General features: G+C 44.8%; 1 protein-coding gene across 1 annotated transcript; it reads left to right on the top strand.

The window, feature by feature from the left end:
* The first annotated feature begins 28868 nt into the window (after nucleotides 1-28868).
* On the top strand, nucleotides 28869-132518 carry SCN10A (sodium voltage-gated channel alpha subunit 10). Its single transcript, XM_023554824.2, is given in 27 exon segments — nucleotides 28869-31558; nucleotides 33058-33194; nucleotides 36152-36232; nucleotides 53617-53745; nucleotides 54328-54419; nucleotides 57161-57361; nucleotides 57765-57828; nucleotides 60011-60152; nucleotides 60288-60485; nucleotides 61551-61721; nucleotides 64892-65185; nucleotides 68926-69034; nucleotides 78604-78842; nucleotides 81467-81640; nucleotides 99820-100179; nucleotides 101871-102317; nucleotides 103636-103776; nucleotides 106066-106189; nucleotides 107198-107352; nucleotides 112304-112477; nucleotides 116935-117057; nucleotides 118119-118403; nucleotides 119647-119700; nucleotides 120576-120713; nucleotides 122952-123056; nucleotides 129467-129737; nucleotides 131034-132518. Coding segments are annotated over 27 exon segments (5886 nt in total). The 5' UTR covers nucleotides 28869-31288; the 3' UTR covers nucleotides 132242-132518.
* The last annotated feature ends 11661 nt before the right edge of the window (nucleotides 132519-144179 follow it).

Below are 144179 nucleotides of genomic sequence, written 5' to 3'. Positions count from 1 at the left end.
TGAAATCTCATTTTGGTTTTGATCTGCATTTCTCTAATGGCTAATGATCGTGAACATTTCCTCATATATCTGTTAGCTACCTGAATGTCTTCTTTAGTGAAGTGTCTATTCAAATCTTCTGCCCACTTTTTAATTGGGTTGTTTGTCTTTTTGCGTTGAGTTTTTGCAGTATCATGTAGATTTTAGAGATCAGGCGCTGATCAGAAATGTCATAGCTAAAAACTTTTTCCTAGTCTGTAGGTAGTCTTTTTACTGTTTTGGTGAAGTCTTTGGATGAGCACAGGTGTTTGATTTTTAGGAACTCCCAGTTATCTAGTTTTTCTTCTGCATTCTTAATAATGTTTTGAATACTGTTTATGCCATGTATTAGGGCTCCTAACATTGTCCCTATTTTTTCTTCCATGATCTTTATCGTTTTAGATTTTATATTTAGGTCTTTGATCCATTTTGAGCTCGTTTTTGTGCATGGAGTGAGGTATGGGTCTTGTTTCATTTTTTTGCAGATGGATATCCAGTTATGCCAGTACCATTTGTTAAAAAGACAGTCTTTTCCCCCATTTCACTGTTTCAGGGCCTTTGCCAAATATCAACTGCTCATATGTGGATGGGTTTATGTGTGGATTCTCAGTTCTGTTCCATTGGTCCATGTATCTGTTGTTGTACCAGTACCAGGCTGTTTTGAATACTGCGGCAGTATAATAGGTTCTAAAATCTGATAAAGTAAGGGTGCCCACTTTGTTCTTCTTTTTCAGTAATGCATTATTTATCCGGGGCCTCTTTCCCTTCCATATGAAATTGGTGATTTGTGTCGCCATCTCATTAAAGAATGCCCTTGGGATTTGGATCAGAATTGCATTAAATGTATCGATCGCTTTTGGTAGCATAGACATTTTTATAATGTTGAATCTTCCTATCCATGAACAAGGTATGTTCTTCCACTTATGTAAGTCTCTTTAGGTTTCTTGCAGAAGTGTCTTGTAGTTTCCTTTGTATAAGTCTTTTACATCTCTGGTAAGATTTGTTCCTAAGTATTTTATCTTCTTGCGGGCTACTGTAAATGGCATTGATTTGGTGATTTCCTCTTCGATGTTCTCTTTGTTGGTGTAGAGGAATCCAACTGATTTTTGTATGTTTATCTTGTATCCCGATACTCTGCTGAACTGTTCTATTAGTTTCAGTAGCTTCCTTGAGGATTCCTTAGGGTTTTCTGTGTATAAGATCATGTCGTCTGCAAATAGAGATACTTTGACTTCTTCCTTGCCAATCTGGATGCCCTTTATTTCTTTATCTAGCCTAATTGCTCTGGCTAGGACTTCCAGCACAATGTTGAATAAGAGTGGTGATAAAGGGCATCCTTGTCTGGTTCCCGATTTCAGTGGGAATGTTTTCAGGCTCTCTCATTTAGGGTGATGTTGGCTGTTGGCTTTGTATAAATACCCTTTATTATGTTGAGGAATTTTCCTTGTATTCCTATTTTGCTGAGAGTTTTTATCATGAAGGAGTGTTGAACTTTGTCAAATGCCTTTTCTGCATCAATTGATAAAATCATGTGATTCTTGTCTTTTGTTTTATTTATGTGATGCATTACATTAATTGTTTTTCTAATGTTGAACCATCCCTGCACACCAGGTAAGAATCCCACTTGGTCATGCTGAATTACTTTTTTGATATGTTGTTGAATTCTATTGGCTAGAATTTTGTTGAGGATTTTTGCATCTACATTCATGAGGGATATAGGTCTATAATTTTCTTTTCTTGTGGTGTCTTTACCTGGTTTTGGTATCGGGGATATGGTAGCTTCATAGAATGAGTTTGGTAGTATTCCATCCTTTTCTATGCTGTGAAATACCTTGAGTAGTAGTGGTGTTAACTCTTCTCTGAAAGTTTAGTAGAACTCTGCAGTAAAGCCATCTGGACCAGGGCTTTTTTTGTTGTTGGGAGTTTTTTGATTACCTTTTCAATCTCTTCTTTTGTTATGGGTCTATTTAGTTGTTCTACTTCCGTCATTGTGTGCATAAATATTTAATATGGTTATATCTTCTTGGTGTATTGTCCCTTTAATCATTATATAGTGTCCTTCCTTATCCTTTCTGATGGGTTTAACCTTGAAATCTATTTTGTCAGAAATTAATATTGCCACTCCTGCTCTTTTTTGATTGTTGTTTGCTTGATATATTTTTTCCATCCTTTGAGTTTCAGTTTGTTTGTGTCTCTAAGTCTAAGGTGTGTCTCTTGTAGACAGCATATAAACGGATCTTGTTTTTTAATCCATTCTGATACTCTCTGTCTCTTAATGGTGCATTTAGTCCATTTACATTCAGGGTAATTATGGATAGGTATGAATTTAGTGCTATCATTTCGATGTCTTTTTTTGTGTGTTGACAGTTTCCTTTTCCCACTTGATTTTATATGCTGAGTAGATTTTCTTTATATATTGTCCTTTCCTCATATTTGTTGTTGTTGATTTTGTTTCTGCTGAGTCTGTATTTTTCCCTTGTAGTTTATTTTGATGAGTAGGATAGTTTGTCTCCTTTGTGGTTACCTTATTATTTACCCCTATTTTTCTAAATTTAAAGCTAACTTTTATTTCTTTGTATCGCCGTATCTTCCTTTCCATACGGAAGGTGTATGATTACATTTCTTAGTCCCTCTTTATTATTTTAATGTCGTCTTCTTTTATATAATAACATCACTGTTACCCTGTGTTGGGCTTTTTTTTTTTTTTTTTTAATCTTGCTATTTTTTGGATTTCCCTGTCTGGGTTGACTTCTGGTTGCTCTGCCCAGTGTTCTAGTCTTGGGTTGATACCTGATATTATTGATTTTCTAACCAAAGAACTCCCTTTAGTATTTCTTGTAGTTTTGGTTTGGTTTTTACAAATTCCCTCAACTTGTGTTTATCTGGAAATGTCTTAATTTCACCTTCATATTTAAGAGACAGTTTTGATGGATATGTGATTCTTGAAAGGCAATTTTTTCCCTTCAATTTTTTAAATATGTCATCCCATTGCCTTCTTGCCTGCATGGTTTCTGCTGAGTAGTCCGAGGTTATTCTTATTGGCTCTCCTTTGTAGGTGGCTTTTCTTTTATCCCTTGCTGCTCTTATAATTGTCTCTTTATCTTTGGTTTTGGTAAGCTTGATTATAATATGTCTTGGTGACTTTCTCGTAAGATCTACCTCACGTGGAGTTCGATAAGCATCCTGGATAGATATCTTCTCATCTTTCACAATATCAGGCAAGTTTTCTGCCAACAAATCCTCAACAATTTTCTTTGTATTTTCTGTTATCCCTCCCTGTTCTGGTACTCTAATCACCCGTAGGTTATTTCTCTTGATAGAGTCCCACATGATTCTTAAGGTTTCTTCATTTTTTTTAATTATTTTATCAGATTTTTCTTCTAATATATTAGTGCCAAGTAATTTATCTTCAAGTTCAGAAATTCTAGCTTCTACTTGCTGAATTCTGCTCCTCTGACTTTCTATTGAGTTATCTAATTCTGTAATTTTATTGTTAATCTTCTGAATTTCTGATTGCTGTCTGTTTATGGATTTTTCCAGCTTATTAAACTTTTCATTATGTTCCTGAATAATCTTTCTAATTTCTTCAGTTGCTTTATCTGTGTGTTACTTGGCTTGTTCTGCATATTGCCTCATTTCCTTCCTGATGTCTTGTAGGGTTCTATATATTAAACTTTTGTATTCTGCATCTGGTAATTCCAGGAATGCACTTTCATTTAAAAGATCCCTGGATTCTTTGTTTTGAGAGCCTGTTGAGATCATGGCCTCTTTCTTTATGTGACTTGATATTGACTGTTGTCTCCAAGCCATCTATAAGTTATTGCATTAGTTTATGCTTGCTCACTGGGTCATAGCTGCTTGCTTTGTTTTGGTATACCCTATGGGTTGCTTGAGTGGGCTAGCTTAATTATTTTCACCTTTGGAGCTCTGGCATCCTGCCCCCAGCTGGCTAGAGCTGTTATCAGGTATATCAGTCTAGGAGTCCATTCAGTTTTCTTGTATGAACTCAGCTCAGGTTTCCAGGTAGATGGTATCAAGTGCGTGGTACAGGCCCTGTCTTACAGCCTTAGAGGGGTAGGGGTGATTGGTGTATATACCAGTATCTGATTGCAGCAGGGGGTCATACTCTGGACAAGGCAGGGGCTGAGAACCAACCCCCAAGTGTCTTTGAGGAAAACACATTTCTGTTCCCTAGAGCATGCTGGTGGGTGGATTCTGCAGAGGGACCATGGGCACCCAAAGTTTTTGTTGTAAGGACTGGGAGGTACCAGTTATCTTTGGGCCCCTGTCATGGGTGGCTGGATGACCTGAGTGTAGCTACCAGTCCTTAGGTCCCTGATGTGGGTAGGTGAGGACCTTGTTTAATAGGCAAAGCAATGTCAAACGTCAAACACCCACCTCTCCACCACACAGCTGAAATAGTTGGAGTTTGCCAACAAGAGCCTATTCTCCCGAAATAGGCCCACACAGGTCCATGCAGAAGGGAAAGATGCTCAAGGTTCACGGATGGTTTATGCCTGGACAGAGGCCACTTCTGTCCTGAGCTCCCCCAGTTAATGGAGCTAGCAAACTATCTTTTCCCCCAAGTTGCAAATTTTTTCCATCCCCAAGGCCGGGAGGATGGCTCTAGGTGCTCACCAGGGCCTATCTCAGGCCCAGGGATTCAGCCACTGAAGCTAGGTGGGGGGTGGGGGAGGGCGTGGTAAAATGTAGGCAAGTACTTAGCTTTTGCTGAGAGCGCCCTCTGCTCAGGTTCCGGAGGTGTGAGTGGGCTGTGTGGCTGGCTGCTTCTCCCTGAGGAAACTGCAGCCAAGTGCTAGGACCAGCCCGCCGCCGCCGCTGCCGCCTCTGCTCTGGGAATGGTGCCTGAGGGCTCCCTGCGATTCAGGTCGGGTAACTGCTCTCCGCTTCTGAACAGTCTCTTCCTCCCTCTGCCCCTCAGTTCATTGTCTAAGCTTGCCTTTGATGCTCAGGGCTCCCAGCTTGTCACAAATTTACTCATTTCACTTGTTTTTTCGGGTCTTTGTTGTAAAGAGGGCTCGACGGAAGTGTCTGTCTATTCCGCCATCTTGGCTCTGCCTCTCCAAAGCCTTTCCTCCAATATTCTTATTGCAGTTGGTAGTACAGTAAAATCCTGCTAGAACGCTGTAAGTGGGGCCCAAAAAGTTCAGTTGTATAAAATGTGGCTCATGAAATGACCAGGATGAGCCGGTTGCTGAGGATAAGAGCCAGTCACCAATTACTGTCTGTCTCCATGTCTTATGATATAAGATACATTACCATGGTCATTTTCAGGGTTATTTATTTAATGTCTGTCTCCCCACTGACTGTGGGCTCCTAAAACATAGTTTGTATTCAATAAATACTTGCTGAATTAATAAATTAATTCGTATGAAGGTATAATATGAGTATTTACCCTGATTTGGAGGCTTGGGAATGTATTCTCAAGTGAGTGCGGTTTAGTCTAAGGAATGGAGGACAGATAGAAATCAGTAAATGAAGGGGAGGAGGGGAAGTGACATGCAAGAGAACCAAAAAGACTCAATATCTGCAAAGGCTCTGAAATGAAAGAGAACGTGGTATGCTCAAGCACCTGAGAGTAGCCCAGTATCAAGAGGGCATGGAATAGTGGTGGGATGCGGCATTCTCAAGGTAAAGCTAGAGGTCATAGAAATCTCGTGAGCTACTTCTGGGATTTGGGACTTTATTATAATGAGCCACGAGCAGACATTTAACGGTTTTTTGCAGGGGTATTTCCTGATCACACTTTTGTTATCATAAAGATTATTCTAGTTTCTAAGCGGAGAATGTATTGGAAGGTGGTGGGATGGCATGGGGAGACCTGCTAGGAGGCTACTGAAGTCATCTAGAAGAGAGAAGATGTTGACCATGTCATGACGGTGCAGTGAAGATGGAAAGAGGCTGATGGAATCGGGGACTTTTAGGAGTTCAAATTAAAAGACCTGGTGGATGATGGATGTGAAAGTGAGGGAGAGGAAGAACTCTAGGGTAATTCCTAGATTTCTGGCTTAGATGTCCAGGTAGACGGCAACACTACTGGACAGGGAATGCTGGAGTGTTATTTTGGGATGGGGCATGGAGAAAGGAATGATTAGGTCAGTTTTAAGTATACTCAGCCTGAGAGGCCTGTGAGGTATCTGTAAGTGGAGCTGTTCGGTAGAGTTGGATATGTGAATCCGGACTGCAATGGAGAGATCTGTGTTGGAGATAAAGATTTAGGTGCCATATTCAGCAGAAGGTTAATTGAAGCTGTAGAAAAGAATAAAATCACTGGAAAGAGGGCCTAGGACAGAAGGAGAAAGCAAAGGAGTGGAGGAGAACCTCGTGATGGAAGCCAAGAGAAAGGGATGTTTCTGCAGGGACAGCGTGGTCAGTTATGTTGAACACTGGTGATAAGAGGTCAATTAGAGGAGATTTATGTGTCCGTGGGGGTGGGGGGGAATGGGAATCCCTCAGGATCCTGGGTGTTCAAGGCTGGGACCACATCCAAGCTCCTTCCGGACTTGGATAAACCCACTCTCTCTTTTCTAGTTTTCTGTCACTGGACAGGAATTCAAGATTCAGACCATTTCTCTTTTTAACTGGAGTTTGGAGGATGGTGAGAGGGGTGAATAGCCAGTGAGCGATACATCAGAGATCCCTTGGATAATCCTTCATCATCATGTACAAAAGGTGCCCTGGTGGTGTAGTAGTTAAGTGGTTGGCAGTTCAAACCCACCAGCTCGTTAATGGCAGAAAAATGTGGAAGTCTGCGTCCATAAAGATTCACAGCCTTGGAAACCTTGTGGGGCCATTCTCCTCTGTCCCATATGGTCACCGTGAGTTGGGATTGACTCAGCGGCAATGGGCTTCATCGTAAACATAGCCACTGTCATCATTCTGCTAGACCACCATCTCAACAGTAGGACCTCTTTCCACCTCCAACGGGCTCACTAGCATGGGCCAAACACTCCTCAACCCACATATCATCAAAATGTTGAATGAAAATTTTCCTTGCTCTTTTCTCCCTTAAACTGACCACTTCTGAATAGCTTAAATGGGTTTATCATTTAAGATTTGACCTTTCAACCAAAAGTGGATCATTGGGGAAGAAGATCTGATTAGGGCTGTATATACGTTCTATAAACAAAGGAGTCTTGGAACCTAGGACAGAACCCTAAGCATCCCCTTGAATTACTGGTTCTAAAAGCAATTAGGCCATTTGTGATGGCATTTGATGAGCCCAAGTCTCACCTCCTCTTCCTCCACGCCTGCTGTCAGGTCTGCCCTACCATTTAAAAAAACATATATATGTATATGTATATATACATTCTCATTTTGAAATAGTTTATGACTCAAAGAGGTCACGAAAATAGTCCAGCTGCCATGTACCCTTCACCCTGTTTCCCCCAATGATAATATTGTCCCACAACCATAGTACATTGTCAAAACCAGGAAACTTACACTGGTAGCTCAGGTATATGGCTTACGTGGATTTCACGAGTTTTTACATGCACTTTTTTGGTGGGGGAAGTGGGGGCAGTGTAGAGTTCTATAAAATATTAACACACAACGTTTTTTAATTGGGACATAAAATCCACCCTTTCAAAGTGTACAATTCAGTTGTGCCGCCGTCACCACTATCTAGTTCAAGAACGTTTTATCACTCCAAAAAGAAACCTTATAACCATTAGCAGTAACCCTACTTGCTCTTTCCCCTAAACTAAACCAAACCAAACCCACTGCCACTGAGTCAATTCCAACTCATAGCAACCCTGTAGGACGGCGTAGAACTGCCCCATAGAGTTTCCATGGAGCACCTGGTGCATTCAAACTGCCGACCTTTTGGTTAGCAGCCGTAGCACTTAACCACTACACCACCAGGGTTTCCTCCCTTCCCCCAGTCCCTGGCAAACACTATTCTACTTTCTTTCTCTATGGCTTTGCCTATTCTGAACATTTTCTATAAATGGAATTATACAATATGTGGCTTTTGTCTATACCTTCTTTGACTTAGCAAAATGTTTTTAAGGCTTATCCTGGATTGAATTGTGTCCTCCCCAAATTGTGTGTCAACTTGGTTAGGCCATGAGCCCCATTATTGTGTGGTTTTCCTCCATTTTGTGATTTTCCTATGTATTATAAATCATAATCTCTGCCTGTGTTTAAAGAGGATTAGGGAGGGATGTAACACCCTTGCTCAGGTCGCATCCCTAATCCAATATATAGGGAGTTTCCCTGGGGTGCGGCTTGAACCACCTTTTATCTCACAAGAGATAAAGGGCAAGGGAAGCAAGCAGAGAGTCCAGAACCTCATACCACGAAGAAAGAAGCACTGGAAGCAGAGCGTGTCCTCTGGACTCAGGGTTCCTGTGTGGAGAAGCTCCTAGACCAGGAGAAGATTGATGAAAAAGATCTTCCTCTAGAGCTGACAGAGAAAGCCTTCTCCTGGAGCTGATGCCCTGAATTTGGACTTCTAGCTACTAAAAATGTGAAAAAATAAATATCTCTTTGTTAAAGCCATCCACTTGTGGTAACTCTGTTATAGCAGCAGTAAGTGACTAAGACACCGTCTACTTGTGGCATTTCTGTTATAGCAGCACGAGATGACAAAGACAAGGCTCATCCATGTAGTGGCAGGTATCAGTACTTCATTCCTTTTCATGTCTGGATAATATCTTAGAAACACACTTCTTCACCACCGTCTGTCACTTTGTCACAGTGTGGTGGCTTGTGATACTGGAAGACATGCCACCAGTGTTTCGAATACCAGAAGGATTATCCACGATGGACAGGTTTCAGCAGAGCTTCCAGATTAAGACAGACTAGGAAGAAAAGCCTGGTGCTCTACTTCCAAAAATTAGCCAATGAAAGCCCTACAGATCACAACAGAGTATTTCCAATATAGTGCTGAAAAATGAGTTCCTTTGGCTGGAAAGCAAAAGGCACAGCAATGGACTTGAACATACCAGAGATAGTGAAGATGGTGCAGGACTGGGCAGGGTTTCATTCTGTTGTACATGGGGTCGCCATGAGTCGGGGCTGACTTAACAGCAACTAACAACAACATGCTTTCTAATGAGGATCTAGTGCAGAGCTGGGAGAATCTCCTCCCATGAGACATATAAAGCCCCCTGGAATGACCCTCCATTCCGTCAAGGAGACCCCATGCCTCTAACCACACTAGCGGGTGTCATAGGAATGAGGAGGGGGAGTCGTTGGTGTTGAATGGAGCTCCCCACATACCCATGCCCTCTCTACCCTCAAAAGGTAGACTGTTTGGCACAGGACTTGCATGCTGAGGAGTAAAGGTGTTTTCAACTCAACGGATCACAGTAGAAACAGCCATATTACAAAATCGTCACAATTAGTTACAGAAGGGGAAATGTACACCAAACAGTGTGGTGAAACTTCAGGACATCTGCATAGAAGGCAGGGCTAATGAGCCTTATGGTATTTCTAAGTCCAAACAAACAGTAGAGCCGGAGGCAGTTAAGAGATCCCTCTGCCCGACATGTTCTTTTTACTGGTGAGAAAATGAGGCCCAGAGAAATTAGGTGACTTGCTCGAGGGCACAAAGCTCACCTGTGGCACAGCCAACAGCCCCAGGCCGTTTCCCCTAAAAAAAAAGTCCTCTCTGAGAGCTCTCACGTCCTGGTTCCAGGCTGGGGAAGGGCAGTGGGCAAGCGAAAAAGGGGTTGTCTAAAATCAGAGAGCTTCCCTCCTCTAGCTGTGTGACTCAGTTGAGTGGCAATGACAGAGCTTAATGGGCATCCCAGGGGTGTTCAGGGAACAGCCAAGAGTGAAGAAGCCCCTTCTCCCAGTTGGGGGGCCCAAAGTTCCCTCCTTGCTCACTAGTCTACAGACTAGGAGAGTAGAGAGCCTGGTAGATGGAGCGCAGTCATGCTTAAATGACTTAAATTACCACGTTTTGTGTAAAAATAGAAAGAAGTTTAAAAAAAAATAAAGGAGGAGGAAGAGGAAAGGAGGAAGGAGAAGGAAAAAAAAAAAAGCTAAAATTACTCCTAACTCTGCTCTACGATATAAACACTCAGCCTTTTGGGGTCTTTCCTCTCAGACAATGTTTTCTGCAAACAGCTAAAATTGTTTTCGTAAAGTTAGGATCAATGCAGGGTTATAATCCACTTTTCATATAGCAGCCTCGTGTTCCTATCTTTGTATCAGCACCATGTTTTTAAAACTTCTCATTACAGGAAATTTCAAGCACCTACAGAAGGGAGGAGAATCGTGTGATAGGTCTCTACCAGCCCCAGTTCCATAATTGCCAACCCACGGCCAGCCTTGCTGCCTCTTCATCCCACGCCCCTGGATTATTCTGCAGCAGGTCTCAGACGTCGTACCATTCCACCCACAAACATGGCGGAAGCGGGATCATTCAGGCGGTTCAGGGGCCACTGCAGGAAGGGACCACCAGAGGAAGCACCCCGAGGGGGCTGCTGGGAGCAGAGTGGGGAGCACTGCCCCTCCTCCCAGAGCGAGCTGTCCTGACACCCACACACTCCAGCCTCCACCCTGTCTGGGCTGCGCCTTAGAGCAGGGGCGTACTCTCTCCTTGGCCTGTTTCTTGGCAGTTGTGGTTCCCTGCAGGGAGAGGCCAAGGCTTCATAAGAATGGAACCTGACCTGAAGAAGCTGCTTTTTTTTGTTTGGGGAAGTTTTGAATAAAATGAGTTGTGATATGATAAACATCTAGCCATCATCCTGCAGTACAAACTGGCACTGAGGGACAATGCCAGCACAAAGTCACTCAGGCTGCACCGTGCCCCCACTGCCCATGGGGCTGCCATGCACTGTGACCCTGGTATCACCTTCCCTTCCTCTTGGCCCTATAGCCATGGAGACAGTTTATTTTCTCCTGCTTTCTTTTGTTGAACCTGAGGTCTAAGACCTTTGTTTTTTTTTTTTAATTTGATTTCAAACTGTTGCTTTACAAGACCTGGCCTACTTACTTAGTATGCATGAAGAATAGGAAAACTACTCAAAAAAATTATTAATTCCAATTTTCCAAAATGCAAAAAAATAAAATGTGTAGATTTTAGCTCGGGAAGGGGGAACAAATGCTTTTTGATGAATGCAGGGTTTTATCCTGGAGCGATGACCTCAAGACAAGGAAGGCCCTGTACAAATGGAGGCACTCGGCCTTCCTGGGTCAAAGGAGGGGAAGCAACCGGTCCATAGTCCAAGCTAGCCTTCCTCCAGGCGGGTGTCTACTGTGGACACTGGAGGCATGGCTGTGTAAGTGCAATCTCTTTGCTTCCTCAAGTTTCAGCATTTCCCAGGAGATCATTTAAAATCACATTTGTTACTTTACCATCTAATCACATATAAGCCTCTCCCCACGCTCCCTCCGCCCTGCCTCCATCCAAGGAACGCACTTTCTGGAGAGCTCGTAGCCAGCGTGGGGCTCGTGACGGGAAACAGGAATGGCCCCCAAGAAAACATGACCCCAGCACTCCTGTGAGCAGCAGCAGCATTCCACTTAGACGGGCCAGACCCCTTCACTGAGGACAGACCAGTGTAAGTCTTAGCAAAGCTGGGGTCTCAGACCTGCTTCCCTACCTGATCACTCTGGGCAGGAGCACAGACATCAAGCGGAGATACTGCTTCTTGCCATCCTTGAATGTTAAGCTAAACGTGTGTTCTAGGAGCTCATGGTTTCCGGTGGAGGTGGCCTGGGACAAAAGAGAGGACCCCTTCCCTAGAAGACCAGCAAGACTGAGCGGCAAAGGTTTGGCTGTGGGGCTCCGGGGGCACTATGGCTGATGGTGTAAAGATAGCCTGGGGTATTATGGGGAGAAGATTTTACTCAGGAACCCAAAATGAAGTGAGTTTTGGAGGCTGCTTGCATATATGGCTCTCCTAAAACACCCATAGTTATTTTTTTTAATACATAGTTATTTTTTTTTTCAGTTATTATTAATCCATTTGTATAGAAGACTCCCGCTGCTTTCCTTCCTCTGAAGGATAAGGGGAAAAATGACAGCTAAATCCATAAACTATCGATGGCTACACGCCACATCAATGGCAAGTTTATGTTCTTCAACAAATCACATGGATATAAAGAGATGTTTTATTAACAGGTGTGATTTAGAAATTTTACCAAAACTGTGGTAAAAAACCAAACAAACAAACCAAACCCATTGCTGTCAGTCGATCTGACTCATAGCAACGCTATAGGACAGGACAAAACTGCCCCATAGGGTTTCCAAGGAACGGTTGGTAGATTCAAACTGCTGACCTTTTTGGTTAGAAGCTGAGCTCTTAAAAACCGTGGTAGAGGGGGCCAAATATCCTGGGAGTGTTGATGAAAGTATTGAAACTAAATGGAATTGGTCAAAGAAAGCAGCGAATCCGTAGTCTTTGGGTAGATGGTGACACACTCCTGTCAGAGATCAGGTTTCTCCCTAACTCGAGGCAACAAGTACTCTTGCTAGAGAAAGATGGATAAGATTCAAAGTAATGGTTTGGCCACAAGTCAGAATAGACTGGAGAAATCTCTAGGAACACAGAAATACAGCTGGACCCCGTTCTAGGTCTACTGAACCTGATCATCTAGTGGTGACAGCCAGGAATTAGCATTTTCTCAAAGTTCTCCAGAAAATTCTGAAGTGCAACAAGGTTAAAGAACCCTTGTTTTCAGAAATCATGATGAAAAAAGACAAACCTAGGTGGCCAAGGGTGTGTTCCAACCTGTAAAAAAAAACCTGTAGTGATATGTTTATATTTGTTCAGGAACGTGACACCAGGTAGGACCAGAGACACCTATATTTTGTTTTCAACCCCAAATCTGCAACCCAGGAAAACAACTCATTCACAAATGTCTGTGACTCTGACTTTGTTTGGCTTTTCTTCCTTTCTTTTCCTGCCTGTAGCCCAAGAGCTAATTTTGATTTAGTGTAAACTTGATTCTTGATGGTGATTTTGCTCGTTGAGATTACCTGATTGGATTTGTGCCAGGAAAAAAGATAACGGTCTGCTATGATTTTAAAATGCAGTTTCAGCTTGCCTTAGTAGTTTACTGGATTTGCAAAATGAGACAAGTGGAAGCAACCACACGTATGTATTTTGGGTAACAGAAGCCAAAAGGTTGGGCTTTCTATCCACACGGTGTGGGAGGAAGCTGGAAATGACACAGGAAAATGAATAGCTTTTAGTGTGATGGAAGAATTTGTTTTGAAATGCTGTAAAGTTGGTTGAAATGTTAGGAAGGTTTTAAAATGGTCTTAAAGAGTAATTTTCTACTCTGTCCACTCGCTCACTGGTCAGATAATGGTGGAGATAATAGTAGTAAACAGGCAAATAAACTGAATCATCAGCATTCGCGCCCCAGGCATACGAAAGAGCATGTATCTGCAAGGATGGTTATGAGAAAGTCATCATCAGAAGGAAATGGAAAGGGAACCTAAGAATGGCCGGAAATGGGGAATGGTGGGGAAAGAGTCTTTCACAAGTAAATATTGCCAAGGGCGTGCTGTTCCAGGTTGAGAAAAATGGCATAACCAGTGACTCTGGGCACGGGCACCGGCGTGTATTCTGTATGTCAGAGCCCAATCAGGTCAAGAAGGCTCCTAAGGCCTCGCTTCTTTTGTGAGCAGTGACCCAAAGCTTGCCCTCAGCTTCCTCTGCCCTAGAGCACGGGTGGGCCCTGGGGTCTCCAAATACGATGTAATGCATGAGCTTAGAGGCCGTAACCCCTGAGCCCATGAAGAAACAATACCCTCTTCTGCCATTTCTCATACATCCTTTTAGGCTCGCCCTTCGCAGATACTCACTTCCTGCTCAGATCTCACCTGTCCTTCAAAGTTCTGGGTAGACCTCATTCCTCTCCAAGGCATAGTGCGTTGTCTGCCGTCCTCTGCTGTCCTCTGCCGTACCTCTTTATTTACGCTCAACCGTAATGGCGCATGTCTCATAGCAGAGCCCTGCTTTTACCTGTCTCTCTCCCCACCAGAGTAAGAGTTTATGAGAGGAAAGTTCTCAGGCTCCTACATTTTACACTCCCAGCAGCCTCCGGCACAAAACTTCACACACATTGTAGTTGTTAGCTGCCATTGAGTCAGTCCCCAACTCATGGCAGCCCCATGCACAACAGGTTCGAACCATTGTGATCTATAGGTTGCACACATTAGAGGCTCAGTAAGGTGCCCATTGAATAAAAATCATAGTTTGGTGTCTTTGACAGTATGGGACTAAGTTTCAATTATAGCAGCACCTTCTCTTACCCTCTCCTGTTGAGCAAATGTGCCCTCGCCGACCAGCATTGTTTATGAGAGGCTCAGACCCATTTGTCCTTGGGAGGCCATCACTCTGGTCCACCTACTCACTAGGTCCCGTGGTCACTCTTCTTATCTTGTCATTCAGTATTGTGCTTTTCTCACAGCTAGGGCCATGTTTTATCAACTGGCTCATAAAGCCAGGAAGGAAGGGCTCAGAGTGACTGTGGCCAGGGCTGCCTAGTGCAGCAGCCAAGAGCACAGGCTTTGTTGGAGTTGGCCAGCCCTTGGTTAGAGTAGCAGCTTTGCTACTTAGGAGCACTTTAGGCAAATTACCCACCTCCAGTATGTTTCCTCCCCTGTGAGACGGCAATAATAATCAATAATAATACCTACTTCACAAGACCATTGCAAGGATTAAACAGAAGGACATACAGAGAGGGTCCAGCCCAGCCTATTAGCTGTTATTCTGATTCTTATCTTTTCTGACACTCTCATAGATAAACTGAGACCTGGAGTTTTCTGTTTCCATGACTTTTTAAAGGTCACACAGCTGGTTACTGCAACAAGGAACAGAGCTTAGGTCCCCTGCCCCCGATGTGGAACATCTCCCCATCACTGGGCAACCCCAGCTGGCTCCAAGGTGACACGAGAGAAGCCTGTTGGAGATGCTTGTTCACACTCTGTAGGGGGGCTGGTCCCTTTAAAGCCCAGCCAGAAAGCATCAGCAGGTGTAAGCTGGACCTTGTGTTAGACATTGCGGTAGAAGAGAGGAGGTGGGGTGAGTCCTGGAATTATTGTTATTCTATTGAGGTGCTCACAGAGCTCACCAGGATGAGAAATCAGAGGATGCTTCCAGGAGAGGGGAATGGAGGGGCCTTGAATAACAGGTGCATTTTAGAGAGAGGGAGAGGAGAGGGGAGGTTACCCTGCACATGACACAAAGGCTCAGAGACACCAGGCAGCGCTGACTGTGATCACAGCAGCAGAGCTACGGTTTCCTCCAGGGGCCAAGGGCGCTGGGGGAGCCTTCTCGGGTGCAGGAAATGTTCCATGTCTTGGTCTGGGTGGTAGTCACACCGGTGTTTGCATGTGTTTAAAAAGCATAAAATTGTCAGCTCAACACAAGCGCACTTTCTGCACTTTCTGAATGCTTATCCCTCAATGTAAAAAATCGCCAGTAATCCTACTCCCTAAGAATAATCAGTGCTAATATTTTTATCCGGTGCTTCCAGGCAGTGTGAGATAGAGATAAGAAGGATGGCTGACACCTCGGGGAGGCGATGATCTTGGTAAAGCCATCCCCAAGTCATTAGTGCCTTATCTGTGGAGATGAATTTATAACAATGTCCATTTCATCTGATCATGTGAGGATCAAATCACGTAATGAAAGTCAAATACTTAGCACTATGCCCAGCATATAGGGAGGAAACTAGAAGATGTATTTACTAGTCAGACAATCATCTTTTGGGGTTTGATTTTTAAACAAATAAAACTGGCTGGCTGGCTTAGTGGATGCTCATGCCGAAGCATGGCTCAGAACGTACTAGCTGGGTTCTTGGCTCGATGCTGTTGTAAACCCAGCAAGGGGCAGAGAGGGGCTCAGAGCGCCCTGGTGAGCCCGCTGGTTCAGTAGCTGACTGAGTGCACAGCTAGGCAGGCGCTGGCTTTCCCACTCCAATCCATTCCAGTCGTAGCTTTGTAGGAAATCAGCACGAGGGGAGGAGAGAGGGAGTCCTGGGGGAGCTGACAGCGTCAGTGCTGGAATGTAAAGAGAAGTGGAATATCTGGTTTGTTGTCCCAGCTCTGACACCCCAGCTAGAGTCCTTGTGTTAACTGACTAACCAGTTGCCATAGAGTTGATCAAACCAAACCAAGCCCATTGCCATAGATTCAGTTCTGACTCGTAGCAACCCTATAGGACAGAGTAGAACTGCCCCACAGGGTTTCCACGGAGCAGCTGGTGGATTCAAACTGCCAACCTCTTGGTCAGCGCCGAGCTCTTAACCACTGCGCCACCACAGCTCCAGAGTCTATCAAGATCCCCTAATCACCTGGGGCTCAGATTCCTTACCTGTTGAGCAGACATAGATGTACTTCAGGGAGTCTATATGGTTTGAGGGGAAATTGAACAGATTTATAGCACTCCTGGGCCCACTGCATAGTCATCATGTTAGGATGGGGAATAATAATGTTGTCAGCAAAATTAATACAATGCTTCCTATGTTTTAGTCATTGTTCTAAGTACTGTGTGTGTGTAGCTCAGTTAATTCTCATGACTACCTTACAGTATTATTATCGTTACGCCTGTTTTACAGATGAGAAAACTGAGGTAGAGACGTTAAGTAACCTTCCCATAGTCCCACAACTAGTAATTTGTATAGAGGGCTCCAGAATCCGAGAACTTAACCATTACACACGCTGCCTCTCCAAACTTTTTCTTAACTGATAGAAAACATTTTGTTGGATTGGGGGACAGATGTGATGAGCATAAAAAGGAAGAAAACTATGTTAGATGAAATCACTCTTTGAGTTTTGAAAAATCTCAGACACTAAGCATATGCCATTTAGTTGTTGAAATGTGACTATTTCACTGAGGCCCCATTTTTACCCATAGCAATATTTCATGCAAACATTCAACAAGCCCTTGTGGATCTTCTGCTCTGTGCTGTACGCAGTGCCAGGCACTGGCTCTGGGTGGCCCTGTGGGTGACACGAGGGGACCCTGTGGGAGATGCTCATTCATGCTCTGTCGGGAGGGACTGCTCCTTTCAAAGCCCAGCACAAATGCATCAGCAGGTGACTCTAACCTTGTGTTAGACATTGTCGCAGGAGAGAGAAGATGGAGTGAGTCCTGCTGTTATCACTATTATTTACAATATATTCTGTTGTTTACAGAGTTCACCAAAAACAAAAACAAAAAAAACCTATTGCTGTCGAGTCGATTCTGACTCATAGCAACCCTATAGGACAGAGTAGAACTGCCCCCATAGGGTTTTCAAGGAGCAGCTGGTGGATTTGAACTGCCGGGCTTTTGGTTAACAGCCAGAGCTCTTAACCACTGGGCCACCAGGACTCCCCAGAGCTCACCAGTAGGACAATATTCAGTGGACAGAATAAATTTCATTTCTGCCCTTGCAGAATTTACAGTCTAGTGGGCAGACAAATAGTACACATACATACAGAGAAATATAATTATAAATGGTAATAAGGGCCAGGAAGGAAGACAGCAGGATGTTCTGACAGGTCATCTCTGGGGCACCAAATTTAGACTCGGGGTGGGGGGTGGTGGTCAGGGAAGGCCTTTGTGAAGAAGGGACATTTAAGCCGAGCCCTAAAAGGTGAAAACCGTTTTTGTCAGATGTCGCCTTTTGGAAGCAGAATTTTGGGACCAAATCAGAATGGGATTTGTGGACAAAAGACGGATGCCTTCAGTGTAGAGAGCCGCCTGGCAGCACTGGATTTTCTGAGGCCCCTTTGCTTCCCTGGCATAAACCAATGGGCTGCGTTATATTGGTTGACATTTACGTAACGCTCACAGTGCTCTTGCCTTAGAACTTTGTCCAAAACCCTTTTCTACCTGCCAATTTCTATCAGAATTTGCATATTTTTTTCTTTAGTAACTCAGCAAAGAAAAGCTGGGGACTATTGTTCATGAGAAATATATTTGGTTCTAAACTAATTAATGTTAAGAAGAAGATTAACAGAATTACCACTTGGCATAAGCTCCCCATAGAGGTGCCCTGCTCTGTAGGTGTATGACCCAGGCCCAGACACAGAGAAATTTCCCCCAGTGGGGCCTTCAGCCTGCGAGTGCACTTGCATATTCTTGGGGGCTCTACAGCCCAGAGTGCACCTGTGCCCTGCCCCAAACTAAAGTATGTGGTATTCATATTGTGCTACATAGGGTCAAAAAGCAGTACCTCCTTCATCCAGGAAGCCTTCTCCGGTTTCTCCCATCTGTGTCGATCCCTCCCTCCCTTCTTCAATACCTCAAGGCACTTATCCTTACCACTTAGAGATTCATGGTCAGAGCCATATAACTTAGCCCTTATTTATTTTTCTGATTATCCCCTCCTTATTAGGATTTCTTCACTTCCTAAGTAGACTCCAAGGCCTCCAAAGATAAGGAGAATCACTCCTTGTCAAGATGGAAGGGCGTCAGTGTACACCTGGCTCAACGTCCTCACTATACAGACGGGAAAACCAAAATCCAAGTAGGAAGTTGCCCAAAGACTAAAGATGGCTTATTACAGACCTGTGTCTGGGACTCAGTCTTCTAACTTCTAGTCCAGTGCTGCCTCAGCTACATCACACCTACTAGTGATAAACACAAAGTAGACTTTCAGCAACTACTTGTTAACTGATAATGAAAGAAGTTTTAAAGAAATTTTGAAAAAGAGGGGTAGGAGAGAAATCCTGTGGTAAGTGCCAGGAGAGAAGAGAGCAGGGTCCTCTCATCATTTGATTGATGCGATACGTCCTTCGATCTCTAGAGTGCTGCTTCCGTGGGTGTTGATTGTGGATCCAAGTAAAATGAAATCCTTGACAACTTCAATATTTTCTCTATCATGATATTGCTTGGGAGGACTTTTGTTTTCTTTATTTCGAGGTATTAGTCATACTGAAGGCTGTGGTCTTTGATCGTCATCAGTAAGTGCTTCAAGTCTTCTTTCCTTTCAGCAAGGAAGGTTGTGTCATCTGTATTTCACAGGTCGTTAATAAGTCTTCTTTCAATTCCGATGCCCCTGAGTTCTTCTGCAGATAGCCTAGCTTCTCGTATTACTTGCTCAGCACACAGATTGAATAAGTATAGTGAAAGGATACAACCCTGACACACACCTTTCCTGATTTGAAACCGTGCAGTATCCACTTGTTCTGTTTGAGCAAATGTCTCTTCCTCTAAGTACAAGTTCCACATGAGCACAATTAAGTGTTCTGGTATTCCCATTCTTCGCAATGTTATCCATAATTTGTTACGATCCACACAATTTAATGCCTTTGCATAGTCAATAAAACACAGATAAACATCTTTCTGGTATGCTCTGCTCTCAGCCAAGATCCACCAAGATTAGCAGTGGTATCCCTTGTTCTGTGTCCTCTTCTGAATCCAGCTTGAATATCTAGCATTTCTCTGCTTTTGAATGATCTTCAGCAAAATTTTACTTGTGTGTGATATTAATGGTATTGTTTGATTATTTGCACATTCTGCTGGATCACCTTTCTTTAGAATGGGCGCAAATATGAATCTTTTCCAGTAGGTTGGCCAAGTAGCTGTCTTCCAAATTTCATGGCATAGATGAGTGAGCATCTCCAGCCCTGCATTCGCCTGTTGAAATGTCTCAATTGATATTCCATTGATTCCTGGAGCATGTTTTTTCCCCTGGAGCCCTGGTGGTGCAGGGGTTAAGAGCTTAGCTTATAACCAGAAGGTAGGCAGTTTGCATCCACCAGCTGCTCCCTGAAAACCCTATGGGAGAGTTCTACTTTGTCTTACAGGGTCACTATGTGTTCGATTCAATGCAACGGCAATGGGTCTGGGCATGTTTTTCACCAGTGCCTTCAGTAGCTTGGACTTCTTCCTTCCATACCATCAATTCTTGATCATATGCTACCTCCTGAAATTGTTGAATGTCGACCAGTTCTTTTTGGTACAGTGACTCTGTATATTCCTTCTATCTTCTTTTGATGTTTCATGCATCATTCAATATTTTGTCTATAGAATTCTTCAATATTGCAACTAAAGGCTTGAATTTTTTCTTCAGTTCTTTCAGCTTGAGAAATGTTGAGCATTTCTTCCCTTTTGGTTTTCTATCTCCAGGTCTTTGCCTATTTCATTATAGTACCTTACTTTGTCTTCTCAAGCCATTCTTTGAAGGTCATTTACAACTTAGTAAAAAAGAGTTTTGGTGAAATGGGCTGGGAGAGACATATTAGAGTAGATTGAGGAATAATGACATATACTAAAGGATACATTTGTCATGTGTGTCCTTTGTGATAGTATTCGCCTCATGTCTTAGTTATCTAGTGCTGCTATAACAGAAATACCACAAGTGGATGGCTTTAACAAACACAAATTTATTTTCTCACAGTTTAGAAGGCTAGAAGTTCAAATTCAGATCACCGGCTCTAGAGGAAGGCTTTTTCTTTGTCGGCTCTGGAGAAAAGCCCTTGTCTCTTCAGCTTCTGCTTCCTGGTTTCCTTGGAGGTCGACATGTGTCTTAACATCTGTTTTACTCCATCTGTCCTTTGCTTGCTTATCATTTATATCTCAAAAGAGATTGACTTAAGACATAACCTAACACTAATCCTGCCTCATTAACGTAACAAAGACAACCCATTCCCAAATGGGGTTATAATCACAGGCATAGGGGTTAGGATTTAGAACACGTATTTTGGGGGGAACACAGTTTAATCCGTAATGGTTGGTTAAGCTTGTGATCCCAGCATTTCTAGAGAACCTTAATCAGTTATGAAATTGACTGCACAAATTCTACTATCCACCAGAAATTTGGAAACCCTGGTGGTGTAGTGGTTAAGTGCTACAGTTGCTAACCAAAATCGCAGCTGTTCAAATCCACCAGGCGCTCCTTGGAAACTCTATGGGGCAGTTCTACTCTGTCCTATAGGGTCGCTATGAGTCGGAATTGACTTGATGGCAACAGGTTTGGTTTTTTGTTTTACCAGGAATTTACAAATGGCAAAAAATTGTCTAGACTGGTGATTTTAAAATTCTTGTCAAATCAAGCCTGTATTTTATCCTTACAAAATCTTTGGCTTACTTAAATATACCCGCACACATTAGGCCACAGTTTAAAAAATTACAAGAACTTACTGCTCCCAGGTCCCCTCCTCCAAGAATTTTGAGGCTTCTGTTAGTGGTATATTCTGATAGGCTCCTGTGGAATAGGACAGGAGTTCTGTGGGAGGGAGGTTAGGAATAGGTGAAAAGAAGCCGATGCTGTATAATGATTTAAATAAGAACTCTTAGCCACAGCATGATTTCCTTTTGACTTCTTGGGTCTATTGTAATTTAAATTACCTCATAAAACAAACACCTTTATTCTGAGTAGCTGAACCATATTCAAAAGTATCCACATACTGAAGATGGGGGATGGAAATATAAAGAGAAGCATTGTGAACTCTTTAGATTTGGTTTAATTGGAAATGATCTCACATGTTTATTCTGTTTATGTGCTGAGAGCTAGTGGTGTGGAATTGAAATAGGCTAAGTGGCTGTTGGTTTTCCAATCACATGTGTAATGGGAACATTAAGGTCTGTATTGTGCATTTGTATAGCACTCAGCTTACAAAGTGCTTTTGCATATGTTCGAATCCTCCAATAACAGTGACAGATCAGAGGGCAGGGATTACCATCTCCAATTTACAATCATAGAAATGAGGCTCAGAAAATTACAAAGACCTAGTCAGTGTCAAAACTCAAGATTCATGCCCCCAAATCCAGCGCTATTTCGATAAACTACACTACCTCCCTGAGTTTTGAAACTTATTATAATTCAAAGTCTCTAGAGCTGACTTAAGCCACTACCCTGGGTTTCTTGGTCCACAACACTCCTAGATCATGTGATAATGAATTGGTTTTCTCTGTTGGTGACAAAAGTCTCTTCCCTCTTCTGATCCATTTGCAATAAGGCTGAGGAGATGGGAGGGCAACAAAGACCCTTGAGGAAAGAAGCTTGTCCCCTTCTTCAACTTAATGTGGATATCCATTCTGGTGGACAGAGCTGTATTGATCAAACTCTTTCTCCCCCAAACTCCTAGCTTTCTTCCTTCAATTACCCTCTCCTTCCCTTTGAGCCCTCACAGAAAGTTATTCTCCACACTTCAGCTTGGCACACTCACTCAGTACCTTGGACAGTTCAGTCTCTCAACAAACCCCACAGAAAACCAGTGCCACCCAGTACTCACCATCCCATATCGTTTGTTCAATACCACGGACAGCTCAAGCCCAGCAACGAAACAGCCCAGCCCAGCTTCACTCTTTCAGCACCATGGGCAGCGCATGAACTTTTATCTACACCGCAAATATTTTAGTCATATTCTATTCCTGGACAACAGATTAACCAGCTACTATCTCTGCAACATTAATCAGCTAAGATTCCCTCAGTCTCAGTCCTTTAACACCAGGGGCAACTCAAGACCACTCAAGTCCAAAGATGGCTCAGTCAGATTCTTCTGGTACTCCAGACCAAGGATGGTGGGGTCTCATTTTCATCATTACAGTTTATTACACTTCCCAGTGGCATAGATACTTCAATCAAACTTTATCTCTACCCTGGACAGTTTACTCAAATGTCCAGCGTCCTGTTGCTCCAATCAGATGTCTAACAATTAAAATTTTCAGGGAAGTAGACAACTCAGGGACACTTGTCAGTATCACTGAATATCCAACAATGCTGACATCTCAGGGACAACCTCCCTTAAGTCTTGATAGTCTGGCCACATCGCCCAAACCAGGGACATTTAATCCCACACTCTCCTTACCATGGAGAGCCCAGCAACATCCCCAGTGCTAAAGCTGGCTCAGTTACTTGTTCCATGAACTAGAGAGCCTAAACACACTCAGCACCATGAACAACACAGTTTCACTCAGATGCACCAACAGCTCAGTTACTTTTTCTTAGCACCAGCTCAATCAGCCACATCCACTCAGCCCTGGTGACATCTCCCCAATATACCTGGTGCCATGGAAGGTCCAACCACATTCTCGATTCCAGTGATGTCCTTATAACTTGTTCGCTGTTCCACCAGGCAGCCCAGTCATACCAACAGAACTTAAAACAGCTCATTATTATGGTTCTGCTCTTTTGGTATCTCTGATAATAAGCCTAGTCATGTTTGCAATTTCACCAATATCCTATCACCCTCTTTCAGCAACTCAAACAAGCTAGTCACATCCGTTCCACTTCATGGTGCTTATTCACACTCCCCCTGAATCCCCACAACTAAAACCACTCCCACGACTAGAACAAGGCTGAGTAGCTCTTCTTATAACTTTCCTACCTGCTGTTTCTATGACAGTGATATATCCTTGTTCTCTTTCCTCTTTGGCTACAGCATCTCTGCAATGTTCATTGCCTCTCCGCCCCCACAGCCCTCCAGATTCCAGCCATCATCATTCTCCACCCACCTTGGAGAACAATTTTTATCCAAATCAGGGTAGATTTTGGGAACCATACGCCTTATGCTGATATTGAACAGAGGACACTTGTTTTCTCATTAATGCAAGATATGGTCAATTTTTACCTAAAAGTACCCACAGTTTAGGTACTTGTGCCTTCTTTTCTCTGTCTTCCCCAAATCTAATCCTGGTGATGGATAAAAAGCTGTAGCAGTGTTCCTTGAATCTCTGATGCATACTCATACAAGATCTATTGAATTTATTCATTCATTTATCCATCAAATATTGTGGATCACCTGCTATGTGCCAAGCACTGTTCTCCACATGAAAAATTCAATAGCCAACCAAGCAGACAAAATCTATACTTTCAGGGAACAAACATAATCACATAGAGGAGACATGTTTTAGCTTATGCTTTTGAAGGATCACTCTGCTGACTAAAGTATACGTTGTGAGGAGTTGGAAGGATGCTAGCAGTAGGACAATTTAAGAGGATACAGTACCAGTCCGGGCAAGAGATCAGAGTGGTTGGACTATAACGGTAGCAGTGGCTGTACAGCTGGTGATAAGTGGTAATAAGTAGACAGTTATACTTCAGAAGTAGGATCATTTGAATTTTTGAGGAACTGCATGTGAGATTTGAGAAAGAATTAATGAATAACTCCAAAGTTTAAAGGCTCATGACTTGAGCCACTGGAAGGATGAAGTTTAAATATATTGGAATGAAGAAGTCTAAGGGAGGAGCAAGTTTGGAATGAAGAAACTGATAGTTTAGTTTTATACTTCTATCAGTCATTCAGGCAGGAGTGATGAGTGGCCAGCTGAATACGCGAATCTAGGACGTAGGTGGAAGGCCAGGTCTGGAGATATAAATTTGAATTCGTTTCCAATATGGCTCCAAACCACCCATGTTGTCACCAAAGCCTCAGCTTTTCCTTCTTCTGGGGCCGTAAACTGGCCAGGTGACTTGGCTGAGAATCAGAGCTACATTGAAGCCCCTAAAGATTTTAAAGCTGTGGCTTGTTTCCTACTGTACTCCAGAGTCTAAAACTGTCTTGCATAAGGGGCGGAGATTTAAGAGACGAGGAGGTATAAAGGAGGACCCCTGAATTTCTGTTTTAGAAAAATGGTCATCCAATCTACTGAGATAGGAAACACAGTAGGAGGAGAAGCTGGGTTTGTGGGGAGCAAAGATGATGGGATCATGGGAAACAATGATTTTGAGGTTTTTGTAGAGCAGTCACGGAAACTCTGGTGTTGTAGTGCTTAAGTGCTACAGCTGCTAACCAAAGGGTTGGCAGTTTGAATCCACCAGGTGCTTCTTGGAAACTCTAGGGGGCAATTCTGCTCTGTCCGGTAGGGTCACTATGAGTCGGAATCAGCTTGACAGCAATGGTTTTTTTGGTTTATGGAGCAATCAAGGGGTTATGTCCAAAGGCACTGGGCTAGCGGGTCTGGAGCTCAGAAGAAAGGCCCAGATTTGGAAGTCAGCTGCATGAAAATGGTAATTGAAGTTGCAGATACAGCAAATGAGAGCAACCCTGAGAAGCATGAGAAGATAAAATTCTACATGGAATGGGAGCTGATGTTTCTACCTACTAATCACACTCTGGAAAAACACATTGTATCTGACTTACAGAGCCAGATGCTACATTAGTAAGGAAAGTCTTCCTTTGAGTTCTGAAGAGTCTGAATGGGCTATAAGACAAAGAGGCTGTTCCCTGGGGCCCCTTGAACTTCACCAAATATCAATGCATTCCAATCAATCCCTGCCTCATTCAAGTCCCAGAACCCTCCAATAATGCTCTTTCAGTAGCCTACAATTCCAGAACTGCTCCAGCCAGCAAGACCCACCTTGGAGATAGGAGAGCACTGGGGTTGGAATGGGCAGGCTCAGAGACAAGCTTATTTAGTTCATTTAATAACTCTATAACCCAGAGCAAGCACAGTCCACACAAACCATAGTTTTCGTGTATGTAAACTGGGGAAGAAAACACCTTCTATCTAATCTGCAGAATTTCTGTGTGGACTAAAAGAGATAATTATGTAGAGGCACTTTGTAAACTCACTGTACCTGAGATACTATTGTGTAGATTTAAGACCTGGGTAATTCTCATGAGGGCCTGTCATCCCTATGATCCATTCCACTCCAGCATACACTCAGGAGTTAGTAGGGCTCATGATTGTCCCATGATCATGGAAAATTTTTTTTTCCTACTAAGAATCACAGAAGCTGGTAAGAAGAACCCTCTATCCTGCCCTGCCCATTTGTAATTCCAGGGAGACCCTCATTCACACCCTTATTCACACCCACCTCTGATTCGCACCCACCTCTGTCTAATTTGCACCCATCTCTGTCTTGCAACTCTGAGTCTGCTGTACCTCCCAGACCACAGGTCTTGATCAAAAACCAACTAAAGCTACTTCCATCACCCATAAAATCACAAATTTTAAACATTTGTCACCTGTTCAATCAACTTTTATTGATTTCTTCTCTTCTTAGAAACTGCTCACTCATTAGACCTCAGAAATCCAAGTTAAGATGCTTCTCTGATCCATCAAGAGGAGACCTAGTGAGACCTCTTATAGTTCAGAAACCCTGGGCATAGGATGAATATCTACAGAAGCTTGGTTCTCAAAAACAACCAAATTCCACTCTTCGTTCCCATCCTCTGAGTGTAAGATCCCGAGGTTCTGGCCAGTGGTTACCCTGCTCCTGACAACAGAAGGAAGGAGACCTCAAGGACAGCCCACCCAAACCCCTGAAGATTCAGAGTTTCTTGGGATGGTAGCTCAATAAGAACACCCCACCACGTGGTTCAGGATCTGTTCTTCCCTAACACACCCAATACTTGCTTCTGACCTAAGTCCAAAATCCAGGAATATTTTCATCCTGGCTCTAGTGCTGTGGGAGTAGGTCATGGCTGTACCCAATCCTGTAGCCCTGACCTGTGCTCCACCTCATGTTCACAGTTGCACAGACTTCCTGTGCTTCTCAAAGGGTGGAAGACCTTCAGTAATTTCAGCTAATTTCAGCTAAAAATTTCAGCTAGGAGCTTGTAAAAAGCTGCACAGCTTCCTTGGCCTCACCTCAGACGGACTGAACGAGAATCTTTGCAGGTGGAGTTCAGGAATCTGCCTCTTAACTTATTTCTCCTGCGGCTGTAACGCAGCCAGTCCATCACCAGACTATGGACTGGCTTTGAAGATCACTGAATTAGAGAAGTGGGAGGTGGGTCTTTAGAAGTGGCTGTAATGCAGCCAGTCCATCACCAGACTATGGACTGGCTTTGAAGATCACTGAATTAGAGAAGTGGGAGGTGGGTCTTTAGAAGTGGCTGTAATGCAGCCAGTCCATCACCAGACTAAGGACTGGCTTTAAAAAGATCACTGAATTAGAGAAGTGGGAGGTGGGTCTTTAGAAGAGAGCAGTAGAGAAATACCCTTTCACTCCCAACATGTAGAGGGCAAAGGGAATCCAAATGGCCCTTTGGCTCATCTTGGGAGAGATGAATGTTTTAAAGCCAGAGCTGAGCTTGGGACTGAAGCAGGACAGAAGTGCTTTTTATTAGCTCCTCCCCAGCCATCAATCCAGAAAGTAAATAACAGGCCCAGAGTTTGTCAGATATACTCAGTTGAACCCAAGAGTAATCCTGTAACACCTAGGTCCCAGATGGCTACTTCATGAGGGACATGCCGTTCCTGCTGCATCCAAATAGACCCGGAAATAAGGACTCTCATTCAGGGCTGCAAGCAGCCACTGTCGGGGTCTTGTCCCTATCCCAAGGGCCTGGCCATGAGGTTACCTGAAGGCAGCTCTCTTGCATGTTGGCTTCCTGCATCTTTACCCTAGACAAGGGAGAAAAAGTTAACTTGTTCCATGTCACTCAAAAGGGAGAAATTAAAGACACTGATTGGATTCAATCAAGCGAATAGGCATTTGAATAACCAGTGCATAAAAATACCATGTTGATCAATACATGGACACACAGCACAGAGTATTTCTAGTACGGAAATAGAAGACAGACATTCAATGCCATAATATAGGTAGACCTTGAAAAGTCCCCAAAAGACAGACCAAGTACAAATGGACAGGAGAAGAGAAGGAGGCAGGTAAAATGTATGGGAGCAAGTCACGGCAGGCATTAAAGAAGAGGTGTGAAGTCAGAGAGGTGAGGACCACACAGTACATGGGAGGACTGTTGAAAGCAAGAGGAGTCTCCCCACAATATGAGTATTGAGCTCAAGAGCTGCCTCTAAGACTGATGATGGCAATCAGAGTCCCCATCTTAGGGATATTGGGTTAAAGATCTACCTCTAGCACTGATGAGAATAAACCAGTCTCCATCAAAGGGGTATTGGGTTCAAGAGCTACCTCTAAAATGGATAACAGCAAGCAGTGTCTCCATCATTAGGGTTCAGGTGACACCTCTAGGATGGGTAACTGCAATCAGGGTCCCTATCTTGGGGTATTGGGTTCAAGAGCTGCCTCTACCATGGTCTGCTTGACTTTGGGGTGTTCTTTATCGTTGTGTAATACTCCATTGTGAGTATGTACCACAGTTTGTTTATCCTTTCATCTGTTGATGGGCATCTAGGTTGTTTCCATCTTTTTGCTATTGTGAACAATGCTGCAGTGAACATGGGTGTGCATATGTCTATTCGTGTGAGGACTCTTATTTCTCTAGGATATATTCCTAGGAGTGGGATTGCTGGATCATATGGTATTTCTATTTCTAGCTTTCTAAGGAAGCACCATATCATTTTCCAAAATGATTGCATCATTTTGCATTCCCACCAGCAGTGCATAAGAGTTCCGATCTTCCTGAAGCCTCTCCAACATCTGCTATTTCCTATTTTATCGATTCGTGCCAGTAATGCCAGGGTGAGATGGTATCTCATTGTGGTTTTGATTTGCACTTCTCCAATTACTAGAGATCATGAGCGTTTCCTCATGTGTCTGTTGGTCACTCGAATGTCTTCTTCGGTGAAGTGTCGGTTCATTTCCTTTGTCCGTTTTTAAATTGGATTATTTGTTTTTTTATTGTAGAGATGTTGGATTTTCTTGTAGACTTTAGAGATTAGACTTTTGTCTGATTTGTAATAACCAAAATTTTTTCCCAGTCTGTAGGTTCTCTTTTTACTCTTTTGGTGAAGTCTTTTGATGAACATAAGTGTTCAATTTTTAGAAGATTCCAGTTATTTAGCTTATCCTCTGGAGCTTGTGTGTTGTTGGTTGTGCTTTGTATAGTTTTTCTGTTTCTGAGCTGAGTAGTCACCACTATTGATTCAACGAATATATATTTACTACCTACCAAATGCCAGGCACTGTGCTGGGTTCTGGGAATCAGTGATGAACAGGAAAAATGTGTTCCCAGCCCTCAATGAGCTTACGATTTAGCGAGAGATATAGAAAGGCAAACAGGAATTACAAATCAGAGGTAAGTGCTTATATGCAGAAAGGGTAGAGAGTTATGGGAGCATAAAATGGGAATCCTAATGCAGACTTCATACACAACCATAAATGCAGGAAGTTCTCTCAAAGTCAAGCCCTTGAGAATGAGTGGGGATTAACCAGACAATAAGAGCATAATTTTCGGCAAAGTAAATGGAACATGGAGAGGTCTTAAAATGGAAAAAATGGGTTGTATTCAAGGATAAAACTGAAAACCCACATAATACTGCAGAGGTAAGCACATCGTTTCAATTATCTTGAGCACTGGGGTGGGGGAGGGCTTTAGAGGGATTTTAAATAAAGGTATAATACGATCAGATTTGCATTTTAGAAAGACCATTTGGTTACAGTGTAAGAATGGGTTAGAAAAGGCTAAAGGAGAGGAAAATGGACATACAGGCTATAGGGATGACAGTGGCTGGACCAGTGACATGATGGAGAGGTTGGAGAGACATGGGCAGAAGATGGTAAGGAGGGAGAATCAACAGTACTGGATGTCTGATGGAAATGGGAATGAAAGAGAAAGGACACAGCTGTGATACCCGGTTGTAGGCAGAGATAGAAATAGATTCTTTGGGGCCATTCACAGGAGAGAGTCATAGAGGAAAGGCAGGTATTATAAAGGAGTGGGAGCGATAATGAGTTCAGCTTTGGGTATGTTGAGTTCATGGTGCTCATGAGACACTCAAATGGAGATGCCCAAGGACATGAGAGCTGGAGATAAAGATTCAGGGGTCATCTGTATCTTGATAAGAATGAAAGCCATAGGAGTAGAAAAGATGCTCTCAAAAGATTGTGCTGGACAGAACTGGGTTTGAGTACCTGTTCTGCTGCTTAGTAGCTATGTAATGTTAGAAAAGTTATCTTCGCCTCTCAGGTTTCTCATTTATATATTGGAGACAATACCTCAAAGGGCAAGGTTATGGTTAATGTGATCATGCAAGTCCAGAACGTCGCCAGAACGTCGCGAACTCTCAGTAAATGCTAACTCTTATCAAGGAAGTTGTTGTTGTTACCTTTAAAAATAAAAAGAGCAAAACACAGAAGTCCAAGATTCACAATCACATATGGGGAAAACCGAGGAAGAGTAGATTGAAAAGGAGCAGGCGGAAAGTCAGAGGAGCCTAGAGGGTGTGTCACAGCAGCCAGGAAGGAAGTGTTGGAAGAAGTAGGAAGTGGTCAAAACAGCCAAATAGGACCAACAAGAAAGGGCTGAGAGGGGTCCCCCCTTGTTTTAGCCACAAGGAGATCTCTGGTGTCCCCGCAAAGAGGCATTTTAGTGAAATAGTGAGGACAGAAACCAAGCAGCAAGGACTGAAGAGTGACTAGAGGCAATGAGTGGAAACAATCCTTTGTGAAACCTGGCAGAGAACAGAAGAGAGGTGGGAAGATCTGAAGGGACTGCATATCAAGGAAGTTTTTAAAGATGAAGGAAACTTAAGTGTGTCTAAATGCAGATAGGAAGGAGCCAGTATAAAAGGAGGGAGAGCTAAATGAGGTAGAGAGGGGATGAGAACCAAAGCAGACGAATGGACTGGCTTTCGCCACAATGAGGAATGATACCTCTTCTGCCATGACAGGAGGGATGGAGAAAAGAAGAGTGAAATGCAGGTAAGTTAGAGGTTTAGATGCAGGAAGGGACTTCTGTTTTCTCCATGACGTGGGAAGCGTGGTCATTGACTTACTGTAAGGGAAGACAGAATAATCAGAAAAGATGGAGTGTCTTTGAAATATCGAACAAGAGAGAACCGCTTACTAGGGAACACTTTAATTCCCAGGCAGGATTGATGTTTCCCAGACCCCTCAGTAGTTCAGGTCTAGACTGATCTGATTTGGGACAAGAACAAAGGAGTGCTTGCAATGATGAACCATGGGATCTGATCTGGCTATGGAGAAGAGTTCAGGGGGAGAGCCAATGGATAAAGAGAATGTAGCCTCAAGGTCCAAAAGAAGCTCAAAGAGAGGGAGTAACATAGTTGGAAAACGTCCAGAAATAAAAGGTTGTTATCAGAAAGTAGGATGAGACTTGGGGTAAAGTGGATCATGAGACAAAGTCTTTGGTGAATGAGGGAGAATGCTTGAAGCTCAGTGGTTATGGAAATGAAGACAGGACAGTATGGCTAAGTGAGCCATCTGGCTTGGGGGACGGCGTAGGGCAGGTCTACAAAACAATGAAGGAGCAATGACTTAGAAGTGCATGGGAGCAAAGACACTATCTTGAGGTGCATGGAAAGTGATAGAATAACAGCCACCCCTGAAAGCCCTGCAAGCTAAGGTGGTCCTGGGGAGCCCGGGTGACTTAAGAGAAGAGCTGGAGGCTAGGGCTGGGAGAGCTGGTAAGAGGGATGGGAGGGAAAGGACTCACACGCAGACTGTTACCTCTCTGTGGTTTTATCCACTCTCATAAGAGTATAAATTCTTCCTGAAGAAGAATGAGAAGATGGAATTCCCCTTTGGGTCTCTGGAAACTACCAACTTTCGTCGGTTCACCCCGGAGTCGCTGGTGGAGATCGAGAAGCAAATCGCAGCAGAGCAGGCAGCAAAGAAAGCCAGAGATAAGCACAGGGAGCAGAAGGACAAAGAAGAGAAGCCTCGGCCCCAGCTAAACTTGAAAGCCTGCAACCAGCTGCCCAGGTTCTATGGCGAGCTCCCAAAAGAACTGGTTGGGGAGCCCCTGGAGGATCTGGACCCGTTCTACAGCACGCACCGGGTAAGGGCTACTCTCAGCTCTGGGAGAGGAAGCTTCCGTGCCACCCAGCCCAGGGAGTCCCTGCACACTGGATGACGTGGCAGTCTGCTGCAGACTCAGTTAATGAAAAAAAAGTCCAACTCACCTTTTTGACAGCCTCTTTGAATCTCCCATGGCATTTAAGATAGAAGCTAGTTAAAACCAAATCCAAGGGAAGCGGCTGTTCCCTTAGAAAAGCGCTGGCCTGGGTCTCCCTTTGCATACCATCCTCTCTCCTCAAGAGCACAGATTTTGAGGTTGCAGAAGGGTGGGGAATGTGGACAGAAATCGGGGTGATTTAAACCAGTGGTCCTCTAAGTGTGGTCTTGGGACCCCAAGAGTTCCCAAAAATCTTTTAATGGATTGGTGGGTTCATAAGGTCAATACCATTTCATAATAATACTTAGATATCCTTTGTTTTCTTCAGGGCTTAGAACTGGTTTGGTCCAGTTTGAACCCCTGCTGAGAATTTGCATTTCCACCCCAGATATACTAAATCAGAATCTACATTTCAACAAGATTCTCTGGTGATTCTTATGTATAGTAAATTTTGAGAACCACTGCTCTACCAGTGGTTCTAAGAATTGGTCCCTAACCAGCAGCATTAGCGTAACCTGGGAACTTGTTTGGTCTGGTTGGAAGCCCTGGTGTCTCTCACTCACGTTCTTATCTGTGCATACAGCAGGGAATGTGCGGCAGAGGCTAATGACGGGATCACGTCATCACTGTTACAGCTACTGACACTACGGGAACTTGTGCTCAGATGTGCCTGTGTTTTAAATTTTCCTCCATTTGAGTTTCTAAAACAGCAAATGTCTGTTGTCTATATCTCCCACACTAACCCAAACTCTTTGGGGTTCTCAGTAATCCAAAGTTTGAGAACCACTACTTTAAACCAGAGCCGCTCCATGGCAACTGCCCTGCCTGCATTGCATCTTGAATGTTCCACACAGCAGGGAAAAAATGGTGTCTGTGTGTTCAGGAGTTGGGAGGGACTGGAATTGGCCATCTCAAATACGGATTGTAGAAAAAATAAAACGGCACTGGAATATCTGTCTCCCTCCTCTACCTGCCAAGAGCCTCGCCCTCCAGGAAGCAGGAGAGGGCTTTAGAGGAGAGGGTCTATCCAGGAGGTGGAGAACAGAAGCGTCACAAGGCCAGGGAGGGTCCTCTAGTCACAAGAGGAAAGCCACTCCCACTGCTTTCAGAATCCTCACCCTGGGCCTGGTGCTTCTTACCAACCCCAGGGCCAGCTGCCTGGCCATAGAACCGTCCTGGAGGGCTCAGCTTGGCAGGCCTGGGGCCTTTCCAGGATGGGAGAGATACAACTTTCAGACCCTGATCTCCCTAGTTCTCTGCACCTCCAGGTGGCTCTCGTTGCCTCGTGGTGCCCAGAGCCCTTCTTGCTCATGAGCCTGAGATGATGAGACTCATGCTGAAAAGCACAGTGGTGTAAGGATGCTTGTTTTGTTTTGTTTTAGACATTTATGGTGCTGAACAAAGGGAGGACCATTTCCCGGTTCAGTGCCACTCGGGCACTGTGGCTCTTCAGCCCTTTCCACCTGCTCAGAAGAACGGCCATCAAAGTGTCTGTCCACTCATATCCTTTGCATGGTTGGTTCTTCCACACGTTAGCATCAGGACTTGCCCAGGGTGTCCAATACCTTCTTTAAAGGTTATCAATACAGCCTTCCTCCAATTGAATCCTGAGACAATGACCCCAATGAATGGAAAAAAAGTGTGTGCCTTTAATGTGCCCTGTCCCAAAGCAGCCCCAAGACATAGAAGAGGTATTCCTGCAGCCCAAATGCCTGAGGTTTGGGTTCACCTCAGGCTAACCTGGATGTAACTTAGAAAATGTCCTTTTCATGAAGGGAGCCTTGGCTGAGGCACCCAGGAACATTCTCACTGTAGGATGTAGCCGGCTGTCCCCATACCCCTGCCCACAACATAGAACAAGCAAGGGGCCCCAAAACTTCTTTGGGCAGATGGGATAGGCATGGGTTGTTACTGTGTGCCTGAGCCATGCTGGGGGGTAGCTGCTTCTTGGGTAAAAGAGCAGCACCTCCCAGAGGGCAAGGAGAAAGGAACGTGACAGGCAGAGCAGACTGTCTCAGTGGGAACCATTGGCCATAGGACACTGCCAGAATCACAAGATAGAAATACCAGCATGTTAAAAACGTCAGCAGCTCGAGGTCCATGCCATTGGAGAATGTCATCATAAGACATGCATCAGTCAAATGTCTGTATTATATTAATTCCTTTAGCTAGCTTCAGAAAGCTGCCTTCAGCTTTTGGGGGTTTTCTTTTCTCTTTTTTTCCAAGGCAAGCCAAGCTAGTAGAACAAAGAGACTTTGGCTTGGTTTCCAAGGATCTTCCCTGGTGACTGTCCAAACTGGAAGCTCCCAATGACCAATTCAGCCTTGGCTCCCCAGTGGTTGATTTGCAAAAAACATCCTTGCCTCAGCTGCCTAACAGACGGTAGCCAGCCTCTTCTTACAAGTCTCCACTAAAGAAAGAAGCTCAGTCCTTGACTCTGGGGAAGCTTGTTGGGTTACTGGAAAGTCCTCAGTGAGTGGGAAGCCCTGGCCGAGGGGCCTCGGTTCGCTCAACATGAAACCGCATTGCTGATGAAGTCGCATCACGTTTTTTGCTTTCCATATTTTGTCTTTATGGTTGACCAGCTGGAATTATATTTTCTTAATGAAAGCTTGGCTTTTCAGGCTCCGTAGAAGACTATTTAATGACAATAGTAGACTCCCATTTGCTAAATACTTGCTAAGTGTTCAACGCTGTTGTAGATAACAGAAACCTTCAGAGTAGGTATTAACATCCCCATTTCGCAGACAATGAAGCTGGTACTTAGGTAAGTTATCCCAGGTCACACAGCTAGTTAAGAGGGCAAGGCTGCTTCCTGCCTAGAGCAGGGTCTGTAGTGAAGAAATCTGCAATTTAGGGAAATGTATTAGGTAAATTTATTAGGTAATTCTTCTCTCAGTGTGTCATCACTACTCGAGATTAAAAAAAAAAAATACATGCAATTACATAAAAATGACAAATAAGAGAAATAGCAGACATTCAAAATTCTCTCCATGGACCTTGCTTGAATTACATGTAGGTGAGTTAGAAACAGCTTATTAAAAATAAAATCCCTTTGAAGAACTAAGTGACCAGTGAATGATCTTTTCATCTTGAGATTTGATGGGTAAATAATTGCTCTCTGGAGCCACAGCAGGACAGAAAAGCTGCATTTTGAGATTTAAATCTGATGAACTTGGTCGCTCCAACCCAAAAACATACCCTTCAGGTATGCAGTCCTCAGTGTCCTGTTGTTCATATTTCATCAAAATTATGATTCTGATCCCATTTGCTATGATTGTTTTCATAAGTAATGTCACCCGTAATGTACTATACTACCTGTAACATTTTGTGGCATTTGGAGATGTGATTTTAATTTAATCCTGAGGTTTACATTGTCCCCTCTGAACACAGCTCTTAATCTCATTGTAAATCAACAGGAAAATGTGACTTAATTTGTAGAATTTCCATTTCCAAAAGAGACATGTTCCTAAGTGACTGTAAAACAGGGCACACAAAAGGCATCTACAGAAAACTAAAATAGATTTAAAGACTCCTGCTCACACTGGAATTCTCAAAGAGGAGTGCTGTGCTCTTTCTGTGGGTCAAGTTTATCTCCAGACCTTTGTTTTTCCTTAGGAGGCAATTAAGAACCCAGCTAATCCTGAGGAAAATGTCCAAGTGGGAGAAGTTTATCTGTGGATTTTCTCCACCAACATTTCCTCCCATCTACTGCCCTCCTCTCATCACTTCCCTTTTCAGTGTCTCCTTCCTAGTCTGGTAATTCTCTGCCTGTCCTCTGCTCCTGAGAGCCTCCTCTCTGGATATTCAGAGCTCCCTAGGACAAGTTTATCTGGAATGTTCTCCATGAGCCAGCATCTCACTTCCCTGTGCCTGCCTCCTAGACAAAACCCATCCTCAGTGTGACCAATCTCAGCTAAGTTAGGAAAACCATCTGATCAATTCTCATGAAATCTTGTACTCCTCCCCTTATCTGTAACTTCCTAGGAAGACTTTCTGTCTTTCAGGATAAAAGGGACATTTTCTAGATAAAACTTCAGACCGTGTTGTCTAGTAAAATGAAGGCATCGGTGCAGAAGAGTATTTTGGAAAAGGGATTCTATTTCCTTCCATCTCTCTCAGGGGTCTGTTAGCAAACGGCTCTGAGTTTGTATCTCGGCCCCATAGTTGACTACTTGTGTGACCTAGGAAAAGCTATTTAAGCTTTGTCAACCTGTTTTCTCAGCTCCAACATGTAGATAATACTATCCACCTGAGCAGTCAAACTCACCAATAATCGAATAGCTGTATTAGAAACAACGTGGGTCCCACGCACAGTCCAGGGTAGGCTTCCAGGAAATGGTTATTATGTCACCAGACCATGAAGCTGATACTAGGTAAGAGTTGTGAATTTAATCCCTCATTTTCAAGGTAATCGTAGATGAATACCAGGGAAATGTGGTGACTCTCAGCTTTTCCTTAACATGGGCCCCTCAGATGGTTCAGTTTATTTATTACAGCCACTATTTTTGTCAACTGTGTGTGCATGACACAAACGGATTTTCCAGATAAAATTGAGTGAGTAGATTTGCTATCATTATTGTTGTACCTTTTTCTCTTTTTTGTCTTCTTCTTCTCTTCCTTCCCTTGGTGGTCTTGCTCTTTCATTTACCCTGCCAGGTCTCTTTTGGGTAATGCTCAACCCTATTGCCCATTTGACCTTGTGATGATTGGGTATCCTCTTCTCTGTGGACTTTGTTTCATAAACACACATACAATTTGCAGCTTCAAATAGGTATAGATTGGTGGTTCTCAGCCTCGACTACACACTGATATCCCCTGGGGAGATTCTGAAAATACAGATGCTTGGGTCCCCCTTCCCCTCCTCTCTGAGAGACTGATCTAACTGGCCTGGAGGGGGGCCTGGCCAGAGGAGCTCCGCCATCCCCCCACCACACTTACCTGCCAGGCGCACACATGAACAAAGTCTAGGGAGGCCCTACTCTGAAAGGGGCAGGAGCGAAGCTGACACAGAACTAAGAACCAGGGGTTCTGGAACAGACTCAGAAAATAGCTCAGAATGAAGCTATGTAGGAATCATGGCTCCTAGGCTTCACAGCAACCTTAAATATTCCTGAGGCTATTTTATTTCCCTGGGTTAGTCGATGGAACCTCTGTAGTTTCAGAATGTGGGTCTGTCTTAGTTATCTACTGCTGCTATAACAGAAATACCACAAGTGGATAGCTTTAACAGAGATTTATTATCTCACAGTCTAGGAGGCTAGAAGTCTGAATTCACGGTGCCAGCTCCAGAAGTCTTTCTCTCTCTGTTGGTTCTGAGGGAAGGTCCTTGTCATCAATTTCCCCTGGTCTAGGAGCTTCTCAGTGGAGGGATCCCAGGCCCAAAGGGCATGCTATTCTTTCAGCTCTTATTTCTTGGTGGTATGAGGTCCCCCTTCTCTCTGAGTGCTTCTCTCGTTTACATTTCAAAATAGACTAATTTAAGACACAACCTAATCTTGCAGATTGAGTCCTGCCATATTAACATAACTGCCTGTAATCCTGCCTCATTAACATCATAGAGGTAGAATCTACAACACATGGGATAATCACATCAGATCACAGAATGGAAGGCAACTACCCAATACTGGGACTTATGGCCTAGTCAAGTTAACACACATTTTTGGGGGACACAATTCAATTCATAACATTGTCCTTTCCCAAAAATGCCCTACACCACCCCATGTGGAAGAGATGTCCCTGCCCCTGCTTGGACCAGGCGTACCCTCTAGTATCATCACAGGAACTCTACAGGGTTTTCTCTTTTTCCACGTGTGTGTCCTGAGCATAGCAGCAATACTTGCCACAGTAGAAAATGTGTTCTATTTCTATTAGCTGATTAAAAAGAAAAATCATGCAGGCATATTACCTGATCCAGAAAAACCATTTGCTAAAGTTCAGTGTCTGTTTATGATTTAAAACTCTTGGAAAAGTGGGAATAGAAGGGAACTGCTTTAAGCTGATAAAGGGCATCCATTAAATATAAAAGTAGCAAACACCACACTTAATTGTGAAAGAAGAAAAACTTTCCCTCTGAGATCAGAAATAAAAATACAAAGATGTTCTCATCAGTTCTATTTAACTTTGCAAAGGAGTTAAATAGTGTAGTTAGCAAGAACAAGAAATAAAATGTGGGAGAACAAGACAAGAAGTACCAAAAATGATTGTGTGTTTAAAATATTCAACATAATATAAACTATGAGAATTAATTAAAGAGTATAGCAAGGTCGCTGGGTACAAACTAATATACATAAGTCAGTTGTATGTGTATATACTGTCAGCAAAGAATAAATAAATAGTTTTTAAAAATACAATTTGCATGACTTTTTAAAAAACATCAGGTAAGTGTGAATAAAAGTATCAAAGCATGAGTGACATCTCTACAAGGAAAATTATAAAAAATGTTGACTGAAATTTAAAAGAAAACAATTACTGGAGAGATATTATGTTCTTGGATTCAAAGTCTCAATATTGTAGTGACTCCCCAAAATGACTAATAAATTTAACATACACCCAATCAAAATCTCAACAGACTTTTTAAAAAATAGAACTGAAAAGCTGACTCTAAAATTCATATGGAAATGCAGAGATGAAATTATAGCTAAGACACTTTGAGGAAGGAAAACCAGATGGGAAAACTTGCTCTCCTGGATGTCAAGATTTACTATGAAGCCCTAATAGCTGAAGCACTGTGCTGCTGTTTTAAGATTAGACAAGCCAGCGGAGAAGAGTGACAGCCCATAAAGAGACCAATACCAACACAGACATTTAATTTGTGATAAAGGTGGCAGAGCTGTGGGGAATGGCAGTCTTCAATAAATGATGCCAAAGAATTAGGAATCCAAATGGAAAAACGACATTGAACGTCCAGCTTTACAGTGCACACAAGGATCAATTCTAGGTGGATTCTGACCGAAATTTCCTTGTGAAAGATAGAGAAGTAAAACTTGTGGGAGGAAAAAGGGGGTATGATTTCCACAGCCCCAGGTTAGGGAAAGATGTATTACGTATGACACCAGAGGCTATAACAGGACTAATACATTTTTACTACACTAAAATTAAGAATTTTAGTTTATCAGGAGATATTCAGAGTGAAAAAGCAAGTCTAGTGACTAGACGGAAACCTGGTGGCGTAGTGGTTAAGAGCTACGCCTGCTAACCATGAGTAGAAGGAGATATTTGCAACACATATACCTAAAAACTGCTTATACCCAGAGTACAGATCAATTAGAAAAAGCCAGAGCAACCAATTTAAAAATGAGCAAAAATCTTGAATAGGCACTCCGCATAAGTAGAGATTCAGATAGCCAATCAACATATGAAAATATTCCTAGCCTTTTTCACAATCAAGGAAATGTGAATTAAAATCACACTGAAAGATTATTATCCACTCATTACACGAGGATGATTTTAAAGTATGGGGATACCAAGTGTGGGCAGGACATGGAGCAACAAACTCACACACTGCGGTGAGGGTGTAAATTTGAACACTGTCTCTGGGAAGCAGCTGGCAATAGTAAAACTGAAGACATGCATGCCATACAACTCTTTAATTACACTCTTAGGTACACACGCTCAACAGAAGTGTGTGCTTGTGGGCACCAGGATACAGGGACAAGAAAATCTTATGAGCATTGCTCATAAAAGCCCCAAGCTGGAAATAACCCAAATGTCCACAAACCCCTGAACAGACTAAATATTTCTGCTATATTCTTAGAATGGGATAATGTACAGCAACAAAAGTGAATAAGGAGGCCCTGGGTGGTAAAAACAATCAGTGCACTTGGCTGCTAACTAAAAGGTTAGAGGTTCAAGTCCACCCAGAGATGCCTCAGAAGAAAAGCCTAGCAATCTACTTCAAAAAAATCAGCCATTGAAAACCCTGTGGAGCACAGTTCTCCTGGGACACACATGGGGCCGCCATGAGCCAGAGCTGACTCGACGGCACCCAGTTCTTATGCACAAGGAAGACGAGTCTTCAGAACATGGTATTGAACAAAAGAAGCCAGACACAAAAGATTACATGTATGATTCCATTCTTACAAAATTCAAAAGCAAGCAAAACTAAGCTATATTGTTTAGGGATGCATACTTCAGTGGTTAAAAACGTAAATAAGGCTAGGGGAGAAAGAGAGCACCATAAAAACCAGGATAGTATTAACATTTAGCATAGAGGAAAGGGGACATAATTGGGAGGGGACTTGCGGAGTGACGTTCGTTCACTTTGCACTAATCTGTCTCGGCACTTTTTTATTATTCATGTTACATATCAAATAAAAAGCTTAAAAAGCAAAGTAACTTTTCAAAAACAATCATTGCATCAAATGCCAAATAGTGAAAAACATAAATCAGAAGACGGTAACCAGGTAGAGAAATCACTGCTATTGTTTTAGCTGATGGTCAGCTAAAAATACATATTTTAGATAGCTGAGATCGTATAGCAAGTACAATTTCTATCTTTCTTTTAACGCAAAGCATTTTCTCTCAAAAGTAAGAATTATTTGGGGAGTCTGGTTAAATGTGGAAATTGGATGCGTATGTTTTACCCCAACCCCCTTAAAATGCCAGTCAAATGACAGCATGGGATTAAGATGATATAAATATGCACGAACATAGAGAAGAAGCAAGGAAAGTGCAGAGGACAAAAGGTGTCAAAACAGTCTCAGAAGACAGAAAGCGAGCGGAGGAGTGGTTCATGACTTAGCAGATCAGAGGACGCTGAACAACAGAGCCTGCGGGGTGGGGGGGTGAAAATGAGGGTACAGGCATTTTATCCCCTATAAGCCCCAGAGAGCCTGGGCCCTGGGTGCTGCAGGTACGGGAAAGGAGGAGGTGGGTCTCTGAGACGAAATCAGAGTGTCTGGCTGAAAGTCTACAAATGGGGAGATTAGACCTCCAGATCCTTCTCTCCACTTTCTGCAGCCCAAGGACAGCCTTATCCCACCTTCACTAAGAACTAGACCTAATTCTCCACAGGAATCACAGCAGCCAGACTCTAAACCTGAGAATAAGAACAAACAAACAAAAACGTTGCCATCGAGTCAATTCCTACCCATGGTGACCTCATGTGCTTCGGACGACAGCTGTGCTCCACAGAGTTTCCTTGGTTGTAGTCCAGCAGAGGCAGATTGCCAGGCCTTTCTTCCAAGAAGCCCTAGGTGGGTTCAAACCACCAACCTTCTGGTTAGTAGCTGAGAAAAAACCATTTGCTCCACTCAGGGATCTAGACCACAGGATAACAGAGCAAACTATTAGTGAAATAAGGACTGAAACCAAAGAGTTAAGTGCAAGTCTATAACTCACACGGCCTTATAGCTTCCGTACCCCATCCTGCTCTCAGGACCCACACACACCTGGGACAGCTCACCAGGCAGGAGACTGGGGAACTTTTCCGTGGCAACTATGAACTGTGCCGGAGGAAAGACCTACCAATGCTGACATTTGAGGCTCCCGAAGGAAAAGGCCACTCATGGTCCAGACTGTAGCGAAGCAAATGTACAATTTCCTATCAATCTGCTTTGCCTCACTCCTAAGTCCAAATGGAGAGTGAAGTATTACCAGGCATTTGAGGTACTAAGAGAGAGACCAAAACCATGGAGACAAACAATATGGGGAACAAAAGGAAAGTTAAAAAATTATTATTAATATCTTTAGAAAGATGTGAAAACATCACATCAATAACATAGAGGATGCTGTATAAAAGGAACAATAAAAAATGAGAAAGGGCACTTAGAAATTAGAAATATGATTAGCAGAAATACAGAATTTTGTAGACTTCCAGTGGAAAATATTTGCTTATAATTAGCATTTTCACCTTCTCTTCATGGAAATCAAGCAAACATAACAAAGAAATGGGAAAAAATAAAAACACACTTACTTTCAGTGAAACTGGAAGAGAGATATGATCTGCTGATTCCAAAGTATGCATAAAAGCCACCAGAGGCAGATGACGTGGGATAGAAGTTCCACACAAGTATATGGGGAGTTGTGCGTGGGGAGTGGTTACATCCCGGGACCGCACATCCCGGAAAGGGCAGCATGCGTACATTCACTGAGGGTGACAGTCTCAGGGGGAAGTGCAAAATCTGTATACCTTGTTTGCAGCACTGGAGCTGGAACTGGAGACCTCCAGGACCCCATTTGGCTCGAAGAATAATCATACAGATGAGCCATATTTCCAGGAAGACGTTTATTTTTGTAGTAGCCAAGAAAGACCGAGGTTTTGAGTGGTGAAATCTAGATTTCTGCTTTGAAGCCTCTCTTTGTCCAAAAGGAAATTCTCGTAAATGGCTTCTCTAAGATGATCCAACCAATTCAATGATAAAGAATAAAAAAGGAAATCGACAGATAATCAATACATAAATACTATTAAACATATGGAAAGGAGCGGTAAAAACTCACCCGTAGACAAAGAACCTCCCCCCCGCAAAAAAAAACCCATTGCTGTTGAGTCGATTCTGACTCATAGTGACTCTATAGGACAGAGTAGAACTGCCCCATAAGGTTTCCAAGGAGTGGCTGGTGGATTCAAACTGCCGACCTTTTGGTTAGCAGCTGAGCTGTTAACCATTGCACCAGCAGAAATCCCTTAGAAAAAAAAAAACTCACCAAATAATGTAGAGAACAGTTAGAAAAGGATCCTACTATTTCATAAGATTTTTTAAATCTTAATGAAACCAACATTTCTATTAAAGATGACTGAAAAAGAAGAAATGCAAGAATTCAGGGAAGAGATGGCAAATCAACAGGAGATGAAACATGAGCTGGCAGAGCTCACAACAAAAGCAGAAAAAACAAAACCATTAGAACATAAAGACAAAATTAAAAGCAAAAGGAATAACGGAAACTAAGGAACATAGCGTAAAGACTATAGGGAAGAACGAGAAGAGCAAATAAAATGAGATGGAAATACAGAGTTATAAACGACTAGAGTATGGAATTCTTTGGAAGTATGGAAGACAAGGAAAAAGAGATACAATAATATATGTGTATTACTGAAGTTCCCTAAGGAGAAAATCAAAGCAATGGGACAAATAAAAAAATAGATAAACAAAATTCAAGAAAATATTACCGAAATGAAAGTAAACTTGAACTTACATAGTTAAAAAGAGTACCATGGATCAGGAAACACTGAATAAGAACAGTCAACACCAAAGCATATCTTACTAAAATTTTTAGACTTTAAAGATGAGAGACAAATTCTATGGAAGCCAGTAAAAAAAATCAATTCACTTATATGAGGAAAGAAAATCAGGCTGCCTTAGAGTCCCCCACAACAATATTCAGTACCAGAACACAGGAAAGCAATACCTATGAGTTAACACAAGATGAGTGCACCACAAAATTTTGTATATAAAAAATTCTTCATAGAAAGGTGCAAACATTTTGAACACACAGGAGTTCAACTAACATTGTTCCCACAAACCCTTCATGGGGAAAGTATTAGAGAATAAATTTCAGCCAACTAGGGGACAATTTTGGAAACCACAGTAGAAAGATAAAATTACTTTAAAAACTATCATAACAAATACATAATATAAAGTAATATGAGAACTAAGGCCAAACAAATCTGTTATGTCAATGAATAGAAATAGATTTAACTTACCTATTTTTAAAATGTCATATTATATGACAAAGCAATATCCACCTCTATGCTGAATTTTAAAAAAGGATACTCCTCAAAGTGATTAAGCCAAGTTAAAATTAAGGAATGGGCAAAAGTTAAAGCAAAGGCAAACAAAAAGAAAGCAAGAGCCATGACTGTAATATCAGGTAAGGTGGAATTTTGGCCAAAAAGCACTAAACTGGAAAGAATAACACTTTGTAATGCTAAATAATTCCTAATTGTAATGCATAACCTTGCAATAAATAATGTGGCAGTAATATTCATAAAACAGAAATTATATAGAAAATAATAACAAAATCAGAAAAAAAAAAAAAAAAGAAAGGTCTTTCCACTTAGAAATTTTAAACCCTCTCTTAAAAAACTCTTGGATGAAAGAAAAGCTACCAACTAAAATTATAGAATTTCTAGTGAAGATAAAAAGCACTTTAAGCAGAACATGTATGGTGCAGCTAAAGCTGTGTTCAAAGGATAATTCATAGTATTGAAGCATAGGATATTCATATCAGGGGGAAATAAAACAAATTATTAAAATACATAGCATTTATTATTTTTAAAATAACAAAATAAACGATAGGAAGACAGAAAGAAGAAATTGTTATAAAAGAAATTAATTGGTTAGAAAATAGAAAAACAGTAGAACTAATAAATTCAAGAGCTGTTGTAAAATATATGTGCAAGTCCTTTCTTTCTCCTATAAAAAATGACAAAATATTATCGACAGAAAATTTTAAGTATCTAAATAAACTTAAGGCTATCTCATGTTAATGGATTATAAGGCTTACTATTGTTAAAATGTCAGTTCTGCCCAAATTAATATATAGATTCTATGATATCCCAATAAAAATCTCAGCAGCAGAAGTTTTCTGGATGGGCTCAATACATTTTACATGAAGGAAATTTATTTAACCATTATGTTAAGACATTTATGTTTATCCTAACCAACATAACCCTAATATGTCACCATCATAATTCTTCAGTGACTATCCTTACACAAAAATCTTTGTGCACTTATGTGAGTAAACGTGAAGGATACATTTCTGGAAGTGGAATTTCTGAAACAAAGGGAAATGCAGTTTTAATTCTGAGATACTGGCAAATTGTCTTCCAAGGAATCTATCAATTTCCATTCCCAATAATTGTTAAATCCATTCTTCGTCAGGTTTGGTATTAACTGAGGTGAATTGTTGATACCGTTTCCTTTATAAACACACTGAAAAAATATAAAAGATAAAAATCTACCTACCTGGTAGACATGTATGGATATATGTGTGTAGGAAAGCATATGCAAGTACCCGCCTGTGTACATATAGGTATACCTGTAGGTATGTGTATATACACACTTGCATGTGGAGGCACAGTTATGGAGACTTCCTAGACATATCCAAACACCTCTCAGGACTGGTTTAGTGCGTTAAAAGGCTTAGGACCATAGTCTCGTGGGACAACTTAGTCAACTGGCATAACATAGTTTATAAAGTTAATGTTCTACACCCTAGTTTGGTGAGTAGCACGTGGGGTCTTAAAAGCTTGCGAGCAGCCATCTAAGATACAACTGTTGGCCTGTACTCTTCTGGAGCAAAAGCGAATGAAGGTAACCAAAGACTCAAAGAAAAAACGAGTCCACAGGACTAACAGCCCACATGAACCCTGGCCTCTTCTAGCCTGAGACTAGAAGAGCTTGATGGTGCCTTGCTACCATTACTGACCATTCTGACCAGGGACACAGTAGAAGGTCCTGGATAGAATGGGATAAAAATGTAGAACAAAATTCAAATTCCTAAAAAAGGCCGGACTTACTGGGCCCCTAGAGACTGGAAGAAACCCCAAGACTATTGCCCTAACATACCCTTTGGGCTTGGCATTGAAATTACTCTTGGAGGTCACCTTTCAGGCAAACAATAAATTGGCTTATAAAATAAACAATATCACCCATGAGTAACATGTCCCCTAAACAATCAACTATATGAGACCAAATGATCGACATTTACCCAAAAGCAAAGATGATAAGCAAGGAGAGGCAGGGAAGCTAGATCAATGGAAACAGAACAAACAAAAATAATGAGGATGCCAATACATTGTGAAAACTGTAACCAATGTCACAGAACAATTTGTATAAAAATTGACCTACCTGCTCCTGTTCCTGGAAATTTCTGTGACAGGTATCGGATGGTACTCAGCATCCTTGGCATCATCCATTTGGTGGAAATTCCCAGACTCAGATTTTATTTTTGAAATGCAAACTGGTGACAGCCGTTGGTTGTTTACTAGTCTACTGGGAGTCCAGAGGAAGAGAGAACTTGTCGTTGGAATGGACTGGGATCCCAAAGATCATGCTGTGTATTTTTGAGGAAAAACGAAATTGTTGTCAGTGCCCTCAGAATCTGATGCTACCACCAAGATCGTGTTACAGCCTCCTGGACACAAGTGGTTACCATCCCTGTCTCCCTTCCCTTCTGTTGTCCCTCAAACATGAGCTTGGTGGGATTACCTGCTTCTAATGTTTTACTATTAAGATATTGTCTATAGGATTCTTTCCATTCCTGGTTTGCTAAGAGTTTTATTATAAGTGGGTGTTGGTTTTTATCAATATTTCTATATTTATTAAGAATGTTATTTAGTTTTTCATCTGTTAATTCATCTGTTAATATGATAGAGTCCATTAATCTATTTGGCAATCATTCCGATTTGATCATTGCTGCATTCAGCTTGCCAGTATTTCATTTGATCTATCTTGGTAAATGAGGTTGGCCTTTAACCATCTTTCACATACTGTTCCTTTGGGTGGCTTTCCCATCTCTCTGCCTCACTGTCTTCCTTTTGTATCGCCCCTGGCCACTCCAAGTTCTCTCACTTCGTTTAGAGAGCAATTCCGCTCTCTCCATTCGCTACGGTGTTTCTCAGTAAGTGACTGGCAACTGGAAGCCTCTCAATAGCCTCTAAAACATTTGACAGATGCAGAAGGAAAAGCAATGCCATGGTTTTATTCACAGATAATTTAAAAATCTGAAATGTAAGATTAATCCTGATTTTCACAGAATTTCGAATTTCTCATTTGTTATGTTCTTAAAAGTAGCATATGTGCTTCAAGGACTGACTTGGTTCATATGCTTAATATGGAGTCATGTATCTCAAGTATTTTATTATTATCTGACAGTTATGGTTTACACTTGCTGAATTTGCATTTGTCATTGTTATTGTTGCATTGAGTAATATCGTAACTCACAAAAATGGACCATCATTTCAAACGTGGTTCTCAGAAGTATAAACATAACCATGGAAATAGAAATAGAAATGCTTCAACATGAACTAAGGTCACCAATGTCAGTAACGATGGACTCCATCATAAATGTAAAGTGCACCTGTTTGTCATGACACAAGTGAACAGATGTGGATAACCTCACACAAGAGACAAAAACAGGTCAGAAAACAGGAAGCACAGCATTGGGTATCTGGTCATTGAACTTTAATGGGCCAGTGATTCCTTTATTCTGGTACCTAGCTTATCACTGGTTAACAAATCCGTCAAATAGTGATACAAAGCTACCGAAGCTTCTGTATTATTTTCCCCTTAAGCTTATAAGACTCACTTTTAAACCAAACACAAAAGGCTTTCCCACACAAAATTGTCCAAATTTGATGTTAAAGGCTGAGAGGACACCAAAATTATACAATCATCGTTCACACTCACAGCAAAACCAAGTGCAGTTACGCTCTTGCTGGTGAGACATGAAACGAGCTTCAAAATTAATCATAAATATTGTAATTTGGAAGAAAACAGGAAAAACAATTAGTAGAATTTTTATCAGAACTATCTGAACTTTTATGTGACTGGCATTTAAAATCAATTACTTATGTAGATGAGCAAGCGTTTTACTTTATAGTTGAACAATAAACAAAAAAATCCGTTCCCGTCGATTCCGACTCATAGCAACCCTATACGACAGAGTAGAACTGCCCTGTAGAATTTCCAAGGAGCGGCTGGTGAGTTCAAACTGCCAACCTTTTGGCTAGCAGCCTAATGCTTAACCACTGCTCCACCAGGGCCCCATTTGAACAATACTATGAATAAATCAGGTATCAGCATTTTCCACTAAATATGTGAGAGAGGTACTCAACGACTTTTTGTCCTATTCATCACTGAAGCCATTTTTTAAATTAATTTTGTTATTGATTTATTTTCTTCTCTTAAAGTTATGCTTTTTTTTTTTTTAAACTCCCCCCACCCTACTCAATCCATGGTAATCACTAATCTACTTTTGCTTCATTCCATCTGCCTGTGGCAGATATTCCATATAGGTGGAATCACCCGATATCTGGCCTTTTGGGTCTGGCATCTTTCACTTAACATAATGATTTCAAGGCTTATCCATGTTCATAGCTTGTATCAGGGCTTCGTTCCTCTCCATGGCTGAGTAATGCTTCATTGTGTGTATGCCACGTTTTATTTATTCATTCATCTGTTGATGAATGCTCGGGTTGTTTCCACCTTAACTAGTTTTTTTAAAGAAGAGATTTCTAGTTTGTTTAAAGATTAACCATTATGTTAACCATAAAGTACACTTTGAAAGGCATGCTGGAGTTGGAGCCAATGAAGCTCCACGTGTGCAGCAAGAAGGGGTGTTGCTACACGAAGGATGTCGCTCCCAAACGCCAGGCCGACCTTACTCACAGAAATGGCTGGGGCTCCATGACAAGCCTCCAGATCCCAGTTTGCTGTTGAGGGAAACAGTGAAAATTGTGAACACAAAGTGTTGGTGGCCGCTTAGCATATGCGTCTCCTGAGCCAACCACGCTGAAACAAAAAGTGAACGCAAGACACTGCTCTCCACACCCAATGGCTCTGCAGGCAGGCCAACAAAGGCACACACCGTGTTTCAGAATAAGAAGTGTAACTTCTTCAATTACCATTTCTGTGAAAGCAAGCCTTGTGTCCCAGTGACACATTCAGTATTTTGAACAGTATGGATTTTTGACTTCAGGGTCTAAATATCAGGCTTTCTAATAATACAAAAAGCCCAATTGCCAATCAGGTGAACTCCGACTCATGGCGACCCCATGTGTGTCAGCGTGGAACTGTGCTGCATAGGGTTTTCATAGCTGGGACCTTTTGCAAGCAGATCAGCAAGCAGGCCTTTCTTCCGAGGCACCTCAGGGTGCATTCAAACCCCCAGCAGCCAAGCACTTAACTCTTTGCACGCCCCGGGGATTCCTTTTTAATGATTAGACATCAGGGTTTCTTAAAACTTAACGATGATGCAAATGGCTTAGCGGCTGAGAATTTAACTTTTTTCCAACACCAATGACTTTCTTCATTCATAAGAAAATCACTAATGATATGTCATTGGGTATATTAAAAATGACATCAAAATGCTACAACTGAACGTGAAAAAATACCTTCTGGAACAAATACCACCAGAGAGGGGATGTGGACTCCATTAGCCACTATTTCTCAAGCTGAGATGTTCAACCTTCCAGCTTTTAACTGTGCTAAGCTGGTCAGTTGTCCTCTGATAAAACACCAAAAATAGTCTTTAGAAAGAACTCTCTCCATAATTTCTGGGTTTGTGTTTGACCTGAAAAGCCAGAAATATCCATCAAAGCTTCCCAGCAACCTATAATTCTCAGTTAAGATTTTCTAACGTAGAAGACATAAAGAGCGGAGGGAAAAAACAACCAGATCTGGAAGCTGACAGCTCAAGTGGTTTTTCATCCAAATCTAGATTTTTTGTGAATGATTTCAAACAATGTTACTCCCCTCACAGACATGAAAAGTATGGCTTTTATTTCCTTTTTAATTTAATTTTTACTTTTATTTAAGGTGTGGCCTGTTCATGGTTTGAAAAATCACATCATTTTATAAGGATTCTAACAACAACAAAAACACCCAGCAAATTCCATGCCCCTCATCAACTCATCTCTAATCCTGTTTTTCCAAAGGCAACCACTTCCAACTTCTTCACCTCCCTCTTCTGATACTCACCTCCCTATCTCTAATGATATATTCATACTACTATTTCTTGATTTTTTGAATTTTAAATGTTATCTATTAACTTCTGATTATGAAAAAGAGTTAGAGTCTGTTACCACGGACACACTCGTTTCCTCTCACCTTTATCGTCCCACTATAGTCACATCAGAATTTTTATTAGACCATCAGGAAATCCGTACATTGTCTGAGTATACATTCTGATTACATACATTTGTGTGTAATAGTATTGCTAATCAGATACTCTTCACAGCTGTGTCATGCAGTGTACTGTGGTTATATTTTCTTTTTTGTACAATGATTTTGTCTTCCCTGTAGCTACTAAGGATTCCACTTCGTTATTTGCTGTTTTTCATATATTTATCACTAATTTTTTTTCCCAAACTCTTCTCAGAGGTTTAAGTCTTGCTTCAATTCATTAGAACACAATAGGTTTTCTATCGGTTTTGGTTTCCTGGGAGAAATTGCTCCTGGGGTCTTCCATCTCCTGCCTCGATCTGAACCAGATGTTCCCTAGGTCTGACGCACAGTCATTTTCCTAAGATTTTTCCTTTCCCATTCTCTTTTGGATTCCTTTGCCTCTCTCCTGGATCCCAAGTTTTCTACTTTATTGGTTTTTTCCATGTTTTGGTGGAGCACATCCTCTAGTAACTTTCTTAAAAGAGTACATTTCTGAGATGTTTCTATCTGAAATCGTCTTTACTTTACTCTCATCTTTACAGTTCAGCTGGGAAAGGAATTCTATATTAGAAATTATTTACCTCACAATTTTGAAGGCATGTCTTGTAATCTTCAAGGCTGTTGTTGAGAAATCTGGCAATACTTTGATTCTCGATTATTTGGTATGATGTATTTTTCCTCTCAAAAAAATGCTGTTACGCTGTATCTCTTTGTCCACGGAGTTCTGCAATTTTGTGATGTTATGCTTTGATGTGAGCCTTTTACCATCAGTTGTCCTGAATGCTGTGCATGTTTTTCACCGAATACTCAGATTCTTCAGCTTTGGGAAATTTTCTTTAATTTTATTTTTATAATTTCCTCCAGTCTATTCATTTTTTATACATATAATTTATTTTATTTTGTTGTTGTTAATATATACAGCAAAATATACACCAATTTAACAGTTTTTACATGTACAATTCAGTAGCATTTATTACATCCTTTTGTGCAACAATTCTTACCCCCCTTTTCTGAGTTGTTATTTCCCCATTAACATAAACTCACCTCCCTCTAAGGTTCCTGTCTAATCTTTTGAGTTGTTATTGTCAATTTGATCTCATATAGATAGTTCTTAAAATATTATAATGCTCAAAGCAGACATTCTTTACTAGACAGGCTAAACTATCGTTTGGTTTTGAGAAGACTTCAGGGGATATTTTTGGTTTAAGGTTTAAAGATTACCTGAGCGCAAGAGTTTCAGGGATTCAGTTAATTCCTTTTGATCTTTATTTCTAGACCTTCTGTAAAAAAGACTTGGGGGTGGTGTCTGACCTCCTCCAACCCCACCAGAGGAAGGAGAACCAAGATCAACAGCTCAAGGCTTATTCCTATGAGGGGAGGTCAGACACACGTCCCCTCTCCAGCCATCTTTACCAACTCTGACACAAACTGTCCCTCCCACAGCACTCTCTACTTCTCTGCTGGGTTCAATAATTCGTTGCAATGGCTACACAGAACTCACAGACCATACTCACAATGATGGGGTTTATTAGGGAAGTAACAGTTTACGATTAAGGCTCAGGAACACTCAAGGATACAGTTTTTTTTTTTTTTTTATCAGGACAGCCTCTTCCCAGCAGTGCTCACAGGCACTCCTCTCCCTGGCCCCAGGCCTCTGTCCAAAGGCACACAGTTTTATCTCTCTGGGGGCCAGGTAGCCCAACACACAGTCTCCTGCTGCCGGGTCTCTCCTGCCACTGCTTCTCACCATCTTCAGGGTCACGGCTTGCTATCACTCTCTCTCCTGGTCCCAGGTCAAAAGAACTCACCAGCTCTTGGCTGTTCTTCCTTGGAGGTGGTGGGATCTCCCTCTCTGCAGTGGAATTGGCTTTCTTTTAAGGCAAAATTGGCCAGTCGCTTTGATGGGCCACAATTACCTTATCGCACAGTCCTGCCCAATCACCCGAGTGGAAGTTACAAGACCATGGCTAGAAAGGCCACACACAAAATTAATTAATCCATCATAAATTTTTTTTTAACTCCTGTTAGTCAGACATTGTACCTACTATTCTGATTCTCTAATTTTCATCACCTCTTATCCATTTCTGTCTTTGTGTTCCTCTTTATGTGAGATTTCCTCAACTTTCTTTCCAGCCCTTCTATCACTGTTTTACTTTTGATATCATATTTTTTATTTGAAAGTTCTGTTTTGTTCTTTGGATGTTCTTTTTTAATAGCCTTCTGTTCTTGTTTTATGTGTGCTATATTTTCTCATCCCTTATCTGTCTAAAAATATTCATGATAGTTTTTTTTCCACCTACTTTTTCTTCTGCTCCCTGCATTATCATTTTTCCCTTTTTCTGTTTGTTTATGTTGGTCTTTGATGTAAGATACCTTCCTCAAATTCCTAATGTTCTTGGCTGGCTGTTCATATTAAAAGTGCAGTGTCTTCCTGCGCTACAAACCTGACTGCCAGCCTCCTAGGAACTTAATTAGAGGCAGAAGTGGGGAGGAGTGATTGCTTTTCAGTATGTAAACTTTTCCTTTATATCCTATTGCAGTATGCAACTCTCTCCCTCTTGAGAGAAGGAACACCCAATCTATTTCTGGAGTGGAGGAGGTGGTTGTTCACTGGATGGGTGGGGTCTAGAAAGCCCAACTGCTTCTTACACAGACTTTCAAACCCTCCTAGTGTTTTCAGCCTCATTTGCCATCCTCTATTCAAACCCCATTTTCAGAGATACTTAGCATCTCTAACTCATGACCAGTTCAGAGGTTCTGAAGTGTGGTTCTGCAGTTCTGAGGTTCTGGCCATTCCCCACTTCCATCTGAGCTTCCAGCTTTCTTGGGTGCTCTGTCAGATACCACTCATCCATCTGCTCTCCAGCTTCCAAAATGTTCTTGCTGTGTCCTCATTATCTTTGTCCTAGTGGGTACATGCCTTTTTTAAAAAATTCTTTTACTGTCATCTTAGAGAGGTTTCAGAAGGATGGAGGTAAATTCATGTATTCAATTTACCATATTTAACCAAAAGTCTTCCTGGTTTTAATACCAGGTTTTATGTTTATAGTTTTAAAAATGGAAGTGATTTAAAAAACATCCAAATTTTTATGTCATTTATCTGTGCACCTGAATTCCTTAAGTAAGTGGTTCTCAAAGGGTGGTCCACAGATCACAGCATCAGCATCAACTGGGAACTTGTTAGGCATGCAAATCCTCGGGCCCCACCCCAGACTTACTGAATCGGAGACTCCGGAGGAAGTGCCCAGGAATCTTTGAACAGGCCTTTCTGGTAGTTCTGATGCTCATCCGAGTTTGAGAACCACTGCTACAGGTGATCCAGAGATTCTGAAAGTTTAGAAACACTGCCCTACTCAACCTCAGTTCCAGACCCAGCTTTCCAAATCCGAACCAACCAAGGTACCCAGCAGAATAAAAGGGCTGTTTTGAAACGGATCTAATAGGAACCATCCTCCTGGAAAAGCAGTTGTAGATTTAGATGCTTTTTTCCCATGATATCTAGTTGCCTCCTAATGCTGACGTATGAAGCTCCTAGACTGGGTTCCCTGAGGCCAAGAACTCTGGCAGACCAGGCATGGTGTGAGAGTAAAAGGCAGTCTGAACTAGAGAAGTCTGGAGAAGGAGGATGTATCAACGACTCATCCATCTTCCACTATCAACAGGTTGAGAGAAGAGCCTTCAGCTTCCCTTAGGAGGGGGAGCTTCTGGGAGCTTCTAGGAGGCTCGTGGAACAGAAAAACCCTTGTTCTGCCTCTTGAATCACCAGACTCACTCGAGGAGACGGTGTTAGCCTTGTGAGGATTCTTCACCTGCCATTACTTTCTCTCTACCTACCTTCAGAGCAAGAGAGGCTGCCTACCAGTTCAGCCACGTTCATATCTCTGCCCACCCCGTCCATCTGTGTGCACTTCTGTGTTCCTCAGTCTGCATCTCGCCTCCTTACTTTCCCTTCTTCCCCTCCTCCACCTTGGTGCTGTGTGTTTTGTTTTTCCCGTTTTCCCTGGGAGCAACCACAGCAGCTCGTTTCTCCCTCCTGGAAGGACAAGGAGCCACCTGCGCTCTCCTCAGGGCGCGGTCAACGCTCCCACCCTTTTCCACCTTCCCTTCCAGGTATGTCTTCACTGTCATTTATACTTTTGAAGCCTTGATAAAAATACTGGCAAGAGGATTTTGTCTAAATGAGTTCACTTACCTGAGAGATCCTTGGAACTGGCTGGATTTTAGTGTCATTACCCTGGCGTGAGTATTTCTCCATGTTGATTTGTGTGTATGTCCACGTGGGGCTATGGGTGTGTCCAAGCTCACATGCTAGGGTGTGTCCTCATCTTAGTCCAGCTTCCTCATTTGCAGCAGCATGGCCTGGGATTTTCTTACCGCTGAGTGCCGCTTTGGGGGTCATTTTCCTGGGTCTGTCCACACCCACAGGGAGCAGTCAGAGACCTCAAGTCTGACCTTATAAGTGGCTCCTTAGAGTAGACCAGACAAGGCTCAGCCTTGTACCTATCCAACGTGGAGGTCTTTCCCTGAAGAACCAGCATCTGAGGAGACTAGCTGGCCACGCCTGCATGTTTGGGTGTCCACACATACACACCACACAGAGAGACCTAGATTGTAATGCATCTTCTCAAATGACCCATTCGGGAAAATACTGCAACTTCAAGTCAGTGTTAGGGAATCTTTAGGTGGAAGACCATCTAGATTCTCAGTTTCTGTTCTGGGTTCTTCCTAGGCTTGTGTTACCCCAAATTTTCCTTATTTATGGTGCATCCACTCCCAGGACCCTCTCCTTGCAGAGATGCTGACTAACTTCTGGCCCTACAGATACATTGGCGAAGCAATAGACTTACGAGGAGTCTCAGGCCTGCGGACTTTCAGAGTTCTTAGAGCTTTAAAAACAGTTTCTGTGATCCCAGGTGAGATACTTTAACAAGTGCGTTTATTCACAGAGTTTACCCTGATTTCCAAAGCCTAAAGTCCTCTGATTTTCACAAGAGCTCTGCAAGGTTTCAGGGCAAGGACTATTGTCTCCATTTAAAAGACAAAGAAACTGAGGCCCAGGGAGTAGAAACCACAAACCCACTAGTAAGAGGAGCCCAAGGTCATGATTCCTAGGCCAATACTCTGTCCACAGGACTAATGGCCTCACCATCAATAAATGGCAAGTGGGCCACGTCCCCAATTCCTGTTCTTGTTGTGGAGCTCAGGCAAGACCACCCAGTTGGATTCTCATTCATACCTTAAACTAAAGGCTTAAACTTGGAAATGGAGAAGAAGGGAGGAGGCAATCCTAGACCCTGGTGAACCTCTTCAGTTCCGTAAGTCTGACAGCTTGAGTCTCATTCCTGTCTTTGGATCCGCAGAGGATCCAAAAAATAATTAGGCAATTTTTGATTACAGAAGATTTAGAAACTGGAGTAGTCCACCAAAGGTGATCTTATTGGACCCTCGAGATTCCTATTCTCATCAGTAGCCCAGTGACCAACCCCTGCTAGGCTGATGGTGGGATGATGAAGCCAAAGAAGAAGCAAAATCTCTGAAACAGGACCTGATGCTCCCCCCTTGTGGTCTGAGGGGCTGTCTCCCCTGGCCCCTGAGTGTCAGTTCCCTTATCTGTAAAAGAGAAACAACCATCCTAGATTGGAAGTCCCTTCCTACTATTCAATGCCTGGATCTGCAGGGAAGGATTGGAGTCTTTGTCAGCTTTCACTGGACAAGCTTCTTCATGAAGGAAGCCACAGCAAATAAGTAGCCAGTTCTGCCCCTTTGGTGTCTTTCCCACATACTCTTAGCCGGGAAGACCCCGAGGGGTCTGTCCAGAACCCCTCTCCTGCCTCACCTCTCACCTATCCCCACCTCGCATCGTATTCCAGAGTCTATCTGTGGGCCCACAAGTACCCCATGCCCTTGCTCGCCTCCTTCCTGGGCCCTGCTGCTCCTGTCAGGAGTACCCTTCCTTCTGTCTTTACTCAACTCATACTCATACTTCAGGGCTCTGTCAAGGCTTCACCTCCTCAACGAAAACTTCTTGGCCTTTCCCAACTTCCCCGTACGCCACCCAGCCCCATCCCCACCCTCAGGCCTCTGTTGGAGCCTGCTTCTATGTATGCCCATATGATTGATAAATGCTTTCCACTCAATTGTCAGACACTCCACATCCCCTCAGCTTTCAGCCCAGGGACTGCATGTGTAGTTCTCAATGGGTGCTTGTCGACCACACTCACAACCCAAGAGCAGATCCCAGACTACTTCCCTGGCAGAGCTTTTTGCTACCCATGAAGCTCCTGTCCCATCAACGATGACTTCATTTGCCATGGCAACAAAACATCCCTCCTTAAACATGCAGGGATTCCATCTTTGCTGCCACCTGTGCTGGGCTCTGACAGCTCTTTCTAACATTGTCTTTGCTTTTCCCTCAGTGGCTCTTTCTCTGAGTGCCTCTCATGGTCACTGTATGGCTCTGTCCATCTCTGGTTTTGTGTATCTGTCTCCCTCTTCCTCTCTGACTCACTCTGTCTCCCTGGCAGCTGCTCTCTCTCTCTCTCTCTCTCCACACACATACAACATGCATACAGGGAAGCTTGTGTGTCTCAAGCCTTGAGGTGTCTCCCAGAACTGAGGTGGGTGCAGAAAAATAGCTGCTGAATGACTGCAGTGAAGTTAATAGCCTCATGCCTAGCATGGTGCCTGGCACATAGTAGGTCCTCAACAGTTTTTTTAATTGCTGGTTTCAGCAATTTATTAGGCTTAAGACGATATGATAAACCCGTTGCCATGGAGTCATTTTTGACTCATCGCGATCCAAATATGTGGAGCTCTGGTGGCACAGTGGTTAAGAGCTCAGCTGCTAGCCAAAAGGTCAGCAGTTTGAATCCACAGCTGCTCCTTGGAAACCCCCTATGGTGCAGTTCTACTCTGTCCTATAGGGTCACTACAGGTTAGAATTGACTTAGTGGCAACGGGTTATTAGGTTAAGATGATATGAAAACTAGAGGAATCCCTGAGACTGTAGCCCCCGGACACTCCACTAACACAGAGCTGAAAAAAAGAGCTGAAGCCACTCCTAAAGTCCACCTTTTAGCCAAAGATTAGACAGGCCTATAAAACAAACAGTAACACGCGTGAGAAACGTGCTTCTTAGTTCAATCAAGTATACAAAACCAAGTGGGCAACTCCTGCCCAAAAGCAAAGACGAGAAGGCAGGAAGGGATGAGAAAATGGGCTGAATGGACGTGGGGAGCCCGGGGTGGAAAGGGAAAGGGAGGGAGTGCTGGCACATTGAAGGGATTACAATCAATGTCGCAAAACAATTTGTGTATGAATGTTTTTGAATGAAAACTAATTGGCATTGTAAACTTTCACCTAAAACACAATAAAATTAAAAAAAAAAAAAAAAGGATGATATGAAATGTGTTGCCTGAGTCTCAGTTGCCTGGTCTTTGCAATGGGAACAGTGGTCTCTGGCTACCTGTTCCAAAGGGTTCCTGCAAAGTTTAGACTAGGAACTGGGCTTGGAACTGGCCTAGTGTTTGTAAATCATCTTACTTGTGTGTAGTGTGGGGGAGTGATGGTTAAAATGCAAGGGCTCCAGGCACACACGTGTGCTGTGTGCATGGTGCCTCGTCCATGTGGGAGCATTGCTGTCATCTCCCTGCAGGGCTGAAGGTCATCGCGGGGGCGCTGATCCACTCGGTGAAGAAGCTGGCTGATGTGACCATCCTTACCATCTTCTGCCTGAGTGTCTTTGCTCTGGTGGGCCTGCAGCTCTTCAAGGGCAACCTCAAGAACAAATGCGTCAAGAACTGCACACTTCTTAATGAGACAGCCAATTACTCTTATAACCACAAGTGGGATTTCTGCCATACGGATGAAGGTCTGAATACCAAGGGGTGTGAGGGCCCCCGTGTCTGTACTGGACATGTATTTTGATTCCTCTTTCCCACTGAAATGTTTCCCCTGAGTCATATTTTACTTTTGGGTCCTGCAAGTCCTGTTGTCCAGTGCCCTTTTTGCAAGGAGAGGAGCTATAAATCCAGTGGCAAGTTATTGAGACTCAGAGCTGAAGTCGCTGCTCAGCTTTTCTCTTCTCACCTGTGACTTTTCACCTTCCGCATGGCCCAGCATGCCAACTGAGTACACATAGCCCAGGGCGCTCACCTTGCTCTGGTGGGCGACTTAGGGGCTGTTGCCTTCATTGCACAAGGCTTCAGTTGGAGGGTTCACAACCATCTGTAAGGCTCATTTCTTCCTTTCTTTCGCAGATTTCCAAATCAACAAGCCGGGAACCTCTGATCCCTTGCTGTGCGGCAACGGAACTGATGCAGGGTGAGTGCCCCCCCATGACAAAGCGCCAATGACCCCAAGTCCTTCCTCCATCTTGTCGTCAGCATTTTCTGGACAAGGGCTGGGTCCCAGGCCCTGGGAAAGATGCAGACATGAATAAGCCACAGCCTTTGCCATTCCAGAGCTCACAGGGAGGGAGTGTATATATGAGTTAGCTTTCACTGCATAACAAAAAAAGCATAACAAACCACCCCAGAATTGAGTGGCTTAACATTTAACTTACGATTCTGCACACCAGCTCCTTGTGCTGGGCTGACTTCCGCATTTGCAGAAGATGCAGCGTGGCTGGGAAATGTCTAGCCTAGGATAGCCTCAGTTGGGGTGTCTTGTCTCTGCTCCACATGGTCTCTCGTCTCCCAGCAGGCTAGCCTGGGCTTGCTCTCATGGCAGAGGCAGTGGCCCAGCGGGGAGCATGCAAGGCCTCCTGAGGCTTAGGGCTGGCACCACATCACTTCTACTGTCTTCTACCAAGCAGATCACAGGCCAGTCCAGATCCAAGGGGTGGGAAGCTAGACCCCACCTCTTACTGGGAGAAGCTGCAAAGCCATATTGCAAAAAGCCACAGATACAGGAAGTGGGATGATTGTGGCCATTTCTGCAAACAATCTACCCCAGGAAGAGACTGATATTTATTAAATATGTGTTCTGTGTCGGATGTTCTGCGTAGGGAACACTTGACAATTTTCAGCATTTTTTCACTTATATAATTCCAGTGCTTCCTTTCAGTAGCTTCTGAGGTTAAAAAAAAAAAAAAAAAAGCAGGAATTTTAACTTGCATTTTCCATATATTTACTATGCTGAAGGAAACCCTGGTGGCACAGTGGTTAAGAGTTTGGCTGCTAACCAAAAGATCGGCAGTTCGAATTCACAAGGCACTCTTTGGAAACCCTATGGAGCAGTTCTGCTCTGTCCTATGGAGTCGCTGTGAGTCAGAATCAGCCCAACAGCAATGGGTCAGGTTGTGCCAAAGTCACCATGCTCCCATTTAATCCTCAGAGCAGTCAGCGGCTGATGCGCTAAGCAAGTAGCTGCTGATGGACAGTGACTACCGTTGGTTCTGTGGAAGACACAGAAAGAAGGCTGCCCTCAGAGTTAGCTAGCAAACCTGCTTGGCTTGGCTAGCTTCCTGGGAGACAAAACTAAAGGGTTGTCTCTGAATGTTAGTTGTAGAGTCTGGGAACTCGTAAATCTCTTCCAAGGTTGGAGACAGAATTGAGACTGATTGTAATTAAGTTGCTGGAACCCTAATTGGTTGTGCGCGCCCCGAGGTTGTGTATCTGCATGTGTGTCCGGACTAAGGACAGCCCCAGAGATCAGCGTTGGTGGAGGAACCCTGGAAGCAGAAGGATCTCAAACTACAAACAAGGCATTGCTTTCTCCTTAACCAGGCCATCCACACTGGGGTGTATAGGAGCACCTCACGTGCCCTGAGCTGATTGTTCTTGATATCAACTCATCCCCTTGCTGTGAGAGAGAGAGAAGCCCACCACTCTCCCACCCCAGTCCTCCCTAGGCAGCCATCTTTAACTTGCCCTTCCATCATCAGCGAGTCTTCAGGAGGAAAAAAAACTAGAGGAGACCGGGACAATTCCAGTATTGGGCTGACAGCTATATTTCTCTTATGGTGGCACCTGTGTGATTTAAGCACTCGACTTCTACTCTCTGAGCCCCAGTTTCCTCATCTGTAAAGAAGGTTTGTTGATCAGATTAGACTGTAGTGTTGGTAAAGCGCTTAGGACAACACACAGCCCACAGTCCGTGCTCCTAAGTGGAAAGTGTCATGTTCATTGTTAGGTATAATTGGTCAGTGAGCCTGGCCGGTGTGAGTTCTCTGTTGATAGACAAATCTCCAGGCTCAGGTTTTCAGACCACTTTGTTGTCACTGACTCTCTCCCCTGGTGTAAATTTGCAAAGAGCTTGCCACCTAACAGGGACATGTATGAGCAGTCAGCTAGCCTTCCCCAGCCACTCCTCCATGCCTGGAACTGCACCCAGAGCTATGAAGAGACTAAGTGTCCAAGGTCAGCCAGCTAATAAGCAGAAGTCCAGGCCTTGAACCCTGGTCTCTGACTTCAAACTCTGTGGTCTTCCTGCAGCCCTGGGCTGCCTGGCCCCAACAAGCCAGAGGCTGAGCAACAGATGACCTCCTCTGTTCTTCCTGCAGCCGCTGTCCCTCAGGCTATTTCTGCCTTAAGACAACCGAAAACCCAGACTTTAACTACACCAGCTTCGACACCTTTGCTTGGGCTTTCCTCTCACTGTTCCGCCTCATGACGCAGGATTCCTGGGAACGTCTCTACCAGCAGGTATGGATCTGCATGTCCCCACACAGGCTTGGTTGGAAGCCGGTGGGTCAGCTGCATGGCTACATTTTTCCTTAACTTGAAGGGCTGGTGTACTGTGGGTACAACATGCCTCTCCTCTTTCTCCTGAATCTGCAGACCCTGAGGGCTTCTGGGAAAATATATATGGTCTTTTTCGTGCTTGTCATCTTCCTGGGATCTTTCTATCTGGTCAACCTGATCTTGGCTGTGGTCACCATGGCATATGAGGAGCAGAACCAGGCCACCCTTGATGAAATTGAAGCCAAGGAGAAGCAGTTCCAGAAGACCCTGGAGATGCTCCAGAAGGAACAGGAGGTTTGCAAGGGGTAGTAGCTTAGTGAAGTCAGTAGTGGCCTGCAGGTTCCTGGCAAGAGGTCTGGACCAGCCATTCAGATTAAGGTTGTCATTGTAGGGAGCTATAGTAGGATTGGAGAGCCTTGGTGGCACAGCGGCTCAGCGTTCAACTGCTCACCAAAAGGTTGGCAATTTGAATCCACCAGCCACTCCTTGGAAACCCTATGGGGCAGTTCTACCCTGTCCTACAGGGTTGCTATGAGCCAGAATCAACTCAATGGCATGCAACAACATAGTAGGATTCAGCTAAGCTCAGGCATTGTCTTAAACCCATTGCCATCAAAAAAAAAAAAAAAAACCATTGCCATCGAGTCGATTCTGACTCATAGTGACCCTATAGGACAGAGTAGAACTGTCCCATAAGGTTCCCAAGGAGTGGCTGGTGGATGCACACTGCCAACCTTTTGGTTAACAGCCAAACGCTTAACCACTGTGCCACCAGGGCTTCAGAGCAGGCATTGTCTTAGGTCAGGTTTTTTCAAAGAACAACCTGATTGAGGATTCTTGAGCAAGTGATTCCTTGAGGAACAGCTCTCAGGAGAAGAGTGGAGGAAACAGGATGGGGCAGGGGATGAACTAAACAAGGAAGTGTTCTCATCTGGAGAGCTTCGGAGCATGCCTGGTACCACAGGGTGACCCCTACTCTGAAGCAAGGGGTCTGGCCCTTAATGCCCCTGTATCTGTTAGTCATTGGATACAGGCTGCCCTAGGGGAAGGCACCCAAAAACATTTTCTGAAGAATGCTGCAGCTATGGACCATTAGTAGCTAGCACGAGCAGCAGCTGGAGAAGGGTGCACTGATCTGGAATTTGGGCAGGGCACCAACAGAGCCTACTACAGGGTCTGGATGTGGGATGTGACCCACAGGAGGACCTTCCTGCCATGTCCCAGTCCCACCACCACCCAGGTCCTGACCCTTAACCTCCTACTTCAGTTGCCTTCACCCTATGTTCCTCCATGTCTGGGGACACATTTATGCTAAGCTCAACAAGACTCTGTTGGCTCCAGCTTCTGTTCTCTCCGCAGGTACTGGCAGCCCTGGGGATTGACACAGCCTCTCTCCATTCCCATAATGGATCACCTTTAGCCTCCAAAAATGCCAGTGAGAAAAGGCAGAGGACAAAACCAAGAGTGTCAGAGGGCTCCACAGATGACAACAAATCGCTCCAATCTGAGTCTTACAACCAGCGCAGGATGGTAAGGGCCTCATATTTGGGCTCTAAAAGATAACCTACCTTTTCCACTGCCATGCAGAATGGGTCAAAGTGGGAGGAGATTTGTAGCAGGAAGAGAACTGGAGGCACAGGGATTAGGAGGATGTTTTAGTAATCTACACCCTTCCCACAAAATCCTAACCTAAACTAAGACAGGGTTGTTGTAGGTGAGGAAAAGGATGGATTATAAAGAGTTTTCTGGGTGAAAATTAATAAGCCTGGGATTGTGGAATGTGTTAGAAGGAAAGAGGAGTCCAAGGTGACTTCCAGGTTTCAGGATTGGGCAATTAGATGGGTGGTGATGCCAAGACAGGAGCCCTGGAGGAAGAACCCAAGGTTGAAGTGAAAGTACCTTGCTATTGGACTTGCTGACCTTGGGGAGTGTGTGGACATCAAGGGTCACCTTCCCTCTAACACTCTGGTCTGCAATTCTGGAACTGGGTTGTTGTCCTGTCCATGGTTCTGAACTCTTTTACTAGCTTCTTTCTGTCCTCATTCCTGAGGCTCTGCAGCCCAGATTCTCTCTTGTTGGCACAGAAGGTCCCAAAAACTATCTCTGTGACACAATTCAGCCTTATAAATGGCTTCAGAACATCACCTCTGACCTTGTAGAAATCTTACCCCCAGCACAGTCTTCTGCCCCCCACTCCAAGATTCCGGTACTCACCAAGTTTCCTTCCTCCACCACCCTGACCCTTGGAAGTCCTGTGCACACCAAATGTGCCCTTCCCACATGACTGAAAGAGGGTAACCTTTTGTGGGAAAATAGTTCCATGCTACTAGAAGGGAGATCAATGTAGCTATTTTCCAGGTTTCCTATCCCCCATTTCTCTCTCCACCTCTTTTCCTGTGCTCGCCTAAAGGATGTTCTGCTTTTTGGAATACCATCTCTCCAACCCCAGACTGATTTGCGCACACACACACACACACACACTGGCCTCAGTGACACACCCACACTGCAGCATTTAGCTGCCTCTGTGCCCTTCCCTTCCTTGCCCTGACTCTTTTCAGCATCACTCAGCATGCACCGGGCACAGTTCAGAAGATGTTTCAAAGGGGATTTGACTAGGGCTCTGACAATCACAGAGAAAGATAAATCACAGCTTCCATGGAAATGTCAACGACACTCTGAATTGGGATCTAATTTCCGCCACTCAGTCAGTCCCACACAGATTAGCACTTGGATGTCCAATCATTGTTCGGTGTGTGTATACTTACCACTCCAGCTAGGCTTACCTTCAAAGGGAAAAAAAGGAATTGTGTCTCATTCATTCAATAATACTAGGTGCTTGGTATAACGACATGACTAAAACATGATCCTTTCCTAAGGACCTCTGTTTGGGTGGAGGAAGGAGATATATAAACAGCTACTTGATAAATGCTACCATAAAGACACGTATGTGGTGTTTTGGGGATAGAGAAGGAAAAGCCCACTCCTTTGGGGCTGGTGGGTATCAGGAAAAGCTTCACAGAGGAGGGGATAATTGAGGTGAGTAGTAAAGAGTGAGTGGGTTCCACCAGCAGTTGAGGACTGGGAGGTAGAGGGAAGAACGTGTATGTGCAGAGGCAAGGAGACCACGTCTGGGTACTTTTTTAACGTTAACTGATGTGTTGACCTTCACCCTTCCTCTTTTCCCAGGTGTGTTCATGTGCTGAATAAACCTTAGCCAGTTCTTATATAAAGCCATTTTCTGACTAAGAGCAGCAAGACAGGGTGTGGAGCAAGGACTTGGGGGAGACACAGCAGAGGTCGCAGAAGACACATAGGAGACCAGTTGGCCTTCTTGGATGATGTGTTTTAAAGATCTAATCCTGAGTTCCAGAGGTCACTGCCTGCCACTTGTCAAATAGATTATTTCTGAAATATTAATTGGTGGTCAAAGAGGTGCTGTCTGTCAAATATGGAACCAAACTCTTCTTCCCAGTTTCTGTATTGGTTTGCTTGGTGCCCAAGTGCAGATAACTCAGTCTTCCCATCCTTGATATGGGTTTGCCAATTCTGATTCTTTGCTTCAAAAGTGGGAAGGATTTTTATGAGTTCCATAGTCCTTGGACATGTATTTTAGGCAAAGAACACTCTGCTTATAACACCAATTTACAGTGATGGTTGCTGAACAGGATTGGGTTACAAATTGTCAGGAAAGGAAGCTCCACTTCTATGAGATAATAGCATAAGTAAGGAGGATTCTGATTGGCAAGATGCCCCAGCTTCAGCCATTTAGTAAATAAACAGAATTAAGAAAGGGGAAAACCCAGCAGTATGATCAGCTTGGTAGAAAGTCAATGTTTAGATTTTAGAAACACTGTATATAACCTGAGAACAAAACGAGTGGCTTATTATGGTCAGGTTCCCACGGTGGGCATGGGACTAGCCAGGCTGGCACAGTAACTCCCTGAAGGCCCCTGGGCCCGTGACTTAGCTCCTTTCCTCTGGCAACTATAAGCCACACAGTTCCCTCAGTGGAAGATTTTGATGGGAAATGTTATCGACTTGAGAAACGGCACTGTTCTTCCAGGAAATTACACTGCAACTCTTCCTTCAATCTCCCCGTTGTTGCTGTTCAAAGCTTGCCTCCAGGGATCTGGAAGCGCTTTACATTATAGAGCACTCGTCTCTTCCTTTGCAACACAAACTCACACCCATACAGGCTGTATCTGGTGAATTGTAGATCCTAACTTTCACACAATAAAGTGTACTACTCTTTCATTCAACATCATTTTACCAAGGATGTCCCAGGACTGGTACATCTCCTAGAGCCTCTTTAGGTTATAATTTTGCATGTGAGGAAGGGAACTTAAGAGACAGCTTTGTCCAGCCCTGGCCAAAGGCTGGCAAATTGTTGACCCACCTGAACGGCAAGGTTGTCCTCTGACATGCCTTGGCCATGATGACCTAGTCACTGATCTTAAGCACCTAATAATCTCTCATCCTTATCCCAGAATCTGCCTAGATTTTTGTCTTCCCCAGTTCCCCTCCTGGCCTCCCCCACATGTCTATCCAGAATACTCTTTATATCTTGAGCCACTAGAAGTTCATGAAAATAAGGGCAGGGAGATAACAATGAGTTGGGGGAAATGTTGAGTTCCAGCCTTGCCTACAGGACCAGCTTTCAGCCTGCTTTCTCTTTCCTTCTCCTTTGGGGCAATGCCCAGTCCTTCCTAGGCCTCGCCTCTGGGAGACGCCGGGCTAGCCATGGCAGTGTGTTCCATTTCCGGGCTCCTGGTCAAGACATCTCATTTCCTGATGGGGTCACAGATGATGGAGTCTTCCCTGGAGACCAGGAAAGCCATCGGGGCTCTCTGCTGCTGGGCAGGGGCACTGGCCAGCAAGGTTCCCTCCCTAGGAGCCCGCTGCCTCAACCCTCCAACCCTGGCTCAGGGCATGGAAAAGATGGGCACCCCACGCTGCCCACTAGCGAGCTTGCCCCTGGAGCCATGGAAGTCTCGGTGAGTTTGTGAATGATCCAGACTCTCTCTGGCTGCTCTTCAGCTGCAGGCTTTGGGCCAAGAAGCCCAGGGTGTCACCAACAGGAAGGATCCTCTAGACACTGACCCAACCAAACCCAGCCCACAATTCTGACTCAGAGAGACCCTGTAGGACAGAGTAGAACTGCCCCATAGGGTTTCCAAAGCTGTACATCTTTACAGAAGCAGATGGCCACATCTTTCTCCCCCAGAGTGCCTGGTGGATTCCAATCACTGACGTTTCGGTTAGCAGCTAAGCACTTTAACCACTGTGCCACCAGGGTTCCCACCCTCCCTCTGCCCCCATTTTATAGACAAGGAAGGTGAGGCCCAGAGAGAAAGACTGGGTTTACCTGAGATCTAACGGGTTTTATCATTTACTCTGCAATACAGGGAACAGATTCTTTTGTGTTGGACCCCTATTTCTTCACAGTGTCTCCCTGCCCCATTCACTATCACTGTTTTAGAGATAGGCCTCCTTGCTCCCTGAATGAGTAAGAGGAAAACTGAGGGCCCTTCTCTTCCTGCCTATGGCTCTGGCAAACTAACCTAGACTTGACAAATGGGGCCAGAGAAATTCTGAGGGGCCCAGAACAGATCTTAAGAGAAGCGAAGTACCCCTTGATTTACTCATTGAAGAAATGACTTGTGCAAATCGGGTACCAGTGACTAACTTTTCTTAGAATAATCAGAGTGTAATGCAAGCCAGGGACTACTCATCGGACTGAGAGCTGCCATTTAATTTGCATTCCCTCCCAGTTTCAGTAATGATGCTTCTGGTTGTCTTTACTCACCCTCTCTGGCTAATCAGGAATACAGAGAAGTGTTCCACTGACTCACATAAGCCTCATGGAGTTGTCTTAGCTCATTCTCTGATTGGGTGCTGTTACGGATTGAATTGTGTCCCCCAAAAATGTGTGTCAACTTGGCAAGGCCATGATTCCCAGTATTGTGTGGTTGTCCACCATTTTGTGATCTGAAGTATTTATCCCCCGATGGTGCAGTGGTTAAGAACTCAGGCTGCTAACCAAAAAGTCAGCAGTTCAAATCCACCAGCAGCTCCTTGGAAACCCTATGAGGCAGTTCTACTCTGTCCTATAGGTTGGTTACGAGTCGGAACCGACTCCATGGCAATAAGTATGACATTAATGAGGCAGGATTAGAAGCAGTTATGTTAATGAGCCAGGACTCAATCTACAGGATTAGGTTTTATCTTAAGTCAACCTCTTTTGAGCTATAAAAGAGAGAAGCGAGCAGAGAGGGGTGGGGCCTCACCAAGAAAGAAGCACTGGGTGCAGAGCACATCCTTTGAACCATAGGTCCCTGCACCGAAAAGCTCCTAGACCCAGAGAAGATGGATGACAAGGACTTTCCCCAAGAGCTGACAGAGAGAGGAAGCCTTCCCCTGGAGCTGGTGCCCTGAATTCAGATTTCTAGCCTCCTGGACTGTGAGAGAATAAGTTTCTGTCTGTTAGAACCACCCACATGAGGTATTTCTGTTAGAGCAGCACCAGATAACTAAGACCGAAGACCATGTAGTTTAGAATCCCAGCAAGAAACAAATGAATGGCTCCAGTGGGCGATTGGAGAGAGTTTAAAGACATATTTGTGGAAGTGTTGGCTGTGTTAGTCCCTGGTGGCACAAACAGTTAAGCGTTTGGCTGCTAACCAAAAGGTCGGAGGTTTGAGTCCACCAGAGGTGTCTCAGGAGAAAGGTTTGGTGATCTACTTTTTAAAAAATCAGGCATTGAAAATTCTGTGGAGCCCTCTGGGGTCACCATGAGTTGGAGTCAACTCAATGACAACTGGTTTTGTTTGGATTCTAGGGCTAGGTTAAGGGAACTAACAACAGACAGTGAAGCCCCTAAAGACTATCAATAGTACAAAGCTGTTACGTGCCTAGGTTGATGGGGTGGGGGCAGGTACCAAAATCACAACCCAACAAGAGTTGTGACTGTACAAGAGAGACCGCCTGACAGAACTTAGGAGCTTAGGTAGAGCCTGGCAGCTTTTACCCAACTACAGCCCAGCTGGGCTATGGGTACCTAAAATCTTGCTCCTTCCATCCTCTGATCTTCTATCTGCTCTCCCATTGGCAGAACCTGACCAGAACCAGAGGGGCGGGTGATGCGGTTTGTACAGGCCACCCTCTCCAGACACAGAGCTGGGCAGAGAAGGTGGAGAAAGAGTCTCCAGGGGCAAAGGGAGCACCACCAACGAACAGTCCTAAAGGCAGCCTCACTCTAGAAAACTTGTGATGGACCCTCCCCTCACTTATCTGTTCTGAGATTATCTTTTTCCAAGATTTTCTAGACTTGATTCATTCTAGTTCAACTTTTTGGCAAGTGCAGGATTAACTCTCTAAGCCCTTCTCTGTCTCACGGGCCTAGGTTTCAGTCCCGGCTGTGCCATTTGCCACCGGAGTCACCTTTAGCAAGTGCCTGAAATTTTGAAGCCACCATATCTCCTTCTGTAAAAGGTTTCCAGATACCTGGAGGGTTACATTAAATAATAAAGCACCTACATTTGTATAAAGAGCCCTGGTGGTGCAACGCCCAGATGCTAACCAAAAAATTGGTGGTTCGAATCCACCAGCAGCTCCATGGGAGAAAGATGTGGCAGTCTATGTAAAGATTACAACCTTGGGAACCCTGTGGGGCAGTTCTCCTCTGTCCTATGAGTTGGAATGGGCTCGATGACAATGGGTTAGTTAGTTAGTTACATTCATATACATCAACTCCAGGACAGTGAGTTAGGTAGTTACATACATCAACTCCTACAGTGGTTTAGTTAGTTCATTACATTTATATACATGTGTCTGACAAAAATAATAAATAGTAGCTACTAGTATCATTTGATGAATCCTTATGATTGGAAAATGTCTAAAATTTCTTTATATTTATTAAGCACCTTATATACCTATGAACTTCAACACGTGCTTGTTGGATTTGGACTCCGAATGCTTTTGTGCAGTGCTGAAACAGCTTTTCTGTGCCCCGGAGTTCCCAAGTCCTGAGTAAGGATGTGGCTAGAGTAGATCTAGGGGTCTGGCATAGTCCCCAGAGGTGACTTCCAGTGAAGACCCAAAGAGGGAAGGGCTAAAAAGACAGGACACTGTCTCATCTCCCAGCCATACAAGAGAGTTTGGGACGTTGTGTCAGGCAGTTAAAAGCTGGATAATCAAGACACACAAATGCTTTCTACAAAAGAACGTGCAATTGTATGCTGGAGAGGGAGATGGATCTATCAGAAAGGAGATTGGGAAAGCGGATTGTCGAGTAGGAACTCTATGCAGAAGCCATATGCACTGCCCGGAGGAAGTCTTATAATGACTGCCTGGCCCACTGTCCCCGAAGCTCTCCTCTCCCCTGGGTAGAAGCCTCAGTGACCCTTGAGGCAGCCCCATCCCCACTATGGTACCCAGGTCCTGTCCTGGGACATCAGTTTATAGAACCTCAAGTGAGTGAGCCCAGGCCACTTGGCTCACAGCCAGTCTAAGCTTTGATTCCACCCCAACTGTGTGTCCTGGTCCCCATGCCTGAGCTCTCAGCCCAAGTTTGAGCAGCAGCCCCGTGTCTCCAAGCATGACTGCAGAGGCTCATGGCTTCCCTGAGCCACTCACGGCCACAGGAGACTGGCCAATTGGAGGCTGAGTGATCCATTTTTGCCACCAAAGACTTCACGTTGGGGTGCGTCCTTATTCCACGTTGGTGTCTCAGCAGGCACTCGATGCAGGACAGAAGACTTTCTTGTCAACAGAATACTTGAATGAACCTTTCCGGGCCCAAAGGGCAATGAGCGTTGTCAGCATCATGACCTCCGTCCTCGAGGGTAAGTGCTGCTCATTGGAGCGTCCACTCCTCTGTGACGAGTCTCCGTGTGAGCAGCAGAGGGGATGCCCAAAGCCTGTGTCAAATGGCACCCATATTTGTAGTCCTAGGACCCCAGCCACTCCTCCTTCTTATGCCCTTTGCCCCCATTGCCCTTTACCAGTGTGTATGTGTGTTTATGTTGATAAATTTTCAAAAACAAGAATTCACTGAATGAAATACCCTAGTTCGTTTCATGTTCATATGTAGTCACATAACTAGATTTTTAAAAGGTACCAGAGAATTGCAAGCCGCCAAGCAGGTATGCAAGAAATTTAACCATCTTTAAATTTTCTATTTTTTTTAACTTAATTTCTGTCTTGAGCCCCATTACGCTGAACGGTGGAAGACTAATGGCAGCCAGTTTAAGGAAATCCTTGTCAGTTCGGAGTCCTGTCAACCAAATGGGGACTCCACTCAGTTTTCCCAGAAATGCTTCCGATTCCAGGTGCTTGCACAAAGTCAGTAGGTGGGCAAAGAGAGGCACTGGGTCATGGCTGCCTGTCCCGTCTAACATGGGCTACATAGAGCGTGGCTGTGTCTTCCTCACCCTGCTATGAGGCCTCTCGTAGTCCAGCCTTTCTTTGGCCTCAGTGTTCGGAGAATATGACCTCAGTCAGATCCAGTTGTTCATCTCCGCCAAGCAAATGAAGAAGGTGTTGGGCTGAAGGAGCGAGAGGGGAACTTGGATGTTGGTATGTGGCCCTGTGTGGCTCTCCTTTCAGCTCTGGGATGGATCTTAATGCAGGGTCAGGGAGGCTGTGGTGGACAACAGAAATCCAAAAAAGCTTGGACTTGAAAATAGAGCTGTTCTGTGCCTTGCTTTCTAGGTGAAGCCAGAGGCACTAGTCTTAGAGACAGGCTGACATGCCAGCAAGGCCCAGGAATGTAGGCTAGAACTGGCTGGTGACGTTCCTGGAGAGAGGGCTGGGGCAGCCTCAAGGAGTGCCCAGTGGCCCTAGGGATGGAGAGTAGCCAGCTGATGGCCTCATCTCCACTGAAAGCTATGGAAGGAGATGAGCAAGAATCAGACCTAGAGAGGTGAAGAGACCAGACAAGAACTATGATGACTAAGTAAAATATACTTGGCAATGCCTAAGGACTTTTTTTTTTTTAAGGACTAGCTCTACCCTCCCCCAACGTGGAGCCCCTCCAGAACTCAAACAACCTCAGCAAATGAAGTGGTATCAGACACTAAGTTAACCAAAACAAAACCCAGGTTGGGGGCTTGAAGTATAAATTAAGTTCAGTTATGGGGGGGCTCTCTAAGTTACCCTTTTTGCACACTTGAATTTGCGTTTTGAGAAATGTGTACCCATTCCAGTAACAATAGTGTGTATAGACTCTCTCGCATTATTTTTCCTCACAGATAATTATTTAATAATCACGTTTTATTATAATTGTGTCTGTACTCTTAACATTTTTCATGGCTGCATAGCATTTCATCACGTTGCTATGCCCGTGGTTTTTTCTTGGCCAGGTGGGTTGCTTATCAATTCTTTTTGTTATTTGTCATCAAACAGCAAACATTAGCTACAACCAGCTTGCTAGTTCATTTGTTCCTCGGCTTCCTCCTTCCCTCTTGTTTTAGTTATTTGATCAACAAACATTTGTTGAGCACCTACCGTGTGTCTGGCGCTGTTCCAGGTGCTAGGAATTCAGTGGTGAATAAGAAATAAGGTTTCTTTCATGGAATCTTCATTCTAGGGGGAGGAGGGAGATATAGCTGATAAACACAAATAGATATTCCGGTAGCGATAAATACCAGGAGAAAAAACAAATGAAAGAGATGGAAGGTGGAGTTGGGAAAGGGGCTGTTTCAGATAAGGTGGTTGTGGAAGGCCATCGTCTCTACGATCAAAAATCTGAATGCAGTAAGGGGATCGGCTATGTGAGAGCCAAGGGGAGAAAGTTCCAGACAGAAGAACAGAAAATACAGTGCATTTTGTAGACATGAGACAGGAATGAACAAAATGTGTGTCCCAAACACATCCCCCATTTGGATGAGGCCAAAGTGGCTCTCAAGGTGGATGAGAGGCAGTACAGGGTAATGGTTAGGACCACAGGCTGTGGAGCCCAGTGCCTGGGTTTTTGTTCTGGCTCTGCCGTTTATGGTAAGCTTCGTGACCTTTGGGCTCCATTAACTGCCCCATGGCTCAGTTTTCTCATCTGCATTGTTGTTGTCAGGTGCCGTTGAGTCCGTTCCAACTCAGCAACTCTGTCCAACAGAAGGAAACACCACCTGGTCTTGCACCATCCTCATAATCGTTGTCATGCTTGAGCCCATTGTTGTAGCCACTGTGTCAGTCCGTCTCGTTGAGGGTCTCCTTCTTTTTCACTAACCCTCTACTTTACCAAGCAGGACGTCCTTCTCTAGGAGCTGGTCCTCCTTGATGGCATGTCCAACATACATGAGATGAAGTCTCGCTATCCTTGCTTCTAAGCAGCATTCTGGCTGTACTTCTTTCAAAACAGACTTGTTCGTTCTTCTGGCAGTTCATGGTATATTCAGTATTCTTTGCCAACACCATAGTTCAAAGGCTTCAATTCTTCTTCAGTCGTCCTTATTCACTGTCCAGCTTTTACATGCACGTGAGGCTATTGGAAATACCATGGCTTGGGTCAGGTACACCTTAGTCCTCAAAGTGACGTCTTCGCTTTTTGACACTTTAAATAGTGAAAATACACTTACCTTGTAGCATTTTGTGATGGTTAAGTGAGTTAGAACAAGCAGAGTGCTTAAAACCATGGCTAGCACATAGTAAGCACTCAAAGGGTTTTGGCTATTATTATTATCATTTATTCACTAGACTGTAAATCCCATGAAGGCAGAGATATGTCTGCTTTGCTCACTGTTGCATTTCCAGTACCAACAAGCATGGCACACTGTAGGCACTCAACAAATAGTTGTTGAATGAATGGGGAATGAACGGTATCCACAGTGGTGGTATGGGAGGGGTGCTAATTTATAATGAGCTGAACTGACGGACAGGAAGAGACTAAGGAGCGGTCGGTGTCTCAGTCATCTAGCGATGCTATAACCGAAACAGCACAAGGGGGTGCTTTAACAAAAAGAAATTTATTTTTTCACAGTCTAGTAGGTTACAAGTCCAAATTCAGGGCTTCAGCTCCAGGAGAAGGCTTTCTCTCTCTGTCAGTCTTCTCATCAGTCTTCCCCCAGACTAGGAGCTTCTCCAGTCAGGGACCCCATGTCCAAAGGATGCATTCTGCTCCTGGTGCTGCTTTCTTAGTGGCATGAGGTCCCCGTTCTCTGCTAGCTTCCCCTCCCTTTTTATCTCTTGAGTGATAAAAGGTGGTGCAGGCCACACCCCAGGGGAACTCCCTTTACATTGGCTTAGATATGTGACCTGGATAAGGGTGTTACAATCCCACCCTAATCCTCTTTAACATAAAATTACAATCATAAAATGGAGGACAACCACACAATACTGGGAATCCCAGCCTAACCAAGTTGACACACATTTTTGGGGGACACAGTTCAATCCACGACAGTCAGATAGTTGGGGGCAGGACACACTTCCCCTCAAGGAAGATATTGTGAGACTAGGAAAGGAAGAAAAACAATGGGTAAAGAAAAGCTTAAGTTAGGTCAAAGAGTTCAACGTTTTCTGAGCACAGGGCAGATGACCAGCCCACTATGATGCTGTCTTGTTGAACGCTGCACCCACTGCTCCTGTAAAATGAGAATACTTGATGCTGTCAGAGTCCTGATAGGATTTACCAAGGCTACCACTTTGGGAGTGATTGCCTGAGAAAGTTTGACCTGAGCCAACGAGAGCTTAGCAGGTCACTAAGGACTCTGACAGCATCAAGTATCCTCATTCTACAGGAGCAGTGGGCTTGGCGTACAAGCTGAGGCTTGACAATTGCCCAGACCAGAAAACCAGAAGCAGGAGCACAGCAGTGAGCACAACCATGCCTCTGCCCCCACGCTTAGTGGGAAAGGCGGCCATTGAACAAGTTGTTACCAGGGTGCTGAGTCTGGTGAAGGAGAAGTGCAGGGAGCCAAAGGAAACACAGTCACATTTCACCTGGAGCCAGGGGAGTATTCCAGGCAAAAAGGACAACAAAGACCATGAAACGTAAGACAGTATAACATTTGAAAAAACGAAAGTCTGATGTGGCTGAAGCATAGAAAGAAAGGAGGGGAGGAGCTCGAAATAAGATTAGAGTGCTGGGCTGAGGCCAGATCCCCAGAAGCTCATAGACTGTATTAAGGATTTTGGACTTCATCCTAAGAGCAGTGAGGTACCATTAAAGGATTGGAGGCAGGGGAGCTACAATGCATTTTAGAAAGGTTACTCTGAATGCTTGTGGAGAGTGGAATTAAACAGGGAAGAGTGTTGGCAGAAAAACCACTTAGGAGGAAGCCAGGTGAGAGATGGCAGTGCCTGGACTCTGGGGTAGTGGCAGTGTGGATGATGGAAAATTTAAGGATTTTAGAGCTATCTAAAGGGCATAAGATTCAGGGCTTGGTGATGTATATGGTTCTGCCTTGAGCAAACCAGGGGATACAGGAGCAGCTACCCCTAAAGCGAACACTTTAGGGGGGCAGGGGTCTTCACTGGGGAAAGAGGGGTTGAGCCTGGATCATGTTGGGCTTCAGGTACCCTTGGGGCATTCAGGTAAGGATATCCAGTAGGAAGGTGGGTTTATGATAAATGAGACAAGAACTTGGAAGACGACGGTAAAGTAGAGATACATATTCAAAAGAAGTTTGAATACCAGTGGTAATTTTGAAATTATACAAGTGGATAAGATCACATAGGGAGGGATCAAGTAAGAAGAGAAGAAAGCCTGGGACACAGTCCTAAGAAACTACAATATTTAATGGCTGACAAATGAGAAGGAGCCAGCAGAGGAGGCTGAGAAGGGATACCTAGAAATAGGAGGAGACCCGGAAGAATATAATGCAGAACCCAGGGTCTAACAGAGGTCAATAGAGGCAATGGTACAGAGAGGTCAAGTAAGATGAAGCCTGAGACAGGATGACAGGCGTCAGTGACACGGAGGTCTTTGGAGATCTGAGCAAGAAAGGGGTGGACAGAGGCCACACTGGAGGAGGCTGAAGAATGAGTGAGGTAAATGGAGATGCTGTGGATACATGACTTTTTCAAGAAGTTTAGGTGTGAAGGGGCGGAGTTAAAGATAACACTAGGAGGGTGTAGATTTGAAGGAAGATTTTGTTTTGTTTTGTGTGTTATATTTACATGCTACTCAAGAGGATATGAGAGAACGTAAGAACAGGGTCACCTTTTTAATTGTAACAGAAGGAAGGAAAATTCTTTCTGCATTAGCTTTTTGCAAGAGACTTTTTGGGGAGGACCCAGGATCATGTTCCAAGCCAGCAAGGCCTGCTAACGAAGCTGAGTCTGTTTTCTCACTGCCTCACAGACAGGCTGCTTCCTACAAAAATGGAGGGTCCGCAAGACTGCTCATTCAGCACTACTTCCTGTGGGTGTTTCTTTGTTTGTTAAAAAATAGGTCCAGAGAAGTTGTTGCCATTGTTCCAACTAGGAGTTGTTGACTTTGCCCCGGATGCGCCAACTTCTTTAGAGAACTGTGCTTTGCTAGGTTGTTGTCTATAGCCTCACGTGCTTCCTCTAAGCATCCTCCAGCACCCTGACTGACTTTTGCTGCTTTTCACAGCCTGAATGGTTAAGCACTGGACTACTAACCAAATGGTTGCTGGTTCAAACCCACCCAGAGATGCCTTGGAAGTAAGACCTGGCAATTGGCTTCCAAAAGGTGATAGCCTTGAAAACCTTGGGGATTACTGTTCTACTCTGCACACATGTGGTTGCCATGAGTTGGAATCAACAACAAATAACAGCAAGAACACATAGATGATGATTTGAGTTGACAAATGTCTCTTACTTTGGTTAAAATAGAGTTTGCACTCCTATTTCTCAGCTTCCTGCTGCCTTTGGTGATTCCTGGAAGTAGAAGGGGAAGCACACTATTTACTTCACTATTTTAAAATAGAATCTCATCATACATTTATATTTAGATTTGTGTTTCAACGGACAACACATTACACAAAATGTAAAACGTACAAAAAGGCATGCAAAAAAAGGGAAATAATCCCTCTGCCCACCCAGTTCCCCTCCCCAGAAACAATCTTTAAATCAGTTGTTTTGCATATCCTTCCAGAAATATTCTATGTGTGTTCAATCAAAAATAGTCTTTTTTCTTCCTCACAAAGGGTAGCATTACACATACACAGTTCTAACGCCACACTTTGATCAGTTAACATATGTTGAAAATCAGTTTCTTGTAAAAACCCATTGCCGTTGAGTTGGTTCTGACTCGTAGTGACCCCAGAGGACAGAGTAGAACTGCTCTGTAGGGTTTCCAAGGAGCGGCTGATGGGTTCAAACTGCCGACATTTTGGCTAGCAGTCTAGCTCTTAACCACTGAGCCCCCAGGGCTCCTCAGCTGCTCTTATTCTTTCCATCAGCTGTTGTGTATTGCATTGTGTGAATGTACCATCATTTATTTAACTGGTCCCCTCTTGATGGGAAGTAAACTCTGCAATCAATAACCTCATGTCTACATCACCTTGTACATGTGCCACGTGCGAGTTTAACTATAAGTTAAACACCTTAAGTGAAATTGTTTTGTCAGAAGGGATATGCATTTTTAGTTTCAAAAGATGATAGTACACTTCCCTCCATGAATGTGGCACAGATTTCACCCACCCAAGCACTGGATGAGACTGCCTTTACCCCACATCCTCCCAACACAGTGGCCACACTGACCTGACTTTGCAAATCTGGTTGGTGAAAATATCTTAGTAATTGCATTTTGCATTGCTCCTATTTTGTGTATTATTGAGCATCTTTTCAAATATTTATAAACCATTTAAACTTTTCTTTTCCAGAAAAGATGAGTTATCTAATAATTAATGGGTTTGTCTTTTCCTTATCTATTCGTAAGAGCCGTTATATGTTAAGAAAATGAGTGTTTTGTCTGTGATATGAACTGCAAATGTTTTTCTTGGTTGTTTCCTTTGGCTTTATTTGACAAAATATTTTGAAGGTTATAAGCACAGAGGAAGTAACTAAAGTGGTGTGATAGTGGAAATAAGTAGTTGGGTCCGTGAAGAGAATAGAGAGTCCAGAAATGGACACATGCGTATATGAAAATTTAATATATGATAGAAATGATATGCATACAAAAAGGAAAGATGCTTCCGTAAATAGTGTAGGCATACATGACCAGAGATTGGAAACAATAAGCTAGATCAGTATTCTACAACTTACCCAAAATAAACTCCAGATGCACCCAAACTTTAAATTAAGAAAATGAAACTACAGGGTCCCTATGAGCCAGAATCGACTCAACGGCAACGGGTTTGGGTTTGTTTGGTTTATAGAACTAGAAGAGCACATGGATAGCCACTTTTCAAGCTCTGTAGTCAGAAAGCTGTCATACACAAGGCAGAAAGCAAGAAAATATAAAGAAAAAGACATAAATCTGACTACATACGAATTTTTAAGTTACTTGTGAGGGAAAGGGAACCCCGGTGGCGTAGTGGTTAAGAGCTTCGTTGCTAACCAAAAGGTCAGCAGTTCGAGTCCACCAGGCACTCCCTGGAAACCCTATGGGGCAGTTCTACTCTGTCCTATAGAGTAGCTATGAGTCAGAATCAACTGGACAGCAAAGGGTTTGGTTTTTTGGTTTCAGATGGGGGAAAAAACATTGTTAGTAACATTTGGGAGTATGCATTTTTTTTCTATGAACTCATTTTCTTTTGAAAAAATGCGTGTAGTACAAAAAATCCAAACAGCAGGAATGAGTGTACAGTGAAACAATGTCTCCTTCCCACTAAAGACCTCCCCTGCCCCCAATCTCTTGGTGAACCCCAAGTTCTTTTGTATCCTCCCAGCAATATCCTATGTGTATGTAAACATACGCACACGCAGACACATAAAGATTTTTCTAGATCATTACAGATAATCTGCCTCACTCTTTTTCGTAATGCACTTTACCAGTTATTTGCATTTTTTATTACAAACAGCGGCCACTGTCTGTCTTTGCTCACATGGGCTGTCTATCTGCAAGGCTTATGTCTTGCAGTGGAATTTATAGGTAGACCTAAGGCTAAGAGACTTCCCTCCACCCAGGTGGCTCCGGTGACACACCACATGGAGATTTAATGGAAACAGCTAGAGAGAGGAGCCTGTGCTCCAGGGAGAAGTCCAAAGCCGGATGTAGGAAATGACCATAAAGATCATTTTTGAGCCCGTGAGGCTGAATGGGATCACCTAGATGGAGGTCGCAGGGAGAGAGAAAGGCCAAGGCGAGAATGCCTGAGTTCTCCAACATTGAGAGGCTGGAAAGGAAGAAGAAACATATTGAAAAGCAGTAGTCACTGACATGGGAGAAAAACCGGAAGATTATAGTGTCTTAGAAGCCAAATGGGAAAAGCTGTTCAAGCAGAGAATAATAAATTCTGTCAAATGCTGTGGAGAGGCAGCGTGAGGTGAGCACTGGAAATTGGCTATTTAAATCCGGCAGGGTAAAAGCCTGATTCCAGGGGCGGAGTAGAGGCCAGGAGGTGAGAAGGTGGGGAAGGTAAGTGTGGAGAACTCTTACCAGGAATGTCATTGTTAATGGGACAGAAGTTGGAGGCGAACCTGGGGTCCAGGTAGGCCTTTTGCATAGCTGAGATATAATCAAAGCATGTTTCCATGCTAATGGGCATGGTCCAGAGGGAGAGAAGGGGGGAAACACAGGCCTTGAGCAGGTGAGAGAGGAAGGGGCCGTCCATACACAAACGTGAAGAGTATAGCAAGCTCCCACACGGTGGTGGGCGTGAAGGCTGAATATGGGGATGGACTTGCAGAAGCGTTGCAGCCTCGGTGGTAGGAAGACAAGGAAGTTCTTTGTGAAAAATTCTGTATTCTGATAAAATAAAGGTGAGCTCGTCAGCTGAGAGTAAGGAGCAGAGAGGAGGAGTTGGAGGTTGGAGGAGGTGAGAGATGGTAGTCTGGAGAGTGAAGGAAGTGACTAATCCAGAAACGTGGCAGCATTCCTGGGCAGTGAAAAATTGGAGGTCAGGGTCTCTAGAAGGACTAGTCAGCATGGTTGTGTTCTTGGGTACAGGCACGGAGTAGGCTACAAGCTGGGTTTATTCAGGGTTGGGGTTTTGCGAGGCAGCACAATGGCAGGGGAGAGGGTCAAAGAAATTAAGGGTGTCTGCAAGAGCATAGTTAGAGGGAGAGACATGAAATTTAAGCTGGGTGAGTTGAGAAGTAAGGACATGACATAGGTGATGAGTATAAGGTCAATGGTTTGGAGGACTGGATGGGGACAGAGACTGGACTGGAGTTGCTGGAGTTATGACGCTCAGAAAGTGGAAAGTAGTCATCAGGGAGACGGAGGGCTGCAGTGAGACGTTGGAGGCCATGGGCATTCGTAGTGACAAGGTCTAGGGTGACCATGGGATGAGGCTCTGAGGTGAAGAATGGCTGACAGCTGTCATTGACCACACCTGTGATGCAGAATTGGAGGACTCTAAACAGAGATGCCCACCCTGCTTCACCACCTTGGCTCAGAAGTATCTGATCTGGGAGTGCTGCTCCTCGTGGGTGAAGCTCAAGACGTGTCTCTTTGAGATTGTGACGGACCCCTTTGCGGAGCTCACCATCACCCTGTGCATTGTGGTGAACACTGTCTTCATGGCCATGGAGCACCATCGCATGAGCCCCACCTTCGATGCCATGCTGCAGATGGGCAACATTGTGAGTGCACTGCCCGGCACTGCCGGCGCTGGATGGCCGGGGGGCTTCTGGGTGGGGTGGGAGCATGCCCTCATTCACTGGAGCACTGATTCAGTAAGCTGAGAGCAGAGGGGCAGTGCAGGAGACATGTGGACACTGAGTGAAGGAGGTCAAGCCTGGAGGACAAGGCTGAGCTGATGAGGAGTACATGGGCGTGAACGAGCACAGGAAGTGGGCAGAGCCCAGAGCTAGGGACAGCTAGTTCCCTCTTGAGTTCTCTGGACCACAATTGCCTTTACCGCGAAATGATGATAAGTGACACTTTCACAACTAAAGACGATTCATGAACTCTTAAGCTTCCTCCTGGTTCTATTACTTACCTTGGTATGACAGCAAGAAAGAGTGGCTGTGACTCTGCAATGCTGTCATTGCAGAAAAAAAGAGCTGGGCAAAGAGGAGAGACGAGAAGAGAAGGGAAAGAAGGTGGGCGGGAGAGGGAACATGAAAACATGTTTGCTGGTCTAACTAAAGCATCAGGGAGTCAGAGCTTTCCTTTTGCATCTGGTTTAGCCATGATGCCACTTCTCCATTATTTTTTAGTATTATCTGCTTTTAACAAGATAAAGTCCATTCTGGATTTTGCTACATGCTGAGTAAAGTACCTGACCCAGAGGGAGAGCAACGGCCCCCCATCTCTGCCCCACCTACGGGAATAACCAATCATCTTAGCCGCTTTATTTAGACACTAGGCTGGACATTGCTTCAGTTTCTTCTCGTAGACTTTATCATTTTATTTCCACAACAACTTTTTGTAGTAGGTACTATTATTATCGCTTTTCACAGATGGAAAAACTTCAGCACAAGAGGTTAAATAGTTTTCCCAAGGTCACAGAGGTCAGTAAGGGGTAGGGCTGGGATTTGAACCTAAACAGACCAGCCGCAGAGCCCATATTCGTATCTCCCAGGATCACCCAGCTCTTTTGACTCTAGGCTTCAGACAGGTAGAAAGAGGGGTCCCAGACAAAATGTAATCCTCTTCTCTAGAAACCTCTCATCCCCCATAACCCAGGGACATGAAAGGAAATCCAGTAAGTTCTTTTCTGGACACTGTGGAACCAGTATGTTTTACCTTTTGGAAGCACCTAGTCTAAGAGGTCACATTCTCTTTAAAGATCCTGCAAACAGGGAAACCGCAAGAGAGGGAAGAGTTTATTTCCAAGAAGTCTGCTTAAGACCACAGAGGAGGACCTTATGGACGAGATCTCTGATAGTTGGAGAAGTTGAGGCTAGAGATAGAAAAGGCCTTTCCCACTGCCACAGAGCACGGTGCCATTCTTCTAAAAGAAAGGCATTTGTTTGGTGCCTACGACGAGTCAGGAGCTTTATAAATGCTGTCACAACACTGTGGGGTCATCCTCACCCTCACTTCACAAGAGAGAGCGCTAAGACCCAGAGAGGTTGACAAACCACCCCAGGTTGCACACCTGGTGAGGGTGGAGCCAGAGTTGACCCAGGTCCCTCATGGGCACAGCACCCCAACCCCACACCCATTTGCCTTCAGAGCGCCCTCAGAAGATGCTCTGTGAATTACGCAGCTGCAGTCTTGTGGCACTGGGCAAGACACCTAGACTCTTAGCTTGTGTTTCAGCCTACAGGTGCCTCTTTCATGGGCTGGAGAGAGACTGATGACATCACACGAGAGAAAAGCATCTGATCTTGGTCCTTGCTTTCTCCCTTCCCTGTTGTTTGTTTTATGACTTGAGCCTGGTCCTGACTTCTCTCAGCTTCAGAATCCTGTCCTGTTTAAGACAATAAACTTAAACACACTCAGAGCTGAAGAGAGCTATACCATTGTTGTCGGTTACCATCGAGTCGATTCCAACTCATGGCGGCCCCGTGTTTGCAGAGTAGAACTGGTCCACAGGGTTTTTGAAGCTGTGACCTTTCAAAAGCAGATCTCCAGGCCTGTGTATTCCGAGGCACCTCTGGCTGGGTTCGAACTGCTAACCTTTAGGCCAGTGGTCGAGCACTTAACCGTTAGCACCACCCAGGGACTCATTAAAAAGAATATGAGAGACAATGTATTATTATTGTTCTTGCTAATAACTGTTATTTATTAATGAACTACTATCTGTCGGGCTCTTTGCTAAAAAATCCATAATTTCATTTTATGCCCATTGTACAGATGGGAAAATTGAGATTCAGGAAGGATGGGTTATTTGTCCAAGGTTACACAGGCTAGGAAATGACTCAGTTGGGATTTTTGTCTGGGTTTGTGTAGCCCCAAAATCCATGCTTTTTAACTACTGAGCCAGACTGGCTTCTCATTTGCATAATTATATAATAATAATGATCCTAATGACTGTTCCCACTTACCCTACTTTTAATTTCATATGGAAAAACCGAGGCGTGGGTTCTAATACACATGCCCCGAGCATTGGTCCAGAGATTTCTCTATTCTGCCACGTTGAATGCTCCCTTCCCTGACCCTTCAGGAGCCTGTAGAGAACAAAGACATTGAACAAAAACAAAACAAGAGGATTTGATGTTTTAAAAACAAGACATTTTCCTGCTGCTGTATTTGCCATTGCCTCCTGACCCAACAGACCCCAGTGTGATGAAACCCTGTTTCCGTCCATCCACAGGTCTTTACCATATTTTTTACCGCTGAAATGGTCTTCAAGATCATTGCCTTTGACCCCTACTACTACTTCCAGAAGAAGTGGAATATCTTCGACTGCCTCATCGTCACTGTGAGCCTGATGGAGCTTGGCATGTCCAAGAAGGGAAGCCTGTCCGTGCTGCGGACTTTCCGCCTGGTAATGCTTTCTCATGGCCAACCGGGGAAAGTCCCACCCAGGTCGAGGAAGCCCACCTCTGAGAGTAGGCACCATCCTCACGGGGTTCCACGAACCAGCTCCTCCTTCCTCTGCTCCTTCTGTCCCTGTGGAAAGGAGGCGGGCATGGCGCCGGGAGCCTGGAGCCTTGGGATGTGGTCCCAGCTCTTTGCTGACTCCAAGTGGGACATGCCTTCTCCTCTCTGGACCTCAGTCCCTTCATCTGCACAAAGAGGGGGGGCTTCCAGTTATCCTTCCTGTTCTCTCATCAGATAGTGATAACACTGATCATGACAGCAGCTGGTAATTGTTGAGCACTTACAATGTGTCAGGCACAGCGCTAAGCCCTTAACAAACCAGTAAACCAGCTGCTGCTGAGTCGACTCTGACTCATGGCGACCCCGTGTGTGTCTGAGTAGAACTCTGCTCCGTAGGGTTTTCAATGGCTGGTTTTTCAGAAGTAGATCTCCAGGCCGTTCTTCCTAGGTGCCTCTGGGTGGCTTTGAACCCAAGTGGTAGGTTAGTAGCCAAGTGCTTAAACATTTGTGCCACCTAGGAGCTCCTTCAAAAAAACCCTTAACATAAAGTACCTCATTTTATGCTTACAACAACCCTACGAGATAGCTGCTTTTGATATCCCCGTAGAGAGATGAGAATAACTGAGACATTGAAGTGACAACCCCAAAGCCCCACAGCTGCTGGACACGAGGCAGAGATGGAAGTCGAATCCCAATTGCCTGATCCCAGAGTCCCAGGTCCTTCCCACCACAAGGAGGCTACTTCTGATGCCCCAGCACCTCGAGTCACAGCCCAAAATATCTCACGCACCCAAAAGCTTCCTCCAACGAGCCACACGCAAATGCCCTCCTCCAAACTCAGCTCCAGGAGGGGCTCCCCGTTGCACTCAGGCCACCCGCTCTTATAAGAACTGCATTCACCTGGTTTATTAGATTACCAGGAGAAAACTTGGGGTCGCTGGGTCTTCCAAGTCCCCAGGCTATCTGGAGGAAGCTTGGTGCTTTGCTGACTGTTGGGGGTGAGCAAGATCCCTGAAAAGAGCAGGAAGCTTGTTCTCAGTGCTCTCTCACTGCCAACTGGGAGCCCAGTGTCCAGTTTCAGAGAGAAATGACAAAATGAAGGAGGGTGTGGCCAGCAACGTTGCCAAATTCCAGCTGGGCAGCTCTAACAATGTTGGGCATCCAGAGGTTGAAGAGGCCAGCTGGTTCAGGGGAGTGGTGAAGTGTTAGGTCAGCAAGTCCGCTTGGGGTGCTGTGGGGGCTAGAGAGACAGCACTGACCCCTGGGTCTCAACTCATCCAGTTTAGGGATGACAAGCTCAAAAGCCTATGGGACTCAGGCAGGCAATGACGTGAAGCTAGCCAAGGAGGAGATGTTGGCACTGGATATTTGATCCATCTGGTCAGGGCAGCAGCTACTCAGTTCAGCCCCAGCAGACCCAATGCCATGGCACCATTCCAGGGAGCGGCATTTACACAAAAATCACTGTGACTTGTGCCCCTTGGAGTAGCCAGAAATGCAGTTCTGTCACTTATTGTCAGAGTTTCCAATTTTTAACGAGAAACCAGAAATGCAGATTTTTATGTGAGTATTTTTAATATCTGTTACTAATTCAATTTAAAAAAAAAACTCTGAAGGCCAAACAAAGCATGTTCTAGGACATGTTTGTGCCATGGACCACTGGCTGACGACATCTGTCCGTGCTGGTGATATCTTCACCATCCTGTGGAGGAGAAGGGCAGAGGCAGGCTTGCAGGCCTCTCTGTCCATAACCTGGAAACTTTAGAAGTTGGGAATCAAGTGCCATGTTTAGAAGGACAGATTGCTCTAAGTACGTAGAAAATGACGACAAAAGGCAGGCACCTAAGCTAATGGTCAGTGTACGTTTTCCACGGACAAGCGTTGAGCATCAACAATCTGTACTTCCTATGTCTCGGGAGAGTCCAAAGTTAGTGTCCTTGTATTTTTGGCACACTTGAGGAGAGACAGGGCCCTGGTTAAGGCTCAGGCTGCTAGCCAAAAGGTCGGCCGTTTGAATCCTCCAGCTGCTTCTTGGAAATCGCATGAGGCAGTTCTATCCTGTCCTATAGGGTTGCTATGAGTCGAAATCAACTCAATGGCAATGGGTTTTTGGGTTTGGGGGGGAGACAAGCTTAGCATTTTAAGGTTTATGAGCTACTTCTGTTCTTGTTCCATGAAGTTAAGCAGATTTTCTCTATAGCCTGGGCCTACGGGGCAGGCGTATGCTCCCCTCCTTCCTGATCCTAACATGCTGATCAACTCACAACTGCCTAACCACAGCCACCAATGTCACACTTTCTCAGGGTCTATTTGTCCCTCTCCTCCACCATCTCCACTTCCCTCATTTGCCTAACTTAGATTTCATGGCCCATGAGTATTATTTTTCACTGAAAATAAACTCGACCACCTTTCCCCTCTACCCCTGTGCGTTTTGTGTTTGGAAAACCGTACTCTAGAGTTGAACACAAATATCTCCCTTCTCTGTGCCTACACCTGAGCTGTGGATATTACTGAAGAAAAATCACATAACCCAACCAATTAGTTTTATTTTCAAGTACTCTGACCACAAACCTTAAATGGATACTCAATATGGTCCAACAACCCTACTATATTTAATAAAGTCCGCAGTACCTAGTTACATGGTTTCCTACACTTCAAGATGACAATTTCATGCCTTTTCCCCTCTCCTCAATCTTCCTGCCTCTTCTCCCCCAACCTAACCCCACCTCCTACTCTCAGCTGATGATCTCACCCTAATTCCAAACCAAGAAAATAAAAGCCTTCTGAGAAGAACACCCTCATCCCCGCCACCAAGTCTTTCCATGGGTAAATCTGCGTACAGCTTGTCTGTATTTCTCCGAAGATGATAGAAGTGTCTCTGCTCCTTTTGTAGACCAGTCCCTCATCTGGGGCTCTGGACCCCATTCCTTCTCCCTTTCTCAAAGACTTCGCTCCTCCAGTTATCACCCAGCTCTCTTATGCATTATTTCCTCCTACTAGCTAATTAACAATTCCCAGCGTTCTAAAAACACGCTGCCTCTTCCATCTTAAAAAAATAAAACCCTCATCTCATGTCAATCACCAGCCTCACTTCTCTGATGTGATGCTCAAAAAAATCTCTCCAATAGGTGATATCCTGACCATCTCACCTCATTTTCCCCTCAACCTTCTCCAGTATGGCTTCTGTTTCCACTCTTCTCAGATAAGGTCTGTCATGATTATAATGTTGCCAGATCCGAAGTTTGTTTTTATGTCCCATCATGGATTGAATTGTGTCCTCCCACAAAATATGTGTCAATTTGTCAAGGCCATGATTCCCAGTATTGCGTGGTTGTCCACCATTTTGTGATCTGATGTGATTTTCCTATGTGTTGTAAATCCTAACCTCTATGTTGTTAATACATCAGGATTAGAAGCAGTTAAGTTAATGAGACAGGACTCAATCCACAGGATGAGGTTGTATCTTGAGTCAATCTCTTTTGAGATATAAGAGAGAAGAGAACAGAGAGGAAAGGGACCTCATACCACCAAGAAACAAGAGCCAGGAGAATAGCACATCCTTTGGACCCAGGGGCCCTGCACTGAGAAGCTCCTAGACCAGGGGAAGATTGATGACAAGGACCTTCCCCCAGAACCGAGAGAGAGAGAAAGCCTTTCCCTGGAGCTGGCGCCCTGAATTTGGACTTCCAGCCTGCTAAAGTGTGAAAGAACAAACTTCTGTTTGTTAAAGGCATCTACTTATGGTATTTATGTTATAGCAGCACTAGATAACTAAGACATCTTTTAATCTTAATTTCTCAGTAGATCTGAACACAGTAATAGCCACTCTATCTTACTTGAAACACATTCTTCTTTAAACACTCTCTCAGATTTTCTCATACCTCACTGGATGCTCCTTTTTGGTGCCTTTTTAACCCCTCCTTTATAGGGTCGCTATGAGTTGGAATCGACTTGACGGCACTGGGTTTGGTTTGGTTTTGGTCTCTTCTTAATTTCTAATATTTAAAGCCCCCAGGACTTCACTTTCTTCTTCATCTACAATGGTTCTCCAAGAGAATTATAAATACCAAGCATACATTGACGACTCTAAGATCTGAGCCCTAGAGTTTTATACGTAAGTCCTTTCATGTCTTGTTCATTTGGGTGTCTAGGAACCACTACAGCATTAATGTGTCTACAAAGGAACTCTTTACTACCCCTCACCCCGACCTGGCCAGTTTGTTTATTGACACCCACTATCCACTCTTTTGGACAAGCCAAAAACAAAATAAAATTTTACCCATGATCCTTCAAATCCATCTCCAGGTCTTGTTGACTATAGCTCCAAAATACATCTAAAATCTGTCTACTTCTTTCTATCTTCACTGCCCCCACCATAGTGTAAGCCATAACTGTCTCTCATTGGACTTCTGCAATAGTCTCCATATTGGTCTACCCACCTCTACTCTTGCCCTCTGCAGTCAGCCCTCCACCCAGCAGCTAGAGTGAATTTTTAAAACCATAAGTCTGATAATGGCTATCACCTCCCTATAACCCTTTAGTGTTATTGCAATAATTGCCGGTGATCTGAGAATAAAATCCAAAGTCCTTATTATGGTCTACAGAGTCCTGCATAATCAAGGCCTGCCCACTTCCACAAATAACCTCCTTCTTGATCACTATGTTCCAGCCATAAAGGCATTCTCTCTCTTTACCACACGTAACAGAACTTTTCCTGGCTATGGGTCTTTGCACATTTTTTCCCTCTGCCTGGAGTGCTTTTCCCACAGCTCTTCACTTGGTTCATTCCTTCTCATCTTTCCAGGCTCAACTCATACGTCACCTCCTCAGAGGTGCCTTCCCCAACCACACTACCTAAAGTTGGATTCCCTCATCCAATTAACCTCTTTTTCACAGTATAAAATTATTCTGCTCTTCTATGAGGCAAGAACCAGTTTTCTTATTCATCATTCTCTCCCAAGGCCCTAGTACAATGCCTAGCATGACTAGGAACTCAGTAAACATCTGGTGATTGATTGATAGAAGGAAGCAAAGATGAAGAAAAAAGCAGGGAAAAAAGAAACATAAATTCTGTGCCTTCATTCTTGATTTTTCCTCCCTCCAAAAATATCATCACTCTTCTCATTATCTAAGGCCTTGTTCTATTAGTCCATTGTTCTGTCCTTATACCAATACCATACTATCTCAATACTGTAGCTTTAAATGTGTGTGTGTCTGGTAGGGAAAGTCACTCCTTCATTTTACTTTTTCAAGAATATCTTGGCCGCTGCATTTCTACATTTATTCTAGAATCAGAATTGTAATTTTCATGCACATATACATACAACACTATTGGTTTCTACCATTGGGATTTGTCTTAGGCTGAGTTCTCTAGAGAAGCCAAACCAGTGAAATAAATAAAATAAATATATAGAAGAGATATTTATCTCAAAGAAATGGCTCACGTGGCTGTGGAGGCTGGCAGATCCCTAATCTGTGGGTCAGGCACCAGGCTGGAGGCTTCTCCTGATTCATGTATTTGCAGGGGCTGATGAACCCAAAATCGCCGTTTAAATGACAGGCTATTAGCTCATGGGGCTGCAAAGGCTGACAAATACCAGAATCGGCAGTCCATGTCCCACAAACCAGAGGCCAGAGGATGATGAGTCAGATGCAAGGTCCAGAGCAAGTGAGCGAGCTTTGCCAGAACATCCACATATATACTGGATGCAGGCCATACCCCCAAGGAAACACCCCTTACAACTGGTGGGCTGATTGCATCAGATCACATCATGGAGGATGACCACATCATTACATAACTACCAAATTACATCATTCCATAACTGCCAAACCACTGAGAATCATGGCCCAGCCAAGATGACACACATTAACCGTCTCAGGATTGTAATAACCGATAGGTCAATTGGAGAAGTGTAACCTCTACGCAGTCTTCTAATCTGTGAAGATAGCACACTCTCTGTTTGCTCAGATCTTTCGATAAGTATCTTTCAGAAGAGTTTTAAAATTTTTCCACGAAGGTCTTGTATATCTTTCTTTAGATTTATTCCTAGAACTTCCTAGTATTTTGTTCTACTCTGACATCTCTTTTTAAATGCCTTTGCTTTTTTTTTTTTAAACTGGTAGTTTGATATTTAATATTTTTGTATCCAGAAATCTCTTATTAACTCTAATGACGTATCTACATAATCCTTTGAAATATCTTTGAACACAATCAGATCATGTGCTAATAATGACTTCTGTTTTTTCTTTTCTGATCCTTCTAACGCTTGTCTCTTTTTATTATGTTATTGGGCTGGTTAGGACATCAAGTACCACACTGAAATGTTAATAGCAAGCATCCTCGTCTTTTTCCTGATCCCAAAAATAACTAATTCTGATATTTGTGGCAAGTTTTTTTTAAAGATACCCATTATCAGTTTAGAAAGTTCTCTTTTGTTAAGAATGTTTATCACGAATGGATGTTTCATTTTATCAAACGATTGTTCTGCGTGTATTAAGATAATCACAGGATTTTCTCCTTTAATCTGTTAAAGTGGTGAGTTATGTTAATTGCTTTCCAAACCTTAATCGCCTTTGCACTCCTGAAATTAACCCAGCTTGATCAGGATGCATTTTGTATACACTGGAACAGTTAGTTTGCTAATAATTTAAGGCTTTTGCACTCATATTGGTGATTAATATTTGGGTAGTACAGTTAACTTACTTAGCTGCTAACCAAAAGGTTGGAGGTTCAAGTCTACCCAGAGGCACCACGAAAGAAAGGCCTGGCAATCTATTTCTGAAAAATCAGCCATTGTAAACCCCATGGAGCACAGTTCTACCCTGACACACACGGGGTCATCATGAGTCAGAGTTGACTCAATGGCAACTGGCTTGTTCGTTTATTTTCATTTTCCTTATTTGCATGTCCTTGCCTGGTTTTGGTATCAAGGTTATGCTATTCTCCATAAAAAAGAGTTAAGGAAAATTTCTCATCTTCTGTACCCAATCTTTGAGTAAGATCGTTACTTATTCCTTGTAGGTTTGGTAGAATTCACTAGGGAAGCCGTCTGGGGATCAAGATTTTTTCCACTGGTTCGATTTTCCTAACCGTTATGAAATTAGTCAGGCTTTCAATTTCTAAGTTATTGTTGGTTAGTTATATTTCTCTAAGAAGCTTTCCTTCTTAGAAAACTTTTTGCTGGCATGAAGTCATGCGTGCTGCTCCCTTATCATTTAGGATCTACATCATTTGTTCCTACCTCACCTTTTTCTTTCGTAATTTGTACTCCTTTTTTTTTTTTTTCCTTTGTCTTGCCAAAGATTTGTCAATTTAATTCGTCTTTTCTTTTGGCTTGTTGGTGCTGCCTACATCACTGATATTTTCTATTTCAATTAACCGTGCATCTTATCTTAATTACATCCTCCTTTCTGCATGTTTTTACTCTTTATTTCTAACTTTTAAGACAGAATATTCAGCCAATTTTCTTTTCCAATATATTCACTTAAGGCTTAAATTTTCTTCCAAGAACGGCTTTAATATGTAGAATTTTCCTTATTGTTTGGTTCTAAGTATTTTTTTTTATCTTTATTGTGCTTTAAGTGAAAGTTTACAAATCAAGTCAGTCTCTCATACAAAAATTTATACACACCTTGCTATATACTCCTACTTGCTCTCCGCCTAATGAGACAGTACAGTCCTTCCCTCCACTCTCTATTTTCGTGTCCATTTGGCCAGTTTCTGATTCCCTCTGCCCTCTCATCTCCCATCCAGACAAGCAATGCCCACATAGTTTCTTGTGTCTCCTTGATCCAAGAAGCTCACTCTTCACCAGTATCATTTTCTATCCCATTGTCCAGTCCAATCCCTGTCTGAAGAGTTGGCTTTGGGAATGGTTCCTGTCTTGGGCTAACAGAATGTCTGGGGACCATGACCTCTGGGGTCCTTCTAGTCTCAGTCAGGCCATTAAGTCTGATCTTTTTACAAGAATTTGGGGTCTGCAGCCCACTGCTGTCCTGCTCCCTCAGGGGATCTCTGTTGTATTTCCTGTCAGAGCAGTCCTTGGTTGTAGCCGGGCACCATCTAGTTCTTCTGGTCTCAGGCTGATGTAGTCTCTGGTTCATGTGGCCCTTTCTGTCTCTTGGGTTCATAATCACCTTGTGTCTTTGGTCTTCTTCATTCTCCTTTGTTCCAGGTGGGTTGAGACCAATTGATGCAACTTAGATGGCTGGTTCTCAGTATTTCTTAATCTCGACTTAGATTTATTCTTTGACTCAAAGGTTAATTAGAAGAGAGTTTCTTAATTCATAAACATATATGGTATTTTTAGTTATCTTTATGCTATTGAGTTCTAGCTTAATTGTGTTATAGTCGGAACATATGCTGTATGATTTTAATATTTTGAAATTTACTGATAATTTCTTTTTGGCTCAGTATATTTAAGAACATTCCTTAGGTGCTTGAAAAGAATTAATCTTGTGTAGTTTTAGGTGCAAAGCTCTGCATATATTCACTGGGTACAGAAAGCTCATGGTGTGGTACAAATAGTCTGTATCCTTGACTAGTTTTGTCTGCTTACATGATTCAAAAGTGACTGATTTGGTTTGGTTTGTTCTAGCAATTACTGAGAGGGCAGGGTATAAAAATACCTCCCACTATGATTATGACTTGGTCTGTTTCTCCTTATAGTTCTGACTTGAGGCTGTGTTATTAAGTGCAGACATATTTTAAGTTGTTGTATCTTCCCAGAAAGGTGAAACTTTTATCATTAAGAAGTGACCTTCTTTATCTGTAGAAATGCTTTTGCCTTAAAATCTCTTTTGCCTGCTATTAATAAGGTATCCTCGTGGTGCAGTGTTTAAGCACTCAGCTGCTAATCGAAACGTTGGCAGTTCGAACCCACCAGCCGCCCGGTGGGAGAAAGGTCCGGCAGTCTGCTTCTGTGAATACTTACAGCCTTGGAAACCCTGGGGGGCAGTTCTGTTTTGTCCTGTAGAGTTGCTATGGGTCAGAATCGACTTGACGACGACGCAACAGGTTTTTTTTTGTTTCTTTTTTGTGGTGGGGAGGAGGTTTGCTTTCTTTTAGTTTAGAGTTTGCCCGACACATGTTTTCCTAACCTTTTACTTACAGCCTTTATGTATTCTTAGAGTTTTTATCTGTCTCTGTTAAATAGTATACATTATTCCTACTCAGTTCTGACAATCTAATCTTTGTCTTTTAACTACAGCATTTTTTCCATTTATTTTATTGTTAATATTGATATATTTGAATAGGTGTCTATCATTATATTTTGAGCTTCCTATTTGTTTCATCTGTCTAGTTTTGTTTTGGGGGGTTTGGGGGGAGGGTTTGTGTTTTCATTTGTTTTGTTTTTGTTCTCGCTCTTTCTTATTTTAGATTGTTCATTTTTTGTGATTCCATTTTCCCCCTTTACTGTATTGGAAATTAAACACTTTGTTTCTGTTCTTGGAGAAGTTACCTTAGACATCACCATGGGTAGTTAACTTAATCAAAGTCAAAAGTTAGGTAAACTCTTTACCTTCCTCCAGGACAAACTTTCATCCCAGTTACCCCTTCCCAGATTACTATTGTGTTAAGTATTTTAATTTTATCTTGTTAAAAAAAAAAGCTTTACAAATTAGTCCAGGATAAATAATGCTTGCTACTGTACGAAACAATCACGAAGACTTAGTGGCTTAACCCAGGAAATGTCCATGTCTTGCCCACATCACAGCTTGATGCAAACTTACAGCTCTAGGTGGACTCCTTCAAAATGTGGCCGGGGCATCTGAAGAAGGTCTGCACAGCCTCCCTACTGACTGTGGAAAGATGGCAGGCCAAGGCTTGTTCTAAGTTTAAACAGTCAAAGCCTTTCTCAGTCAGAGCCCATGGTTTCTTTTGCAATACAATTCCCTCAAAAACTTAGATAGCTTCAGACCTCTGTGTGTTATACACCCACAGTGCTTTCTTTTTCTCAATTCTGCTCTATTTTTTGTTATTGTTTTCTTGGTCCTCATGCCGTTCTCTCTCAAAAATTCATGGTAGTTACACCATGGATATCCACCACCCCTCTGTCAGTTTGTCACATAGTGGTGGCTTGCATGTTGCTATGATGCTGGAAGCTATGTCACTGGCATTTCAAATATCAGCAAGGTCACTCACAATGGGCAGGTTTCAGCAGCACTTCCAGACTAACACAGACGAGGAAGAAAGGCCTGATGACCTATTCCTAAAATGTAGCCAATAAAAACCCTATGGATCACAACACGTGTTGCCTGATATAGAGCTGGATGATGAGGCCCTTAGATGGGAAGGCACTCAAATGCACAGTGTCCACGGCCACCATGAAGAGGCACAGGACCGTAGGACCAGATGGCGTTCTGTTCTGTTGTACACGGGGCCTCCATGAATTGGAGCCAACTCAATGGCAATTAACAACAACAACAACACACCATTAATATAGTCTTTGCTCAGAGTTGCTTCATTTCAATGAAAAATTTAACTGGGTCTTCAGCGCTTGAGGACTTTATCCCATTGCTACTGTTTGGGATCTAGAAGCAGCATACTTTTCCAAAGCTTCAAGACTCTAAACTGTGGGGTTCTGTTTCATTTCATTTCTTCCTGTAAGCCAGCTAAATCTTTCCTGAGTTCATCTGTTTCCTAATAACACCTTGCCAAATGTAACCAGTTGTAACGGACACATATTCCAGGGTACTGCTTTACAAAGTCTTCCCCTAGAGCTGCTGTCTCAGGAGGCTCATTGTCCACCCCAGACAGGGATGGATTACCCAATAAGTAAGGTACGCACGGTCCTAATTGTGCTTACTTACTGATCTGTAGTGCACAATTTCACCAGTTTTTCACTACCTCAAAGATGTGGTAAAACGTATGTGAAACTTAAATTTTGTCTGTTCATCTTTCCCACTAACCCACTGCCGTCAAGGCGATTCCGACTCATAGCGACCCTATAGGACAGAGTAGAACTGCCCCATAGTTCCCAAGGAGCGCCTGGAGGATTTGACCTGCTGATCTCTTGGTTAGCAGCCGTGGCATTTAACCATTGTGCCATCTTTAGAGCTCTAAAATTTCACTATAAGGTGTCTTTTTATTTATGCCGTTTAGGATTCATCGACTTTTTGAATCTGTGATTTTTTTTTTTTTTTTTCAGTTCTGGAAAGTTTCCAGACATTCTCTGGACAAATAGAGCCTCCACTCCATTCTATTTCTTCTCCTTCTGGACTTTGGCTAGATTTACGTTAAACTTTCTAACCCTGGAGCCCTGGTGGTACAGTGGTTAAGAGCTACAGTGAGCTACAGCTGCTAACCAAAAGGCTGGCAGTTCAAATCCACCAGCCGCCTCCTTGGAAACCCTACGGGGCAGTTCTATGCTGAACTATGAGTCGGAATCGACTTGACAGCACTGGGTTTGTTTGTTTTTTTTTGGTTTCTCACTCTATCCTCCGTGTCTCTTCCATCTCTTTATGTTTCCCATCTTACGTCTCACTGTGCTGCATTCTGGGTAATTCCTTCTGAGGTATCTTCAGTTCACTCATTCTTTAAACCGTGCCTAGTCTGACATGACTCTCCCATAGTTTTTAACTTTAAATATTATATTTTTCGTTTCTGGAGTTTCCATTTATTTTCCAAAACGTTCTTGTTCTAATTTATGGTTTCTTATTCTCTGCACATAATCTTTGCCTTTTTTTTTTTTTTTTTTAACATACTACTAATTATACGTAGTCTTTGCTAATAATTTTATTCTTTAAAGAGTTTGCATGTCTGGTTCCGCATCTGTACGCCCTCCTGGATCTCACTGGGGGGGCCTCGTCCTCTCTGTGTCTGGTTTACTGCAGCTTTTGGACACCTTTTGTGGGCACTCTGAGGTCTTGGATGAAGGCAGGTTCCTCCAGAGAACAGCTGCACAGCACCTCGTGTTACCGCCAGCTCAGAATTGCTCTGAATGAAATTCTCAGTTTGAAAAACCTAGGCAGTGTGACTTCCAGCTGAAATCCTGTGTGAGCCCCACTTCGCAGTTCCTAATTCTCAGTGTCAAACTCCCCCCCCTCCACCCCGCCCCGCCTTGGTATCTTGCACCAGAAAGCCAACTTCTTGTGTGTTCTCCTGGGCTTACTTCCAATTGGCCCCCACGTGGAAAGCATAGCTCTATAGGCTCCAGTCTTCACGGAGGGAGGGACTCCATGTTCTCAACTTTAGACAGGCCCTGGTCTTGTTTCCTGCTCCACAAGTCTAACGAGAACTAAGCTCAGATTCACTCGTTTTTGCAAATGTCTTCAGGGAAAAAGCTGGCTTCGGTGTTACGTTTATCTCTCCGAATTCCCATATTTATTTAATTTTAGCCTGAAGACTTGTTTACTTTATTGACATATCATCAATACATTTAAGGTTTTATCATCCAGCATTTTTGTTGTTTTCGATGGAAACGGGGATCCAAGTTCATTGTACAACATAGTGCCCTTCCTTCTGATAGTTTCCAACAATACAAGGCCCATCATTCAGCACCAGGAGGTGACCTCTGCAAGGGGGAGAGGAGAGATGTCAGAAAGACCTTTCCTTCCATGATAAACCAAGCCTGTTGAGTTGATTCCAACTCGCAGTGACCCTATAGGACAGAGAAGAGCTGCCCTATAGGGCTTCCAAGGAGCAGCTGGTGGATTCCAACTGCCAACCTTTTGGTTAGCAGCCAAGCTCTTAACCACTACCCCACCAGAAAAGTTTAAATTTAAAATTAGAAATTGACTTCAAGTCCTACTATCCAAATATACCCACTGTTACCAACTTGGTTTACAGCATTTTTTTTTTCTAAATAGAAGTTTTTATATAAATCCTGAGATTACAGAAATTATTCATTAAATGTAAAAGAATCTCCAGCAGCTAAAAGTAGGTATTTATAAATATTACATAATCTTATGAAGAGGCGCTTCTGGTGTAATGTTACACTGGGCAAAGATTACAGGGAGCCATTGGTTGGGGTAGAGTTGAGAGTCTTGAGAAGCATGGATGCAGGTGGGGCCGCTCTCCTGGACACTCATTCTTGGCCCCAGCAAGAGCCAGGTGGGTTGTTGGGCACTATGGCCCCAGCAGTGGGCACTCTGCAGATGTCTGCTGACCCACTGGCTAATGGTAGGGCCCCGAGCCCAGGTATTTCTCTGTAACAGCAAGTGGAGGGACTCTGTTTCTTCCTCTTCGTAAAGACAACAGGAGAATTAATGAAGAATGACTGGATTCGCGTCCCATAATGAGAATTATACATAATTTGCTTACAGTTTAGCGTAAGCTTAATTATGGACAACAAGCAATAACAATTGTCTAAGGGGACTCTGGTATTAATTTCCACATTCTCCCTACTAAGCAACCAATGGTAACCCTTAGCCAGAAGTGATTAAGACAACAATCAGAGCTGTGGTCTTTTAGCTCAAGTGCCGGTGAGCATCCCCTGTGTGCCTCGCTGACCCCAGCCATGCCTCCCTTGGCCATGTGGTATGGTAGATGGCTGTTTTACAGTGTCACAGCCCCACTCCGGGTCTCTGCTTTCTCACTGCCTAGGGTTTACTGTGAGAATGGAGACTTTTATCAGTTATGTTGCTAAGGAAATTTTGCATTTCCCCAATACCCTTTTCAAGAGGGCTCAGCCTAGTTGCTAATACTCAGTTTTTATTTTCATTTATCAGCTGCTTCTGTGTCCAATCCACGGAGTTGGTGTTTTTTGTTTTGTTTTGACCTGTTTTTATATTATTGTACTTTAGATGAACGTTTACAGAACAAACTAGTTCCTCATTAAAGTGAGTACACATGTTGCTTTGTGACATTGGTTAACAATCCCACATGTCAACACTCTCCCTTCCCCACTTTGGGTTCCCTGTTACCAGCTTTCCTGTACCCCCTGCCTTCTCGTCCTTGCCCCTGGGCAGGTGTGCTCCTTTAGTCTCGTTTGTTTTATGGGCCTGCCTAATCTTCGGTTTTAAGGGTGAACCTCAGAAGTGACTTCATTACTGAGCTAAAAGGGTGTCCAGGGGCCATACTCTCAGAGTTTCTCCAGTCCCTGTCAGGCCAGTAATTCTGGTCTTTTTTTTTTTTTGTGAGTTAGAATTTTGTTCTACATTTTTCTCCAGCTCGGTCCAGGACCCTTTATTGTGATCCCTGTCAGGGCAGTCAGTGGTAGTAGCCGGGCACCATCTAGTTGTACCGATCTCAGACTGTTGGAGGCCGTGGTAGATGTGGTCCATTAGCCCTTTGAACTAATCTTTCCCTTGTGTCTTTAGTTTTCTTCATTCTCCCTTGCTCTAGACTGGGTGAGACCAGTGGGGTATTTGGATGGCCACTAAAGTTGGTGTTTGAAGGTCAGCTTACAGCATGAGGAGAGTAGCTTTCACATTGCGTCCAAGGTGGACGTGGATCCCCTGCCAAAGAGAGAACTGGATACGGTACTTCCTGTGTAGGAGGGCCGAACCTCCTCCGCTGGAATGCACTCGATGCCTTGTGGGTGGTCAGCTTGTTGCCACGCAGCTTTGTTCAGCAAGCATCCTAGCCCCTCGACCGAGGCAGGCCTTGAGTATGTGCTTCATAAACATGTGTTAACTGCCTGACTGATTGTTGAGGCGGGATATTTCTTTCTAACTCATTAGAGAGCCACCCAGAAGCATTTTTGAAGTGTGTGTACATCTTTATACACCCCAGCAGGGGCAGTGGTGGTTTAAAGGTAAAATTGCTGCCCTCTGTGCAGGAGAGCTGGGTTTGATTTCTGGCCAGTGCACCTCAGTGCAGCCACCACCTGCCTGTCAGTGGAGGCTTTCATGTTGCTATGATGCTTAACGGGTTTCAGCAGAGCTTCTAGACTAAGATAAACTAGGACGAGAGGCCTGGGTCACAATGGTACAATCCCAATTGTGTGTGGGGTTGCCATGAGTCCGGGCGACTTGACAGCAGCTAACGACAGCATACATCACAGCACAATGTTCCTTCTGTCTTTTGGGTTTACAATGAGGACATTTGGGGCTTTTGTCTTGTCTCTGTAACTAAATCACTAGTCCCATGAGGGCAGGAGTACACTTCTCTCTCTCCATGTACTTCATAGGCAAGACTAGTGCCATTTGCATGGGTGGCTGGTATCAATAAGATGAGTAGATTGGCTGATTGATTAAAGGAACACACCAATGTGGGTCTGTGAAATCATTTAAAAAAAAAAAAATGACAAACCCATTGCCACCAAGTCGATTCCGACTCATGGCAACCCTATAGGGCAGAGTAGAATTGCACCACAGAGCTTCCAAGGAGTGCCTGGTGGCTTCGAACTGCCAGCCTTTTGGTTTGCAGCCTTAGCTCTTAACCACTATGCCACCAGGGTTTCCATAGATGTGTGCAGTGTCAGAGCCGGTGCTGTCCACTGCCCCAAGATGAGAAGTGTCCTACTAGAAGCTTAGCCAGTACCTGCCAAATGCAGCAGTCACGCCCGGCATGTCAAAAATGAACCTGTTCTCACTTATTTGTGAGCTCCATCACACCTCAGCCTACCCTCATAGAGGGGCAATTCTTTTCATCTCTGACCTGCAGGAGACATCAGAACTGTGGCTAGTTTTTATTGTTGTTAGGTACCGTCGAGTCAGTTCTGACTCGTAGTGACCCCACGTACGACAGAACAAAACACTTCCTGGTCCTGCACCATTCTCACAATCGTTGCTATGCATAAGCCCATTGTTGCAGCCACTATGTCAATCCGTGTCCTTGAGAGTTCTCTTTTTCTCTGACCCTCTACCAAGCATGGCATCCTTCTCCAGGGACTGATCTCTCCTGATAATATGTCCAAAGTACGTGAGACAAAGTCTTACCATCCTCGCTTTCAAGGAGTACTCTGGCTGTATTTCTGCCAAGACAGGCTTGTTCATTCTTTTAGCAGCCCATGGTATATTCAATATTCTTCTCCAACACCACAGTTGAAAGGCATTGATTCTTCTTTGTTCTTCCTTATTCATTGTCCAGCTTTCACATGCATATGAAACCATTGAAAATACCATGGTTTGGGTCAGGCGCACCTTAGTCCTTAAAGTGACATCTTTGCTTTTGAATACTTTAAAGAGATCCTTTGCAGCAGATTTGCTCAAGGGACTACATTGTTCGATTTCTCGAATGCTGCTTCCATGGCTGTTGATTGTGGATCCAATAAAACGAAATTCTTGACAAATTCAATATTTTCTCCATTTATCATGATGTTTCTTATTGGTCCAGTTATGAGGATTTTTATTTTCTTTATGTTGGGTATAACCCATACTGAAGGCTGTAGTCTTTGCTCTTCTTCAATAAGTGCTTCAAGTCCTCTTGCCTTTCAGCTAGCAAGGTTGTGTCATCTGCATATCGCAGGTCATTAATGAGTCTTCCTCCAATCCTGATGCTGTGTTCTTCTTTACATAGTCTAGTTTCTTGGATTATTTGCTCAGCATAAAGATCCAATTTTTTTAATAAGCATGGTGAAAGGATACAATCCTGACACACACCTTTCCTGATTTTGAACCATGCAGTATTCCCTTATTCTGTTTAAACTACTGCCTCTGGGTCTATGTAAAAGTTCCATGTGCGCACAATTAAGTGTTCTGGAATTCCCATTCTTCACAATATCATCCATAATTTGTTATGATCCAAACAGTCAAATGCTTTTGCATAGTCAATAAAATATGGGTAGACATCTTCCTGGTATTCACTGCTTTCACCAAGATCCATCTAACATCAGCAATGATACCCCTTTTTCCACATCCTCTTCTGAATCCAGCTTGAATCTCTGGCAGTTCCCTGCCAATGCACTGCTGCAACCACTTTTGAATGATCTTCAGCAAAATTTTACTTGTGTGTGATATTAATGTTATTGTTTGATAATTTCTGCACTCTATTGAATCACCTTTCTTTCAAATGGATACAAATATTGCTCTCTTCCAGGCAGTTGGCCAAGTAGCTGTCTTCCAAATTTCTTGGCATAGACGAGTGAGTACCTCCAGCACTGTATCCATTTGTTGAAACATCTCAATTGGTATTTCATCAATTCCTGGAGCCTTTTTTCCACCAATGCCTTCAATTCAACCTGGACTTCTTCCTTCAATACCATTGGTTCTTGATCACATGCTACCTCCTGAAATGGTTGAACATCAACCAGTTCTTCTTGGTACAGTGACTTTGTATTCTTTCCTTCTTCTTTTGATGCTTCCTGAACCATTCAATATTTTGCCAATAGAATCCCTCTAAATCACAACTTGGGGCTTGAGTTTTTTCTTCAGTCCTTTCAGTTTGAGAAATGCTGGCCACGTTCTTCCCTTTGGGTTTTCTATCTCCAGGTCTTTGCAAATTTCATTATAATACTTTACTTTGTCTTCTTGAGCCACCCTTTGAAATTTTCTGTTTAGCTCTTTTACTTCATTATTTCTTCCTTTATCTTTAGCTACTCTACACTCAAGAGCAACTTTCAGAGTCTCTTCTGATATCCATTTTGGTGTTTTCTTTCTTTCCTGTCTTTTTAATGACCTTTTGTTTTCTTCATGTGTGGTATCCTTGATGTCATCTCACAACTCATCTGGCCTCCTGTCATTAGTGTTTAATGCATCAAATCTGTTCTTGAGATGATCTCCAAATTCAGGTGGAATATACTCAAAGTTGTATTTTGGCTCCTGTAGACTTATTTTAAGTTTTCTTCAGCTTCGCTTTGAATAGACTAAGGTAGCAAGACTACCACCCATTATACATACAAAAAAAAAAAAAAAAAATCAACCCATTGCCGTAGAGTCAATTCTGACTCATAGCGACCCTTTAGGACAGATTAGAACTGCCCACAGGGTTTTCAAGGAGCATCTGGTGAATCTGAACTGCCAGCCTTTTGGCTAGGAGCCGTAGCTCTTAACCACTATGCCACCAGGGTTTCTGCCACCCAGTATATGACCTCTGGTTTTGCCACAGTCAATTGACACTTAGGGATCGCAGAAAGCTAATCATATTTTTTCGACTCGAATGCAGCTTCTAGAATGAACCCTGTCTTAAGGCATGAGCTGCCTGTACTTTTCCCAAACCTTTGGTTTCTGGCCAAGACTCCAGATTAAAGGTGATGAGAATAGCTACCAGGACCTAACATGATCTCTGTTTCTCTGCAGCTGCGGGTCTTCAAGCTGGCCAAGTCCTGGCCAACCTTAAACACACTCATCAAGATCATTGGAAACTCAGTGGGGGCACTGGGAAACCTCACCATCATCCTGGCCATCATTGTCTTTGTCTTCGCTCTGGTTGGCAAGCAGCTCCTCGGGGACAGCTACCGCAATAACCGGCGCAAAATCTCCGCGCCCGGGGAAGAATGGCCCCGCTGGCACATGTATGACTTTTTCCACTCCTTCCTCATCGTCTTCCGGATCCTCTGTGGGGAGTGGATCGAGAACATGTGGGCCTGCTTGGAAGTTGGGCAGAAATCCATATGCCTCATCCTTTTCTTGATGGTGATGGTGCTGGGGAACCTGGTGGTGAGTGGTGAACCCCACTGGGGACACTGTCTTGTAGGCAATGAGGCGGCTGCTGGGGTATCCTAAAAAAGCTTTGACATTGCACATTTTCATGCCTAAATGGTCCTTCCCTCATCTTCAGTCTTCAAACTTTCCAAAGTTACGTGAGACACATTATAAGCAGTATCCCTTGGGGACAGCCTGGCTTTCTGGAATAAGTATATGTGATAGAGAAGGAAGACCCGTTTAGAATCCCAGCTCTGCCCTTTACTAGCTGGGTGAGCCAAGGCAAGAGATTTAATCTCCCTGAGCTGGAATTTCCTTAGAATCAAGAAAATAGTGCTTACTCATGGGCTTACTGGGAGAATTAAATTACAGGAGATGACATACCCAAATTGCCTACTGCAGTGTCTGGGCCACAGCAGGCACACAATAAATGGTAGCCATTAGTTGTTGAAGGAAAATTTTCCTTCCCTTCTGTAGGGGGTCTCAGAAGATATTTTTCCTCAAAGTAGCAAGAGCCAGCTGATTTCTCCACACTAGGAGCACGGACAGGCATGATTGGACAAGAAAAAAGAGAGAGCCTGGGTCATGAACAACATCAAAGGTCACAATGATAACAACAAAATCGCCCCCTAGGTATACAGGATCCTTCTGGAGGCCTTCCTGCCAATTAGCCACTGTCCCCTTCTCTGTCCCAGCCTGGCTTCTCACCCACAGCTCATCTCCACCCTCTCTTCCTGAGTGCCCCTGCTCTCCCATCAATGGCTGGCTGTGAGGTTGGGTGTGGTCTTCCAGGAGCCCTTTGCTTATTGCCCTGGAAGTCAACCAATTTCGAACTGCAGTGGGGAGCCCTGGAGGGTTCCTGACCCCCACAGGCCCCACAGATGAACACAGTGACTTCATCACCAATCCTGACATGTGGATCTCTGTGCCCTTTGCACAGGTGAATCTGACCTTGGAGACTCGAAGGATGAGGAGGAGGAGGAAGCTCAGAGCTCCAGATGGGAAGTGACCCCCAAAGGGCAGTTCTTTTCCCCATAGGAGTTTTATAGACTGGAAAGCGCTAAACCAAGAGATGAATTCAGGCTCTTGGAAGTCTTTCCCAACCTGGGCCCTGAGCTGGAGTGCCTTCTGCCTGCATTCCCAAGTGAGGGGCTATCTAAAACTCCCACTCTCCATGCTCTACCTTTCTTCCAGGATGAACTCGCTACCCCTGCAGACACAGGGTCCCAGCCCTCTGGCAGGAAGTCTGCCTCTCTGAGCACTTTCATATCTCTCATGTCATTTCATCTTCACAGCCATCTGAAAGATAGAAAGCCCCCACTCCCTGCTTGCAGGTGAGGAACATGACGGTGGAGGCAGCAAGGAGATGTCAGAATGAGAAATACAACCCTGGCACTTTGGCAGGTGATGGTGGTCCCAGGAAGACCTGAGCCTGCTCCTCTCTGTTGTCTCTGAATGTCTGGGAGCTCAGCAGGGTGATCCTCCACTGTGATGGAAGATGTACTTCCAAGCCTTCTCCACCTGAGACAGTCACTCTGGGACATCCCCAGGGCTCCCTGATCTGGTCTCAGAATGTCTCTCCCCGCAAAAGGAAAGCACTCCAGGGGGTGCTGGAGAGGCCTAAGCTGTGGCTGTCCTGCCATCCAGCTGGTTGGCTATGGCTCAGCCCTGACAGAGTGCTGTTCTCTCCCATTCCTTCTCTGTAGGTTCTCAACCTGTTCATCGCCCTGCTGCTGAACTCTTTCAGTGCCGACAACCTCACAGCCCCAGAGGATGACGGGGAGGTGAACAACCTGCAGGTAGCACTGGCACGGATCCAGGCTTTTGGCCATCGCACCATGCGGGCCCTCTGCAACTTCTTCCACAGGCTCTGCCTGCTTCCCTGGCCCAAGGCGGCACCCCAGCTGGTGGTCAAACTCCCACTGTCCAGCTCCAGAGCTGAAAACCACATTGCTGCTGATACTGCAGTGGGGAGCTCTGGAGGGGTCCCTGCCCCCAGAGGCCCTGGGGATGAACATAGTGACTTCATCACTAATCCCAACGTGTGGGTCTCTGTGCCCATTGCTGAGGGTGAATCTGACCTCGATGACTTGGAGGATGATGGTGAAGAGGATGCTTGGAGCTCCAGACAGGAAGTGGTCCCCAAAAGTCAGGTAGGAGTTTTCCCCATGGAAGAGCCACGGGAAGCAGGGAAAGGCTTCAGGGCTAGAGTGAGCCAGGGCAGGAGGGAAATTTCGGTAAAGTGGCTTACCAACATCAGGGCTGGTAAAGCTTTGAAAAGTCCCTGGCAAGCCAGGCAGAGGTGACCTGAAATAATGCCAAGCATTCTGAAGAAGGTGATATTTGAGCTGGTCCTGGAAGAAAGAATCACAATTCCCAAGACACACAGGAATGGGCAGAGCTTGAGCCCCAGGCCGGTTTGAGATGCTTAGGGATTCTCTTTCACACAGTTGCCCCATTCTCTCTGCCCAGCCCAGGCCCTGTGCATGAGATGCTAACAGGATCCCTCTAAGAATAGGATTTTGTTTAAGAGCAAGGCTCATCTAGTCTTCACCAGCACCCTCAGAAGTCCTGATTTTTATGTTACTCGTCGATCCAGGCTTTTCCTCCAAGTGATGTCATAGAGAAATAAAATGTGTCCCTTTAGGCATCAGAAATTTAAAGCACATTTAAACCATTTGGTGATACATATTTTTTAATACTTTGCACAGTCCCTTACCAGCAGATACATCAGCCATGGTTAATCTCTTCTCAGTGACTCAGGGCATACGCTTCTGTACAAGGTAGGGAGAGAGGGATCCCTGTGGGACGCCAGGGACAGGCGGGCTGCTGGCCAGGCCACTAAGTGGTCCCAGGCAGCTGTGCATTGAGTCTGTACCCTCTTCCCCTGAAGCTGTCAATTCTATGTTCCAGCAGCTGCTCCTACCAACTGTTATATTTTACGTGCTTTTATCTGGGTGACAGGGTGTCGCCATCCCCAGAGTAAAGGACATGAACTCAGTGGTAGCTGTCTACCACTCAGAGGTATTTTCAGTTACTTTGGGGTCCTTGGGAGTCTCCAGATGGCCAAGTTCACTATCACTGACCTCTGGACAAGTCATAATGATCAGGCTAGCATGCATGGAGCCAAGCACTTTGTTCGGAGTGTTTTACAAGCATTAACACAATCATCACAGCAACCAAATGAAGTAGGTCTTGTCTTCTCAGTTTTTCGGATAGGGAAAAGGAAGATCAGAAAGGTTAAATAACCCGCCTGAGGTCCACAGCTTTTAAGTAATGGAACCAAAAGTCAAACCCAGATCTCTCTGGCTGTAGGATCTTCACGCTCACCTCACAGAAGTATAAGGTGTATATGAGTGCTTAAATTAGGTCATTGGCTCTTCCAGCCTGCAATGTACCAAATCTCTCTAAATTTAGAAATGATCAGCTGAGTGTGAGTCCAACTGCCCGACTGGGACGCTCTCTCACTAGCAGGAACAGCTGCAGCAAGTCAGGAGGAATGAGGACCACCTGGCACCCAGGAGCCCAGAATCTGGGATGTCCTCTGAGGACCTGGCTCCGTACCTGGGGGAGAAGGGGGAAGACAAGGCCACTGCCCAAGACCCTGGAGAGGTAGGCATGTGAGCTTCCCGGAGAGGCTGGACACCCAGCCAGACCCTGGCCAGGGAACAGTTGGGCTGGCAGGTTTGGGGGTGGGGGCACATTCCAGGCTGCTGTAGACCACATAGCCTCATTTCTAATCCAGGGAATTTTCAAGTCTCTCTACCCAGCCTCTGGACCGCTCAGTGCGATTTCAGCTTGTACCAGACTGGTTGTAGGATGGCAGGAAAGAGTGAGTCTCCATGTGCTGAGGGACCCGGGGCCAGTTCCTTACCCCCTCTGAGCCTCCATTTCTCTAACTATGAAACCGAATGGCAATGCCTACTTTGTAAGATTACTTTGAGGCTTCGACGAGATGCTGCCCATCAAGCATTTAGCTCCTGCCTGAAACAGACTGAGTGTCCAGAAGATGACAGCCAAGAAAAAAGGCAACAGAAGATAGCACACAAAGAAACTTAAATATCTTTCAAAGGCGGCAGATGAAAGGTGGAGCTGCTCGTGGGTGAGGATGTCATCCCTGTGACTCCTCTCCGCTTTCTTTTGTCCACATCACATTCTCTAGCCAAAAACAGACTGTGCTGGGGAGGGCTGTCTGTAGGTGAGTATGAACTGACAGCCTTATAGAGACTGAGCAGGAAGGAGATTTGGGAAGTATGAGTGTCTCATAAAAGGTAAAAATAAGCCTGTGGCTTCACTCACAAATCTTTGAAGAAAACAAGCTATAGGGAAAGAGGTAGCTCTCAAGATTTAACATTTTGAATGGCATTGCTGGATGCCATCGAGTGGATTCCAACTCATAGTGTCCCCAGGTAACAAGAGTAGAATTGCCCCATAGTGTTTTCTAGGCTGTAATCTTTGCAGAAGCAGAGAGCCAGGTCTTTTCTTCCAAAGAAATGCTGGGCGGGTTCAAACCTTTTGGTTAGCAGCCAAGCACTTAACCATTGCACTGCCAGGGCTCCTTCTTGAATGCTACTGTATTTAAGAACTTGATTTGACACCTTGCTACTGAGTGCTGACTCTGGTGAGCTGACAGGCACTGGGCTAGGCAAAGATAGATCAAAAGCCAAACCTGTTGCCGTTGAGTTGATTCTGACTCATGGCAACCCCGTGTGTTACAGTGTAAAACTGCTCCATAGGGCTTTCTTGGCTGTACTCTCTATGGAAGCGGATCACAAGGTCTTTCTTCAATGGCGCTGCTAGGTAGGTTCGAACTGCCACCTTTAGGTTGGTTAGTAGTCAAATGCAAACCATTTATACCACCTAGGGACCATTTAGGCAAAGATACCAAAACCGAAAACATAGTGCCGTTGAGTCAAGTTCCAACTCATAGCGACCCTGTGGAACAGAGCAAAACTGCCCCATAAGGGTTTCCAAGTCTATAAATCCTTACAGAAGCAGACTGTCACATCTTTCTCCAGAGGAGAAGCTGGTGGGTTCAAACTGCTGACCTTTCGGTTAGCAGCCAAGCGCTTAACCTCTGCGCCACCAGGGCTCCATAAGCAAAGAGAAGGAAGATATAATTCATTCCCAAAGTCATCAAGCCCTTCAACTTGAGAAATGCTAGCTCTTGGCCGACCACAGCCAGGTAAGATAAGGGGGCAGCTGAGATGGGACTTGAGGAGTGTAAGCCACTTGGTCTTGCTGGGTGAGGGTTGTCGCGGTTGATTCGACATGCGGACATGATGTTTCCTTTGAAGCTTTCTAAGGACTCCCCTGGCTGGTTTTCTCCACTCAATGTTTTCAGTACACAACTGCTGGATGTTAATTTTGTTTTTGTTTTTGGTCCATGACCCTGGACAGGCTGGGAGGGGCCTGACAGCGACAGATGGGGACCCACTCAGCCATTTGGGTCCATTAGCCAGGCTATCAGGTTTGCTAATATGAGAGCAGCTTCAACTCCTAATTGAATTCATCTGGAGACATTACAGGGCTGGAGTTGCCAGGAGGGCAGCAGGCCCCTGCAAGGCTGCTCCATGATGAAATATTCAAGCCCAGAGAATGCTGAGAGTCTTTATGGGTATAATTATGGTGTCTCGGGCCATCGCCAGCTCTCCATCAGGGACCTGGGGGTTTGAAGCCTCTCACAGCTAAATCTCTGGGGCTGGACAGAGAGCGTCCCTGTTCTGAGCCTCAGCTGGTGAGGCACCAAACTCGTGAGGGAGGCCTCAGCCTTGGTGGGCCCCAGCCCGGGGGTCTCTCCCTACACCTCGAAGCTCCTAGCCAGTCTGACCTAGGTACCTGAGCAGATCCACAGGGCCCCTCAGAGAGCTAAGGTCACTGCCCTGGGCTTCTGTCCCGCAGGGAGAGGACGATACGAGCTCCTCAGAAGGCAGCACCGTGGACTTCCCAGACCCTGAGGAGATTCTGAGGAAAATCCCAGAGCTGGCCGACGACCTCCAAGAGCCAGACGCCTGTTTCACAGAAGGTAAGGCGCAGCTGCAGGCCTCCTCACATGGCCATAGTACGCGTCTCCAATTCCACACGCGCTACCCTGGGTAGGTCCTGCGTCTGGCGCCCTGGCCTGGGATCCACAGGAGACAAACAGGGCTCCTTGCTACCACTCCCCTAAGGCTTGAGAGGGCCAGGGTCAAACACGAGTGCCCACCACTCACAGCAGCCTCAGGGCTGTATTTCCATCACAAGCCATGTCAGGCAAGACAGGCAGAAGAAAACTGGGGACACACCTCATCATCACCCTCAAAAGCACCTCGCTGAGTTATAAGCCAGACCCCTTGAGGCTGAAAAGGGAAAAGCTAGTCACCACCATAAAAGCACAGAAGACGCAGAGGAGGGCTGAGACATGTCTGTTTATCTATCTTTCCCGTAGCTCTTAAAGGCAGAACCTGAGTCTTGTTCATCTTCCTTTTCTTCAGAGTCTAGAACCATGGGGCCATAATGTGTTCTCAACAAATATCCATACAATGAATGAATGAACAAATAGTTCTTGCTACGAAGGTAACTGTGGTCTCAATGATTTTTTTTTAAGAATTCATTGAGTGCCCAGTTCTACTTTATGGTGGTCTGGATGGGGCTGGACCCAGGCCCCATCCCGGCCATGTGATCACCCCTCAGTCCGGTGTGGATCCAGGTCATAGCTCCTCAGATACCACCAGGTTCATGCCACATGGGTTTTCGGGCTTCCAGGGAGCCATGAGACAGAGGGCATAGGACAGGGACCACTGGTGTCATCTGTAAGTAGGAGGATAGTTGGGGAGGACACAAGAGGGGGCAGGACAGATGATGGGGGGAACACTTGGAAGGCAGGACTGAGAGGCTACCTGGAGGAGACCCCTCTGCTCTCATATTCCAGGAAAGTATTCTTTCTCAAAGAGGTGGAGGGTGGGTCTCCCAGCAGAGTGGATGCAAGGCTGGAGCAGGGGTGGTCCCCCAGCCCACTGGGGCATCACCCACCATCAGTCCCCTCTTTCCACAGGCTGCATGCGCCACTGTCCCTGCTGCAGAGTGGACACCGCTAAGGCTCCATGGGGCGTGAGCTGGGAGGTGCGAAAGACCTGCTTCCGCATCGTGGAGCACAGCTGGTTTGAAAGCTTCATCGTCTTCATGATCCTGCTCAGCAGTGGGTCTCTGGTAAGGGGTTGGCTGGGGTGGGGTCCTCACCATAAAGTCCTCCACGTGGGATCCCCCACAAACCAAACATCCTGGAGCCACATCAGTGGGTTTCCCTGACCCCTGAGCTAAAAGTTCCCAACCTGTAGCTGGAAGGAAAGCTGCAGCCCAGCCCAAGGGTTCCTCTTTTGTTTGTATTTTATTGTGGTGAAAATATACACCAGAACATTCACTGAGTCAATGATTTATACAAGTAATATTCAGTGACATTGGTTACATTCTTCATATTGCCCAACTGTTATCACTACCTTTTTCCAAGCCATTCCGCCACCTTTATCATAAACTTAGTGCCCCCTAAGCAAAAACTCTCCCTTGCCCCTGACTCCCACCCAGGAAACCACCAATAATCTTTGATTTCTACATACTTGCTTACCTCATATGAGTGAGATCATACAATGTTTGTACTTTCACGACGGACTCATTTCACTCAACATGATGTTTTCAAGGTTCACGCATGTTATGGTATGCAGCAGGACTTCATTTCTCCTTTGGTCGAGTAGCATTCCATTGTGCGTCTATACCACATTTTGTTTATCCATTCTTCTGTCGATGGGCACTTGGGTTGTGGCCACCTTTTGGTTATTGTGAAAAGGGGTGCCATGAACATTGGTGTACAGGTTTCTGTTTGTGTTCCTGCTTTAGGACTCCTCTCAATAGCAGGGCATGGCGGATGCCCAGGATCCATGGCATGACCTGTTAAACCTGGCTGCAAACACTTCAAGCTATGAGTGTATACGTGCCCCTTTAAAGATGGGGAGAGATTTTCCCCCTAAGCACTAAGAAGTTACCTTTGCCCTAGTTTTTTACCCCAGAGGGCTTGTTACTTTTGTCCAGGTTGACTGACATTTCCTAGGTAAGCCGTAAGTAAACTGGTTTTGGTACTTTTTGTCTGGTCCTGGGCTGCAGCCCGCCCTGTGATTGGTATGTACCTGCAGGGACTGGCCAACAGATTACACAAATGAAGTCAGTTGTCTCCTACTATGCAAATGAAGCGTCTATGGCCTACCGAGAGGGGATTGGTCAGTTTGTGGCCTTGAAATTGACAAGGAGTTGTGTATATGTATGCAGCCAGCCCCACAGAGGTTTTAGAGACAGAAAGAAGCAGGGAGAGAAGCAACAGGAAGAAGTAGAGAAAGAGAGGCGGCAAGGAACCTCCTAAAAAAGCTGTGACACCTGTGAGAGGCCTAGAAGGGGCCCAGCCTCAGAGCAGCCAGTGACAGACAGTGGGGCCAATAAAATGGGAGCCGAGAAAGCTTCCTGCGCTGAGGAAAGGAGGCTGGCTACGTGCTTCCTAACCCTGAGTTGTACACTGGTCCTTAACAAACCGCTTAGCTCTAAGTACAGTCTGTGAGTTCTGGGAGGTGTTGCAGCGAATTGCCAAATCTAACCAGGGAGGAAAGAGTGCTGAGGGAAGGGAGAGTGGCTGGTATCACAGATGAAGTGGTACAGCAGCTTGGAGAATGTGGAAGTCTGGGATATGCTTGACCTCTGCCTCATAGTAATTGGCTTTGTGCTGATTCTTATATTTGAAGTTATTCATACGGAGACTCAAAGGGTTTCAGGGATGTGTCCAAGATCACCCAGCTTTTCAGTAGCAAAGTCTAGCTTGACCCTCATGTCTGTTTAATACCAAAGTCCCCTGGCTCTCCACCTGCTGACTTCCCCCACCCAAACTCACTGGACTTCCTAAAGGCCTAGTACAAAGAAGACCACCTTTCCTTGTCTTCTCAAACCACCTGCAAATACTATTCTTACTCCTTCAAAGCTGATGGCAAATCATTACTGCAGCCCTTTTGAAAACAGAGTTACCTGGGGAGCTTGTCAAAATGCAGATTCCAATTCAGTACATCTGTGGTGGGGCCTGAGAATTTGTATTTCCAACAAGCTCCAGGTGATGCTGCTGCGGCTAGTCCAGGGATCACCCTTTGAATAGTGAGGCCTTACAGAAACAGAGGTTCAGAGCTGGGCGGCCCTTCCTGAGCGCTGTGCGGAGTGTCAGCTTTGTAGACAAGGAAAGATGGCTTGCTCTATTCGGTGACTTAGGCCTGTTACACAATCTCAACTAATCATCGCAGCAGACCAAAGGAGACAGACGGAGGGCTCATCGTCCCCCATTGTGCCCATTTTTTGATGAGGAAGTCAAGAAAGTCAAGACTCTTTTTGGGGGAGCCTCGAAGGGACTTGCCAGGGTCCCATCTAATTAGTTAAAGGGCTAGGACTAGAACCCCACTCTCCTAACTTACGGCTCCAAGTGTCTTCACCTGTCTTGTGCCTCACGTGCCATTTGTCCCTGAAAACAGCCTCCTGGATGTCTGGGAACCTACTTAAATCCAGATGTCCCGGGAAGAGTGCTCAGTGGGTGGTCTCAGACTTAGGAAGGGCAAAGGAGAATGAGAAGGCAGAACCTGAGAGGCAGCAGGGAAGCTAGCACAGCAATGACACAGAAACCAAGGGAGGAGAGCGTTTCAAGGAGGGACTGGTTGGCCATCTTGGGAGCAATGGAGTGGGCCAGTGTGGCCAGGCAAGTCCACCTTGACTGCAGCAGCCTTAGCACGGTGGTGGGTACAGTGGCCAAATTCCAGGGACAGGAGGAGGCTGGGCAGTGCTGACTGGGTGCATTCTTCATTACCTCATGGAGTCATGTCTCTCCCATGGGCCTTCTCCCCTCATTTCTCTGCTAGGCCCTGCCCCTTTCCTGACTCCCAGCTGGGAGCTCAGACCCTGCAGCTGTTCCTGCCCCAGCCCGGGCCCAGCCCAGCAGCTCTCACCTTCACTCCCCATCTCCTTCCCCAAGAAACTGATCAGGCTTATACTAAATTTAGTCTTCTCTATGCTTTTACTTTGAGCTTTTTTTTTTCTTTAAATAACATGTGTTTTTCTCTGACAAAGTAAAGTGAAAAATAAAAAACTTGGAAATTATAGAAAAATGCAAAGGGGAAAAAGAAGTCACCCATTTTCCCATCATTCAGAGAGAAGCTCACTTTGAAAGCATTTTGGTACCTCCTTCCCATGTTTCTTGTGCACGTAATGCAAAAATAATACTGAAATGAAGCCACATTTAAGTATTCTGTAAGATAATTGCATTTTCTCAGTAAGTACTCTCTTACTACTTTATTTAATGGCCGCAGTGTGTTCCGTTATTCTAGTGTGCCGTAATTTATTTAACCAGTCCCTATGTTTACTTCTGGAGCCCTGGTGGCGCAGTACTTAAATGCTCAGCTGCTAACCGAAAGGCCGGCGGTTCGTACTCACCAGCTGCTCCTCAGGAAAAAGATGTGGCAGTCTGCTCTCGTAAAGATTACAGCCTTGGAAACCCTCTGGGGCAGCTCTACTCTGTCCTGAAGGGTCACTATGAGTCAGGATCAACTCGACAGCAACAGCTGGTATGTTTACTTCTAATATGCAATTCATACCCTTGTATGTGCTCCTCTGGAGAAGTTGGGTTATTTCCCACCTTAGATCTGGTCCTGGAAGCAGAACCTGAAGCAGGGATTCTTGTACCAGCAATTTATTGAAGGGGTGCTGTCAGGTGAAGCCTGTGAGGGAAGCAAGATAGAATAGGGGGAAGAAACAATCCAGTTGTTCTCAAGCGGATCCCGACTCACGACAACCCTAGAGTAGAACTGTGGTCCGTAGGATTTTCATTGGCTGTGACCTTTCGGAGACAGATCAGCAGGCCTTCTTCCAAGGCACCTCTGGATTGGCTCAAACCACCAGCCTTTTGGTTAAGTGGCCAAGCATGATAACCATTTGTGTCACCAAGGCAGCCAGAATAGAGAAAAACAAAAAAACACCGTTGCTGTCGAGTCAAATCCCACTCATAGCAAACCTGTAAAACTGCCCTATACAGCACCTGGGGAATTTGAACAGCTGATCTTTCGGTTAGCAGCCGTAGCACTTAACCACTAACTACACCACCAGGGTTTCCAGAATAGAGGAAGGAGCTAGCAAAAATGTGGATTCACATGAAACGCTGCCTCAGCCTGATCCCACGGAGCGCTCTGGAGCGGGAACAGCACCACAGAGCTATCCCACTTTCAGGCCACAGGCAGCCTTTGAAACCCACATATCACCCTGGGGCTGAGGGCTGTCCCCAGGGGAAGGATATAACCTCCTCAGCATGTCCTGAGATGGAGGCAGTTATTTCACGTCAGGTAAGTTCTCAGGGGAAGGAGACATCTGTAGGCTGTGAGCAGCCATCTCTCGCAGCCACTGATGGGTGACAGCATGAGCCCTTAGAGAGGACCTGGGCAGGACAAAAACAGCCTCAGCTAATGTTAGCAGGATAAGTTCTTGGAGGTGGAATCGCTGGGTTTCTGGAGGCTTTGAATCATATTGCCAGCTTGGCTTCCCCGAAGGCTGAGCTGGTTTGCACTCCCAGCAGTCATGGATAAGAGCAGCGTCTTCCCCACAGCCATGCAGACACTGCGTTTTCATCCTCACCAACCTGAAAAAAGAAAAATGGCATCTCCTTTTCACATGCGTCTCCTTGATTACCAGAGAGACAGAACACTCTTTCTCAGGGGTTAACTGGCAATTCTTACTTTCATTTTTGTGAACTGCCTGTGAACATCTTTTGGTGCTGTTATTTTTAAACCAAGCCACCATTAGCATGCCTTTGGTTCACTTCCAAAATCCAGTTCGAGAAGGTTTCCTTTCTCACTTGCATTCAGCTTCCCTGCAAAGTCTAAGTAGGGCTGTGTGTCCCCTCTGGCACTGAGGAAGTCAAGGTTTGTATCTCACAGGTGTCTCCTCCACAATCCCACCTTCACCTCCTCAGGACAGAGAAGACAAAAAGATAGCAGCAGGCTGGTTACCAACTCCATTCGCAGGTGGGCTGTGTCCTCCGCCATCAGCCTGGGCATCAGTGCTGTGTGTCCAGTCAGTCTACCATTCTGCTCCCCTCTTCCAGGCCTTTGAAGACTATTACCTTGAGGAGAAGCCCACGGTGAAGGCCATGCTGGAGTACGCTGACAGGGTGTTCACATTTATCTTTGTGTTTGAGATGCTGCTCAAATGGGTGGCCTACGGCTTCAAGAAGTACTTCACCAACGCCTGGTGCTGGCTGGACTTCCTCATCGTGGACGTAAGTGGCTTAGTGGGCACAGGCAGGGTTGGGGGTGTGCACCTCTGACTGATAGTTGCAGCTCATGCCAAGGAAGCTCAAAGGCCTGGCCTTAAGGGCTACTCCAAAGAAGTTTCAAGCACTTAGCAGAGAACCTGAGAATAGCTCTCAACGCCTGTGGGTGCTAAGACCTGGGTGGCACGAGATTCTGGCACAATGGTGACCCTCAGGTGAGTTTTCAGTTCTTAGGCTTCCACCCAGAAAGACAACTTACTGCCCTCTGCCCTAACAAGATGACCCATGAGGCTCTCAAAGTTTGATGGCCTGAGGACTACTCAGCACAATATACCCCCCTGCTGATTCAGTGGTGTCTCAGCCTGGGTTCTTTAGAGGAGCAAAACCAGTGAGATGTATAGGGAGAAAGAAAGAGAGACAGAGAGATTTACTTCAAGGAAATGGCTCACACAATTGTGGGGCCTGGGAAGTCCCAAATCCATTGGTCAGAAGGCAGGCTGGAGGCCTCTGCTGGCTCACATGTTTGCAGGGGCTGACGAACGCAAATCTGCAGGTTAGAAGGCAGGCTGGAGGCCTCTGCTGGCTCATGGGATTTTAGGGGCTGGCGAATCCAAAATCTACAGATCAAGGCAGCAGGCTGGAGACTTCTGCAAACTTATATCCTGGAGATCAAGTGATGAGAAGAGTACACGGTTGAGAGAGAGAGAAAGCTTTGCCAGGATATCCACTTCTATTCGGGAGAAAAGCTACATTCCCAAGGAAGTGATTGACTGGTAACATCAGATCACATGGTGGAAAGTGATTACATTATATTACATTATGGAAGAGCCAAACCACTGAGAATCATAGCCTAGCCAAGCTGACCTATGACGTTAACTATCCCGAGTGGTCCTAACCCTGGCTGCACTGTGGAATTGATCACCTGGGGAGTTCTGAATGAACAAACACCCCTATTCCCAGAGATCCGGATCTTACTGGTCTAGAGTGGGTCCCAGGCATCAGTATTTTGTAAAAGCATCCCAAGCATTTCCAGTGTGAAGCCCGGGTTGAGCACCACTGAGCTTATACCACTGGATCCTCCACAGTGGTCTCTTTGGAGAGGTGATGAGCTAAAGCTCATGTGTTCAGACCCAGAGTTACCTGTGGTCACTGATGTCTGCATTAGGGAATTTACCAAGTGCCTCCTACATACTGCATGGGTGATTCCTCAAAGCTGTGAGAGGACTAGCCCCCTTAAAGCCCTCCAAGAGTTTTCCTACCCTCCAAAGTCAGGAGTGGTCTCTCCCTCCTCTTAATGACTACATTGTTCTAACTATTCAGGCCATTGCCCTCTTGGTTTTGAGACATGGCTACCTAAGTTATTTGCTCACTGCTGTACTTCCGAGGATTCCTGCAGGCAGGGTGAAGCATGTGATGTGTTCTCGGCCTCCCCAACCCCAGCAGCTATCAGCACCAAGATCTGCACATCGGAGGTGTTCAGGAAACGTGTCTGTATTTGGTGCCTGCCTCCTGAAGCTGGATGGGGCCCAGTATAGAACATTTTGTCCAGCCTCCTGTGTTGGCAGGTCCTCCCACAGCAGGCCTGTGAGGCCTGAGATGTGAGTCACAGGTGATAATTTTGTGCATATAAAATAATAATTCATAAATGAGGGGAAAATGTTTTCTTCTAGCTACCCACCCCTGTTAGGGCACAGTCACTCCTAGCTTCATAAGTCTCACTAGTTTTAGCCTGATCACCTTAGACGGTCACCCACTCAATCCATCCATCCTCTTACTGCTTCTCCAATTGTTCACCCCCCCTTCCATCCCTTCTTCCATCTATCCAAACATGTATGTTTCTTTTTTCCTCCTTCCAAGCATCCATCCATCTCTTCTTCCTCCATCTATCCAACTCCCTCAGTCCTCTCTTCCATTCATCCACTCCCATTCTTCTTTCCTTCTTTCCTTCTGCTCATCAATCTATCCTAATCTTCCTTCCATTCACCCATTCTCATTCTTCGTTCTCTTTTTCCTTCTGCTTACCAATCTATCCTAATCTTCCTTCCATTCATCCATGTGTTTATCCTTAACCCTTTTATCTTTCTGTCTTTTGATTTGTCCTTCTATCCATCTATCCAGTCATCTGATCTTCTATTCATTCATTCATGCATCTCCCATCCAAGCATCCTCCTATCTATTCATTCTTTTATCTTTCCATTCTTCCTTTAGCTCTTCCACCTATCCTTCCTTTTTTCCACCCATCTGTCCATTCATCTATTTTCCTCCGTTCCTTTAGTCCATCCATCCATTTATTTATCTAATCAATCTTCTACCTATTCATTAATCTCTTCCATTCATCTATTCTATCCAACTTTCTATCTTCCCATTCGTCCATTAGTCATTTTATCCAGCCATCCGTCTTCCCCATCCATCCATCCATGCAATCATACTTTTTTCTTTCTTCTTTGTTTTTTCTTCCATGCTTCCAATCAGCTATTCTCCTATCTTTATCTTTTCATTCATCCTTCTCTGCAGCCATCCTTCAACCTTACTTCCAGCTGTTCTTTCTTTCTCCCCTTCCTTCCATCCATACCAGCATGTGACCTTTTCTTCCATTTATCAAATGTTTATTGACAACTACTGAATGCAGGATTGGCTTGTGAAATTCTCTGGGAGAGACAAAATCAAGAAATACATATTCTCTATCTGCAGGAGTTTACACTTTAATCTTCCAGCAGATAAGACACACACAGAGAAGTAAATATACTGTAAGCGAGATGTGGTAAGCACTGCTGGGGACAATTAGTGTCCTGGGCACAGAAAGGCATGAGCCTGCTTGCACTGGGAGGGTGAGAGTGGTTGGAAAGGCTTTGTATAAGATGTGGCATTAGATGTGGGGCTTAGAAATGAGCAGCAGCTCAACAAGTACGGAGAGAACTGGGGAGGTCAGTTCCAGTTAAAGATCACCCTAAGCAAAGGCACAAAAACAGGTGTGTTCAAGGAACAATTTGATTTGGGTAGAATATATGCACGAAACATGACTGAAAAAATAGGTTGCAGCTGCATAATCCAGGCTAAGGAGTCTGGAGCTTATCCCGAGGGTAAGAACACACCAGTAATGTTTGGGCATGAGATACAGGCGTGCTCCTAATCAGATTTACAACGGGGAATGGATGGGAAGGATGCAATACTGGGACCTGGAGACCAGTTGGGAAGCTAGTGGCCTGAGTAGCAAACAGAGCTGGGCTTGAATGGCAGGGCTTTGCTGGAGAGATCCCAGCCCTTGGCTGCCCCAACTGCAGATTTTGAACATGAGACAGCATTCCCAGGGGGGTAACAGGAAGACTGAATAGGTCCCAGCATGGAACTGGCTCCATACTTCCCTGTCCTCACTCAGCCAGGCAGCTGAGTGCCACCTGCTGGTAGCTGGAGCCTCTCATGGATGAAGGAAGGGGGTTCTTTCCCTTCCTGTTCTTTGTCCTGGTTGAATAAGCCAGCCATTCAAAGAATGGGCATTGTTTCAGGCTATAGTGCCCGAGGGTTAACCCCTCCCTTTCTGGAGTTCCTGTGTGTATCTCTGCCTAGCTGCCAGGATGAGCTAATCCTGAATTCATTCAAGGTGCAGTGGGGGGGGGGGGGGGGCGGTCTCACCAGATTGTGTCACGGCCTCTGCCAGGCTCAAGCCTATGGATATGGCTTCTCCCTGGCACCTTCAAAGTTCCAGGGAGGTGTGACCATTTCTCTATGTCAGTCTGTGTCCTTTGCAGTCCTTTGACCACCACTTAAAGAATGTGAAAAACTGACAGACCAATATGGACTCACAACTGAGTCATCGTATCTCAGATACTGTCTCAGGTAGACCTCAGGGACACATGCCAGTCACACTTGCTGAAGCACTGAAGAGCTGCAAGGACCTTGAAATTCTCTTACTCTGGCTGTCTCATTTCACAAAGGGTAGAAGTACAGCCTGGACTTGCAAGGCACTGAGCCAAGGTCATAAAGAATCAGTGGTGAGAGGGGACTAGACCCCACTTAGACCAGTACTCTTTCCAGCCCACTTCTCTGGACAAATGCAATTGTGACTGTTTATGTCCCTCAAAGTAAACTTCTCAGTATAGCCCCATTAAGGACCATCATCTCTGTAATCTCTAAAACTCAACCAAAGTTTCAAGACTGCTGGGGACTCGTTGGTGTCCCTGTAGGGAGAGGAGCTTGACCACCTACATACCAGGAGGTAGCAATGCAGGAGACACTGAACTTTTTTACCCAGAGGTTCCTATAAGTGATGAATAAAAGCTTTAACAAAAGAGAAGGGACCGTACTCTCTCTAGACTTTCCTTCGGAGTTCAGGATAAGGTGGACTGGAAAACAATGGCTCAGACAGAGAAGGAGGGGGAGGGTGGGCAGGGAGTCCCTGTCTTCTCCTACCAGGACCGCCTTTCTGGAACCCTAGTGTGATATTTTTGCTCTCTGCCTGTACTCAGATCTCACTGACAAGCCTCATAGCAAAGATCCTGCAATATTCTGATATGGCATCTATCAAAGCCCTTCGCACTCTCCGTGCCCTGCGGCCACTGCGGGCTCTGTCTCGATTTGAAGGCATGCGGGTAAGACCACAGCCCTGATCTGCAGCATTTCGTAATCCTTCCCCCTTTAACACCCACCATACTACCCACCCTGAGCTCCAAGACCCTCCTCCAAAAGTCAGCTCTGGATCCTTCCTTCCCTCTCTAACTTGAGTTGTTCTGCAGTGTCCTAATTCTTCTTGTTCTCCTTCAAGTCCCTTTGTAAGCCCCTCTTCCCTTCCCACCTCTAAATTTCACATCCACCAGTGCTCAGACCTCACCTCCTCTCATTCTTAGTGAAGTCACCCCGATTCATGGCTCCACAAAGAACTGCTTATCACAGTCTCCCACCCCTGCCACGTGGCCTTATTGCCAACATCTCTAGAACATCCTAAGTTCTTTATTCTCCCATGACAGATGAGCTTTTCCTCTAACACTCCATTTAAATGTAGTGGCGCCGTCTTTCAGCTTGGCACCTCAGGCACCACCACCTCCTGGAATACAACTTCTCGCTGACCTAAGGATGTCATCAGGTCCTGTGGATTTTTCCCTACATCCACCCCTTTCCTTATCCATCACCATCAGCCTCCACCTTGTCCTCACTGTCATTCCCAGGAAGGGCTGCTCACAAGCCTGGCCCTTCTTTTCAGGGAGAATGAGTAGCTGCTAATTTTTTCCCTCCCCTTTCTCATGCTTACAAAGGCCTCACAAAGCAGAAAGTGAGGTTTGCTTTCTTCCTCCACCATTGGCTCCAAGTAGACATCGTATTTTTAAAAACAAAAGCTGACTTTTAAAATTGACTTGTGCCTTTGCAAACATTAGAAGCTTAAGACTGAAATAGTTTGAAGTTTACTTTCTGTTACCTCCAGGCTCTTGTTTGATGATTTAAAAATGAGCAAGTTTGCGAATACGGACTTAGGTGTTCGCTAATTCTTGGCCAAAGAATCAGTCTTCTGAGTCTGAAATATTGCACTAACTAACAGAATTCTCTTGCTGCTTCCAAAGACCACTAACTCATGCACCAGCCTGAGTGGAAGTGGAAGCCAGCAGAGAAGGGTGGGCGTTCGTGAGGTTCCAGGTCCTTTTGCATTTCCCCCCTCCAGGTGGTTGTGGATGCCCTGGTGGGTGCCATCCCGTCCATCATGAACGTCCTCCTCGTCTGCCTCATCTTCTGGCTCATCTTCAGCATCATGGGCGTGAACCTCTTCGCGGGGAAGTTTTGGAGATGCATCAACACCACCAATGGACATTTTCCTCTTGTGCCCTTGTCCGTTGTGAATAACGAGTCTGATTGTAAATTTCAAAACTACACTGGCAACTTCTTCTGGGTCAATGTGAAGGTCAACTTTGATAACGTTGCAATGGGTTACCTTGCACTTCTTCAGGTGGTGAGTCCTGAGATCAACCATGTCTCTTCCCTGGATGCTGGATGAAATGGAGGCATCTGGGGTCTTCCAGAAGATGCTGTGTAGAGATTTTGTAAGGGGAAGAACATGGTGTGAACTGAGGTCATTCCGTATCCCTGCAGACCATGAATCTAGAAGGGCTTACTAGCGAGTTTGATCTCACAGTGGTGCAAATTAGAAAAGTGTGGGCTAGTAGAATAAACGGGTGGGTCTGCCATGGCCATGTCAGGTGATGACTTAGAACATACTACCTGTAAAAAAGACATGGTAGAATCACACGTTCAGTCTTCTACTTTATGTCATCTCTAGATGGTAATAAATTATGTCCCAGGTCTATTGTAATGACAGATAATGTTGGTGATGATGACAGTCAAGCACGTTCACACTTTTGTTCATTCATTTACTCATTCATCCCTCACCTTCATCCACTTATTCATTCAGTGCTCCTTTTATTCAAGCGTTGATACAATCACTTGTACATCTATCATGCCGTTACCCAGGAATTCCTGCATTACACCATTTGTTCATGAATTCACTCAACAAATGATTTCAGAGTAGCTACGGTGTATTAAGCACTGTGCTCAGCCCTGGAAGACACAGAGATATGTCAGAACTGGTCTGGCAGCTCATGCTATATGCAGAAAAACAGATAAGTAAGCAGATCAAAACAGCCTGTCAAGTGTTCTAACAGGCCTGGGAGGGCAAAAGATGAGGCTTTGTCCATGCCCTGCATGTGCTGGAAGACATAACCCATCTCCAGACTTCAAAAAATGCTAAACCTGTAAGGAACATAGAGGCCTTCTACACCCACGTTCCCCATTTTCCAAATGGGGAAGAATCCCATTCTTCTGTCATGAGCATGAGATGGGAAAGTGGTTGAGAAAATGTCAGCCCAGCAAAGGGGAATGCCTTGGTTGAGAACACAGAGCAACTTAATAGTAGTGGAACTAGAAGTCAGATATCTTGGCACAAAGTCCATGCTGTGTTATGGAATATTCCATGTCTTAATGCCACTCTATTCTGAAACAGCTGCATAGAATTAGTTTAAATGCTCTTGTGAGAGTACTGAAGAGGTGGGAATCTTTCTTTTCTCCTTTCCTGCCCAAGCCTTTCTTCCTCAAGTCTCCTTAGCTGGCCTCCTCTCTCTCTGGGTCGCCATGACTTAGGAAGGGTCCAGTGTAAATGGATGGGCAGACATTGAGTGGCCTCTGATCCTTGTTTCCAGGCAACCTTCAAAGGCTGGATGGATATCATGTATGCAGCTGTCGATTCCCGAGAGGTGAGTCTCAGGCCACCGTGTCTCTCCCCACATCGGTCTATATTTGAAATGGAATGAAGATAATCTTGGCACTGGAAGAGATGATCACCCAGCAGCTTCACACTATCCTGCCCTGGAGCAGTGTCCAGCTGTCTTCTGTTGGATGTTTAAGTCGGCCTAGCCTGTTCCCTTCCATGCACACTCTCCAGGCCCCTCAGGCTCTTCCTCTGCTCACCCTGAGGAAAGTATCAAATATTCCTAAAGGACTGTGAGCAGGGGCCACTCCCTGCACAGAAGTGGGAGGGGAGAAGTGACTAGAACAAAGGGGAGCCCAATGGATTGAGGTGGAATTTCAGGCAGTATCATGACAGGCAGGTGGAAGAAATGCTGTTGGGGAAGAAGACCCTTTTTCATGTAGCAGATACTGTTGATGCCTCATGTCCTCTCAGCCCACCTCTGGTAGTCCCCTCCCGTGTTGCATATCTGATTCTCTGTCTGAAGACTTTCTTCAGCACTGGTGAGCTTGCTCAGCAACCCACTCCCTCAAGCACAGGGGATTTAATACCTCCAGAGGCAACTCTTACCACTGAGGTATGGAAGTCTGTGGATATACACTCCCGCATCCCTGTCCATTCTGAGGTGTGTTCTACACTGTACCTCAGAGGGCCCCAGCAGGAGTGAATATCAGTTTCCTGCAGTGATGACCTTCTCAATAATAACACCCACTTCGTTAGCTTTTCTCTTGTTCCTGCTTATTCTCTCTAATCTTTCATTCCTTCTTCCAGGGATCGTCTCCCACATAAACTACCTACCCCCAAGTTCTTGTCTCAGGTTTTGCTCCTAGGGTGAACCCAAATTAAGACACCATCCTCCCTACACTCCACCTCTGATTACAGGTGAACATGCAGCCCAAGTGGGAAGACAACGTGTACATGTACTTGTACTTTGTCATCTTCATCATTTTTGGTGGCTTCTTCACACTGAATCTCTTCGTTGGGGTCATAATTGACAACTTCAATCAACAGAAGAAAAAGATAAGTGGGGCTCGGGGGCTTCTGCTATAGTGAATCTAATAACTCCTAACCCACTGGGACCAGCAGTGCCCTGTCACCTGACCATCCCTGCCCTCATGACTAAAGCCAGCACTACTCACAGCCTTTCACACATGACAGGGAGCCCAATTTTGGCCTTTAACGCCAACGTCAACCTTTGTTCCCTGACTGCAGCTCTCGCCCCTGCTAGTGTCTGGGCTACTTTTGGAAAAGCTGGGTTTCTCTCTGTGTCAACATTCACTCCCCTGGGTTCCCATTCTCCTTCCCATCTGGAATCGGGTGTGTTGGATGTGTTCCAGGTGATCCCTGGGAAATCCCAACAGAGGAAGAACGAATGCCAGCACTTGCTGCCTCTGTTTGGGGCCCCGACCCAAACACTGAACCAGAGCCCCTTGGGGAGGTCCAGGGCTCCAGTGATGTCAGAATTCCAACACTCCTTGGCATGGGAAGGAAGGCTCTTGCCTCCGTGGGCGCTGACTCAGACTGATAGGAACCCAATCCCAGATGATCCCTCATGTTTATATTAAAATATCGGGGCAATAAAGTTTAAAAATGTTTTCTCTGGGTGGCAGAAATTGTGAAGTGCTATGCTACTTACCAAAATGTTGGCAGTTTAAATCCACCCAGAGGCACCTCAGAAGAAAGAACTGGTGTTCTACCGTTAAAAACAAAATGGAGCGTAGTCCTACTCTGAAATACACAGGGTTGCCATGAGCCAAAATCAACTTAACAGCAACTGGTTTGGTTTGGTTTTTTAACACCTCTGTGAGGTAGATGGGACACCATTTTAGATTTGTGTAAGCCAAGATCCAGAGGAAAAAGGGGTCACAGGGGCACAGCATTAGTTTTGGCAGCATATAAGCCTGGGTTTACATTTCCAATTGAACCACTTGCCAGATGCGGTTTTAAAACTTCTCCAAGCCTCAGTGTTCTCATCCATTCAATGAGGCTGATGATACCTACCCACGGAATTGTACAAGAGGTGAATAAAGCCCTGTACCAAGCACACCCAGTGTAGGGTGGAGCACAGAGAGGGCACTAAATCCCAGGTGTTACTATTATAATTTCGATTACATATCCAGTGGGTTAGACACCCCTTCTGCAGGAGATCCTCTGCCAGGGTTCTGGGAAGGAGAATCAGGCAGGACAGACCTGTGGGAGCCCAGGGGCCCAGCAAGACAGCTGTGAAGTGCTGACCAGTGTCATCAGTAACCCAAGGGGGCTTTGAGATCATTCTGAGCAACCCCTTCTCCCATTTTACAGATAAGGAAGCTGAGACTCAGAGAGGGAGCTAGCCATGTTAACTGACAGAATGAGAAGAGGCGGTGATCAAGCTGGGGCAAGAAACTCCCTGTCCAGAATTCTCAGTATGGCTCACCCAGTGCCCACAAACTGACTGCTCCTGCCCCCACTGAGGCCCCCCTCCCCAGGAAGCCCTTGTGCCCATTAATTTTCTAAAACCTGCTCTCAAATCCCAGATCTCAGCCCACGTTCCAGGACTTGCAGTGACTAATTTACATGAACATTCTATCGAAATGGGTGGCTTTCAAATTATATCAGGAAGTGAAGGTGAAAAGTTGAATAAAGGAGGCCCAAAGGGCCCCCAAAAGAAAATGAACACCCAGTCCTAAGGAAGGAAGTCATCAATTATGGAACTTCTGGCATGGTAACAGCCCAGTCCATTAACTCAAGAGAACTAATTAGCAGTCCCTCTAAGTCCAAGGACTGGAGGGTAAGGCAGTTAACTAATTAGACAGGTCCTCCTCACCAGAAAGGGGTCAAGGGGCTGGTTCCCCACAGTCTTTGCTCTAGGAGACCCTGGAGAAGCTCTTGCCCCTTGAGGGACTGGGACTCTAGAAGCCCAGTGAATTTGACTGGAACAAGCAAATTGTCTCAGGCTCAGATTTGAGGCTATATGACCTTCTCCTCGAGTCATGTTCCCAAGGCCTCCCCACTCTTCATCCAGGCACCGTCTCTGAGTTCCTGGGGAAGAGAAATAGGCTTTGCTTCAGAGACCCAGGCAGGGAGTCAGAGATGGAGTCAATCCCACCTACTCTGTGACTGGTTGTGGAACTATGCAGGACACTCCATGATCCATGATTCTTTCTGCAAAAGAGGGGAGAGGGCAGAAATGGTCCTCTTCCATGGTGCTCCGTTTCTGGCATCTCTTTGGACTCTAGTTGTTTTAATAAGAATGGTGCGTGTTATCCTCTCCTGCACCTAGGGGGCCAAGACATCTTCATGACAGAGGAGCAGAAGAAGTACTACAACGCCATGAAGAAGCTGGGCTCCAAGAAGCCCCAGAAGCCCATCCCACGGCCTCAGGTGAGCTTCAAAGATTCCCTCTAGCAAAGCAAGTCTATGAATTCAGCCTGAGAGCCCAAGCCTGTGCTGTGTAAGGGCCTGGCCAGGCTTCCCATGGGGGGAAGAGATCTGGTTGAGTCAATGTGAGAATGATAGTTGTCCCCAGACCCAAGAAATGAGGCCGCTCTGGTCTTCTGGAGTGAATGTGCCTCCTGTAGGCATTCCAAAAAAAACCTGTCTGTGTGAGTACTAAATTCCCCAGAGGTTTTAGGGTTCTATCAGAGGAATGGAAGTACATCAAGCTACATGATAGTGAGGGTGGTTAGAACCCTGAAATGAAACACTGTGTGGTTATAGATCACGAGCTATATTGTAATGGTTCTTCAGCTTCATCCTACATTCCACCCCATGCCTACAGGTAGACAGAGAGGAAATGGCCAAAACCCAACCCCTGGAATCCAGGGCCCAGTCATGGTCATGGCCAGGTGACCCAATAGGAGCTAAGAGTTATCCCACTCTGGAATTTAAAGATTGGCCAAAAATTAGGGTCTGACCCTACTTGACTCTTTTATTCAAAGACCCCAAGAGACATGCCATTTTATTCCTCCATCAAGTGCAGCACGCAGACCATACATGATATTATCCAAGTCCTTCTCAGTTCTTTGCCAGAAGATGGAACATTGAACCGCTGGGTGGCCCCAAGATGGCACCCCTGTTGGGAATGGATGAACAGGCTTGGGGGTGGGAATGTTGGTATGCTGGAAATATACAACTGAACCTCTGCAAGGAATTTTTGAGCCATCCACTCCAGTGAATGGAACTGGCGTCTTGTCCGTTTACATAACCTGTGGCTAAGATGCAACATAAATGAAGAAAACCACAGGCACTTCCCATGCCACAATTCCATTAGCCCTTCCCCACACAAGGGCAAAGCCTAAGGACTTTAAACAAAGGGGAAGGCCTTTCCCTAAATGAATTAGGGAGACATACATTCCACTGGCCAACGCATCGTTGCTGTTGTTGTTGATATTATTAGTGACTTTAAAATGGAGTCGATTCAGATTCATGGGATTTCCAAATCAAGGTGGGAAATTTGCGTTAAAAACTCCAAATTTTGTGAGCACAGAAGCCTGCAAACTTATAAGAGAAAAAAAAAATGACCTCTGGCACACTTTACTTGGAAACGGTGGTCACAAATTTATTAATGTTTTCTATTAAGATAAGAAGCGTTATAGTGGGGGGTGATAGGAGGTTCATACCTCCAAGACTGAGCAAACCATCAGACTCAAGTCAAGGGATGTAGGAGGAGGACTCGGAGACTTATTGAGAAGCAAAAAGTTGAGTCCTTGGCTGGCCTTTACTGATGGCTGGCCTCATGGTGAGTGTACACTTAAACCAGACACTGAAGACTTGGGCTCAAGCCCACACCCTGTAGGGGCAGCCCTTAGCAAAATCATGAAGGCTTTTGGCATTTTCCCACACGCACTGCTCAGTCTTTCTGCAACATCCCAGCTTTCCTCTCTCATCTACCTATGCCACAAGGAGGTTGACAAACTTCCTCCTTTCAAGGAAGACAGTCTCCCTGGAACAAGGTGGGCTGTTTTTCACAAAGGGATCCTGGAGAGGACCCTTTCTTAATACAAAGGTATGGACCTAGAGTTAGAATTCCAGGCATTACAGTAGAAGTGGGAATGGAATATTTGGTCAGAGAGACCTGCAACAAAATCGTCATCTCTCCTAATTAAGCCACAGTCAAGATCCTCCAAGGTTGGCACTGGGGCTGGTCTTCCACACGGGAAAGGGAAGTGAAACCTCATAACCCAACTCTGTTCCTGAGATGCACCATCCCTCTGAGGCAGGAGATGCATTACTAATTAACAAGGAACACTATCTTGGCCTTTAGTGGAAGAACATGGCTCTCCCCTTCATACTCTGACCCAAGCATAGAAAATACTCTTCCCTTTGTTCCCCTTGGCACAAGCAAGAATATTTAAACAAGACTTTGAAGTCTTTGGTGCCAACAGGGAAACCACCAGAGCAGGTCCCAAGCAGAAACTGCATATGGCTACTCTCCAAGGCCCACAGGTCTTGGCCCATCTTGCTCCTGGCAGGTATCCATGTGGAAGGCACCATCTTGGCACCCACCATTCAGTGGCACAAGCCTGGACATCTGCCCTCCTCAAAGTCCAGAGCCAAGAAGCAACCCAAGGGAAAAGAGAACTTTCCACTTCTACCTAAGACTTACCTTCCCAGTACCTGTGTCCTTTTCACCAGATAATTGGCACTAGAATTAGGTCAGGTTCCCCACTTAGGTTCCCCATTTAAGTTTCCCAACAGATCAAGCTGGTCAGATAAGCAGATCATTGGCACAGGAGTTCTGCCCCTGGGCACGTGGGTTCCATTTCATGCCAGGGCCAACCCAGACTGCATGGGGACCCAACACATACACACCACACCCTGCCTCCGGTAAAGCCCAAGTTCTAAGGTTTCATCCACAGCAAAGACTAAGGGTTCCAGGAGACTGGGGAATTTTATTCTATAACATTTCCTGCTATAGAAATCACTAAAAGCAGGTTTCACACAACTCCATTTTATAGGAAAATAATGGGCTGTAGAATGTCACATTCTCTGCCCCCCACTTCATCATCTCTGGGAGCATCAAGGGTTGCAAAGATGTGATCTCTGCTCACAGGCTACGCCAAAAGCAGCCAGCAAGTGGCTCCATTCCTAGGGTCTGAATATCCAGAACAAATCCTACATTCAGACATTTAGCAATGCCATCCCTGCTCTGTTTAATGAGAAGTCATGTGGCCATGAATGGGCCTGTATTTTTTCACCATTTTCACTGATGACACAGAAGAGATTTTTGACTCAGGAATCCCCCTTCACCCAAGGAAAGACATGAACCAGCAGTTATGCACAGAGCCTGACCCACGTGGGTCGGATTCTTTGCTCTGATGCAGCAGGGTAGCTCCCCATCCCGCGTAGGCAGAAGGCAGGGACCAGCCTCTGTCCCAGCACTTAACCCTTCTGCTTACTCTGCAGCTCCTGGGAGCTCCCTGGGGACGCAGGACAGGTTCCTCTCCTCCTCTCTCATAGCCAGTCACACAGAGCCTTGAACACAGTGCGTACACCATTCAACTTGATCAAACCTAGTTGTTGTTGTTGGGTGCTGTCGAGTAGACTCCAACTCACAATGACCGCATGTGAGAGAAGACAGCTGACCCACAGGGTTTTCTTGGCTGTCATCTTTGGGTGGCCTTATAGCTTCGTCTGAGGCACAGCTAATCAGAGATTCCTGCTGTGTCACCCGTCTTTGAGCAATTAATTAGTATCTGTTGTGTATGAGGCACTATGCAGACAGCAGTGAGAGAGCAGTGAGCAAGACGGATGAAGCCCTTGCCCTCACAGAGATTACAGTACAAATAATCAGCAAACATCACACATGCGTTAATCCACGGGGAAAGATAATAGTGTGTATGGAGAACACACCAGGGCACCTGAACTAGTTCTGGAGTTTCCAAGGAGGGAAGTCAGGGCTGAGGTATGAAGAATAAAAGAAGTTGCCCAGGTGATGGGCTGTCATTCCAGGCAGAGAACACCTAAATCCTGTGCAAAGTGCTCAATGCATAAAGTTCAGAAACGGAAATTAATCTGTGGCAGGATTTCTCAGCCTCAGCATTGTTGACATTTTGGGCCAGTATAATTCTTCGTTGGCGGGGGCTGGGGGGTGGGCTCTCTTGTGCATTATAGGATTTTTAGCAGCATCCCTGGCCTCAACCCATTAGATATAAGTAACAGCCCCCCAACACCCAGTTGTAACAGCCACCAGTGTCTCCAAGCTATGTCAAATATCCCCTGGGGATGGGGCAAAATTGGCCCCAAGGTTAAGAACCACTGAAGTATGGTACTAGAAGTGAGGACAGTGTTTTCCATTAGTTGGGGGGTGATGACGAGCATCTGGTATTCTGGTAATCTATTTCTTGACCTGGGTGCTGGTTATATGGATATGTTCGTTTTGTGAAATCTATTGAGCTGTACCATCACAATTCATGTAGTTTTCTATATGAATGTTTTATTCCAACAAAACTTACATTGTAAAAAATTCACATATATATACATATATAAGAAAAAATATATCAAAATCAATGAATCTAGCACCCCTTCCAAGAATTAAAGTATTTGAACAGGTGAGAGAAGGTCAGTGACTGGAGGACAATGGGAGAGGCCAGTAATTCCTTTATCCCATGGTAAAATGGGAGGCACCTGACGAGAGTCAAATAATCAGGTCCACATTTCTGAAGGATCAGTCTAGTGCCTATGTGGAAAATGGGTCAGTGAGGATGGGGATGGCAAGAATTCTATAGTGAGTCTTTTGATTGGTCATTCGAGACATCCAGATGAGAGACAGTGATGGTTTCAACTAGCGTATGCAATGGCAACAGAAAGAAGGACATGATTTGAGAAATATTTAGATTATATCATAAGAACTAGGTGGTTGTTTGGATATGGGGGCCTTGGAGATAGGGCAGTATCATAAGCAATTGTGTGATGGCGGAGCTGTCCTGAGAAAGAAGTAGCTTTGTTGAAGGAAGAGAATTTTGGTGCTTTGCCCAATAGGTGTGACTTGGCTGTGAGAAGTCAAAGTGGAGGTGTTGGGAAGCCAGTTGAATAAAAAGGTTTACAGCTCAGAACAGAGGCCTAAAGTCAAAGGTGTGTATGTGGGACCTGTACCATGAGAGTGGCTGGAGAGATTGCCAAAGGAGAAATAAGAGGATGAAAAGCAAAGTGGATGCAGGACTGAACCTGGGTAACTCTAATATCTAAAGATTGGGTAAAGGAAACTAAGAAAGACAGTATTAAGAGACATGAAAAAAAAAAACAGGAAAGTGAATCATGAAACCAAGAAAGGAGAGTTGCAATATGGAAGGAGTGGTGAGCAATGTGAAGCAAATATCCGTTGATTTTAGCATTGTGGAGGTCATTAGTGATCTTTGCAAGAGCCATTCCTAAGGCAAGGTTGGGGAAAGCTATGTTGCAGTGTGTTGAGGAGTGAATGCAAGACTGTGATTATGCACAACTCTTTCAAGAAACTTAGCTGTGAAAGCGGGGAGAGAAGTGGAGTCGTAGCTGAAGGGGGATGTGAGGTTCAGGAAGACTTTTCATTAAGTTAGAAAAAACTAGGTCATTAGAGATTTAGCTAAGGAGCTGAGAGACAAAGAGTCAACCATGTGGGTATGAAAGGTGCCTGGGATAATGGTCAAGAACCGCACTCATCAGTAATGAAGCAGAACGATCAGGAAGTTGGTAGGTGACAACAACGAGGAAGAGGTGAAGGTGGGCTAGCTAGGTGACACAAGACTCAGTGAAAAGGGAGTTTTACAAGATGTATGAAGAGCAAATATCTGCAAGTGGCAGTAGGGAACAAGAAAGACCTCAGGCCCGCCCCCCAGCCCTGGAGTACATGGGGTGGGGAAAATGAGAAGCCATTGGGTCAGAGATGTTTGCAGATCAAGGCAGGCAAGCTCCATAGTGTTTAGAAGAAGGATTTGGGAGGAAGATGAGGTGGAGAGAATGGGCCAGGATCAAGGGCTTACAGAGCAGTAAGATGCTAAGTGAATGGAAAAGAATAGGGGCTATACTAGGACCTTTTTAAAGACATTATAAAATAGCCAAATAAAAATGATTCCTTGGTTTCCTCAGCCACTCTGCTTCCCTCCAGGAAGGTTAATGACCAAGACCTGACCCCGTGCTCTGTACCTGCATTTGCTTAGGTATCTGTGCAAGCCTAGGAATGAAGAGAGATCATTTCTGGGAATGGGTTACACCACTGCACTTAACTTTACCCGCAGTAGAGTAGTTCAAATTAATAATTCCACATTTCTTGAACTCTTGAATCTTGCTATGGGCAGGGTACTACAGGAACACAAAGTTGAGTAACACAAAGTTGAGTTACACATGGCCCCCCACCCTCAAATAACTCATTAATTGTCCAGTAGAAAAGAAAATGCTTAAAACTCAAGACTGACTCTATAAAGCCTGGGGGCACTTAAAGGAAGGACAGACCAGTGTGGTGTGAGGGTGTGAGGTGGCTAAGGAAACCTCCCTGGAGGAAGTAGGACTTGTGACAGATGGATCAGTCAGGACTATTGGAATTTAGATAAGAGAGGGGACCGGAAAGGCATTCCAAATGGAGGGAAGAGCCTGGAAAAAGGCAATATGCGGTGACTTCAAGGGACTGTGATTGGTGGAGCAAAGCGATAGAATCAACTAAGAGTGAAATTTTGAGACAGGTAAGGACAGGACTTGGCTTCTGTGGAGTGAGAGAGATAAAAGAGACTTAAAACCCATCCAGATAGAACTCAGCCTCTCCAGATGCCTGGTTTCTATTGGCCCAGAGGCCCTGATACCACCATCTCTTGTTTTCTCAGAACAAGTACCAAGGCTTCGTCTTTGACATTGTGACCAGACAGGCTTTTGACATCGTCATCATGGTCCTCATCTGCCTCAACATGATCACCATGATGGTGGAAACTGATGATCAGAGTGAAGAAAAGACAAAAATCCTCAACAAAATCAACCAGTTCTTTGTGGCTGTCTTCACCTGCGAGTGCGTCCTGAAGATGTTTGCCCTGAGGCATTACTACTTCACCAATGGCTGGAATGTATTTGATTTCATTGTCGTGCTTCTCTCCATTGGGAGTAAGTGGGCCATACACATGGTGGGGAGCCCAGCCTCCACTTTGAGTTGTATAGGCTGCTCTTTTAAAAACTAAGGAGGAAACCAATAGGTTTTTTTAAATACACATTACATGTTAGAGGAGCCCAGAATTTGCTGTTTTCCCAGCACAGCAGATTTAAAATGCATGTGGGCTGCTCTCTCAGTGAAATGAAGTTTCATTGCTCTTTGCCATTTTGTCACGAAGTGTTTTCAGGCACCTACTGTGTGCACAGCCCATGGCCAGCCCTTGGAAACTGACAGTGAATGATCACTCCTCCAAAGACCCTAAAACTGTAAGATGATGACGCTTCCAGTGGGCTTTGCCTTTATGCTCTTCCCAAAAGAGGGTGGGAGGTAGAGGAAGAGGGTCAAGGGAACTTTGCCAAGAGAGAGAGCATGCTACTGTACCTTTCACCATTTGTCCTGAGAGGTTTTGAATCTTCTTTTATCCAAAGACCTTGCCTCATCCTTTGATGGTCTCAATAGGCCCTCTGTAGGCCCCTCTCAATAGGCCCCAAGACCAAGCTTAAGAAATCTTCAAGTTAACCATTATATAGGGAGATATATGCATTCTTCATCTTCCTAACCTTGTTCGTAGTTGGGGTAGAGGGCTGTAACTGACTCTAAAAAAACCCATCTCCAAGCATTAACATAGTGTTCAAACACAGCTGGAAATGAAAGAAACAAATATAAGCCATTATGCAGACAGCTGGCCACTCAAAGCCATCCTGCCTTAGCTGTCAGCAAGTTCCCTGACTCTTCAGGGCCCCTTGTAATTAATACCAGGCTCTGTACAATTAATCACAGGAGTATGTGCCAGAAACTGAGTCAATCTTCACAGTAGGAGATAGGGAGACGAATCATAGGGGGTCCTGGACTTCATTGAGCAGAAGACCAGGATGGAAGGAAAGGCATGACCCGAAGACTGCATTCTCGAAGATCAGGGTCTGTGTTGTAGATGAAAACAGACAAAAACTGTGACCATAGAGAATTGTGACCATGGAGGTTGACTGAGAACATTCCAGGTGGAGGTAAAAATCAGAATATGGTAGGAAGGATGAGACTTTTATAAAGGAGAGAAGATTTGTGCAGTGAACATTTACTGACACCCTCTTTTGTGCCAACCACCATGCCGGGTTCAGAGGGCAGAGTCCTTGAACAGGGGTGCTCACATGAAGGTCCATAGTGAGCAGAGATGAGGGCATGTGATCCCAGCTCAGTTTGTCAGGCCTCATGGTTGGAAGCACTATTAATATAATGTCCTCTCTCTTTTAAAGGCCAGGTGTTTTCTGTAATCATGAAGTCACTTGACAATTACTTCTCCCCAACACTCTTCCGCGTCATCCGCCTGGCCCGAATCGGCCGCATCCTCAGACTAATTCGAGCAGCCAAGGGGATCCGGACGCTGCTCTTTGCCCTCATGATGTCCCTGCCCGCCCTGTTCAACATCGGCCTTCTGCTCTTTCTCGTCATGTTCATCTACTCCATCTTCGGCATGTCCAGCTTTGCATATGTCAAATGGGAGGCTGGCATCGATGACATGTTCAACTTCCGGACCTTTGCCAACAGCATGCTGTGCCTCTTCCAGATCACCACGTCGGCCGGCTGGGATGGCCTCCTCAGTCCCATCCTCAACACAGGGCCCCCCTACTGTGACCCCAATCTGCTCAACAGCAATGGCTCCCGGGGGAACTGTGGGAGCCCAGCCGTGGGCATCCTGTTCTTTACCACCTACATCATCATCTCCTTCCTCATCGTGGTCAACATGTACATTGCAGTAATTCTGGAGAACTTCAATGTCGCCACAGAGGAGAGCACCGAGCCCCTGAGCGAGGATGACTTTGACATGTTCTATGAGACCTGGGAGAAGTTTGACCCAGAGGCCACCCAGTTCATTACCTTTTCTGCCCTCTCAGACTTTGCAGACACCCTTTCTGGCCCCCTGAGAATCCCGAAGCCCAATCGGAATATATTAATCCAGATGGACCTGCCCTTAGTCCCTGGAGATAAGATCCACTGTTTGGATATCCTTTTTGCCTTCACCAAGAATGTGTTGGGAGAATCTGGGGAATTGGATTCTCTGAAGGCAAATATGGAAGAGAAATTTATGGCAACTAATCTTTCAAAGGCATCTTATGAGCCAATAGCAACCACCCTGCGGTGGAAGCAAGAAGACATGTCAGCCACTGTCATCCAGAAGGCTTATCGGAAACATATGCTTCAACGCTCCATGACCATCCTAAACTCCACAGGTGTGCCAAGGGCTGAGGGGGAGACCGTGTCACCCACACATGAGGGCTTTGTTGCATTCACAGCGAATGACAATTGTGTGCTCCCAGACAAATCTGAAACAGCATCTGTCACATCTTTCCCACCATCTTATGACAGCGTCACTAGAGGCCTCAGTGATAGAGCCCACCTGAGCACATCGAGCTCAATGCAGAATGAAGATGAAGCGACCAGGAAGGAAGCAGGGCCACAGTGACGACATTTCAGCATGGATATATCTAATGGTGTATACTTCCGATCTGTGACAATTCTTTCTCACTACAGATGGCACCCAACTACCACCTCACTAATGCATGTCACTGGTCACACTGTCAGAACAAGCAGGGGACAGCAGTTGGTGCCCATCTTTGGAGAAGCCCCCATACACCAACAGGGGACATAATCAACAGCATCTCCACTGTGACTTTGCTTATGAATTTCAGTATCAGATAGAGGGTTCCCTTACTTTCCAGAACACTTCCCTTGTCCTTTTATTTTGGTTGTGACCAAGCTTACATTTACCCAGACCAACGTCTCAGGACCAGAACTTCCAGGGATATACGGCAAGGACGTTACTGAAGGTTCAAGGTGGTCCTCTATGTAATATTGCATAGAGATTGGCAATGTTATTTAGGATTTTGCATGAATGCATGTCGAAAGCTTCCAGACAATGGCTCTGGCCCAGGGTGACATTCATAGTCTATCTCATGAAAGGCCTTTGGGGTATCCATTAAATATTTTTAAAGGTATGTCAAGACCAATGTTATGTCTTAAAATATCATTTTACTTTCTTAGTTATGTGATACCAGCATGTGCCATGAATCCCTTTTCCCTCCCATTCAGGATTCCTGATATTTTGCAGTTTGAGCTTCAGGCTGGGTGGGGAGGGAAGGAGCACTGTACTGGGAGCTGGGGAGGTGAGTTCTAATCCTAATTCTTCCAATGATTGCCTGGGTGATCTTGGTCCAAGCTCTTTCCTCTCTTAACCTCCATTTCCAACTTCTAAAACGGGACAAAATGGGTGCTGTCTGTAGCCCTTACATCTCATGGAGTAGAATTCAATGATGCCCTGCCCTATGTAGATGAGGAGAACAACGTCTTCTGAGGCTGCAGTGTCTATCCTTTCACCCGTGTAGCTGAAGAGGCAGCTTTCAGATACGCTTCAGAGACAGACCTGCAGTAGGAGGGTTTTCATATTCCCCTTGTGCCAGGCCTCCACAATTAGCAAAATCTTAAGGAAAAGAACATTATGAGAAGAATGATTGGAAGATAAAAGGTGTGGTCAATAGTTTCTTTAATTCATCCTACAGACGTTATTTGCGGTTGTCGTTAGTTGCCACTGAGTCAATTCCAACTCACAGTGACCCCGTGTGACAGAGTAGAATTGCCCCATAGGGTTTTCTAGGCTATAATCTTTATGGAAGCAGATCACCAGGTGTTTCTCTCGCAGAGCTGCTGGGCAGGTTTGAACCGTTGACCTTTTGGTGAGCAACTGAGCACTTAACCATTGCACCACCAGGGTTCCAACGTTATTAAGTGGCTATTATATGCCAGGTACTGATCTAAGCACAGAAGATAAAATGGGAGTTATGCCTCAAAAGAAGAATCGGATTTAATCCAGTGAGTGGGGTGAGGGTGGTCAGAGAGGAGTATTCCATGCCAAAGGCAGAGGGTGATGTTGAGATGAAGGAGAGCAAAGAGTTCATATGACTAAAACAGGACATAAGGGATCATAAAGACAGCTGTGATCTTTTAGTAACTCTTGGGATATCCCCAACCACAATCACAAAGATCAGGTTAATTTGTTGGATATATATTCAGTTATTTCATAACATCTTCCATTTTTACAATTACAAAGCCCAGAAGCATATCCAACTTAAGTACCTCAGATTTTCTCCCTTCTCTGTCCCTGTTGACCTATCAGAGGCCAAAGAGCCTTTCAAGATGCTTGTTAGGGTTTGCCAGCATCCACAGACACAAGTTAATAAGAGGATGACGGGATGGCTGAGGCACAGATCAGCTGTCCTCCAGGTACCTGGTTTGTATCTAAATGGTATGTCAACCAGAATGGCTCTTCCTCCCCAGTCCCATTGAACCAGAGGGCACACATCGTGTAGTTCTTTCAACGTCTAAACCCCATGCAGTCAACAAAAATTACATCTGAGAAGATGATAGCCCAAGTGTTTATAAGACAGCTGGTAAACAGAGAGCTTAGGGACAGGTTTGCTTTTAAAATGTTATGTGGAAGACTTAGATGTTCCCAGCCATCAGGCTTGTTTTGTTAAGTTGGTGATATCATCCTTGAAGGTATTCTTCTTGCAACTTTTGTCCCACATTTTTTTCTGCACAGATGCATTTCCCCGATTATAGTGTGGACCACGGGAATAATGATCCAATATGCATAGCTTGCATTATACAGAGTTTCCAGAAATGTACCCAATGCAAGTGCAAGGTTAGCCCTTGCAAATTTCACTAGATCCAGCCCCAAAGTTCATCTCGTTGTCCAGTTAAAAAGTAGGAACTAGACTTCTAAGGGAGCAAACCTGAGCAATCCAGAGCAGACGTGGACCCAGAGCTACCTTTTCAACCTCAACCATAGGAGATGTCACTAGAATGTGTGAGCGTATCTTAGCACTGAAGGGAGACAAAAGACAGGACAATGGTGTTGATTGCATGAATATCTGAGACTTGCAGGTTTTAAAAAATACGTCTCCACCATAAACACTACCCTGACTTTTCATAACATTCACCTTTGTCTTAAGGCAAATAGTATTGCACAAAAAGGCTCTGCCTACACCTACCCATTTGTGGTAACTGAATGTTCCTGAATGATCTGGGCCACCACATAACTTTAAAGAGGTATTTTGCAGCAGATTTGCCCAATGCAATACATCGTTTGATTTCCTGGCTGCTGCTTCCATGGGCATTGACTGTAGATCCAAGTAAATTGAAATCCTTGACAGCTTCAATATCTTCTCTGCTTATCATGATGTTGTTTATTGGTCCAGTTGTGAGGATTTTTGTTTTCTTTCTGCTAAGGTGTAATCGATTCTGAAAGCTATGGTCTTTGATCTTCATCAATAAGTACTTCAAATCCTCTTCACTTTCAACAAGCAAAGTTGTGTCGTCTGTGTATTGTTAATGAGTCTTCCTCCAACCTTGATGCCACATTCTTCATCATATAGTACAGCTTCTTTGATATTTGCTCAGCATACAGGCTGAGTAAGTATGGTGAAAGGATGCAACCCTGACACACACCTTTCCTGATATTAAACCACTCGGTATCCTCCTGTTCTGTTTGAACAACTGCCTCTTGGTCTATGTACATAGATGCAATAATATTGTAAACATGTCCGTTCTCCTCAAATTCATTTACAGATTTGATGCAATCCCAATAAAAATTTCAAAAGGTTTTATATAGAAATGCAAATAGCCAAGATACTCTTGAATAAAAAGGAGAGGTGCGAGTACTAGCTCCACCAAATGCTGACTTATTATTAAGCCACAATGATTAAGAATCCGTGACATTGGCACAGGGACACACAGAACAATGGAAGAAAATAGAAAGTCAGAAATTGACCCAAGCGTATAAAACCAAAAAAAAAAGAAAACCAAATCCAGTGCCATCAAGTCGATTCTGACTCATAGCAACCCTATAGGACAGAGTAGAACTGCTCCATAGAGTTTCCAAGGAGCACCTGGTGGATTTGAACTGCCCACCTTTTGGTTAACAGCCATAGCACTTAACCACTATGCCACCAGGGTTCCCAAGCATATACAAATACTTAATATATGACAAAGCTGGCATGACATACCCATGAGGAAATGAAAATCCTTTCTACACGGGGTGCCCAAATAACTGTTTTCATAATGAAGAAAATGAAATTAGACCCCTACCTAAAACCATACTCAAAACTCAATTCCAGGTGGACCTAAATGTGAAAGGCAAGTCCATAAAGCTTTTAGAAGCTAAGAGTTGAAAATATCCACATGACTGTGGAATAAAGAAAAGACTGGCAAATACTACGTTAAAATTTAGAACATCAGTTCCTTAAAGCATACCGTTAAAAGTGTGGAAAGGCAAGCTATAGGGCAGAAGGTGTTTAAACCGCTTATACCCAACAAAGTTCTAATACTCAGAAAAGGCTTCTTTAACTCACAGAATACAAAACAGACAACACCGTAGAAAAAAAAAGAGCGACTTGAAGAGGAAATTCATAAAAAAATGGAAATCTGATTAACATGTAAAAGGTATGCAACCTAATTAGTAATCAGGGAAATGCAAATCAAGACCGCAAGGAAGTACCCCCACACCTGTCCGATCATCAAAGCTTTAGTCTAACAAACAGCAAGCGTTGGTGAGGATGCAGAGAAACCGGAACTCTCACACGTGCTGGAGGGAGTGCCAGTGGACACAACCACTCTGGAAAGGAGCTCACTTGACCTAGAAGAGTTGAAGATGGGTACGGCCGTGACTCAGATTTTCTGCTTGCAGGTATGAACTCTAGAGAAACGCATTCCCGCGTGCACTAGGAGACACATACAAGTAGATTTCTTAGCGGCTCTGTTCATCATGAACCCTGAACCCAGAACCCAAATTAGAAACAACTCAATGTCCACCAGCAGTAAATTAATAAAATTGTGGTATATTAAAAAATGTAATTTTATGCAGTAATGACAATGGATGAGACATAGTCTCATACACATCCATAGATGAATCTAACAAGCGTGACATTGAGTGAAAGAGGTCAGACACAAAATTACATAAACTCATATGAGGCTCAAAAACAATCAACTCAAACTACATTATTTAGGGATGCATAAGGAAAGGCAAGGAAATGATAGCATAAAAGTTAGGATAGAGTTAACCCTCATGGGAAGGAAGGCATTTGTGTCCGGGTCTTGGCAGTGTTCTAATTCCTTGTCTATGTGGTTCTCTTTATGAATGCTGTCTTTATAACTATGTATTAAGCTAAACATATTTGTCTAATGAACTTTTCTGTGTTATGTTATAGCTCCCATTTTTAAAAAATTTTAAAGACTCAGCTTAAATGCTCCTCCCTCTTCACAGAAGTAACTATGTGCTAGCCCTAATGGCACAACGGTTAAGCACTCAGCTGCAAACTGAAAGGTTGGCAGTTCAAATTTACCTAGCAGCTTCTTGGGAAAAAGACCTGGCAGTCTGCTCACGTAAAGATTACGGTCTAGAAAACCCTGCGGGGCAGTTCTACTCTGTCACATGGGGTCGCTATAAGACAGAATTGACTTGAAGAGACTCATACGGCAAAGTCTGCGAGGGTTCCCAGCATGAAGCTTCCGTGTCCCGAGGGACACGCTACCCTCCCGAGAACAGATGTTCTCCTCAACCAGGAAGCTCTCCAAGCCTCCGTGCTCAGGGCTTTTATTGGTTAGTCCTGCATGATAGGTTAATTCATGCCTCCCAAGACTAGTAGATACTGGCCTCCCCGGGGAGTTTCTTCTGGTGTGGCCAGCCCCCTCCCCCCCGCCAGCACAAATTCTCAGTTGTGACCTAGAAGCCCTAGACCAAGGCACCCCAATTATTCCAAGGGTTGTTTCTCCAAAGCCGAGGACAAAGACCACCTGACTTAGAGTAAAAAGCTAGGTCATTTACCTCACATGTACTAAACAGGAAGCCCAGAGATACCAGTGGATTCAGGCTGAGCTGGATTCAGGAGCACAAATAATGCCCCAGGATACTGTCTCCAGCTCCTGGCTCTGCTTTCTTCTGTGTTAGCTCCATTCTCAGGCAGGCTCCTCTCCATATGGTGCAAAGATTACCCTCCTAATCCTTCTCACCCGTGACCTCAGAAGGGAAATTTGACTCTTTCCCAGTAATTCCAGCAAAATCTCAAGGCCCAGATTGTGTCATGTGCCTTTCCCTAAGCAAGGATTGTGCCCAGAACATGTATGTCATGGATAAAATTATGTCCCTCCAAAATGTGTGTCAGCTTGGCTAGGCCATGATTCCCAGTGTTGTGTGGTTGCCCGCCATTTTGTCATCTGATGTGATTATCCTATGTGCTGTAAATCCTAAACTCTGTCTGTGGTTAATGAGACAAGATCAGGTTATGTTAAAGAGAATTAGGGTGGGATACAACACCCTTACCCAGGTCACAGCCATGATCGAAAGTAAGTGGAGTTTCCTGGGGTGTGGCCTGCATCACCTTTTATCTAACAAGAGGTAAAAGGAGAGAGGAGCAAGCAGAGAGATAGAGACCTCATGCCACCAAGAAGGAAGCGGTGGGAGCAGAGTGTGTCCTTTGGACCGAGGGTCCCTGTGCTGAGAAGCTCCTACACCAGGTGAAGAGTAATGACAAGGACCTTCTCCCAGAACCAACGGAGAAAAATGTCTTCCCCAGGAGCTGGTGCCCTGAATTCGACTTTCTAGCCTCCTGGCCTGTGAGAGAATAAATTTCTGTTTGCTAAAGCCATCCATTGGTGATATTTGTTATAGCAGCACTAGATGACTAAGACGCTGTGGCACACTGGCCATTTCTGGATCATGCGCTTACCCTGGGAGTCAGGAACTAAGCTGGGAGAAGTCCCCAAAAGGATAAGTTCTGTTATCAGAAAAAGGGGGGATGGATGATGAATTGGCTAAAACAATAGCTGCCCTTTGCATCCAACCCCTTGGCCACCCACTGCATATGACCCCTTATCTGCCCATTACATACAACCCCTTGGCTGCCTGTTGCATCCGACCACTTGGCTACCCAATGTCAACACGCAGTCTTCTTCACAGACACAATTTCAAAAATGCCTTCTTAACACAGTGCAGCTATCCCACATAAAACCACATTGCCCTATTCCCAAAGAGATAACAGCCAAGATTTTACCCAATTACTGTATCCAGTTTCAAGTCAAGTACATTTGAATCAGAGATCAGCAAATCCTGTCAACTGTACTTTCAAAATATATACAGGATGTGACCATTTCTTGCCCTTTTCACTACTATCAGCCTTATCTACCCATAGCATAGAACTACCCCATAGAGTTTCCAATGCTATGATATTTTATGGAAGCAGACAGCCACATCTTTCTCCCCTGGAGCAGCTGGTGGGTTCAGACTGCCAAGCTTTTGGCTAGCAGCCGAGCTCTTAACCACTATACCATGGGAAAAAATATATATATATACCATGGAGCTCCTTCAGAAATAGCCCACATCTTTCCAAATCCTAGAGTTTTTCTGTCAAGGTCCTTAAACTCCTGCTACAAGGGGCAGGTGATTTGATTCTCCAGATACAGCAGGCTACAGCTAACAGCTACCAGAAATTTCCAGATTCAGTACTGGGGATGGGAGTGTCTCAGTGTCCTACACCTAGGGATGGATTATCCAATAGGCAAGGTAAGCACAACGCTCACCTTGCTTACCAGGTCATCCGTAGTGAATAATTTCACGTTTTTTCACCACATCAAAGACTCTGCTTCTAGGCATGGCTGGCATCTGGCTCTCTCCCAACCTCACAGCACCTTACTAAAGAATCAAAGCTTCTTTTCCAATTTACAGTCCCTGACAGGGATGGATGACCCAGTAAGCAAGATAAGCACAGGCTCACTTGTACTTACTAATCTGTAGTGAGCAATTTCACTACAGATGACCTGGCAGCACCTTGCTTACCTCGCCTGTTGGGTAATCCACCCCTGCCTACACCCCATCTCATCTTGGCCAATTCCACATTTGGGGGTTTATTACTATTACCCAGCTCCAGGCACCAGTTTCCATGTCAGTCAGAGTTATTTGGTTACAAGCAACAGAAACAAATTTCAGCATAAAAGGAGTTTATTGGAAGGCTTTGGGGAAGCCCTCAAGGGGGAGGAAACTGCCGAACAATCAGTGAAGATAGCAGCCAAGGTTAGGTATGCTTCTGGGCAGAGGGCACTAATGGACAAGCTCTTCAGGCGGGCAAAACTAATCAGGTCCAGGTTTTTTCCCTGTAGGTCTCCAATCAGGATTCAAGTTCAGAGAGACAGCAACTGACTGGCCCAGCTCCAGCCAGGGCAGGAAGGGCCATTTTGATTGACAGCTCTAACAAGAGATCATACAATAGAACATGAGTATTTATCCCCCACCCCAAAAACATTAAGGCACTGTCCCAAAGAAGGAGAGGGGAGGCTGGGCAGGCAGAAACTTCCAGTAAGTATCACAAGGTCCACGTTGGATTTGGATTTTGTAAAGATCCTTCTGGTACAGTGGTTAAGAGCTTGGCTGTTGACCAAAAGATTGGCAGTTGGAACCCACCACCGCTCCTTGGAAACCCTATGGGGCAGTTCTACTTTGTCCTATAGGGCCGCTATGAGTCGGAATGGACTCCACAGCACAGGAGTTTTTTTCTTTTTTCTACAGTGAACAATTATATAGAAACTGAGGTTGAGGGCAGGGAGATTACATGGGAGGGCATGTCCAGTTTCTGGGCAAGCGCTAATGAAGACTTGAGCTAGGAATTTTTGAGTCTCATGCAGACTGACTAAAAGCCACCCCGTCAGCTCAGATAGGACTCCGACCACATGGAATAGGGTGCCAGAGTCCATTTTTCATCTCTGCTGAAAAGCCGAAGTCCTTTTCCTCCATGTAGGTGCTTCCTGGAACCCAAATATCAGCACTGGACTCTGTCTGCAGAAATCACTCATACGAGCCCTGAAGAGGAAACACGTTTGAAGCGTCCCTCCCCCAGAAGGCCCAGATGAATCATCAGCCAAGTGAGCTCGGGAAGGCAAAGGCAAGATCTGCCCCTGGGCACATGCCAAGAAAGCACATGCCTGCCCATTGACCCTGTAAAACAGCAGTTCTGATAACAAAACCCACAACGAAAACAAAACTTGGTTGATGTAATTCACTGTATGTATGAAGGCTCCTGTTTTTTCCCAACCAGGACTGAGTTAATTGGTTATTAGACAGGGGGCTGCTCCAGTGAACAGGTTTAATCACATTATAAAGCAATATAAAGGCATGTGGGTGTGTGCCTGCTGAACAGCGGTGCTTCTCGTAGTTAGAACAGGAAGCCCCAGAACCACTTGGAAGCTGGAGATGTTTACAGGCAATCCACGCAGAAATACTCAGCTCCTCAGCTAAGCAGTATGGTTCTCTGGACCGAGCCCTGGATGAAGGCAAACCAAAAAAAACACCCAAACCCATTGCCACTGAGTCAATTCCAACTCATGGCAACCCCGTGGGTTACAGAGTAGAACTGAGCTCCACAGGGTGTTCTTGGCTGTAATCTTTACAATAATAGGTCGCCAGGCCTTTCTTCCGAGGTGGCACTGGGTGAGTTTGAACTGCCAACATTTTGGTTAGTAGGCAAGCACAAACCATTTGTGCCACCCAGAAACCTTCTGGGTGAGATCCAAATTTGACTCCAGGCCTTGTCTTGCTCATGTGTTCACAACTTCCCTGAGCAACTTTGTTGTTGTTAGGTGCGTCAAGTCGGTTCCAACTCATAGCAACTCCATGTACAACAGAACGAAACACTGCCCCGTCCTGCGCCACCCTCACAATTGTTGTTATGCTCAAGCCCATTGTTACAACCACTGTGTCAATCCATCTTGTTGAGGGTCTTCCTCTTTTGCACAACTTTACTGGTCTATAAAATGGAAGTAAAGGTTCTTGCCCTGCTAAACCCACCGAAGTGGTTTGAAGGGGATGAAAATGCTTTGTAGGAGTTAAAGGAGAAAAAGAGCTTTGTGAGGGGGTGTTATACTGAGACCATTATAAAATCCTTCCATGGAATGAAAGGCGCAGGCGAGGGCTTAGCCCCCAGCGCTTCCCTGACGGCAGGAGAACAGCAGAGTCTCTGAAACGCCAGGCTCAAGTGCTGATGGGGAGGCAGGAAGGCTCGAACCCTCTCCACAACACCCCCCCTTCTACAAGTATTCTCTTCGCTTCCTTTCCTCCTCTCTCTCTGGGCTCCTCTTCCCCTGGTAGGTCCTTAAACGTCAGCGCTCCTCCAAGTTCAAAGTCTCTCTCCTCAGCAGATCACTCCCCCTGGCTCTGCTACCTCCTAGCTAACTGGATGCCTTCAAATCACTCCAACTTACTCCATTTTCCTCTAACAAGCCTCCAGGGCTCCCTCCCCCTGTTCAGGCCACCACTCGCCTCCCACTCCTCCCAGTTTGCACACTCAAGAGTCGCCCATGCTTGCTCCCTTTCACACACTATACCCATTGCTCGGTTTTGTGGATTCAACCTCAAATCCATCTTCCCACCACCCGTCTTGTCACTGCTGTGATTCAGGCTCTTGCCTTCTCTCTGGGCTACTGTAATGACTTCGCACACTCCCCAAAATGTTAAATGTACAGCTAGGACCCCGCCTCTTAAAAAAAAAATTGCTGTCAAGTCAATTCTGACTCACAGCGACCTTATAAGACAGAGTAGAATTGCCCCAAAGAGTTGCCAAGGAGCACCTGGTGGATTCGAACTGCTGACCTTTTGGTTAGCAGCCATAGCACTTAACCACTGCACCACCAGGGTTTCCACCTAGGGTCCCAATGCAGTTTGAATTCACCAGGTGCTCCTTAGAAGCTATATGGGGCAGTTCTACTCTGTCCTATAGGGTTGCTATGAGTCAGAATCGACCCGATGGCAAAGAGTTTGGTTTGGGTTTTTTTAGGGGCCCTGGGTGGCGTAAACTGCGCTGGACTACTAACCTAAAAGTTGACGATTCGAACCCACCCAGCTCAGCCCCTGAAGACAGGCCTGGCGGTGATCTACTTCCATTAATATTACAGCCAAGAAAACTCTATGGAACAGTTCCGCCCTGTAACATCTGGGGTCGCCATGAGCCAGAATGGACTCAGCAGCAACAGATCTGGTTTGATTTTGTACTACCTACGCTGCAGCCCAGTGGTATAAGCGCTGTTACTCCTGCCATTCAGTCAGGATGACCCATGATGACAGAAATCCACACCCACCCACCCATGACCAGGCTTCTTCTAGCTGACCGTGAACGGCCTCCAACACAGAGGGTGAGGATGCTGGCGCTTCTTTCCTGCCCACTTGGGGTCGCCTGGCAGTTCACACTGAGTCTGCCAGGTGTGGCACTGTTTGCCTCCACCCCTTGTGGGAGAACCACTGAGTCCCATTTGTCCTGCCCTCTGCTCTCAGAAAGGACAACCACTTCTCCTTGCTCTTAGCATAAACTTAAAGTTCTCATGCTATGAGATGCCCTCCCTGCCAGGGAGAAAGATAAAAGGGGAGGAAATTAGAGAACCCATCCTGCCCCACTTCCCCCTCAGGGTCTGGCTTTATAATCGCAGGCTTGCAAATCCTTTCCTTCCATCTCTCTGCATCTAACTTGTGTGGTAAATCCTTGAACAACTCCAGGTAAACTCACCTTTCTATCTTCTCTATTCCTGCTCTGGATGGCCTAAAAGTTGCTGGAGAAAATCTCACTAGCACATTACAGCCAGGTATTGCTTTAAATGGAGGAACACAAACCTTAAATCGATGCTAAAGCTGCCCCATAAATCTGGGCATTTCCCTTGCTATTAGCTGCCACCCAGTCAACATCGACTTGCGGCGACCTTGTACATAGCAGAACGCAACGTTGTCTGATCCCACAGTCATTGTTAAGTCCGAGGCCACTGTTGCAGCTCTTGTGTTAGTCCATCTCGCGAAGGCTTTCCTTGTTTTTGTTGACCCTCTACTTGAGCAAACATGACGTCCTTCTCTAGCGATTAACCTTTCCTGACGACACGTCCAAAGCAAGCAAGTTGAAGTCTCGCCATCATCGTTTCTAAAGAGAAATTCCTTTTCTCACCCACCAAGACAACAATGTTGGGTCTCTTCCCCTCTCCTCAAATTTCCACCCTCCCATCCTCATCTGCTTCCCCTCTTTCATGCTTGGTCCGTGCTCCACGCGTTTACTTCTGTATTCAATGCGCACGACTTCATCTTGTCTCCTGTTGTCCTCTTAAATTTTATTCAGGAGAAAAGTTGTAACTCTCCTCTGAATGAAATCTTGGATTGTCCCATAAATTTTCTGATTACTCTTGTATGATAAGAAGCCCATTAGTCGCTTTAAGTCACAAAACACAGTCTCAATTTGGTACTTCCAAAGTCAGTTCCATGTAATACCCAAAGCTTCCAACTTCATTCAAAGTTCGGATCACTCCGCCTCCCTCCAGCGGGGGCCTGCAGC

The sequence above is a fragment of the Loxodonta africana genome, chromosome 27 (assembly GCF_030014295.1).
Source record: "Loxodonta africana isolate mLoxAfr1 chromosome 27, mLoxAfr1.hap2, whole genome shotgun sequence".
Taxonomy (NCBI): domain Eukaryota; kingdom Metazoa; phylum Chordata; class Mammalia; order Proboscidea; family Elephantidae; genus Loxodonta; species Loxodonta africana.
The sequence above is the reverse complement of the archived record's forward strand: the minus strand, read 5'-3'. Positions and strand labels throughout refer to the sequence as shown.